General features: G+C 39.3%; 1 protein-coding gene and 1 long non-coding RNA gene across 3 annotated transcripts in view; one reads left to right on the plus strand and one right to left on the minus strand.

Moving 5' to 3' along the window:
• The first annotated feature begins 458 nt into the window (after positions 1 to 458).
• Positions 459 to 75423, plus strand: VPS13C (vacuolar protein sorting 13 homolog C). 2 transcript variants are annotated; one of them, XM_059858118.1, is made up of 85 exons: positions 459 to 597; positions 1917 to 1960; positions 2966 to 3008; positions 3769 to 3864; positions 4579 to 4680; positions 6988 to 7050; positions 8688 to 8753; positions 10506 to 10615; positions 11440 to 11499; positions 12055 to 12114; positions 12871 to 12951; positions 13591 to 13648; positions 13947 to 14074; positions 14941 to 15047; positions 15685 to 15856; positions 16318 to 16380; positions 16955 to 17090; positions 17639 to 17733; positions 18343 to 18485; positions 19658 to 19850; positions 20015 to 20129; positions 20483 to 20619; positions 21316 to 21442; positions 22039 to 22156; positions 22503 to 22632; positions 22916 to 22994; positions 23714 to 23850; positions 24387 to 24540; positions 24943 to 25019; positions 25196 to 25255; positions 26008 to 26161; positions 26315 to 26431; positions 27408 to 27511; positions 27811 to 27978; positions 28755 to 29059; positions 29306 to 29453; positions 30146 to 30254; positions 30698 to 30831; positions 31118 to 31274; positions 31953 to 32032; positions 32810 to 32869; positions 33934 to 34099; positions 35080 to 35196; positions 35728 to 35831; positions 36242 to 36409; positions 36835 to 37139; positions 37508 to 37652; positions 38780 to 38936; positions 39781 to 39911; positions 40865 to 41034; positions 41585 to 41823; positions 42040 to 42269; positions 43019 to 43111; positions 43628 to 43993; positions 45142 to 45231; positions 45642 to 45797; positions 46788 to 47052; positions 48488 to 48645; positions 49081 to 49202; positions 49446 to 49740; positions 51113 to 51502; positions 52184 to 52288; positions 52830 to 52994; positions 53329 to 53457; positions 54042 to 54175; positions 54429 to 54555; positions 55480 to 55715; positions 56040 to 56190; positions 57246 to 57386; positions 58861 to 58942; positions 59033 to 59102; positions 59552 to 59663; positions 59976 to 60089; positions 60524 to 60660; positions 60933 to 61014; positions 61225 to 61338; positions 61577 to 61652; positions 62211 to 62374; positions 63198 to 63243; positions 64265 to 64388; positions 65055 to 65169; positions 70907 to 70998; positions 71960 to 72083; positions 72344 to 72430; positions 73801 to 75423. In XM_059858118.1, the coding sequence occupies exons 1-85, from the start codon at positions 498 to 500 to the stop codon at positions 73888 to 73890; spliced, it is 11274 nt and encodes a 3757-aa protein (XP_059714101.1). In that variant the 5' UTR covers positions 459 to 497; the 3' UTR covers positions 73891 to 75423. The 2 variants fall into 2 exon arrangements, with proteins under 2 accessions (XP_059714101.1, XP_059714100.1); XM_059858117.1 differs by lacking the exons at positions 6988 to 7050; positions 8688 to 8753.
• A 44723-nt stretch (positions 75424 to 120146) lies between these two features.
• Positions 120147 to 142795, minus strand: part of LOC132333316 (uncharacterized) — a 25217-nt gene continuing 2568 nt past the window's right edge. Inside the window, exon 2 of the long non-coding RNA XR_009488131.1 lies at positions 120147 to 120567. This is a non-coding gene — a long non-coding RNA (uncharacterized LOC132333316). The remainder of the gene's footprint in view (positions 120568 to 142795) is intronic.

A 142795-nucleotide genomic window follows, 5' to 3' on the forward strand; every position in this document is an offset into this window, starting at 1 on the left:
CACGGCTCTCCGGGGCTGCTGAGGAGCCGAGGCGCGATGGCGGTGACGGGACGGTACCTGCGGGTGAGAAGCCGGGGCGCGGTGCCGGTGACAGGGCGGTGCCCGGAGCCGCTCCTCCCTCAGGCGGTCTCTTCGCCCCGCGATGCGCCGGCGGAGCCGCGGCTGCGACCACGGATCCGCACCGCAAGGGGGCGCCGTGTGCCGCGCCTCAACCCCGCCCCGCCCCGCGCGTTCGTTCGGCCCCGCGGCTCCGAGCGCCAGCGGCGGGCTCGGGATCCCCCACAGTCGCCTGGGGTCTGGCCGTGCCCGGCACTGCCGCGGCGCCGAGTCCCCTCACGTCCCCACCTCCGCACCCCGGCAGGCGCTGGGCTGCGCCCCGCCCCGTCAGCTGACTGCCGGGGGCGCGCCCGCGCTGGGTCACGCCGCGCTCGCCGCCCCCTCCCCTGGGCTCCGCTCCTCTCCTAGCCGGCGGCCGTGGATGAGGGGCCGCCTACGCCATGGTGCTGGAATCAGTGGTGGCGGATCTGCTGAACCGCTTCCTGGGCGACTATGTGGAGAACCTGAACAAGTCTCAGCTGAAGCTGGGCATATGGGGGGGTAAGGAGCCCCTTCCCTCTGCCGCTGCCGGGCCGCCGGAGTCACCGGGGATAGGGTCTCGCTGGCCGCGGTTGCCCTGTGAGGGGTGCGCGGGCCGTGGGAAAACCGACCCCTCTGAGGGGCGGGCGGTGGGTTTGCGGCCCCTTGTGAGCAGAAGGCGAGTTCCGGGGCCGCGGCCCTCCGAGACGGATGGACGGTCGGTGTGTGGCCGCACAGTCCCCGCTCCCTTGGAGCACCGTCGCTCCTTGTGTGCCCCTCGTCTCTGGAGCTTCCTCCCTCGCGTCGGTCTGTGGGGCGGGGGAAGGGGCGCACGGCGCTGGCCTCGGAGCGCTTCGAGGGAGGAGACGGCCGACGCCAATAAACCCCCCGTTTTTTCTCCTATTCCTTCTCTCGGGTGCTGGGTGGAAGCACGATGGTACTGTTGGATCTGTGGGCGGGCTCATGGCGCAGTGCCCCGGGTGGCGGGAGCGCTGGGTGCCGGTGCAGCCGATGGGGTGCTTGGGGAGCCGAGTATTTCAGTTCTCGGTGTAAATAATGCGTGTTAAGCAGCCGGGATAGTGGACGTGCGTGGAGTAGCTGTTCTCGGTGAATGGATCAAAACATTTCCATTCGCTACGCTGTAGTCATGCAGAAAACCAGCTGAAGTGCTGCCTAGGGAAGCTGGCTGGTTTAGGTGCCTTCCCTAGGTAGGTCATCACCTTATTTTTGCTCGTCGTGGTTGTACATATTTTAGCATTTATGCAATATTAATACCTATACTTCAAATGGAGTATAGCCCTAAGGAATCATCTGACGTTAAGCCACTAAGAGGTATATTATATGGGCTTTCCTTGGGTATAATTCTGTGCCAGTGTTTCATTTAGAAATCCTATTATGTTGTTTGCGTCAGGAAAAGTTAATGTGTTTGTGAAAACAGGCATGTATTTTTGTGACTCTGTGATTCATGATTTTTCTTTGATGTGAAATCATGAAAAACAAGATACCATTTTCCAAGTCTACCCTACGTTGATAGAACTGCAGTTGTCATTCACACTGAGTGAGTAATAAGAAAGCCTTCCTATTCTTGTGGATGTATTTAATAGAGTAGAAACTTGTCAACATCTAAGTTGGTGACGTTTTTATAATCTCTTCCAACTGAAATTTTAACCCAAGTTTAGTGGCTCTTACAAATTACATGTTTATTGTGCTATTCTGTAACTGGAATAAGGTTTTCAGGTTTTATTCGTAAGTACGTGGTAGGATTGTGGTTGTGTTCCTTTTTCTAACATAAGTAATACTTGAAGTAATTTTTTCTGTACTTCTCCCTTTCTTCTAAACAGGTAATGTGGCACTTGACAATTTACAGATAAAAGAGAATGCTTTGGTAAGCATCCTAAAAACTTCAAATTGCTTTTATGGGTCTAAAGACTGAGACTTAGGATAAAATGTTGCTCACTGTAGTCTCACAAAAGGATACACTGAGTTCTTTTTTACTGGTTTTAGGAGGTAAGTTCTCAGTTTAGTGTTTCTAATTTTGCTCTTTTTACTGGAAGAGAGAAAGAAAAGCTGTGGTTGAAAAACGAGAAGTAACTTGCATTAAGTTTCCATATTCTTGTCTGGAAAAACAAATGACTTGGCTAATTTTCATGTTCTTCATTTTGGATAATGAACATCTGTACTACTGAGAGAATCTTGCTCCCAAATTTCATGTGTTTCAACTTCACTCAGCTTCATTAAAGAGAACTGTTACTCTTCTGTTCATTGAAAACACATTGGATCTTTATATGACCTGATCACTGGCTTCTCCTGGTTATTCTAAAGTTTCTTATTTTGTTTGTCCATTTCATGCATTCCTGATGGCTTTGTTGTATTTCAAATCTATTGCTACAAATATCTTCATGTTTAGTAGATAAGAAAGGAAAGAAGGGTTACTTTGTACACACCTTTCCTTCTTTATGGGGATTGATTCAGATTCCAGCAGTTCTGATGTAGAAAAATGCAAAGTCATGAATGTGACTGACCTGAGCTGAGAGTGAGCTGAGACCAAAGAACATAAAATAAGGGATGGTTCTGTCAGCCTTACAAGTGCAATGTGTTAGATTTCCATGCACAAGTAATTATAAGAAGGTCAGTATTGAACACCACTTTTAGAGAAGTAGCCTACACTTTGTTGAAAAAGAAGGGATCCAAGGAATATGATATGGTCCAGTTCTTTGTTTTTCCTCTAGTTTGCCTGACTGTGCTGTCTTGTTTTCCTTCTAAGATTTTCCAGTAAAAAAGAAGTAGCTTTTACTTTCTGTATGTAAATATAGTACTTTGCAAATGTAATTTTAATTTATTTGATTTTTACTACTTCTTCTGTTTAATATTTTATTTTTGTCATTTTCAGAGTGAACTGGATGTACCTTTTAGAATAAAAGTTGGTCAAATAGGTAAGTTTTAGTTCCAACACAACTAGTGCAATGAAAATTTTAATATAGTCTGTAAGGTCAATCTTGCCCCTGAATTTCTTTAATCAAGCTTTCTTAAGTGTAATTGTACTCACTGTTGAAATTCAGTGAAATTCAGTGTGGCTGCCATTGATGTTATCTGGCAAACCCTGTTTGTGTAACTTTACAGAGTGATATCAAAAATACACCTGAGGTTCTTCCCGGAGACATGAATGATCAAGGGAGCTGTTTAGTGTAGACAGAGTATGTGTTGTTCTTTAAGGGACTGATCAGGACTGTGAAGAATGCAGGTTAAATTTTTGAAACTGACGAATATGCCAAAGGTTTAGGAACTTGTGGATTTTTTTTTTTTCTGTAAATTCCTTTCCCTGGTAGTCAGCATTGCTTTTTCACATGAAACATTTGTAGGAGATTTAAATATGTGTAGTATTTTTTCTTCTACTTCCTGGGAAAATCATATTCATCCCAGTGAATTGAACTTCAGTCATGATCTCAGGTTTTGATTTGAAGTATTCTGACTCAGACTGCAACTTTTTGCTTAAAATCATGGCTTATGTTTCCTGTGTATGTATTTTATCACTTCAAGGGCTTTATAGAATGTTCATGCTCATATGGTTTCTCCTAACCTAAGGTGTTAAGGACATCAAGATAAAGGACCAGTGTTCTTTAATGCTGGAGGTGTTCTTTGGACTAAGCACAGTGGAGATGTTTGTTTTGATGTAACTGTATCTGCTTTGTTTAGATAAACTTACTCTGAAGATTCCTTGGAAGAATCTCTATGGGGAGGCAGTTGTTGCAACTCTAGAAGGCTTGTATCTTCTGATAGTTCCTGGAGCAAGTATGTAAGCTTCTCAGCAACAGTTAAATAATGGAAGAGAAAAACATCCAAGGGTACCATGTAAATGAGTCTATAATAGGAAATAGTTCATGTGAGCCACCATTTTTACATTCTGCTCCCTCAGGGAAGTTTCTACACATGTGCTGGCGAGTTAGTAGAAGGGTGGGAGAAAACAGCACCTGTTGCTTTTATGGAGATCCTTGGTTGTATCCATTCCAAGTTCAATTCAACAGCCAAGTTTCCTCTAAAATGTGCTTACCTTGGATCTAGGTTTGTGGCATGGTTTAGATCTTTAGCTGTTTATTTGCTGCTAAGTGATAGCAGTCAAAAGTAATAATTCCATTAGTACTGTTTGTAGGGACAGGGAAGAGGGTCAAAGAACTCTAAGTTTTCTCTGAAATCAGAACCGCTGTCATTATGAGAAAACTTGCAAGTTCCTGGAGCATGAGATATATGTATAGAAGAACTTGAAAATCTATCTTACGTTGCACAGACCACTCTTAGGAGTCTGAATTTCCATGGAAAATGTCTTCCTGTGAAATAGTGCATAATTGTGTAAAACCAGCAGTTTTGGAGGCTGGCTGCAGTGTTCAGCAATGAAAAAAGAATAGCCTTTCTCTCAAACAAGGTGTTTACATGATGGTGTACATTGCTTGGTAATGCATTTATGTAACTTGAGATTTAGGATTAATGCTCTCCCAACTTGGCTTACAGGTGTTAAATATGATGCAGAGAAGGAAGAAAAATACTTGCAGGATAATAAACAAAAGGAACTGGCAAGAATTGAGGAAGCCTTGCAGAAAGCAGCAGAAAAAGGTACTGAGTGAATAATGCAAATCTCCACTGGAATTTGAGGACTAAGGCTGTGCTGTGAAATAAAACTCCTGGTTTCTAAATGACTTAACAAATTTTGTTTTTTCAAGCATCTAGCTAATCTTACTACAGTGCTTTGACAAGTCTTTTTACTCTGAAGCTTGAAAGAAATGTTATTTGTTTGTTTACCATTCATTTATCCAGTCAGCTTCCATGGGAAATGGGAATTTATTCATCTGGTATGTCTTTTATTTTTTTTTTTTTTCCCTTGGTGCTTTAGGGGAACAGGACCATACAGAACAATAGAAAGTACATTGTGTGAGGGTAATGTTAACTTGCTTTAGCACCATTATAATAGATGTTTAACTGTGTGTGTTAGAGGTGCATGTGGTAGGGTGTTCTTTGATGAAAGGAACCTGTAAGTGGAAAGGTAAGGCTAGTAAACTTTTACTGCAATGATAATGCTTTTGTTTCAGTTTCTGCTGTGCTTTTATGATGCTGCACTGAGTTTGGACTGGTTTGGGAAACGAGACTCTTGTGAGCAGGAAATAATTCCTGACACAATAAAACAACTCAGCACAAACATAGGAACCTTAAACTTTTGCTCTAGGTTATAAAAAGTGTTAAGCTCTCAATTAAATCCTGTTAGCTTGTTTTGTGGTGGTGATTTTTTTTTTTTCTGTTTGCTTATATTGTTGTGACCCATGCCTTTAATAAAATTATGGTACCAATTGGGCTTGTTTGGACAGAAACGAAGCTCAGAACCAGTGACAGGTAACTACATGTGTTGGAGGAAAAAGTTATCACTGAAGTTTTTGTCTGAATTGAGATCTGTTTGTTGGCTTGTGTAGTGGTTCTTAAGATGCATTTCTATGATACTTGTAATGCTGCAACTCATGGGAAAGTTATTGAGAAAGAGATGATGCTTTCAGCACTTGGAAAAAAAAATAGTTTGGTTGTAATCTCTTTGCTCATTTAATTCTCCAGTTATGTGAGAGTCTGTGGCCTTTCTCCTGCTCTGCAAGTTTGAGAGGTACATGTGCAGTTTGCTTCAAATGGCAGTCTGACAATCTGGCTGTGATGAAGAAAGGAGCTTTGCTTTATTTCTTGTCTTTAATATGCCAGAAAATATATGAGGGCTAAGACAACTTCAGTGAATGAATTTTGCAGCCATGACTTGGTACTGAGGTGAAGGAATGTTGGTAGAGATTTAACCTCAGTTATGTAGCACGTGGATCTTGTACAGCAGCAGTGCTTCAGCCAATGCTCTTTGCACCAGTAGCAATAGGATGAAAGAAGGTGTAATAAGAAAGAACATGTGTAATAAGATGAACTTAACCTAATGGGTACTGCTTGAGGAATTCCCATTCTGGAGCTTCATGTATTTAAGAATGAGTCTGTGTGCCACTGGCAGTTTTCTTTTTCAAGAAAAACTTAGTACATCCAGTGTTTGTAATGCTTTTGAAAAAAATCATCATAGAAAAATGATGCTGTAGTAGCTCAACTGGTTATATAAAGAAGGAGAATTGGATTTACTCATGTTTTGCAGTTATAAACTTTAAGCCTTGAGAAGGAAAAGCAAGAGGACATTTAAATTGGATTATTTTCTGCTCTGACTTGAGAAAGTCTGTTATTCTATGATCATATTTCAGTGGTAGCCATTTGTGTTTGTGGTGCTGTACTAGAATGTTGTACTCAAGAGAACTTGTGTAAGTCCTGCATGAGCAGATCCTTTGCTTTTGCTAGATATAGAAATCTTGGAGCCCATGTAGCCTTACCGAACCATAAAATTCTAAGAAATACAGCTCTCTCTAGGCTTTTGAGTGCACACAATAGCTGCTGGAAAGCCAGGAAATACCTTGAACAGAAAGTTGTCAGGGTTCATGAATTTTTTTCTGATTAATACTTGATTTATTTTAACATGTTTAGAATCTTGATTCAGTCCTTGGATTTAAGAGTATAAATAGGCCTAGAGATAATTTCTCTCGAGATGCTGTTTAGATAGTGAGCAAAATGGTCGTGGCACTGTGTTGGTATGGTAGTGTGACGGGGAAGTGGAAACTGCTGACACAAGCTATTGAAACTATTTTCTTTTTTCTAAGCTGTTACAATCTCACACATGGAGAGCAGAGGCTGCAGGTCTTTTGCTGGTTACAAGAATAAATGTCAATTGCATGATTTCTGTCCGAGACTGTAATGAAAATAGTGTTGAGTCATACAGATTTGATGAACTTAATATTAAATCAGGAGTTGATTTCCTTCTTTTAAACCAAATGCATTTTTTTGGTTATTGCTGCCGTGTGGACCAAGGCACCCATTCACAAGATTCCTTGTATGGGTTGGAGAGTCTGGTTTACAAGGACACCAAGCCTGGTGGGTATGCGTGGTTAGTTACATTTTATACATGCATGATGAGCAGGCAGTTTAGATTTTTGAGAGTCCCCCTCTCCAAAGCAGCCAAATGTAGAAGTTGAGAAAACAATACTTGTTTGGTAAACATCCACATATTGGTGGTTCTAGAAATAAGATTTTAATGAATGTGGATTCAAGTGGAATCTTGCAGTGACTTAGTCCCTTTTTAATTGAGTGGCTGTTTCAGATGGTTAGGGTACACCACTTAGATTCCCATCAATGAGCTCAAGAATGTTATAAAATGCTGACAAGATTCTAGTATAATTTTACAACACCATCTTTAGCTGTTAGGAGGAGGGTAATTACTCTAACTTAATGTGTCTGGGCTTAAGATAAAGGAAGTCCAGGCTGTCTAGAAGCCATGGGCAGACAAAATGAACTAGAGCAGGTTGAAGGCATTAGCATGCTTCCCCTGCTTCTCTTTATTTGCATTGCTCTCAAGTTAGGCAAGGAAACAGCTTCCCTTGAAGTTCAGGGGAACTATTGCTTTTTGTACGTGCTTTATTTTTAACTTCTGAAACCTGATTTTCAGAACTTTACACCGGGCCAAGTTTCTTCCTTGAGCTGTTATCTGAGCACAGGTTTAAAGTGAGCTTAAAAACATACATTTAGTTTTTCCATAGTAGTGCATGTGGGTGAAGAAGAAGAATATCCTGGTTCCTTAGTTTTGTCATACATGGGAGTGAAAGCCTGAGACCTACAAATTCAATAGTAAGTGAAGGAAGCTGTCCTTTTAAAGTAACCTTGAGAAAGGATTACTTGTAGTGTTAAAAGGAACTGTGCAAAAGAAAATGTTTCTAGTTGTTTAGTTTTTCCTTTTTATTATTTATATGGTGACCACCCTATCACCTTACCTGCAAGACAGGTTGAAATCTTGGCAGGCAATTTCCCTCCTTTGTTTGAACAGGCTGGCAAATGACATCAAGGTGTTCCCCATGGTTAGGTTAGGTACACTGTTATACTTGCTTCCTTCTTGTTTTGTGGGATACACCCTTCTCATGTTCCAGCCCCATAAAGATAAGCACAAGTAGCATGATTGCTGAATTACTTTTGCTGGGATGGCCAGAGGAGGAAAAGAAGCAATGCAACTCACCAAACTGGTTTTCTTCGGAATTGTGGAAAAGTACTATGAGCATCATTTAAATAAGGAGATGGTTGTGATTGTGTGGGTTGCAAAATGTATCTAAATAATGGGATTTCATTTCGTGTTCAGCTTTTAGAATCATCATTTTTTAATGTCTTTTTTGTGGTTACTGGATTTGTTCTTTCAGAATGCCTTCATACCATACTGTTGATTATCATGAGAATCCTATTGAAAAGTGCTCTTTGGGTTTCCACGTACATCTGTATCTTAACTTGAAAATTATGTCCTTGTGTGGTAGAAGCCTCTTCTAGATGTATATTTCATGCTATGAGAAGTAGCTGATTGTTTGCTTACCACAGCTGCATCTCTTGAAAAGCTTTTAATGAGACCTTCTAAGCCATTATGCTTTAAGACAGGCTAAACCTTCTTCCATATTTTCTTTTGCTTTCTTACACTTCTGCCTTACTAACTTGAATTTTATCCTTTTTCCAAAAAATTGCTTGCATTGCAAAAGGACGTAAGCGTAAAAAGTACAAAAAGCATTTTAAGAGACCCTTTAGAGGTCGTGATCACTCAAAAGGTGGGTAACAGTTATGGCTCGTAACTTTAAGGCTTGTTTTTGCTTTCTGTTTGGATTAGTTTTTAATAGCCTTGTCTGTCCATCCAATGAGACTTTTTCCTCCTGTTTGAAAGAGAGGTTATAAATTGGAGAGAGTTCTTTTTGCTGTTCATCTGTTCTCTGAATCCAGTGGGACTGAAGAGAGTCCTTGTTTCTCTTCACTTGGATAGTTGTGCCTGTTCCTTTGATTTGAGCTACCTGTAGTATTTACAGCAGAACTGTAAAGTAGTGGCACTTCACAGTGACTGTTGGAAAAACTGCATGTGCAAGTTACATCTGTTTGTCTAATTTTTGTAGGATTCCAGTAATAGATAAAGAAAACCTGAAACTGGTGCTATAGCAGTAAACAGTCTTTTTCATCACCTTTTAGCTGTTCAAAATAACTGATTTAGTGCTATGACATATTTAAACAGGAATGAAATTGATGTTGTTCCCCAAGAGGATAATCATTGTCTATAAACACCAAAGCATGCAGGGTTCAGCATTAGCATGTGTCTAAGAATTGCCATGTCCCCTCTGGTTGTATAGTTGTGTATTTGGTCTTGGAGGAAGCTGCAGCTGTACACAGACTTGCAGTTGGAGAGAAAACCTTGTGGCGACCCAAGATAAGCTTTGCAAGGTGTCACACAAGTTGCTGCTGGTAGCTGCATATGGCTGCAAAAATGTTAATGGGTTCCTTGCACTCGAAGATCATGAAGCTTCGATAAGGACTTCTGCCTTTTTTTTCCCTTTTTTTAGTCAGTTAATAGGAGAAAGTGTGTGGTGCATGCAAAAGTGATATAATGTTTCTGTTTTTTCTGAGTTCCTGACGAATTTTTTTTGATTGAAATCTAATGCTCTCTTGACTGAAACTGTTATATCATGTTCAATAGTGAAGTCTTCATTTTTAGCAGATTTCCTGAACCTCTGAAAGCTTTTAAAGAAAATTTCTCATTGTTTTAGCAGGATGCACCAAGTTAGATACCTGCTTTGCTCACCATGCACTGCATATGTAAAAAGTTAGAAACAGTTCAAGTAAGCTGAGTCAAAACCTGTAGTCCTTATTTTTCTCTATAGCCATGACTATTTCTTCAACTTGAGCCATCTGTAGCATTTCCAACAAAAATGTATAAGCTTCATAGGCTGATCTATGGCATTTGCTGGAATAGCCACATTGTAGGGAGGGCACTGAACACAGCAATGTAGGCTGTAAAGGCAGCTAGAGGAAAAGCAGCTCACTGATCCAGCCACACTTCAGGTAAAATACTGAAACACAGCCTGAGATGGTAGAGCCACATCACTGTAGTGAAATAATGAGGGATTGTAAATATTACTCCTTGCATGTATTATTCAAGGGTGTTTTGTGTTAAGTTACTCTGGTTTACTCATTTACTTCTTGAAACCCCTCACTGAGGTACTTTTAAGAGGGAATCTTTTACCTTGGGAGAAGTAGAAGGAGTTAATCCAGAACCTGCTGCGTGCCAAACTGTTTCGACTGAAATTTAGATGTGGGTTTTCTTGTGGTTAAGTTGTGCATGGGCAGCTAATATCACATATTCAGAATACAGATGTGCAGAAAAGGAAAAAAATAAAAAGATGTAATCTAAATAAGTGAAAACTGTAATGTTAATTTAGAGGAAATATGAAATTTACATTGCTGTAGTTGTTGTTGTAATGGAATTCAAGATGCAATTCTTTCACTAAATACTGACTTTTTAAAAATTCTTGTTCTAGACAAACCAAAGGAGGAGAAGAAGGATACTTTCTTAGAAAAGCTTGCAACTCAAGTTATAAAAAATGTGCAAGTCAAAATCACAGGCATTCACGTTAAATATGAAGATGATGTAAGTAACTGGGACATATTGTCTTCATTTTAAATTGGACTTCAATGCAGTTCTAATTCTCTTGTCCGTAGAGAAACTGTATTTGCCACCTTTAAAAAGTTACTGGGGTTTTTTCTACACCTCTTCAAATAACTTGCCCCAGATCTGATTGAATGCCAGAAATATGGATATGTGAAACAGATGTTCTCTTTCCCCTTGTCCCGTGCTGCCTTGCTCACTAAACGTGGACAGTGTCTGTTCTCACATATTGCTGCATGCAGTGGATGCACAGTTTTTCAGTGTCCTGGGAAGAGTCCAGAATGGCAGAAGCTGAAGGATTTACAGATGGGTCTGAAGGCAAACTGTTAAAAACACTTAATTGATAAACAAGAATGTTTGTTTATATGAACCATGTTTTTAGTTTTATCTTCCTTTAATGAAATGATTAAGCGGTTTGTTATGAGACAATTCAGTTTAAAAGAAAAGCACTGGATAATAGGATATTTCTCAAATCTTTCTTTGGAACTGTTTTTAGAGACACTGAAGTTAAAGAGGTCATAAAAGTGCATATCATAAGATGATATAGCTGACTGAGATGTGGTACTCTAATTTTTTTTTTCCTGTATGATGATATTAGAATCCTAAAGAAAATTTTCAGTTTGAAGTCCCAAGTCTTTGCACTACAGCCATGTTAGTTTTGGCCTATCTTGGTGGGTTCTAGTAATGTTTCAGTTAGATTTACTAAGCAAAGGAAGTTGCTCAGAACCAGGATTTCAGTCAAATTTAAGGGCTACATTTGTCTGCAGCAAGAGAAATAAATACCTGTTATTTTTCTGTTTTTGTAGATCACAGACCCACAGTGCCCGATTTCCTTGGGAATGACGTTGGGCGAGCTTAGTTTACTGGTAATGTGTGTGTGAATGCATGTTCTTGTGTGTGCAGTTTGCTTGTCTTTGGAGTAGCAGAAAGGAAAAGGAACATAGTAAGGGGATACAGTGACTGTGCATACTGAAGTCCATCTTTTATTCATGCAAAGAGTGCTGGCAGTTTGAGCAAGCAGAAGGGAAGAGGATTGGGCAACATAACACTTTCTGAGACTTGGTGATTTGTTCTAATGATCTGAGTGACCTTTGAAACTGGGCAGGTTATGTCCAGGCATCGTAAATGAGGGCAAACATTGCATCATGGTGATCCAGACTTGGTATTTTGTCAGGCCTTTTGAGAAATGGGGAGTGAAAATTTCAGCTGACCTCTCTTTGCCTTAGCTGTTAAGCATTTTATGGGTAGGATGAGGAGTTGTATATCAAAGTATGAAAGTAAACTGACAGATTTTTGTATGTTATCTTGATGTGTGTGTATGCAGAAAAACTGGATGAATTTGTTGCTTGGAAGCATAGGATAGACCCACAAATATGTTAGCTAAGATACACAAAATTGCTTTTATCACTTTGAACTTTTAGACAACAAACGAGAACTGGACACCTTCCATTCTGAATGAAGCTGCAAAAATAATATACAAGGTAATGTGTTGTGGGTTTTTTTCCTACACAAGTGAAGAAAGCAACTGATCTTGGAGACTAGTAAACCTGGGGCTCTAAATAAAAGTTGGAAAAATAGTTTGCTTTTTGAATTCTCCTGTTTTTCTTTATTTTTGATGTATGTTTAAGCACAAGTAGAGCACAAATAACTGTTTTTCATGTAAGGCATAAACTTAAACAAATTCCATAGTTTAAATAATTTATCTTTAATGTGAGTGCTGATCCCCTTGTTCAATGTACTGTACAGCAGGCCTGTGTGGAAGCTGTGATTTCAAACAGGTTATCAAATTACCATTTCCTAATCTAATTTGTATTCCTAGTGCAATTGGGATTCTGGGAGCTAAGCAATCTCTCTGTTCTCCCTGCCCACCTCCTAAACCACTCCCTGAGCCTATGCAGAAAGGAGTAAACAGAGATCTAAGGAATTATAGGAACAATCTAAGAAGGGTTTAATAGTCTTGTCTTCTTCATTAGGCCAAGTACCAGTTTTGTGCACCCTTGCTCATGTAATCCAGGGTTATGTTTAATAGATGTGCATCAATGTGTGCTTAAAGAACTTGCAATTCAATTATCATTTCAAAATAGTATTGTCAGATTCAATACATCTCAATCCTAATGGTTCATTTGCTGTCTCATCTGCTTTCATATGTTTTCTATTTTCACAAATGACAAGCTGAATTCTTAGAATGGGTTGAATACAGAGAATGTAGTTTGTTGCATGTTTTCTTTCCTGTGCAGCTTTTGTGCCTGGACAGCCTCAGTGCTTATTGGAACATAGACAGCAAAATGTATTATCATGGCTCCCGTGAACAAATACTGGTAATGTAGAAGAAGAAAATGCATTAATTACTATATTCTCTGGCTCTTGTAATATTCAAAAGTACACCACACTGATTTCTACCCCACTCCTCACACTTACGGTCACTGTATTCAGTGTCATATGTTAATCCATTGCACTATTGTTAATAATATTTTGTGAACCTCATTTGTTATTAACCCCTATAGGGTTTAGACATGATATATTTTTCACCTATTATGTTTATAAGGGTGTTCTGTGTGTCCTTGTACAATACTACTACTTTCCCTTTTTCTTTTGTGCTCATATTTTATGAGCCCAATATACCTTTATTTTTGTTTTACTTTGTCCTTAACAAATAATGTACTTAACCCAGTGAGCTAGAGTCTAACATCAAAGATCAAATCAAAACTGTGAAGTGCTTAGAACCATCCAGCTGTCTAAGAACAGCCAAGTTCATTTGGCATTGCCTGTCTGTGGATGTTTTCCTTTCTCTGAATCTCAGTCTGAAGTGAAAACACAAATTGATACCCAGTTTGAATTGACAGCTGCAAACGTCTGCAAAATACACGTTAACTTAAGTTGGTCTACTCAAAGTTTTGAGAACTCTAAACAAGTAATGCTCTTCAGCAATTGTTAGACAGTATCGTATCCCTTTACAGGATCAGCTGAAAAGAGGAATTCCCTGTCATGGTCACCAACCTGAAGACTACCAGTACAGTAAGTGAGCTAGGAATGAGTGAATCTAAACTGCTCTGAGCATGTTAGTGTGCAACAGCCTGATCTGATCCTGCAGACCTGGCCATACTATCTTCATTTAGAAAAACCATAGTGTAATAGAGCATAGTAGGGCTTGTTTGAATGCTTTTTGAATATTCCAGGACTATCTTAATTGTCATTGGTAAGAATTGCATCCTTATTCTGCGGGGCTTGAGCATGCCTGTTATCTATTGATGTGGTTAATCTATTCCCTGTTATATTTAAGTAAAATATCCATTTCATTTTTTTTATCTTCAAGTTTTCAGACCAGTGTCAGCCTCTGCAAGACTCTATATCAACCCATATGCAGAAGTAGAACTGAAAACTCCTAAGATTGATTGTAATGTAGAAGTACAGAGAATTGTCATTGAATTCACTAAACCACAGGCAAGTTGGTTTGGTATTTATCACCCATTTCAGTTTGTGATGGACTGTAGTGTTTTTTTACTGGAAAACATTCTTAGGGTTTTGTGTGCTTATGTACCTCTAGAATTTCTAAACTGTTTAGCAGTACCTGTGGGAGAAGTGTAGGATCTTTTCCCCTCTGTGTAACAATCACTTCCTGGTGATTCTCGTACTCTGACACTGTTACATGTGCACCCTCTGGGAACCTCCTGATCTGTATTCAGCCCTTGCAGTACTATTCTCTTCACCAAGAAAATGCAATCATGAGTAGCCTTAATCTTATTATAATCCGGTGTTATGACTGCAGAGATGCCAAAGTACAAGCAAGGGTGGGAATGAATGGAGTGTTCTGGCTTTGGCAACAAAGCCTGCTGGAGTATCAAGGAACTTATTTAGATGGCTCCCCAGAAATTTTGTGTTCTCCTTTATTGAGAGATAACTTGCAGTTAGTTGGCTAAAGGGCTTTTTAGCTCTTACTGATGTCTAAGTGTATGTATATATTGAGTTCAGAACTGTACCAGTAAGGTGCACTAATGTAAATGCAGCTCTAAAAGGAGGGCAACTGCATTGACAAACAAAGTAAGCTGGTTTGAGAAAGCCTGGGAGGTTGTGCTGAGCAGGCTGGTAAAGCTACAAACTGTTGTTCTTGGAGGGAAGCAGGGTTTCAAAGTGGTGTTCTTTGAGAAGAATGGGTGCAGTTGGTCCACTTTCAGGTACTAATGAAAATGCATGGACTTGAATTTCTGTGTAGTTTGAGGAATGTGAATGCCGTGGTATACATGCAGTTGGAGCAGTGCCTGCAAACAAAACCTGAACCTCTGCTAAGAAACTTGTTTTCCTGTGTTTAGTACCTCAGCATGATAGACCTGCTGGAGTCCATAGATTACATGGTTCGCAATGCACCCTACAGAAGATTTAGGCCAAATGTACCTCTCCATAGAAATGCCAGGGAATGGTAAGCTGTGTACATTTATGCATTCTTTGGGAGATGCTGGAGTCTTCTCCGGTCTCTTCATTCTCCTTTGTGATTAAAAGGAGTTTTAAAACTACTCACATGCCGATATAACTTCCACAGAGCTTTGCTTAGCCCTTAGATTCAAGTGATAGATCCAGTTGATGAAAATCTCACTTGCTAAGCTGAAGTCCCCAAAATTTGAACAAAATGCCAATGCTCTCACACTAGAGGTTAAAATGTAATTTTAGAATGGCTAAAGAAAAATCTTGGCAAATGTTATACAACGGAAACATGTGTCAGCTGTAGATTTGAACTGATACATTTTTTTTGGCTTTTTTCCAAGTACTAACTGATGCTGATTATCAAAGTACTTAAGTGCACTTAGTGCTGTAACAGCCCAAATTTACAAATGTGCAGAAGTCAATAATGAAGGTTTGTAGCTCTTCACTCATTAAATCTAAGCCCTCTGTCCATTTATTAAAAGTCATGTTGAGAACATTGACATTTTATAAGCCAAGTTACTCAAATCACAAGTGGTGAACAAAGTGTTTGCATACTAATAAACTGCCTCTGCAACCTGTAAGTTGTAATGCACAAATGAAATGGGAAGTCGTTCACAAATATGGAATTATTTTAGGTGGAAATATGCAGGTAACAGTGTTCTGGAAGTTCACATCAGAAGACGTACTCGGATGTGGTCATGGAGTAACATAAAACAGCACAGGCAGCTTCTGAAGAGCTACAAAAATGTGTACAAGAACAAGCTAACACAGAGTAAACTGTCAGAAGAAACACAGAGGCAAATCCAGGTATGAGTCTTTTCTCTTTGGAGGAATTTTATTTTGGTCCCTCTATGAAATAATTCTTTAGCTATAATTAAGACAAATCCAGGTTGATGGTTTTACAAGAACACAAGAGGTCTGTGAAAATACCTTTTTAATCTGAAGTTCTGTGTAACCTATTGTAGAAAACAAAGTAAAATACTAGTAAAGTCCCGTAAAAAACAGTTTGTCTTTGGTTGAGGATTAATGAGCATGGATACTTTTAATGAAGAGCAAGAATAATCTAGTTAAAATCGATGTTAGTTTATTTTTTTCTCTTATCTTATGGTGAACTTTGCAGCTGGGGGTGGGATATACCTGTGATAGAAATAAGCTGAGCTAGAAATCAATTGGAATGTAAATATGAAAGAGCTGGTAGAAAACTTATAGTGGAGAGCCTTTCCTAAATGTGTTTTAGCAGTAAATAACTTGATCATACATTTTTGTAGGACTTAGAAAGAAAACTTGATGTCTTCAATACAATCTTAGCAAGACAACAAGCACAAGTTGAGGTAAGGAGTCATTTCTGTTCAGTAATATTGTAGCACTTCAAATAGGATGGTTTTGTCATGGTAGTGTTTTTAAAAACATTGTGCTGATGTGTATGATAGGATAGGTAGGTTGGAAGACAAGTTTCCAATCCTTCCAGGACAAGAGTGAAGTGATTTCCAAGCTGGAAACCAGTTCAAAAACAAGTTGAAAAATTTTAAATGGTCCTCAGGTTTGTTACTACTAGGTTAAGAAATCTACTAGATTTAGGAATGTAAATGCTTTTTGTACTTTCTTAAATACTGTCTTTTTGTATGGTTCCTACCTTTTTGTATTCTAAATGCTGGTGAAATATGTAGAAAAAACTGTCCCAAGTGAAAATAAGATGTGCTTGTGTCTGTGCATGCACAGATACACAGACATGTCCCTCACCCTGGTCCTCTTTTTGGCTCTGTCTGATGAGTCAAAGATCTCTTAATTCCTTGTGGTGTAGTGTTGCTGTCCCTCAGTTAAATGCATGTTCAACGTTCACACATACGCCGATTATTTACAGAAAAATGGTAATACTATAATTTATGTATTTTGTCCAATTTGTAGACAATAAGATCAGGACAAAAACTACTGAAAAAGAAGGGCAGTGAAGCAGAAAAGAAAAGTGGAGGATGGTTTAGTGGTTTCTGGGGTAAAAGAGAATCTAGGATTAAAGAAGATGAAGAATCACTCGTACCTGAAAGTAAGTGTGGATTGTAATGCACTAGAGAGATTTTACATCTTATACATTAAAAAGAATACAGTATTTTTGCTTCCTACTATGCAGGAGAAGGTATGGCATAAACAGTGCATTTCATGGCACCTCTTACTGAATATTGAGCTGGCAAATAAGGCATTCTTCTAAATTGGCCATAAGCTTTTCAGAACCTTGGTGAGGAGAAAAATATGGTACTTACAGCTGTAGTGATAATTGGCAACAATTGGAGTACTCTGTTTCTGGTGATTTGCTGTCTGGATCAGAGGTTTGATCTACTAAAATTCCTGAAATCTATTTTCTTCATGAGTGGCTACGGATTCTTTTGTAATAAAAATTTAATTGATATCTGTGCTACATCTGTACCACCATATATGAAGAGTCTTTTATGAATTATTTCACAATCTGGATTTGAGTGCAGTATGAAGAATCAATGGAATGCATCACCACAGCTGAAGTAGTAGGAGGTAAATGTGAAGGAAAGTGGTAATTTGTTATTTACTAAGGTGCAAATTATGTGGGCTTTTGGTTTTTAGCTCTTGATGAACTAATGACACCAGAGGAGAAAGCTAAACTTTATACTGCTATTGGATATAGTGACAGCTCCCATCACCTTTCATTACCAAAGCAGGTAAGCAACCTATGGGGTGGTTTAAAAAAACCAAACGACACAACAAATGAAAGATGCCTTCAGCTCTCTCATTACCCTGAAGAAATGTGAAGGCTTCAAATTCAGGTAGGAAATATTATTTGATCCTTCCGAAGTTGCTGATTTATGCAGTCATAAAATGGTACATATATTGGGAAGTCAGAACCCTCTCTTGGCAAGGCCAAGACTTGACATTAAGCAGAAAAAACAGTAAAGGCATACAAGCTGTGCCTTCGGAAATGTAATTATTTAATGGGATTATAATGATTTTGGTTGATCTAGTGAGTCCTCTGCTGAATGTAGTTTAGCTATGCTTGCTTCATGGTTTTAAAAATTTTTTTCTTAATGCTGAATAGAGTAAGACTAGATTTGCTCTGCCTTTGTTGAACTACACTATTTTATGTTAAAGAAATGATTGGTAAACATTGAATAAAGTAAAGAATCTGTACTTTGATTTCTGCATAGAGATGAGTTTCTAATCTTAGTTGACTGGAAAAACTTAGACACATTTTAGTTTGTTAAAATGAGGAGTTCTGAAAATTTTTTCTTATTGAGATGATTAATTTCAGTTTCCTCTGTTCTTCTCACTAGTATGTTGCCCATGTTGTGACACTGAAGCTGTTAAGCACTTCTCTTACAATTAAAGAAGACAAGAATGTGGCAGAAACTCTAAAAGTACAGATAATTGATCTGAGTACCAAAATATCACAGCGCCCAGGAGCACAAGCCATTAAGTAATTGGATTGATATTTTCTTTTTGTAGAAACATCTCTGCCCCTCCTCACCCCACTCCCCAGCTTCTTAACTTTTCTTGAGTAGTGCTTGTTGTATATTGCCTTATAACTTTGTTGGCATTCTGTAATTGTACTCTGTTGTAAATAATGTAATTGGGTGAATAACGTAGAATGGAAGGAAGAAGGGAATGCTGTCTGCTGGTTTTCATGAACAATGGCAACCTTGTTCTTGAATAAAAGTGTTGAAGTGCTGAATATGACTTTTGGGAAGTGATAGCTAAGCCATGCGAAATGGTGTGGCCAGCACTCTCCAGCCAAGCTAGTGAATGTGTTACTCACTGCCTACAGAAATGAAAAATTATGTGTTTGTGCTGTAGGTGGAAAATCAGCCTGAGCATAAGACACTGAGACCTTCTTGTGTTTGAAGAGAGGGCACACCAAAAATATTGAACAAAAATTATTGGATTACACAGTCAATGGATAAGATTGCCAGTGTCTGGAAAATGAATCTGTGCACTTTTTGCTTTCGTTTGCAGTTCCTTCAGTTCAGGCTTCATACATAAGATCACCAGCTCAGCCACTGACACTTGAAATATTTTTGCTGAAAACCATTCTGGGGAATTGTCGAGGTGCAGCTTGAATGCTGCACAGAAACAAAGAGCTTTGACATTATTTTATGTAAATGCATGCCTTAAAATTTAGTTGTCAAGACTGAAGCAGTAGAACAGATAGTCTTATAAGTTTTATGTTTCTGAAAAAATATAGTTCTGTTATCTCAACAGAGCCAGGCATATGACACTGATTATGGCCAAATATGTTGCCCCCCAAAGTCAGGGATTTCAATGGTGGAGGCACAGAACCTGAAAATCAGTTTCTTATGTAATAGGTACTTCTAAGGATGGGTGAAGTTGGTGTGGTTTGGTGGTGTTCAATGGCTTTCTTCAAAGGTGTTTTCCTACAGATTCCACTTAACACTGTTGTCAGGGCAGTTCTCAGTACAGAATTCCCATTTGCACCAAAAGAAGTCTGTAACTGCTTTTTACATCCATACACAGTAGTAAACATTCCCACACTTTTTATTTATGTAACATAAATATTCTGCCTTTCTTTTCTCTTGCAACTGATTCTAACCCTTGCCCAGTTAAGCATTTTTAACTGTTCATCTTCTTTAGGGTTGAAGCAAAGCTTGAAAACTGGTATGTTACAGGCCTGAGACAAGAAAACATTGTGCCATCTCTTGTGGCTTCCATAGGGGATAGCAGATCTTCTCTGCTTAAAATTGAGTTTGATGTCAACCCAGAAGACAGTACAGCTGACCAGAGCCTTACTATTGAATCACAGCCTGTGGAAGTAAAATATGATGCAGTGAGTAGTAACTAAAACTCTCAGGTGTTTCTGAGTCCTCTTTCTCTGCTCTTATTCTCTTGGCTCTGTCCAGATCTGATTTTGAGTTTTTGTTGAGTGAATTATATGTGTAATGCTATATAATGCTAATTCTTGTCTTTTTTTTTTTTTTTTTTCTTTTTAAGAGAACAATAAATGCAATGGTAGAATTCTTTCAGACAAGTAAAGGAATGGATCTTGAAAGATTAACAACAGCCACATTAATGAAACTGGAGGAAATCAAGGAAAGAACTGCTACAGGTAAGATAGTAACAAATCTCAGTGAAGGTGAACCCTTAAAATGTTTCCATGGGATTACCCAAACACTTGGCTTATGTTTTGATTGATGACCAAATGGTAGGACTGGGATTTTTCCTTGAGTTGGTGCCCACATTTCAGCTAGAATAGAGGTAATTACTTCTCACTTCATTGCTTGGAGATTTAGGGAATGTTTTGTGGGAAGGAGCATTGAGTTCAGTAAGAAATCAGTAGAATGCTGTAGAAGTCTTGATTCCAGAGGCTTTATCTTTCAGATAACATCTTCGTATATGCTGTCACAATTGTTTTTACTTTACTAGCATTGACATTTCCATGGCCTTTCCTTTTCCTTTAAGGATTAGCTCACATTATTGAAATGAGGAAAGTCCTTGACTTGAAGATTAATCTGAAACCTTCCTACCTTGTGGTTCCACGGACTGGTTTCTACCATGAACATTCAGATTTGCTGATTTTGGACTTTGGTACATTTCAGGTATATAAATGATGTCTCTTATAACCTCAGGGGAAGCAAATATTCTTTTTTAACATAGCTGTCATCTGGAAGCATCTTGCTTTCAGAAGGCAGGGTGATCATCTGTGTCAGCATATTTTTAACTTATCATGTTTCTAACCAAATAGATTTGGGTCAGCAGTTTGATCAGAGTTGTTAGGGTGTACATGTATTTGTACTAGTTAATCCTCCCCAGGAAACATTTTCATGTTACAATCATGATTGTAATACCTTATCGCTTAGTATCTTTAATTTCTTCAGCAGAATAGATGAACTTTTGATTCCTGTTTTGTTAAATTATAGCCTTTTATTAATAAAAGAGAAGATAATTTTTCTCCTGAATTTTGAAAATTAATTGTTTTTCTAAAATGGAAAGATTGCAATCATTTAACTTGATTTAATGACTGATGAAATATTTATTTTAGTTGTATTCCATAAGTAAAACTATAGATTAGTGAAAAGAAAAATTAATAGCTTGAATTAAGTGGATTGATGGAAGTAACAACAAAAAAAATCTACTTAGCAAGAATAAGTGAAGTGTGAAGTGATTTAATATATTTCTCTCTAAGAATCCAAATGTCAGTTATTAACCCCTATGAATCACCTTTTCATCTTTACTAGAATGAATAGCATGTCTGTTTTAAAGACTTAACTTTATTTTGTTTGTTATGTGTTTAGCTGAACAGCATAAATCAAGGCAGTAGTGAAGCTTCTAACTTTTCATCTTTAGAGGAGATTATGGACAAAGCTTATGACAAATTTGATGTGAAAATTCAAAATGTGCAACTTCTTTTTGGAAGAACAGGTAACAAAACAACATAGCTACTGTTGATGCAAAAGATGTCAAAGGCTACCTACCTGTAATAAAAAAATATATTTTTCAAAGAAAAAAGACAAACTAAAATCAGTAGTTAATGAAAAGATAGGTAACAATACACGTTGGGTGCCAAACTTTGAAAAAATTGGTTAGTTTCTGCTCATTTTCAGTTTGGACCTGTGCATCACTTCGATGGTAGCAATGAATGTAAATAAAAAGAACTATTATGTTTTCCATCATACACAGGAAAAGCACAGCTAAAATTTGCCTTAGTTCTTCACTTAAATCAGTGTAATCAACAGAATGCCAGGTTGCTCTTCTGTCTTTTATCTGTTTATCCCTTTGTTTTTCTAGGGGTCAGTGTAGATACATCTTTTAGTGTAGAATTGGATTTAGTGCTGCTAAGGCAGTAGTGTTCACAAATGGAATTAAAAGCTCTTAACATACTTGACCTTAGTTGTTTTAGGTTTCTTAAGTTGTTTTTTTTACCCTCCTAGTGATGCCATTTGATTACTTTAATGATGCCTTAATTAAAGCAATTAGCAGGTGATTTTTTTTCATCTAAATTTACTGGATATTTTCAGGTGAAGACTGGAAGAAGGCTCGTTTTCAACACCCATCAACTTTGCACATTTTGCAGCCTATGGATATCCATGTACAGTTGGCAAAATCAATGGTGGAAAGAGATTCCAGGATGGCAAAGTAATGTATTAATGTTGAAAAGACTCACTCAGAATTACTTTGTACTTAGAGAAAAGAAAGCTGTGTTTTCTCTAAAGGTTCATTTGCACTTTTTAATTTGAAGGTATTAACTAAGAACCCAAAATAAATAGGTTACTACTGTTGGCAAAATCTTTTTTGTGTAGTGGTTCCCTGAAGCCTTTGCTGGTTACTAACTACTGCTTAAGTCCAAGCCCTGTTTTAATGCAGAATCCCTGGCTTTGCTGTGATGTGATCTTTATATAGGAGTATCCATATTGTTAAGATTTAAATGAGGAATTGGTACCTTTTGTATAGGAGTTTAATCAGTTGTTTTTTTTAAAAAAAGGTTTAAAGTGTCAGGAGGACTTCCTTTGGTGCATGTCAGACTCTCTGACCAGAAAATCAAGGCAATCTCTGATCTGATTGATAGCATTCCACTGCCTCAGAAGCCATCTGTGTCAGTTCCAAGCACAAAGGTAAGCTGACTACAACTAAGAAAACTTCAATAAAACCCCAAACAAGCAAAAAAACCATAATTAGTGTCTTTATTGACTTACCATCAGAACATTCTGGGCTTCCTCAAACAAATGGTGGAGCCTTTGTCATTGTCCTGCTGGTTTCCACATAAGTACTGGCAGAGCTGACCTTGCCAAACGATGGGGAAGGCATTGTGGAGCATTGATTATCAGCAGAAAATATCAACATAGCAAGCTATTAAACTTACTGTGTTGGTTATTTTTCTCTTTTCTTTCCCTCCAGGTTCCAGCCATTCCCACAATTCCTGTGGTTGGTAAAGGGCTGCTTAGTACACCCCAGTTGTTAGCAGAAATAGTGTCAGGTAAGAAGTTACAGATGTGTCTTTGTCAAGGTAGCAGGCTGTAACTTAGGGTATAGCTGATATTTTCATGCTGTTATTGATGTTAAAACATGGAAGGACAGCAGAGATGAGCATGGTGGGTCATATCTACTCTCAAGTGCATAAGGACATTTGATTAAGGTGCTGATGTTACCTCAGACTAATAAACTTGTTTTTTCAAAAAAGCAAACCTGCTTTTTTAAAAAAAATATTATGCATAAGCAACCTCTTCAAATGAGTGAACTGTAAATACTGACTGTATTAGGTTGTTCTGACTGTTTTGCATTAGCAAAGCTCTCCATTTTCTGAAAAGGCAGAACTAGAATAACACATTACTGACAAATTACTGTTTTGACTCTGGGTTTTAGCATTTATTTTCGTGGCTGTTCTAGAGAAAATTTTCCTATAGTGGAACCTGGACATTTGTTTCCTGGAGCTTCTCTTATTATTCCTTTCTTACGTGTTCTTGAAAGTCTAATGATGGCTTTGGACTGTCTTAGTGCTGTCCATAATAGGGCTTTAATTTTGTTCACTTCTCATCCAGTGGGTAAGAGAGCAGTATAGATCTAATGTATATTTTGTCAAGTTAGTTTAAAAGTGATCATTCTGTTAAAGATGCAATTGGAATGGCAAAGAGAGGGTGGGATCTTTAGCCCTGTTTCTGGAAAAGGTTTACTGACAAAGTAGTTTTGCTTCTGTAGACTCTGAAGAAGAATATTTTGATTTTGAGGAAAGCTCTGAACCAACTGACAGTTCAGTAATTAAAGAAGAAATGAGAAAAGAGGAGCCTGCTCAGGAGGAACTGACAGCTCTTCACCTCAAGTTTGAAATTAAAGAAGTATGTCTCTAATTCTGTTTTCCCCTGCCTAAAGAATACTTTAAAAAATATCCAATAGTTTTTACCAATAGTATTCTTCAGATTAGTGGATGGAGAAACATAATCACCAAACAAAAAAACCCTCATGTACATACATACATATTTCTATGCATATGAGATATTTCTTGTCTGTATGGGATGCATACACACAGATGTATTTAAAAAAAAAAGAAACAAGTCCCTTATTGGAGTATTTTTACTAGAAAAAATTAGTACCAACTCATAGTTAGGGGTTAGGGAGTGGGAATATTGTGCTGGAGAAACAAAGTCAGTCCCAGGCAGGTCTCTTGCAAAGAGAAAATTCTGAAATATTTTTTGTATTTAAATCTTTCCCCATCAATCTCTTCTCCTTTCTATTATATACTCTAAAATCTGTAATAAAAACAATGCTTCTGACAAAGCAGAGAGGGCATAAATCTTGTACTTTTGTTGTTAGTTTAAATGGTGAGAATACTGCATGTGAGAAGATGGCATAATTGCATTTCTTGTTTATCCAGGTTTTAGTAGAACTCACCAGACAAAAGAAAATTGAGGAAACAGTACTTGTATTTGATGTGATGCATCTGGGGACAGAAGCTACTGTCAAAACCTACAATTTAGCAGCAGTATCTTATTTGAAGAAAATAAGTTTGGATTACTATGGAATTGGAGGTAATAAGCAGTGGCAGAGAAGTGGACTTGTGTGTGTGTAGCAATTAGCTGGAGCTCTCCTGTGCCTTGTGCTCTCTGAAATGCAAATGTTGTTCCAGTTTCCCAATTCATGTGCAGCTGTCCATTGCAGTGCTTGTGCCACTGATGCAGTTGATAAGTTCTGAACTCTCACCATAATGCTTATGGGATAAATAAATGGCTTAGAGCTCAGTCTTTGGATGGAAAAAGGATTTGCCATTTTGGACTTAGCCAAGAGAAACCAGTGACTCATATTTAGTGGTGCAATGTATTTTAGCAAATGATACTGAAAGTTAATCCCTACCTTTAAGGCATAAATCATTTGGTTCTCTGAAAGAACAGAAATTATCCTAATTCTTGTTTATCTCATGTGGTGTTTTACAGGTAAAAAAGGACCCATTCATCTAATTAGTTCCTCAGACAAGCCTGGCTTAGACCTTCTGAAGGTGGAATATGTCAAGGTACACACAAAGCTTTTTAAAATAATTTCTAAAGCATTTGTACATATTCTTAATATATAGTCTATATATAGTCCTAAAGCTACTATTCAGAGCTAGTTGGATTATTTTGTGTCTTCTGAAGAGAACAGTGACTGGTTGGAATTAATATTAACCTTTATCCATATCATTTTTTTCAGGCTGACAGAAATGGGCCACAGTTTCAGACAGTTTTTAACAACACTGAACAGATGATTCAAGTGAGTGTTTACAGATTTTATTGCTTTTTTTTTTTTTTGTTTGCTTGCTCAGAAGAGAGGAATTAATAAGACATGTTTTGCTTTCCTGTTTTCCTGCCTTCTAGCAGGAGATTTCAAGAGTTAAAACGTCCTTGAAAATTTTTATACCACTTTAGGGCAGAATGTTTGTTGAACTGCTGAAAAAGTGTCTGTGTAGCTCATGTGGATGAAATTCAAACTACTGTAAGAATGCACCTTCTCATGCTTCAGGAGTCATGCCATTCAGGGGCCCAGTATGGGAAGCTATAGTGGAGTCACAAAGTCTTTCACTTTCATGTCAAATAATCTGTGTTGTGAGTGCCACGTGTTCAGCACTCTGTTGGCTGTCTTTAATAAGGAGTCTAAATCCATGTCTGACTGTGATTAGATATTCTAAATATCTACATGTCAGCCACCTGCCATAGTACTGTTATTGCAGGAGCTACAAGCCTAAGGCTGTGTTTGACAAAATTAAGTTTGCATCACTTTTTTTTATACTGAGGTTATAGGTTAGCAGCTACAGCTGTAAGAGCGGGGTTGTTGCTAGGTTCCCTTATTTTCTAAACTTATTCCTATTCTGCTTTTCAGAAAGCTTTTTCCTTTATGATCTGTTGCTGGCCACACATGCAGCTTTTCTGTTTCTAAGGAATGGTTCTGTTGTGCTGGGTGGTTTTGCACCAGTCTGACACCTTTAAGTAACTGTTTGATCATGTGGACTCTCATGTTTTCAACAGGTAACTTTCTCATCACTGAACCTCCTGTTGCATACAGAGGCCCTTATGTCTGCTGTCAGTTTTCTAACAGCTGTTAGTCCATCAGGCAGTGAAAGAAGTGGAGAGACACCATCCAAAGGAAAAAAGCAAGAAGATGACTCTGCATTGAAGAAAGGTACAGTTGTGATTATCCAAATGATGGTTCTAGAAGGATGTGTTGCATACTGGCAAAGCAAATCCAGAGAAACACAAGGTTTGTAGAAATAAAGATGAAAGTGAAAATATGACTCATAGGTACCTTAAATATCCTACCTTCTCTTATTTCTAGTGTCTAAACCTTCCAAGGATAAGGATGTGTTTGACTTCAAGCTTTTTGCCAAACTGGATGCCTTCTGTTTAAATATTTGTGATGGAAAAAAGAACATTGCAGAGATCAAGATACAAGGTATTAAATTCTTTATTAGAAGTAACTGCCCTGGTACTTTAGTTTCAAAGCAATTGCTAATCATTGGACTAAAAAAAAAGTGTAAATATGCAGCATCTGTTTTTATTTATTTGTTTATTTATTGTTATCTGTGCAAGAATGGCTTGTTGTCTTGTTTTCAAAGTCAGCCCTCAAGTCTGTCATAATGTTTTGGCCTCCAGCTAGGAAGATGTGCTATGTTGTTACTCAAATGATTAGGTTCACCCTTTGAGGAAGTTTGATTATGGGTGACTTTTCATGTTGTACTAAGTGGTTTCCATGTTGTACTAAGATATTTTATGGTATACTGTAAAGTTATTTAGGATAAATAATTATGTTGGGTAAGAAAACTCCTTCAAAATGTTTTCTTTAGTTTTTAACCCTATGGGTTTGTTTGGGTTCCTTGTTTTGGTTTTGTTTTCTAGATTGGTTTTACCCCTTCATAGGGCTATCAATTCTTTGGGGGAGTTTCACTTCTGTCTGGCTTTAACTGCCATCCTCATAGTTGCTCACGCTCTCATGAATATTTAGCAATGTGTGATTTGCAAGGTTAGTCCTGCAGTTCATAAAGTCTTTTGCTTGTGCACATTTCTAAAACATATCATATATTCACACAAGATTATGTATGCCAAAATAATGCATTCAAATAGTTCAGTACAGTAACATCTTTACTGATAGAAAATCTCAATGCACTCACTCAATAGCTTGCTTATTAAGAAGTGGAAGATTGATTGACTCTTTTTCTATGAATAGTAGCTCAGTTATTTCCAGAGATGATTGATATTGCGACAGTATTTGTATTACAAGTATTTCTGTTTTGTTTTGGTTGAAGCTGAAGTGCAGTCATTCTTAAAGTAACTTAGTAACTTTTCCTCACTTCCTCTGCTGGTGTCCCCACCCTGAAAATAACTGTTACTTCTGCTGTGCAAGACTCTGTTTCTATTTTTGTACTTTGCAGGTCTTGACTCATCTCTTTGCCTTCAGCCAAGCCAAACTGTATTCTTTGCTCGACTTAAGGACATAGTTGTCACAGATGTTGATTCAAGGACCCTTCATAAAAAAGTACTCAACTACAAGATTTTAACTTTTACTTGATTCTTGGTTAGTTTGATATGTATAAAAGTGAAATGTAATACACATTCCACTCTTCTAAAAGTATTTGATTTGTCGTGAATAAGTATTTTCAAATAAGATACATCATAAAGAAAAGTTTTCATTTTACAAGAATGGATGTCTGAAAGGATTAGAAGAACTAGTAATCTAATTTGTAATCTGAAAGGCTGATGGTATCTTTAGTTCTTTTTGTCATTACTTTTGTAGAAGCTGCTGATGGCTGGTGGGTGCTATTTCTCTCTTTCTAGGCTGTATCTATAGTGGGAGATGAAGTTTTCAGTTTCAATCTGACATTAAATCCTCATGCTACTGAGGGAGAAGCCTACACTGACATGTCAAAAGTGGATGGTACTGTATGTTTGAAAGTGGGCTGCATCCAGCTGGTGTACCTTCACAAATTTCTCATGTCTCTCCTGGTGAGTCTTATTTCCCTTTCTATGTTTCTGCAGCATTCTCAGATTAGTCTTTTGGGATGTGCTCTGAGTACAAGTGTTAAGTTTCATTTCCTGAAAGAGAAGGGATGGGTTTAATTTTTCCTGTGTACTATTGAAAACTTTGTTAAGTAACTGATTTAAATTTCAATTGAGTTACTTCCCACACTCAGTTTTGGAAATAGAGAAAAACTTGAGGCTATTGAGGTAGTTTGGAGGTTTTATGTTTGCTGCCCTTTACACCCCACCAAAAATCTGAGTTCATTGCAAACATATCATTGCTAACACTAGAGGCAAATCTTGCAAGGTAGGTGTCATGATGCCTGCAAATTAACCAGTCTAAATATCAGTGTGTTTGAGTACCCTAGTGATAGTTTTTTCAATAAAGCACCAGAGGGCTGTCTCTCATTCAATAGGTTGTTTAGTAGGAATTCAGTAGTATTCAGGGAGGGCAAGAGGGGCTTTCAGAATTGTGTCCCTAAAAGCTAATGAGCTAAGGAGCCTTGTAGCTAAGGAAAGAAGGAAAAATAAGGATGAATTGAGAATGAGTGGATTGCACTGGTTAGTACTTCTTTGATCCTCCATTAGGGGTCATGGCAGAAGGTACTCAGTTGTCTTTTCCTGTGGAAAATTCAATTTCCATTGAAGTAGGCAGCATAATTGGCAGCAATAATTGACGGATGATGGTGAAAAATGGACAAGTAACCTAGAGTAAAAACTATTTACAGACATTTCTCCATTCTCCTCAACTGCTTTTTTAGACCTTCTTGAACAACTTCCAGACAGCCAAGGAGACCCTGAGTGCTGCTACAGTCCAAGCTGCAGAGAAGGCTGCTACCAGTGTCAAAGACCTGGCCCAAAGGAGTTTTCGGCTTGCAATGGACATTCACTTGAAAGCACCAGTTATAGTTATCCCCCAGTCCTCCATTTCCCCCAATGCAATAGTAATAGATCTTGGCTTGATTAAGGTTCAGAACCAGTTTGTCTTGGTGTCCTCAGAAGGCAGTTTACTCCCTCCAGTCATTGACAAAATGGATGTGCAGCTGACAAAGCTGAAACTATCTAGGTACGGTGGGTAATACTCTGTAGAACATTAATGTTCTTGCCTAGAAACCATGGTTGGTGCTAGTGTCAAATATTTGGTATTAAAATGCCTTTTATCTTAGAGCAGTTAGATCAGTAATAAAATCAGAAACTGTTCTGCTTAGCAGAGTGTTTGGTGCTGCATTTGAGATTTTAAGGTTTTCAAAAATCTAACATGTGACTTTCAACTTCCCAACTGTTCTTCTTTTTTTCCTTTCTGTGTTTCAAGGATCACTTTGGAGACAGATTTGTCACATCCAGATATTCAGATACTTCACCCTATTAATTTAAGCTTGTCTGTGAAACGAAATCTCTCTGCAGCTTGGTTTCACAAGTTACCAGTGTTGGAGGTCACAGGGTATCTGGATACAATGAATGTAAGTCTTGTGAGAAGGTGGTGGTAATAGTTACTCTGAGAGTGACCCTAATGTTATTTCTGGGCACAGAGGGGCAACAAGCTGCAAATTTTTAACAGGTGTGGAGTGGATCTCAGCAACCTAATAGGATTTAACCCCACCTAGGTGTTTGTAGTGGTTTGAAGGGATCACATAAATGTTTTTGTGACCAGTTCTCTGAGCAAAAATTCTTTGAAGTGTTTTGGTTTTTCTTCTTTAGAAACAGAATCTTTTTGAAAGGAGTTTAAATTAATGCAAACATTTGCTTTAGTAACTCCAGCTTCCTACCTTCCCATCACCCTTGAGTGGGATACTTGCTTTTTGTGTCATTTTATGTACTGTGAAAGAAAGTACCAGGGACATCTCGGGTGAAACTGAAATTAAAATGTCATGTCGGGCCATGTCATTGACAGGAATTATTAAAAGCATAGGTACATTAAATGCTGAAATAATATATTGATACAGCACTGGAGGTCAAAACCTTTAATCTCCTTGGACTTTTTCCAATAAGTGGTTGAAAAAATTTAATTTTCTTATTGAAGGGATGATTCTGCTTTCAAAACAGCTGTAAATAAGCACTCTTCTTGCCAGGAAACATTGTTCTGCTTTGTTAGCAGTGATAAATTCAAGGAACAATGTGTTTTTCCTGAGAATTTTGATCTGCAACTTTTCAGGTCATGTTAAGTCAAGAGGATTTGAATGTCTGTCTCAAAGTGTTGACAGAAAACCTGGGTGAAGCAGAAGAAACTCAAAAGGATGCAAAATCAGTGCTGCAAAAGGAAGGTCAGAGATGGAATTTGTTCTGAATACTAAGTGTCTTTGCTTTCAGGAGTAAGGAAAAGCATTTATTTTCTGGAAAGTAAGTTTAGATCTGAGAGTATGGTAATAAGCTGTCTCGAACTGATAAACTCTTTAAGTTTGCAAGGACAGTGTTCATACTTTGATACTTTAAAAAACTGGAAAAATTACAAGACAAAATTTGGTAATTGTGTTAGCTAAGTTGTCAAGGAACTAGCAAGGTATGGAGATGGCAGAGTCAGCTTGTTGCCAGAACATGTTTCTATTTCCTTTTCATGCTCTGAAGCTAAAGGCTCTGCTTATGGAAATGTTACTGTCTTATCTTAGGTGAATGTAATCCATCTAAATGAATAAAAGAATTGGATGTGTTTCTTGAGCAAACAAATGGTGGCAGTTTCAAAAGTTAAGCATTATATTGAATGTTCCAGGTAAAATGAAAGAACTGGAGAGATCAGTTTTGATACAGGATAAGAGTGTTTCAGAAGGAATGCTGTCTGAAAAGAGAAAAGTAACATTAAATGAAGATCTAATCAATATGCTACTTAATTTTGAAATCAAAGAGGTATGTATCCATCTGCACAACTTATTCAATCTGAAGCCAGTACTCATCTGTTTCTTAGAGGTAGTGGGCTATAAAGTCCATTTTAACAGTTTGACTTGGCAAGTAAAAGAAAACAAACGAGAGGGTACAGAGAAATCTTTAGCAAATTGGTCTTATAGGGTCTGTTTATAAAAATGCCAAATGTCTAGATTAATATTATGTTTCACATTTAGCCTGTTTATAACTGCCAGGCATGTCTTAACAGCTTCACTGAAATACTGAACTTATTTTCCTTTCCATATTCAAGGTTGTAATAACCTTGATGAAGCAGGTTCAGAAGGAGAGATATCCATTACATATTCTAACTGTGCTACAGCTTGGGACCAAAACCAAAATTAGAAATCATGAATTGGCTGCAGCAGCATATCTGAAAAGAATTACAATGAGATGCACTGAAATACATGGTAAGTCTTCTAGGGAACTGATACAATCAGTAGAGTGTGTGCAACTGGATTTATAGCCAGAGGATAACATATAGTAACCAATAATGAGGGGAGAGGAAAGGGTAATTTAGATAGAATTAATCTGTTTTATCTGATACCAAGTTTTACTGCCATTGTTAGAGTTAATGTATTTGAGTGAGTTGAGTACTTTGAGTGGGAATGGTGTTCCTGAGAAGTATTTCAACTGTTCAGTGGGTTTTGATGAGTTTGTGATTCTGTGCTTTATGACCACTTCTGGCAGCACTGGAAATGCTTCTTTGGTTGGTCAGGTAACAATTCAAAGTGACAGTGAAGTGATAAGTGAAATAGCCATTTATCCAAAGTAGAAAAGTAAGGCTTTGAGTGTGAAAACATGAAGGCAGGAATGCAAAGAACTTTCAGTTTTAAGTCTTGCTTCAAGAGCAAGATAAGTTAATTTTTCCTAGTTTAATTTAAAATGAAGTGAATATAGCATTTCACAAAATAATGCTTCATGTGTAGTCTCTCAGTGAGAATAGCTGAGTTTTCAGTTTGTTTTCACTATTTCAGCAAGAATAGTATTTAATTAGTATGTAATAGAGACCTAGCATGGAGACGTGGCATAGGTGGAGTAAAGCTTGTGAGTGCACACACTTTACATTTTTATTTCTTTGTTTGCAGACTCAAAAGGAGATCCTCTTTGCATTCTTAATTCCTCAAGTGAGACAGATGAGCATCTTTTGAAAATGGAGTATATTAAGGTTTCAATGCATTTTCAGTAAAATTACATGGGGAGGAAAGTAAGGCTTCCAAACTTAGTCTGTAGATATGTATCTAAAACTTACCAAGCCTTCTCCCAACATACCTGTTTTTCAGTTTAACATTTCATTTAATTCTCCACTGCTTCCATATAGCTCTTGCTTTATAAGTCAATGCTATTACTGAAGTCACTGGCAAGACAAATATTTATTTGTGTTCTGTGTGTGCAGCACAAATGTGCACCTGTGTGAAACTTAACAGGTTTGATGGTCTTTGCCTGTGCAAGTGAAGAGTGACCCTACAGGTGATAAAACTGGCATTTGAAGAGTGTTATGTTGGTAGCTTAAAAAAGCCTTTAAAAATTGCAGGAATACTTGGGAATCTGATAAGTTGTAGAATCAGTGGGCTCCTCAATACTCTGGACTGGCATCATTTACATAGTGAAAAATAGATGAATCTGTACTGGCAAAGTATTAAACATAAATTGATCCAGTTTAAATATATTCTAGATGAGACAAATTTCGTAACTAGTCGGTTGAATTTTCACAAAATAGGTGCTATGAAATGCCTCTGAGCAGAGCATTGTGAATAACCCATTCTGGTTATCTTGGTTGTGCATTATTTGAAGAATTTGTTTGTTCAGGCTTCATCACTTTCCTTTGTTTTCTTTTGCAATTGGAATAATCCTTGTGTGTGGCCTAAATTCAGATAATTCAGTTAATATATTAGCTAATTCAATAAAGACTGACTGTGTCCCTTTTCTTTTTTTTCCTCTTTAGGCTGATCCTGATGGACCAGACTTTGTTACTACTTACCAAAGCACCAAGCAAAACATCAATGTAAGTGCTGGAAGTACTTAATTTGGTTTTTTAAGCTTTTTGAATCGTAGCAGCTGTGTTAGTTTCTGCCTTTTTTTCTTCTCATTGAAGAGAGAAAAAAGGGAACAAAACCAACCCGAAACCAAAGCCCTTACTCTCATCATTAAAACCTACTGCTTTATATTTTACTACTTCAAAGACAAATCCAGGTAGAATAAAAAGATTTTTTTTTACTGAAGTATTGATTGTAATAATTTTTTTAAACTAAAAGCTATACATTTTTTGCTAGTTAGAAAAATGTCATGAATTTTAACTGAGGCCTTTAGCATGTGCTTTGTCTCTGGAGTGATCCACTTGGCAGAGGGATAAACCAGGGCCTTGTGTTTCTGAGCTTGTAACAGTAACAGTGAAATTAAGATGTGAGCTGGAATATCCAAGTAGCATTCTCAGGGGTCTTGAGTAGAATTAGTCCTTTTGCTTCTGAAAGCAGCTATTCATGAGTAATTTTTCAAGTGACTTCTGAAGTAAGCATGTTATTGAGCTTTTAAAATATTTCCTTTAAAACAGGAGTGGTGGGTCAAGCTGCTTCTTGAGGGCCTTGTGTGGAATAAGTGGCTGATGCTGGATTTCACTCAGTAACACTGGCAGGAGTAGTTGCTGCTCTCATACTCCCTGTTCTGATTGCACATTTTGAATCTTAGTGGTTTTTTTTTGTTGTTGTTATTGTTGTACCATATCTCCTAAAACATCTTCACACGTGGTTCTGAAGTTGTCAGCTAAAGTGCTGGATGCAATGCAGTTAGTGAAAGGCAGCAGAGCAAAGGGAGTGTCCTGAAAAGGCAAAACCACTTGAGGCATCAGTTTTTAGATTGGCACAGTTCCTCTGTAGCTGTGGGAAGCGTCTCTTCCCTAGCTCCCTCATCTTGTGAGCTTGTGAAGTTGAAGAGGATGGAGATAAGAGTCAAATCCTTGTGAAATTGAGCAAGAGGCTTTTTTCCTTGGTTCTGTGACAGCAGCTCCGAGTTGTTCGGGTATAAACTGGTACTAAATCACAATATGACTTTGCATCCTTGCCTTCCTTTTAGGTCATCTTTTCCTGTTTGGATATAGTACTTCACACAGAGGCTTTGCTTTCCATCATGAGTTTCCTCACCTTCAGTGTTCCATCAGGTGGTCTTCCAAGTACTGAGAAATCATCAGAGCACAAGCCTCAAATGAAAGAACAGGAAAGAGGAAGCACTCTTAGACCAGGTAGTGTCATATTAGACAGGCTGTACTTCTGTTGTTTAGCAGCATCTCACCTTCAGTTTCAAAGGATATTATTTCCAATTACAGCATTGCAGTCTATTTGGTGGAAAACAAAGCATGCACAACTGTAAATGGGGAGAAAACAATCTTATTAAAGAAAACCCAGCAGTCATTTTTCCTCTTGCTTAATTTTACAAATTCTCCTTACTCGATATAACTTTTCCCCGGGTGGTGGTCTGATTTTTTGTAATAAAACTTGAATAAATGATGTTGCAGTATGCAGCCTTTTCAAAGGTTTAGTGCCACAGCCATGTAGCTTTGCAGTCTGAGAGCTCTGAAGAGTGCTTACATTGCTGAAAAGAAATACTGCTCTGGGGAAGCAAAGAGAAGTTCTGAACTGAAGGGGTGGTGTGTTTATTTTAAGTATGGGTCTTTGTAACCTTGAAATAGGAAGAGTTTTTGCATGGAAGCTCCTGAATATTTTTTCAGGTCCTGTGTTGTTGATTCTTGTCCTTTTAGCGTTGTTTGTGAAATTCAAGGTTTTCTAATCCTAAAACTATTGGGATTGAGTCCAGTGGCTGTTCCATTTTCTGTTTGTGCTGTGTTGCTGCAGTTAATGTGCCTAAATTGGCTTTGCTGCTTGACACAGAGTGGGGCACTTCTCATGTGATGAGATGGTGCTTCAAGTAATGTAGTGTGTACTGCACTCAGCAACTAATGCATGAAAACTAGGTAGTAATGAGGAGAAAAGACATCTTGATGGCTTTTTGCCTGTGATGGTTGGTGACATTTTGTGTGCCTGAAGGAAACTCTTAATAAATGACCTTTTTCACATTTTGACTGAGGATTATCATATCTTTTAGGGAATGACTGCAGGTTGCTTTTGAATAGTTAATGTATTTACAAAACTACTAGTCTAATATTTGTTTTTAACAGTGAGCTTGTATTGAACTCCTTGTATGTCTCTTGTGTTTCCTGTCCAGTGTCTGGTGATGCAGGCCATGATGATGTCTCTGAATTAAAGCTCACTGCAAAGCTAAATGCATTCAGTATTACAGTGTGTGATCAGACCTGTAGAATTGCAGACATTAGAATACAAGGTAAGGTGGTTTCTATTTAAATATTAGATGATGCTGGCTGTAGCCAGAAATAGGCTGCTTCCCTCCATTCACTTCTAAAAAGCCTGTGTGTGCACTGCAGGTGTCTCTAACATTTGTTTAAATCTATTTTGATTGTATGCAATGATCTTAAAGGAAAAATATGTTTGACTCAGAAAACGAAAATGATTTCTAAGTGTAGTAAAATTAAAAGAAGTGAAGGCACTATATTTTAGGTAACACACACTTCCATTTTTTAATAGCTAGATCCTAGATAGTGTTGGGGGATGGTACTCTACTCTTAGAATCAAGTTATGTTGGCAACTTTGTCGTCTGCAGTAAGGCCATGACTCCCCTCTCAGGCTGAGCATTCGTTGTTACACAGCAGAAGGCTGGATTCTAAGCTGTTATAATTGTTACATTCAGCAATAAATAATTCTGGGGGTTGGTTTGTTTGTTTGTTTTTTAGCAGAAGTGTTTTCTTAGAAATTTGTTGAAGTGTATTTATTTCCTTCCTTCTTTTGTTTCATTCAGGAATGGATGCATCTGTGGCTATGAAGCCTAAAGAGATTAAAGTGTTCTCCAGACTTGAGGACATTGTAATTACAAATGTTGATCCAAAAACCATCCATAAGAAGGTAATGTGTTGAGCAGATTGTAAACAGATGATGAGACCCAGTTTTTCAAGTGATTTAGTGACAGCACTGTAGTTTAATTTGCTGTGTAACAGAATGCAATGTACAGTGTAGTACTAGGCAAAGTTTATTGGTTAATTTCCTTCCCCTCAGAGAAGCAAAACATTCTTCCATTTAATGTTTAGTTCTTTTTAATTATGTTTACACTGGTATGTTTAATTCTGAGTAGCAGGGGTTAAATGTAAAATGGGTAAGTGAGAAGAGGCATGTACTATAAAATAGGTGATTCTGTTTCCTTTTGTGCCTGCCATGTGTCCAAGTACTGCTGATAAGTTGTTGTGGATCTTTTTGGGGAAATACTTTTTGTTTCAGAAATATCTGGTAATATTAATTATGTGAACTTAATCCTCTAGGCTGTCTCCATAATGGGAGATGAAGTGTTTAGATTTCACATGTCACTTTATCCAGATGCCACTGCAGGGGAGGCCTACGCTGATATGTCAAGGGTGGATGGTAAAATGTCTCTGAAAGTGGGCTGCATCCAAATAATTTACCTCCATAAGTTCTTTATGTCTCTCTTGGTAAGACATTAGTTCAAGTTCTTTTCTTGACATTAGAAGTTCTTTTTAATGAGAACAAATGCAATCAGCTCTTTTTGACCTGTACCAGTGGTGAGCTGATGTGCAAGCACATACAAGTATTTTGCATTAGAGTTACCACTTAAGTTGCACTGCTTTACAGAGGATTGCCTAGGAGAATGACAGAAGAAGTAATGAATGGAGCTGATAGCTTTAACAATATCTTAAAAATTCCACAGTTAAATAACTTTGCTTGTTCATGGTTTTAATTTTTTTCTCTTTTGAAACAAGTGTGGTTGAATTGGCAATTTCATATTTAAACCACAGGTGTTAATTTTTGTTTAATTTACATTTTGCCTGGACCTTGCCTTGGAAAAGCTTATTTGTTTTCATGGAACTTTTACTTTTTTTTCCCTACCTATGAATAGAACTTCCTAAACAATTTCCAAGCAGCACAAGAAGCTCTGACTGCAGTCACTGTGCAGGCAGCAGAAATGGCTGCTTCCAGCATGAAGGACTTTGCTAAAAAGAGCTTTCGCCTCCTAATGGATGTCAACTTGAAAGCTCCAGTCATTGTTGTCCCTGAATCTTCAGCTTCATGTAATGCTTTGGTAGCTGATCTTGGCTTAATCAGAGTTCAGAATGAATTCAAGCTGGTGACTTCAGATGAATCTCCTCTTCCTCCAGTCATTGACAACATGGATGTGCAGCTGACTCACTTGAAATTATCAAGGTAAATATGGATCTTTTTCCTGAGTTGAAGTGTCTTTGTAAAGGAAAAGTGCCCATGTCCTGTATGCAGCATTTTTCTCTTATTTGAACATGGTAGGCAATGAGAACATGCTAAAACCAAGCAAAAAACCTTGCCAAGCTAAGTTTAGGAGTGCTTTTAGAGTCACAGGTCTACAATCTCTAAAGCTTCTTGAAAAGAAGGGAATAATAGCATGGTAATTTGAATTCATCTGGAGTTTGTACAAGGGTGTAAGTGCCTATGAGCTTGAATTAATTATGCCTGTAATTTTGCTAGATCAGTATGGTATTATTTTGTCTTCTGCAACTAGTCAGCATTTTTCCTCTGTTGCTTCCATTGTCTTTTTTTAGGTGCATTATATCCACAGATTCACAACCAGATTCTGAAATTCTTAGTCCTGTGAGTTTGACTTTACTGGTCCAGAGAAATTTAGCAGTGGCATGGTATCATAAATGCCCGACAATTGGTATCAAAGGAGACCTAAAACCAATGCAGGTAATACACTGAGTAATTAAAACTATATCAGAAGTTAGACAGATTCTCAGAATGGTCCTCAGCTTAGTTAAGGAGCTTGTAAACTCATTTCAGTTTGTGTCCTTTACCATATGTTGAAAGACTTCCAGCTGGATCCTCCAGTTTATGGATTTGTTAGGGTTTTGATACTGTATAATGAATAGTTTTGGTGTAGCTGCATGCAAATGGAATAAAATGTTGTTTTATTTTTCTGGAGGTCTGTTGGAGCTCTCTGTGGACTCAACAGGCAGTAAAATCACTGAGGTTATTTGTTGAGTTACCATTTAAAAGCAAAACTTGACAATTCAAATTGTTTAATCTGTAACATTCAGGTTATTTCAATGCTTAATAGATGTATTAGGAATGAAAAGGCTATCTCTAATACACAACAATTTAAAATTATCTTTGCAGAGGGAGGGCTCTGTTTTTCTTTTCCTGCATTAACTATGTGAATTTTAATGGGTAAAACCAAACTGGGACACCTTTTCCTTGTTCCTGAGCCTTTTTACTTGTTCATTCCTGTATCTGTGCTGTGGCCAAATGACACACTGGTGAAGCACAGAGAAATAAGAGGTTTAAAGGAGTACCAGCACAATTAATCAAATGTAGGAAAAATATTCTTACACTGTGTACTATGGGCCAAGTGACTGCATCTTGTCACTTAGTACTGCTTTTTTGTAGTTCTGTAATGTTATGACTGGATACTTACTCATTAACTCTTTGAAGGCTTACTGAATGGCAGTTTCTTTAGTGTTTACAATGCAAATCTTGGCTTTAATATTTTCTGGTCATGTTTTTGGGTTACTGAATTGTTGAGAAGTACTTATATTTATCAATTACTCATATTTTTAATAGGCAAAGATCCTCTGCAAATCTAGAAAGTGTTTATCATGTGGACTGTTATTTCTTGTTGTAACTCCTGTTTATAACAAATAAAAAATGATATAGGAGAAATGGGCAAATGATTTAGATTATTTTGGACAGGATAATGGTGACTATCCATTTTGGTTCTGCTGGAAGCAGCTCATTGTTTCTCCCCAGTGGTTGCATGCTGTGTTGGAAAGAAATGGTGTCACCAAAAATCAACTTGTGGCTTTATCACTTTACAGATTGCACTCAGTGAAGGTGATCTAACTGTTATCATGAAAATTTTACTTGAAAACCTTGGAGGGGCTTCTTCCCAGCCACATACTGTGCAGGAGAATATTGAGGATATGCAGATAGCTAAAAAAGGGAAAGTTCCACATGAATCTGGTGCCTCTGAGGGTATGTTCAATTCAAAGGCTGAATTTTAGAGGGCTGTTTGCAAATTCAAATATTGTATTTTTCTGAAGCACTGCAAATTGTTTTAACTGTTGCAAATATATTGTATACATGAAAAGTTATAAATAAGAATGCATGCATTTACATGGAGTGTGAGTTCCTGATGATCAGAAGATTTTGTGGGGGCTTTTTTTCGTGATTCATTTCTCATATGGTGGTGTTGTTCAGTTTATATCAATCACTCTTCTGACTGCATGTGGTTAGAAAAGAAAAAAGTGAAATCATCTACTGCAGAATGTTAATGCACAATTACAACAATTGAGGAATATATTAGCATTCAAATTGCTAATTAGAGTGTCAGTGTAAACAGTGCATCTCTGGATGAAACAGAGTTAACACTTTGCCAAAGTCTATTTCTTCCCCAAACTTAACATTTTCAATGTCAAAAAATTGCTCTTTAACCAATAGTTGAATTGCTCTACTGTGAATAGAAACTGGAAGCAAGGGTAGTGCAGACTCCTTGAGCAGACTTGGTACTTTGTATTGCTCTTCATTAAAGTGAACAAAGAACTTCAGTAAACTAATGACAGCTTCTTTTAAGGTTCTAAACCACTCTGTGCTAGATAATTTTAGTATGCATTGGATAGAACAAAATGAAAAATGTGAATTATTTTGAGTAGTCTTCTGGATTTAGAGCTTCCCCTTGTTTTCTGATCTTAATTTAGAAAACCCCAAACACCAAACCAACCAACCAACCATAAAAAAAGTTAGCCAACAACGAAAAACATCCAAACCAGCAAGCCCAGCGTTCAAAAGAAATGTAAAAGTATCTTCTTTTCACTGACAGGTGCCCTTGTTGATTCCGGACAAAAATGTGTTTCTGCAGTTGAGTCTTCTGTGGAATGTTTTACATTGCTTAAATTTGACTTCAATTTTGAGTCCCTTACTGTAACTCTCTACAACAGTGACCCAACTCAGGTTTGTGACAAAGCTTTTACCACACAGGTGGGGTGGGCAGCCAAGGCTTCTCACATGGACAGAACTCAGGTCAGAAAAATGAAGTTATATCAGCTGCATTGGCTTTGTAATGCTTTCCTAATGGAGCTTGGAGCTTTGCTGGGCAGACAGTGTCCTTAAGAGGAAGAAGGTGTGTGCGTTTCTCAAAGTCACACTAAAATACTACTAAACCACCAAAACCACCCAGCATTTGATTTGGTCATTCAAGCTTTGATTCCAGTTACCCAAAATAAAAATGAGTATTTCAAAAGCAGGGGTTGTTAGTTCAGACAGTGCTAGTTCTATGCATGGTGCCTCTAGAGTTAGTAAGCAGATCCAAGCTGTTTATTGCCCATAATTTCCTCTTGCATATCCCTGGGTGTGAGCAATCATGGGAATCCTCTCTGTGCTGAAAATAGAAGAGAAAGATGTGAAATGTTGTCTTTTTTTTAATACTTAATGAAGTCTGCTTTGTGTAGATGTGAAAGTGCTTGCTTTATATGTCTTTGTGTATAGTGAATGTTATTTGTGTATAATTTTGAAGATGTTCTTGTGCAATGAGCATCACAGGCAAGAAGGACACTGTAATGGGATATTATTTTCATTTCACTGTCATATAATTCCCACTTATTGCTGAGGTGCTCTTGTAGATGAGTTAGTGTGATGAGAGTGGAGGGATCCTTTGGTAAGGGATCTCGGGCTCAAATAGATTATCCTGCAGTGAAGCATTCTGAGCAACTGCTGCCAGTGTGGTGCAGAAACAGCTTCACTGCAGCCCTGCAGGTTTTTTTTTTTCTCAGTGAATTTCTTGAATTCATTTGTATGAGGAGAGGACTGATAACTGCAATTCATGATGATGCACATGGCTAGCAGCAAGGGAAGTGTCTCACTGCTTTGTTCAGTGCTAACTAACCCTGCACTCTGTCCTTCTGCAGCAATCTCTGCTTTCAGTGCACAGTGACAAACTGCGCCTGGGGGAGCTCCGGCTGCACCTCATGGCATCCGCAGGGGAGATGTTCTCAGATGGCTCCATGGACATCACTGTTAAACTCAAGGCATGTACCTTGGATGATCTCAGAGAAGGAATTCAGAATGTCACTGCAAGGTAGGTTTGAATGCATCAGAAATGAGAAAACTCCAGCTTATGAGGAAGGCTTTTTCCTTGTTCTGTACTTTGCTTCACATGGAATTGATAAAACTCAGTAGTGCTGTCATCTGTGGCCTGTAATACTCTGTGTTTAAGCAATGAACAATTATAATAATGTTCAAGAAGTTTCTACTCTTTTAAGTTGATTTCTCAGGTTATCCAAAACAAAAAGAAATCTTGGAGGCTGGCATGTTACAGTAAACTGTAGGACAGCTGAACAGACAGCACCCAGACTCATCAAGAGAGTTGTGTGCACTGAAACTTCAGTGTGGTTATGTGCTGCATGCATACTTTCAAAAGTATAGCACACTACTCTTAAATTGAAATTACTCTTCTGCTAGAAAAGCCTCTCCCCTCTAATTTCTGGAAGAAACACTGCTTGCTTATGTAGTAATTCTTCTTTATAAAGGGCATGGGGAGAAAAAAATGGCAGTGCTTATGCATCTTTGTTTTCCTAGATCTGTGAGTTATGATGTTTGAGATGTTTCTTATTGAACTTGTTTTCCAGAATGATAGACAAGAAGGATGACACAAATGACACTTCTATGATTGATATAAGATATAAGCAGGATAAAAATGGAACTGAAATTGTTGCTGTCCTCGACAAGCTGTACATATGTGCTAGTATGGAATTTTTGTTGACAGTAGCACATTTTTTCATTAAGTCAATGCCAGTATCTTCAGCTGAAGGATCTGCACAGTTCCAATTAAAGCAAGTTGCTTCTGGGAAATCCAAGGCAGATACAGGTCTGTAAAACCAGTTACCATGCACCTCCATTTCCCTCCTTTGCAGATTTCATTCTGAAAATTACTCATCCAAAAGTTTTCAATATGCTGTCTTGGTATCAGGCTTAAGAAATTAGTTTATTCTTCAGGATGTGTAGATTGGTCACTGACAGAATAGATAGCTTTCTTCTTTCTGCTTTTTATATTCAAAGTGCTTTTTTTACCTTGTTTTCACAGAGATATCTGTACGGCCAAACATGACAGTAAAAGCTGTGATTATGGATCCAGAAATTGTTTTTGTTGCTAATTTGACCAGTGCTGATGCCCCTGCCTTAAAAGTGTCCTTCCAATGTGACTTTTCTCTGACATCAGACAAGCTTGCACAAAGGATGACTGCTCAAGTGAAGGCCTTCAAAGTGTTGGCCTGTGCTTTTCTCAAAGAAAAACAAGGCAGGAATGTTACTACGGTAAGGAAAGCAGTGTTTCATGATGAAAAAAACAATTAGAAGGGGTGGCAGGCATGGCTCTTAGCTGGCATATCTACAGCATTCACAACTCTCAGTCTTCATATCACTGATTATTCAGAAGAGAGGAGGGGCCTGTGCCATTTAAAGGTCAGTCTTTTATCAATAGGTGCAGGACTTGAGCACTTACAGCTCTGTCTAAAACCTGTGCTGTGCATTTGTAAATGACATGTAAAGTTTCTTAGTGAAGAAACTCTAGGAGGGGTTTAGAAGCCCAAGACCTTTTGCAGTGCTTTTTACTGGCTGTTGGTTTCCTTGTTGCTGTAGAGCCCTGAGCAGCCTTTTGCCTGAAACTTCATGGGCACATTGCTGCCAAGGGAGTCACAAAGGTGGCCTGTGTGCTTCATCTCACATGTGCTTATCTTCCCTTATGCATTTAGGTTTTTTAAGGATTCAGGATTTTTTTTTTACTATTTTGTCACTGTGTGTTGGGCTTTTGTTTTGTCTGGTTTTTAAGCATCATGTCAGAAGCTTTTATTTCACTGGCTTTTAACCTTCCAGTACAAAGTGGTGCTTGTGCAAATTGGGATGTGGGATTGTTGCACTATATGGAATGCTTTTACTTTGAAACATGCTGTTGCATCAGGGGATCAGTGCCCCTTTGGCCTATGGAGTGAAAAAAAAAATACAAAACCATATGAAAAGGTTAGATTTAAGTAGTCATCTTAATAATCAAATTGTTTTTCACTCAGGTGTTACGGCCCTGCTCTTTGGTCATGGAAAATATGGTGCACACTTCAGGGTTACACACTGTGGCAGTAACAATAGAGGAACTAACTATTAAGGTAAGATTAATTAAAATTGTCTTTGTAAGAACAGCTATGTTTCTCAAGCTGTAGCTTGGTTTTTGTTGTTGTGTGTGGTTTTTTTAAGATTATTTTAAAAATATTATTATTGTTTCAATTTTATTTTATTTTGTTTGCATGTTGTTATTTACATTTTTTTTTTTATTTCCCCATTAGTTTCATTCCAGAAAGAGGCATTTTAAAACTGCTCTGTGTAGGAAGAAGTCATTGTTTGTTTGTCATTTTGACAGTCCTTTGACTAGAAAGGAATAAGTTAAATACTTCAGATTCTAGGATTCCTTCTACCACTTCCTCCAAAGTTACAAAAAAACTCTTCCTCCTGCTGCTGCCAACACTATTTTTGGGATATTTTGCAGGAAAAGAGAAGAGGAGGTCCATGAATGGATTATTTTCTTTGGAAATTAAGTTGCATCTCTTAAAAGACTTTTAATGTTTGCTATTTTCATTTATCATAGATTTTGTATTTTAATTGAAGATTTTTTTTCTTTTTTTGAGATATCACCAATAATTTTGAATACTGTTGTGACCATTATGGCTGCCCTAAAACCCAAAACAGCAGAGGAGGATTCTAGAGGAGCAACAGAAGTTTCTGAGAACTTGTGGCAAGTGAAGCCTGTGGATGAGTGCAATGCTTGGTTTCTTGGTGTTGATATAGCCACAGAAGCAACAGAAACTTTTAGGGGCCTTGAACCAATTCTGAAGCAAGAGAAATTTGATATTGTAGTGAAATCAGTTCAGATTACTTTGGAATGTGGCCTGGGCCATCGAACTGTCCCTTTATTGTTAGTGGAATCCACTTTTTCAGGTGTCCTTAAAAACTGGTCCTCACTGATGGAGGTCACTGCTGATATGTCACTGGAGGTATGTGGGGTCAAACTCTTAGCTGTTTTATACACATCTGCAGAGTGCCTGAGTTTAAGTAACTTTTTAATATACTTTGTATGTGCTGAATTAATAATAGGCTTAAATTTAAATGCTCTCAGGAGTTTTTTAGTCAGGCAAGTAAGCATAACATGCTTTGTGCAGAAAGTTGGAAGTCAGTAGATTTCAAAGGCAATTGTAATGTGAAATAATCTAGTCCTGTGTTTCTGTATTATTTTTGCATATTCAAGTTCTGCTGTGTGAACAATGAGCTTGGCTTACTTGAATAGTCACATTTAACTCTTATTGTCCCCCATTTTGTTTTTTTTTCCAGCATTGTGTTTATTGTTAAGGTAGAGGTTGCACTCTTTTTGCAAAATAAGATACCATTCTGAGATGGTAAATGTCTCTTATGAGACAGCCTGTTAAAATGTCATACAAGCAGATGTGCAGCTGCTCTATGCAATGCATTTACTACCCCTTGTCATTTTACCAAATGATCTCATTTTTCATTCTGTTCTTGGATATACAAGTAGCCTTCCTCCATTGCCCTGTGTGCATATCATGGTGGAGTTTGGATGCTTAATTGTGTTCCCCTGGGGGAGGTCACTGTGGTTCCAGGAGGGACAAGCAAAATAGCTGAAAGGGAGCATCTAGAACTCCTGAGTCCACAGCTTCTATTCAGATTTGCAGTGATGGAAGCAAATTAAAAATTTGGTGTTGGCTATGAGTTAGAGGAATCATTCCAATGAACCAGGTTCAGGCTATAATTGGCTCAAACTAATTTTTATTTCATAGTACTAAAAAATACTTGTGGCATTGAAGTTCCTGGTCTCAAAGTCATTCTCTCAAACCATGCGGGGGAAGATAAGAGACTTGGTTATGTTAATTGAAAGTGCTAAAAAGATATGGTTTTACCAGGATGCTTGATTGCTCTCAAAGCAAGCTAGGGAATGAACTGTTGAAAAATTATGTAATTTGATAAATATATGATTTATTACACTTCAGTGTATTAGTTTTTAAAACCATTAGAAGTTAATACTAGACCTTCAGAACATGAAATGAAGATTTGTTGTTTTCTTTTTTTTTTTTTTCATAACAATTGCTTTGTATTTAGATACCTTATTTAATTTGGATTGTTTCTTTAGGTTCATTATTACAATGAAACCTATGCAGTGTGGGAGCCACTTATTGAACGAGTGGAAGGAGGAAGGAAGCAATGGAATTTAAAGCTAGAGGTATGTAAAGATACTTGACATTATGTGAAATGGTTTGAATAGGCAGCTATTTTTAAATTTCTTTAAAGTTTTATGGGGCATTGACCTTTAGAATGCTGTTGCTTGAAGGAGCTATGCAGTTTTACATGAGAAAAAAAAAAATCTTAGAGATCTTAAGGTTTATCTATGATGTGAATTACCAGTGCATGGATGCAATGAAACATGTAACTGTGCAGAGAAGAGAAACAAATTTGCCTCCTGTGTTGGTATAAAATTCCCATGTTTGTTTAAAACATCTGAGCTTTACAAGGCAAAGTAGATATTACTTGCTTGCACAACTGTCAAGTGTAAGTCAAGTAGTTTTTTCCTGTTTAAACATAGGAGAAAGTCACCTATAGGTTTGTAATTGTCTAATGGAATTTTTCTTTTAGATGAAGACTAACCCTGTCCAGGAGAGAAGTCTGCTGCCTGGGGATGATTTCATTGTTATTCCTGAGCCACAAACAGCAATTAACATCTCTTCAATGGACACAATGAATATAACAATATCCAAATGTTGTCTTGCTGTTTTCAGTAACCTGGCCAAGGTAATAACAATCGGTTATGTGCTTCCATAGGAAATTCTGAATTATCTTTGTTTTAAGAACTATATTGACTCCCAGTCAAATGGCTTCTCTGCAGCTCTGACAAATGTAACCTGGAAGGGCTGAAGAGCTTTACTCAGATCATTTAGGCTCAGCAAAAAGGTGGGGTTATCTTTTGAAAGAAGCAGATTCTGTGTTAGAACAACAAATGTGCCTATGCAGGACTTAAAGAAGTGTCACACATGCAGGTTAGCTGAACATGAAATGCTCTTATAAATGCACAGCTGTTTCCTAAAATACTCCTTCTAAAATATTAAAACAGAAATTTACTTCCTTTTCCTGTTTTCTGTATAATTGAATACTAAGAAAAGTGTGCATTTTAAATTGGCCTTTAAGCTGCAGGAGTACAATGCCCCGTGTGTTAAAAATACTTTTTACCCCTATAGCAGATGTGCTTATGAATGGTCAAGGATGCTTTTCCCTCCTATTTTTTCTGGGGTGAGCAAATTTTGGTTGCTAAATGAAGCTGTTTTTACAGAAACACTTGACTTTGACTTATTTTTTAATTCTGAATGAACAGCAGTTCTCTAATTACTTGTAAGTCTGTATTGGCAGGCACTTACTGTGGCTTCTGTGTAACTGAACAAAAGTTTGTAAGTCCAAGTTCTGATTGAATTTGGAGCTTGTCTTCCATCTCCTTGTGACTTGTATGTCCCAGATATTATGTTTCTCTTACAACCTAAGATTTGGAAAAATTCCCTGTGAGGAGCATGAAGGCTTATTGTAGCATCAACATTTGCTGCAAATCACGGAATAAAATTAGATTCCCTGGAAGTAACCTGTACTTGCCTGAAATACTACTATACAAAACATAGGTCTGCTATGTATAATTCCTCCCCTCTTAAAAAAGGTAGCTGCTGTCTTTTAAAGCCCTTATAGGTATGTTATTGTGGCTATTTATGTATGACATATTGCATATGTTGTTCTTTACAGGCATTTTCAGAAGCAACTGCATCCACCTTTGGCTATTCCTTTAAAGAGACAGCACCTATCATAGTGAAAAATGCCCTGGGTGTTTCTCTCAAAGTGCTTCCTAGCTCCAATTTTTGGATAGTGGGTTCAGTTCAAAAAGAAAACATGAATGAAATAGAAACTGGTCAGAGCATGGAACTGGAATACTCTGTTTTTGAAGCACCCCAGCGAGGAAGGTTGTCTGCATTGCACCGACAGGAGAGCTCTGTCTTCTCTTTAAATTTAGGTATTATGCTAATGAGTGTTGTTTGTTATGACAATCTGGGCATGGGAAGATGGGAGTTAAATTCAGTGTGGTAGAAATTCAGGTCAAGTAGGTTGTGTTGGAATTACCTTTGGATATTGATGCCAATTAAAAAAAACCACCAGAAACAGGTACTGGGTTTCTTAAAAAAATGGATAATTCCTCTGCTCCAGTTTTTGAGAAAGTGAAGAGAGGGATGTTTTTTTCTACCCCTTGGGAGAACTGGAAGGCATGCTAGTGGAATCATTGATAGACCATCTTTGTGGCCCCTGTGACATAAGCCTGTGTGTTCCAGCTCCTGTTAAACAGGATTTCCATTTCTCCTATCACTACTTTTATTTGGCTTTCTCTAGTTAGGCAGCTGCTTAAGACCAGTTGTGATTCTGTGGTTTTAGCTTTGCCAGGAAATATTCCTAAAAAACAGGTTACAATAGCCACTAATGTGTAATCCTCTGAGTTTTTCCCTTTGCATCACATCCCATATGAAGGTACTTGGTGATACAAGGCTCGTCCTGTGTTCATTAACTCAGCCAACAAATACCTTTGATAACTGCTTGCAGTATTCCCCATGCTATGTATAAATCATAATCTAAAGTTGTGGAGTTGAGGAGTAATTGGACCCCAGAGCTTTCCTTCAGTGGTAGTGGAGTACCATTTAAGGTGCTTTTGCCAGAGGATATTTTGGTCTCGGGATTCTGCTGGTCAGGGTGACCCTGAGATGTGTTAGAAAGTCTCTTTTTTCCTAGCCCAGCAGTTGAAGAAGTCGTCAGAGCTCTTCTATTCTCATTCTCAAGGTTATTTATTGTTTCTTATCTATAAAATTCTTTCTCTGGCCTGCCGAGGTCTGTTCAGCAGGTCAGACAGAGGCACACTTGACTGCCCTCAGGGCAGTGTTATCTTTTTATACTAAAAACTACGTGTACATTATTTGCCATAACTTCCCAATACCTATCACCTATGTTAGACAGTGAGCTTCTGCCTTAAACCAATCCAAAAGTGCCAACATCACAGCAGAAGATGGAGGCCAAGAAGAAGGAGAAAGGCTGGACATGCCAAGATTCTTCCGTCTTGCCTCCTGAGCCCCCATTCTAAAAACCCCCCAAAAAAATCTGTTTTTCCCCCCATGACGAGCTATTATTCTACTTAGACTTTTGTGGCTTGCACATCCTCATACAAGGTTGGTAATTTTTTTCCATGGGTCATGATCAAAGTCACAGGTGTCTTGGCTCTGTGCCAAGGTCTCTGAGCCCCCTGGCAGGGGATTGGGCAATCCAAGACAGCCAGAGGGATGTCCTGAATTCTGACACTTTGGTTCTGGTTGTTGCTGAGTTTTGAGTAGCTTAAGTACTGTTCAAATAGGAAATGGTAGTGTGATTTGTGTTGCTAATAAAGTATTTTGTCTGTTTTTATGGGTCAGAACTTGAGGGATACAAGGAGGCCCTGAGCATTCCTGTGGCCAAGCCAGGCCGCCGCCTGTACAGCGTCCGAGACGGCGCCGACTGCCCGGGCTCCGTGGTGGTGCAGATCGATGCCACAGAAGGAAATAAAGTCATTACTGTGCGCTCCCCTCTGCAGGTAAAGACCAGCCTCAGGCCCCAGCCCTGACAGCACTGCTCTTCCAGTGTTACCTTCCTTTTCTTCCTTACGGCATTTCTTCAGGATCGTACTTTTCCAAAATGTTGCTTAAAAGCCACTTACTAACTATTTTGCTCTGTTTGTTATGTGAATTTTCCTTTGGTTTTCCCTTTCCTGTTTAGCTTTCTAATATCCTCAGCATTGGGGATGCTTTTTATGCTACATTACATTTTAAGCATGTTTTTCAATTGTTGGGACTTAGACTTTTCTCATATACTTTCGTATTAAGAACAGCTCAAGTCTGTTTTTTAGAGGAATTCGTTTAAATATACTGTATTGGTTTTCCTTGTTACTGACACTTTTTCCTTTAGAAATTTGCACCATAGAAATTGTACCGTAGAAATGTAATGAAAAAATTACTCATTCTGATTCTAGATCAAGAACCATTTCTCAATTCCTTTTGTGATCTACCAGCTGGCTAAAGGCTCCAAGTTGCTGAAGCCAATTGGCATATCCAAGCCAGAAGAAGAGTTTCATGTTCCTTTGCATTCATACAGGTACATTTCCTCTGCTCTGTAGGGCCAGTCTCTGTGATGCTGATGCACAAATACAGCATTAGTTTGAAACCTTAATTTGCATGTGAAAGTCTTCCTGACTGGACTAAAACTCCAAAGTGCTGTCTTTGTTTGGTAATTAGTGTGCTGCAAAAGCACTTCAGAATATTTGCCATGAGTTTAAAATAGATGAAGTTAGGTGTCAGTGAAAAGCCACTGTGTACAATTCCTGCTGTTTTCTTACAGGTGCCATCTGTATGTCCAACCAACAGGAATATTTGAGGGTCAGTACAAGGAGTCTACAACTTACATTGCCTGGAGGGAAGAGCTACACAGGAGCAATGAAGTCAAGTGCTTGTTACAGTGCCCAGCCACTGAGACCAATTTCTTGCCTCTAATAATCAGCTCAACAGCTGTACCTGATGAACTAAATTTTATTTCAAGTTCTGTAGAGGAGTTGGATCCTGCCTACATTATCCACCTTTGCCCTACACTGACTGTGAGGAATCTTCTGCCTTACTCCTTGAGATTTTTACTTGAGGTAAGTTACTTTATGGTTTTATTTGTAAATCCTTTGCTTGGTTTTGAGTAAGAATGCATTTACTTACGAGTGAAGGTGAGTGTAGTGTGGAAGATGCTGAGTGTTGGGTTTTGTATTTTCTGTTGTAAATGAATGAGGCAGATAATTCATTCTGGATGTTTTGGGGATTGTTTTAAATTTGTGTGTACCTGACCAGCTCTGCCTTGCTCCTTTAACAGGAAGCTGCTACTGGATTAGTGTTTTTCCTTTACATACTTCTGAGATTGCTTGTGTTTTGCAAGCTGTCTTTAGCTTCACAAGAAGAGGTGAAAGCACCTGTAATTTCTAGACCTTTTTTTTTCTATGTAGAAAATGCAAATTCTCTCCATTCTGACACTGATTCACTCATTTACTGATGACTAATGTGAGGTCTCACTTGCACAAATTGGAAGAATCTTGGAAAGATGCTACACAGACAGTTTTCCTCCCGTCTGTTCAGTATTTTCAGTATCTAGCATTTCTTCATAAATCTGAGTGATTTTAGTAAATACAACAGGTGTGAGCATTTAGAACCACCATCCTTGTTTGTTCTGTTTTCTCCTACTTGCATAACTGGCTGTGACCACTTAAATCTTTGATTTAGATCTTGAATTTAGATCTTTCTTTCACTTCTGTCCAACATTCCCAGTTTTCCTCACCTCCACTGTACTTCAGTACTTGGAGTAACAGAATGTAGAGCAGAGTGTTGTTGCCTTGACTGAGGAGCTAGAAACCAGTAATTCATACCTATTTCTGAAGTCACTGTACCTGTACAGGGGTTTGTGCTCATTTTCTTCACATCCCTGGGCTAATCAAGCCTGGCTACTATTCTATACAGTTAATTATGGTGTTTATCAGTAAAAATGTTTTATCAGTAAAAATTAGGAAAGCTGTTGTTGTTGGATGCTTCTGCCTGAGCCAAGTTGTGCTACCAAATAGCATGGCAGAACTGGCAGGTCTGTACCTTGGGAGTTCTTTAGTGTGAAATCCTGGCTGTGAATCTGCAGCGTAGTCCAGTGCAGTGTTACACCCAGTATTGGAAGAATATGAATAAGAAATCACTGCCAAAATCCTTTGGAAATCATGGAGGAGAGAGGGAGGGAGTGGAAACAGGGGATATGTTAGAACTAGTCTGCCTTCCTGCTATCCAGAATTAAGCAGTCTGTACTGCTCTGCAAGTGAAGTGCTGTTGATCTCATGTTATTCATAGGACCAATCTCAAGAGAAAGTCATTGAAGATTAAGACAGGGGTTACTGAGGTATCTTAAATGTACATCCTACAAGAGAATAAAATGCTGTTACTTGAACCATCATTTAAAATCTAATTTTTATGCCTTGTCTAATTTTGCTACAGGGAGCTGCAGAAGACGGTGAATTAACTGAAGGGAGTGCTGCAGATGTTTTTCATTCAAGAATCAGTGGAGAAATAATGGAGCTTGTGTTGTTAAAATATCAAGGCAAAGACTGGCATGGCCATCTTAAAATTGATGATGGGATGTGTGAATTTTTTCCTGTGCGTTTCACATCCCATAGTGCCCTGGAGCTGACAGTGGATGTGTACATTCATTCCAGGCGGGTCGGGGGCCACATGGTCCTGTCTGTGTTCAGCCCCTACTGGATTATCAACAAGACCTCCCGAGTTCTGCAGTACCGAGCAGAAGACACTCACGTGAAGCATCCAGCAGACTACAGAGATATTGTTTTGTTCTCATTTAAAAAGAAAAATATTTTTAGTAAGAACAAGGTATGCTTAATTTAGGTGGCAGTCTTTGGGCCATGCTCTGAGGGAGAAAACACTCACACTTTTTGTATAAAGAATATTTTTATGCAGTATTTAGGTCTAAAGGTTTTAATTTGACTGCTGCTTTCTTTGGTGCTTGGGCATTTAAAGTGCACACTGTAAATATTCTGTTTTGTGTTACACACATTCCTTTTGTTTTGATTTTGGTGTGATGTGATGTTTACAAGGTCAAGTGAAGAGTACTGCAGTAGTTTTTTTTGAAAAAATTTGTAATGTTTTTGAACTTAAAATTTTTTAAATAACTTTTTTAACCTAACAATAGTTGAAAAACTATTAATTTGATTATTTCCTTCCATCTCTTCAAGTCTGTGAAGCACCACAAAGTGGTGGGCTTTTTTCCCCATCTATGTATGCCGTCATGAGCATGAGTCAGTGAGGACTACCCTGCTTTGATACCTTTTACTGTAACATCTTTCCCAGAACTTGATCACAGATTTAATAAATCAGAATATGAAAAGTGATACTAGATTATTAGGTTATCCTAATTTGTGGGAGGTGTTAAAAGCACTTCAGTGTTGTCTTTACATTTCTATATGTGATATAACTGCAGTCCATAATGCATGAACTACAGAATGAAAATGAGTTGACTGAATTACTTGGCGTGTTGTTGTTGTTTGTGTGTAGATCCAGCTCTGTATTTCGACTAGCACTTGGTCCAGTGGCTTTTCCCTTGATACTGTGGGAAGCTATGGATGTGTCAGGTGTTCAGCTAATAACATGGATTACCTGGTAAGATCTGTTGCAGTGATTTGTGAAGCTCTCTGTGTTCTTTTGGCTTGACTTTTTACAAAGGTGTAGTACTCTCTGTTTGAAAACACAATGATGAATGTGCATAGTGGAAATAATTGTTCATGATTGTTTGCAAGTGTTTGGATTTGCACTCCTTATCCAAGACTGCATTTTCACAACTAAGCAGAGTAAAGAGATGTGAGGAGTTGTGTTTTCCTGTACTCTTTAACTGTGTTCTGATGAAAATGGTCATTTTAAGTTGTCAGGATTTACTCCAGAGGGACATCTGGTGGATTTTCCCCACAAAAGCTACAGCTGCAAAATGTGACTGCTGAATCTGTCAGTTTACTCTTGTGTTAGTTGTGTTGCACAATTTGCTGATTTTACTGCATGCTTGGTGCTTTTACTTTAGGTGGAAGAAACAGGACTGTTGTGTGTTAGGCTTTGTAATTACACTGATGTTAGCTTTTCTATTTTTCTATCCTGACATTTCTTCTTAGCTTGTTACTGATTATTTGCTCAAATTCTCCTTGTTCAACAGGTTGGAGTTAGCATCAGAATGAGCAGTTTCAACCTTACCAGGATAGTTACCTTCACTCCTTTCTACACAATAGCAAACAAATCTTCTCTGGAACTTGAAGTTGGAGAAATTGGTCCTAATGGTTCTCTTCCAACTAATAAATGGAATTATATCTCAGCTTCAGAGGTAATGCTTCATGTTTTTCCCTTTTGATATCACTATAGACAAGCAACTGGTGTTTAGGTGCCACTTGAGGGAAGAGCAGTTCTCGTACAGAAGCTGTCTCTTCTGGTGGCATGGCATGGATGTTTCACATCCCAAGGGAACTTGAACAGTACAGGTTGTATGTCCTTCACTTTAGGCAAGTTAGTAGATATGGATGTGTTCATCAGGAGATACTTGGGTAAGAAGTAAGGCACGTGAAATAGTCTCAGTCACACAACCCTGTTTGTTTTACTGCTGGGTTACCATATTGAACATACATGCAATGTTCAAGTAATGTGTATTTCTTGTCTTACAGTGTCTTCCATTTTGGCCTGAAAACTCATCTGGTCAACTTTGTGTAAGAGTAGTTGGCTATGAAAGCTCATCCAAACCATTCCTGTTTAAAGCCCAGGATAATGGTACTCTGCTGAAACTGGAAGAATTGGTGAGACTGACTTTGTGTAGTCTATTGTTAATTCTCCATTTTAGCCCTATGGTAGCTTGACTCAATGAAATCATCAAGATCAAAACCTTGTGCCTTAAGTTGTAGGTACACTGCACTTCATTCAGTTCTGCTGCATTAAAAAAGTTATGAATCAAGTTTGCAGTGTTGTTAATGTTTTCATAGCTGTGTAATCAAGTTGATTTGCTTGTGACAAGCTTATAGGAAACTGAACAGCTCTATTGCTATTAAGTTACAATGGTATACTGCACCTCTGACATCTGGGCTTTTTGCAGAGGGTATGTCTTGGATGCCTTCAGTTTGTTTGAATAGGTAACAAAAAAATACATTATATTTTAGGATTTCTTGATAAGCTATTACATGTTGGTGACACACAGTTCATGGTTAAATTAATTTGATTCAAATGAAGAATATTATAATTTGACAACTCAGCCTAGCCTAGTGCTAGGGAATATGTTTGTAAAGGTACCATGTTCAGTAAAGTCTTTGGATATGATGCTTATCATAATTTTAACTTGAATTAATGCATCAAACAAATGTTGGGCTTTGTCTGTCTTCTTCTCCAGAATGGGGGCTTGCTGGTAGATGTGAATGTCTCAGAGCATTCCACTGTGATCAGCTTCACGGATTACCACGAGGGAGCTGCCCCAGCTCTGATTGTGAACCACACTCCATGGGACTCCCTCAGATATAAACAGAGGTATGGGAAAGAAACAGTTCACCATTGCTTGTTGACCAGGGATATCCTGGTTAAACATCACCAAGATATCACATGGGTATCACCAAGAGCTGATGTGCCTGCAGCTGGACTTGTCTGGGGTGAATGGCTTAGGTTCTTCTCGCCTCACTGCTGGAGGGGTGGAGTAGTTAGCACTGGGGTTTGCTTGCACCACTTCCATCAGTGCTTTTAACCAGTGAATGCTGTTATTTTCTCCTTTTCTTTTCACCTGCAGTGGATTACAAGAGGAAATGGAGTTGAAACCAAGGCAAGTGTGCCTCTTTGCCTGGACAGATCCAACCAAACCAAGAAAATTGACTTGGGGCTACTCTCAATATTTTGGTGAACATGATCTACTTAAGGTAAATTCTGTAAGGGGGAGAAGGAAATGCTGAACCCATTTAGGACTATTCCAAAATTAAAACTATCTGGGAAAAAGCTTCCTCAGTAACTTTGTCTGTCTCATCCTGTAGGAGACTTATAGCTACTGTCAAGAAGGAAGATTTTAGGTGTATTGATAGTCCATTGTGTCTGTCTTTAATTAGCTGCCCACTTGCACTTCACACTACAATGAATTCTTCTGAGGTGGTTTTTCTGTTGAGTAGCACAGAGTTAACAAAACTGAAAAACATTGCTAGCTAAAAGAAGGGATAGGAAAGCAAACCTGAGTTTCAGTTGTACTGGAAATGGGTTTAATTTCACACACCTGAACTCAGACAGAACCACTTAGTGTGCTTTACTGTATAAGCACTTCTTGGGTCAAATTTTTCACATTTAAAAATGGTTTTAGTTTAAAACCAATTTCTTTACCATGTAATTATGGTTACATTCATGATTCTTAGGAGCTTTTGATAAAATAAAATTATCTCAGTTTTGCCTTGTAAATTAAAAATAAAAGTATGTGCTTTTGAAAAGCAGAGATCTTAGTAATTGTCTGGTTTTACTGTTTTCTGGTGTATGATTTATTGCCTTCTTCTGCCAGCACTAAGATTCCAAGCCTTTTGCTTTGCTCTGAAGGCTTTTGCTCCCTAATGATTTCCAGTATTATTGTAAACCACAGATATTGCTGGAATGTTTAGTTTACAAAACTGGAAAAAAAAATCCCAACCTCAACTTCTTTCCAGTGTTAGGGTACCAGGTGCAGCCAAGTCAGGCCAATGCAGTAAACTCAACAAACAGGAAAAAGCCTAAGTTCTGGTTTGTGTTTGTCTGTAAACTTGCTTATAAACATAGAGCAACCTCAGAGATTTACTCATGTAATATACTTTTTTCCCCTCCTGATACAGGATGACTGTGGCCAGTTCCCTTACAATGCAAATACTCAGATTCACTGGGTGTCTTTCCTGGATGGACGGCAGCGAGTGCTGCTTTTCACAGATGATGTGGCACTGGTTTCTAAAGCACGGCAGGCAGAGGAGCTGGAGCAACCTGATCAAGAAATAAACTTGTCAATCCATAGTCTTGGACTTTCTCTAGTTAACAATGAAAATAAAAAAGAAATCTCTTACATAGGAATTACTAGGTACTGCCCATGGAAGTGTAAATTTTGCTTTGTATAATCAAAATTTGGCATTGTATTATAATTTTAGCAATAGAGTTGAAGGAGATATGTTTCAAGTTAAATTAAGTGAAGCATTTTAATTAAAATTAAGTTTTTACATTTACTCCTATTGTGGAATTAGAACCAACAGGATTTAATTGCCCCCTTTTTTTAGCTTACATTAAAAAAAAGGCATAATGGGGTTTTTCGAGCCTGAGAAATTAGAAAAGTATACTTAACATGGTTTGCATGCATAAGAAAGGTATAAGTACTCTCAAATTGTTAACTTTGTTATTTATCTTGCAGTTCTGATGTTGTTTGGGAACGGAAACCAAGGCAAAAGTGGAAACCATTTAATCAAAAGCAAATAAACCTATTGGAGCAAGCATATCAAAAGTATCTCTCCAAGAGTGCTTTCCAAGGTCCTGGTTGGCATAAACTGGATAGCAATACTGAGGTAGGAATTGAGTTTTACTGTTTAAATGCTTGCAGAACAAGTGCAACAGTTAAAACAGATTTCTGGTTTGCTAATTTGGGATAGATGCTGTGTGAAGAGAAACAGAAACAAGAGGCAAGACTTTTATTTAAACGGTTACACATTTTACACAGTAAACTGTTTTTTTCTTATGGTGATACTGAGGCAGTACTGAGGTATTTTCCAGGCTTGTATTATGAAGTAAGAATTTCAAAGGATTTTTCTTTTGTGTGGTAGAAAAGATTGCTCAGTGTCTGCATGTTAGTTATGAACCTTTATTTGCAGTATATACCCTAAATTCTTTGCAGAAATTTTGGTATTAGCTTCTTAATAAGGTGCAGTTCTCATTACTTGATGTGGTAAAGGAGTCTGTAATGTTGAAGGACTCTTGAAATTAATCCACTTACATGAGCTTGTTCAGACATTAATTATACATCCCTGTATTCCATGCATAAAGGGTGTGTTCAAATGGCTAAGTCCAATACAACCATTTTATAGTACCATAGGTCAGGCTTGTTTCCTCTATTATTTCATTTGAAAAACATGTATATACCCTCAGCTCTTTGAATACTTGAGTTTTGACCATTGCAGCATTGCATTTATAGTACATGGTATCAAATCTTTTATCTGTAGGTCATTGCTTTTCACTCTCAATAAAGGAGAGCTTTATGCTTCTGCTTCTCATGATTTAAAAGTTTCAGGATTGGTTGAAAAGGGCAGTTGGGAAAGTAATCAGCTGCATATAAATATCTTTAATTGTGCCAGTGTAATATATAACTCATGAAGAAGTAGCTACTTAGATGACACAGAGGTTCCTGCTTGGGACAACTGAAGCTGCAATGTAATGGCCTTGTCAGACTAACTGGTGTTTTTCACTGCTTTCCATGCAGTTGATTAGATGGAGAAATTCAGTAGCCTTGTGATCTGATAATAAGGAAAACCACAGGGTTTATTTGCTAGTCTGTCAACTAGTAAAGTACCATTGTATTGTTTCCCAAATTAAACTGTATCTTAGCTCTACTTTCTTATATTTGCAGGTGAATTTTAGCAAGTCTCCAATGGAAATGCGTCTCCCCGTCAGATGCAGCATCCGCCGTAACTTCCTGTCAGGAATTCAGGTTGAGTTCAAGCAGTCACCTCACCAAAGGAGCCTACGGGCTCAGCTCTACTGGCTGCAGGTACCAGCCTTCCTCTGGTTTTGAAACTAGACAGACACATCAAGGCTTTGATTTCATTCATTTATGTGAAGAAGTATTGAAAAATCAGGGATGCCCCTACGAAGGCAGGAAAGGATGAATCTGACTCCTTGTTCACAGAAGGCTCATTTATTACTTTATTATACTATATTGTATTAAAGAATACTATACTGTACTAAAGAATACAGAAAGGATACTTACAGAATGCTAAAAAGATAATAATGAAAACTCGTGACTCTTTCCAGAGTCCTGACACAGCTTGGCCCTGATTGGCCAAAGAGTCAAAACAACTCACACCAGAATCCAATGAAACAATCTCCAAACACATTTCAGACCAGCACAACACAGGAGAAGCAAATGAGATAAGAATTGTTTTCCTTTTCTCTGAGGCCTCTCCTGCTGCTTTTCAGCTTCCCAGGAGAAAAGCCCTGGGCGAAGGAATTTTTTCAGAGAATGTGAATGTCACAAAGAAGTATCTCCAGATCTTTTGCATGTGGTGCTTTTCTCTACATCAGAGTAGCAGGGGTGCTGTGATGGGAAAGTATTGCAGAACTGTCATCCCAGGATTTTGAAGTAGTGTGGAAAGAATTCCATAAAACTGTGTGCTAATGTAAAGCAGGGTGCTGTGATGGAGAGTTTATTTTTGAAGAGCTGTGTTTTGATGTTTTAAAACCTCAAAGAGCTGTGTTTTGGTGTTTTAAAACCTCGGTGTTTTTCAAAATATAACTGTAGTTGTTACACAGAAGTGTAACATTATTCTACTGAGTATATCTCGGGGTTTGGAAACCTTTAGTACAGAACCTGCCTGTCTAATGGGAAGTAGAGAGCAGGCATTTAAACATGCTAAAATAGTATGCAGTAATGTATGTACATGTAATATTAACACTGAATTCATGTGCAGCACTTGCAGCAGATCAGCATAGTCCTGTCAGTACTAGTAGTGTTGCTAAATTTGCCCGTAGAGCACTTGAGCAGGTACTGGAAAGAAGTGTTCAGTGCTAGAGGGAAATAATGTTGAGTCATCATCATTGCCATCTTTATCTCCATTTGCTGCCCTTCTCTGAGGACCCTGGTGCTTTTTCTGACCAGCTGGTGGGGAAGTTTGCTCTTGCCGTTTGTCTTTCATTTTGTTTTTACTTTTGCCTGAAGGTGGTTTTCACTATACAGTCAATGTATGCCATCAGCTGCAGACCTTGTAAGGGAGTCTCTGGGGGTGTGAACCTCTCTAAGCATCCCTTGTGCAGCACTTGGAACCATCTGACCTTTTATAACTGAATGAGTAACATTCCTCAATAGTATCAGAGTAATCCTTGTGCTCTTTCCTCCTTCCATCCTCATAAGTAGGGCATTCCTCTTGAACACAATTTATAAACAAGTTACTCAAGCCTTCTGAAATGAGCACTGTTTGCTTGTCATGTCACTAAAATATTCCTGTCATTATGCAATAATTTTTTAGGTTGATAATCAATTACCAGGATCGATGTTTCCTGTTGTATTTCACCCTGTAGCCCCTCCCAAGTCCATTGCTTTGGATTCAGGTAAGAGAATGCCTATAGTAATATCAGATTTATTCAGCCTTGAAAATAGGAGCTTGGCAATTTATTTTTGAGTGGCTTTTTTCTCTTTAGAACCAAAACCCTTCATTGACATCAGCATCATCACTAGATTCAATGAATACAGCCAAGTCCTGCAATTCAAGTGAGTGTAACAGTGATTTGTAATTTAATTTTTGAGATGTAATATATTTTAGAAGGGAACTTTGTTCTTAAGTTTATTCTCCTTTCTAAACCACTCTTGACTTCAGACTGAGTTTTTAAATGTCTCCAATAAAAAACATACTTCAAAAAGGAACTTGATTTTAGAAAATAAGGACTGACCATGTGAAGGGACTGTTGTGCAAATTCTTTAGTAATCCGAATTATTTCCTTCTTATACTACAGTATCAGAGTTGTGAGTCTGTTTGCTGTGCAATGCTGGCCGGTAAACACTTATAACTATAAACTGGGAGTTGATATTGTGGATTGTAAATCTTAATATGTGGCATTGCACAGCAAGACTTCACTTGTGTAGCCTAAGCATGTAATATTTAAGTTAAATTTTTACAGGTATACATTTTATACAGGTATACACTCTCTTTCCCATTTTAGGTACTTCATGGTTCTTATCCAGGAAATGGCACTGAAAATTGATCAAGGATTTTTAGGAGCACTTAGTGAACTTTTCACTCCATCTACAGACCCAGAAGCTGAAAGACAAAGGGTAATGTATGAGAGTAACAGATTTTTGCTGGAATGGGACCATAAGTGATTGAGGAATTTAAGTGAAAATGAATATAATAAAAAATGGAAAAAATCACCCAGAAATTTTCTGTTATGGGGTTTTATTTTGCTATCCCTGGATTCATTAGTATACTCATATTTCAGTAGTTAGTTAACTGTATTTAACTATGATTATTTTTTCTACTGTATCTTTGTATATATATATAAACACATTTAGACATAATAGGATTAATTGTATTACATATGTGGATGAGATTAACTTCCTTTTTTTTCTTTTAAATATTGAAACCAGTCTAAATTAATTCAGCAAGATGTGGATGCACTTAACACTGAGCTGATGGAGACTTCCCTAACAGATGTGTCAATGCTCAGCTTCTTTGAACATTTCCATATTTCTCCAATTAAGGTATGCAATAGAGAGATTATTGGTTAGTAAATCATCTAATTAATTCATTACAGTAAATACATCCCTAGTGGGGATTTTACATTCTCTAGAATTTAATACTTTGTTGGAAAACTTCCTCTGTTGCCCATGAGTACAAACAAACCTTTTAACTAAGAGGGGAGAATCATTGGGTATAATAATGCTGAAAGCCAGATAAAAAAATGGATAAAGTCATGTATCAGAAACTGTATTAAAATACACTTTAATGGGATTATCTTCATGTCTCTTTTGAAGAGTTAGATTTCTTTGGAGCAAGGGAAGAAAAATCATCAGTGGATGAAATGATAGCTTTCCTCAACTTTCATCACTGATTTGTTTCCATGTGCACCTGTCTGCTCTGGTCTGGCTTTTCTTTGGTCTTGATTTGTCTTGTTCTACTAATTCTGCCTTGACAGTTGCATCTGAGTTTGTCTCTGGCTTCTGGTGGAGAAGCATCAGATAAGGGGGAAGAAATGATAGCCATCCATTCTCTGAATTTGCTGTTGAAAAGTATTGGAGCTACTCTAACAGATGTGGATGATGTTATTTTCAAGTAAGCAAATTCAACTGGTTGAGGTTGTTCGTGTGGGTTTTTTTGTTTAATATTTTGACTGCTGTATACTTAATAATTGGACCCATGGTAAACCTTGCTGACTGACTCTAGTGTAAGTTTATACAGCCTTAGGGGAAAGGGAGGAATGGAGAGAAGATGGGGTTTGGGATCCCGTTTAAGACAATAGTCTTCAGGACTCTCTGAAGCAAAGCAGAGAAGTATTTGAATGAGGAAGGGTGTCTTTAACTAATGGATGATTACTTGTCTTTCAGACTTGCTTTCTTTGAAATTAAATACCAGTTCTACAAGAGAGATCAACTGAGGATGAGAGTTATTAGACATTACAGTGAACAAGTAAGCTTGTTTAGTCAAATCTTTGTGTAAAATTTTGAGTATATGTCTTAAAGAAGATTTTATTTTTCTTCACCAAACACTTAGTTGGGCACTCCAATACCTTACTTGGGTAGTAAATTAAAAAATGAACCAGGCTGAGGTTCTGAAATGTGTGACAGCAGCTCATAACACTGCTTTTGTTTGCCTTTTTTCTTCCCTCTCATCATTTAGTTCCTGAAACAGATGTATGTTCTTGTACTTGGATTAGATGTTCTTGGAAATCCATTTGGTTTGATCAGAGGGCTGTCTGAGGGAGTTGAAGCTTTCTTCTATGAGCCTTTCCAGGTATGAGTCTTAACTGTGTCTTTATAAAGGGCTGATTCAATGTACTGGTAGGGTTATAGTTTATTGTCATTGTACTTCACACCCTGAACAGGCAGGCAGCAGTAATTTCTTAATGTGGATTTCAAAGGAGTGACCTATTCAGATGGCCTTGCATCAATGTAAAGGAATTGCTAGTTTTTCTTGAAACAGAGACATCATTGTGTAGTTTTCTGCTATTCCTAATAAATTTCATTTTTAGGGTGCTGTTCAAGGACCTGAAGAATTTGCTGAAGGCTTTGTAATCGGTGTTAGAAGTCTTCTTGGCCACACAGTGGGTATGTGTCAGAGTGTTCTTTTTTTGGTGAATTCCCACATTATTTTTCTAGTGAGTATTTCAAGTTGTCATACTGTTGCCAGTGTTTGTGGTACAGATGATTCACACATAATTTACCTGAGACCATCTAAATATCTGTTTGTAGACTGAGCAACCAATGGGAGAAACATTGCATATATAACTAAATTAGTAACATGCTCTGAATAAGTAAAAAGCATAATTTTAATGGTTCTAAAGTGTCTGGGGAAACCTGAGAAGTGTTTTGTTACAATTACTTTAGATTTTTATTTAGCTGTGTCTTGACAGTAATTAGAGAAAACACTGTTTCATCCATTATGCTGTGTAACATGTAGTGAAATGCTCTAAGTGTTCCCTATTGCTGTATGTATGGATATCAGACCAGATTCTGGAATCTTCTCAGGGATGGCATGGCTCTGTATGAATTCATCATCTCTAAACTGAACACAAAGGGAAATTGTTATGAACTTGGTGGCTGTGTGTTGTCTGCTGTTAAGCTGTGAAAGCCCAGTAACTTCTGCTTTGTGCCCTGATCCCTCAGGTGGGGCAGCAGGGATGGTGTCCAGGATCACTGGTACTGTTGGCAAAGGCTTGGCTGCCATCACTCTGGATGAAGAATTTCAGCAGAAAAGGAGAGAGGAGATGGGTCGGCAGCCAAAGGACTTTGGGGAGAGCCTGGCCAAAGGCGGAAAGGGCCTGTTAAGGGTATGGTTTGGGGATGAGTGTTTCATCTGCCAACTTGCTTGAAAATCACCTGCAGGAAGTTGGAGATCTTTTTTGTCACTTAATTAACTAAGCAGAAGAGACAGGCAGTGGGTTTATAGGAGACTCAGTGAAGTGCACCAGCTGTAGTGGTTGAGGTCATGTTTCTGGTCACCTGAGGAATTGGAGTTGGGATCTTGAATGGAAAATAACACCAGTTTCTGCTGTGAATTGTAGAAATAAATAAATAGTTACTCATACTCAGAAATGTGTTAGGTAATTAAGATAACTGGGCCCTTGTAGGCACACAGGTTGTGGTAATTTGGAATGGGCTACAGCTGTGAGCAGCAGGTGAAAGCAATGAGCCATGGAGTGCCCAGGGGCACTGACCAACCACCAAAGGGAGCAGGGGGCACACAGGTGCAATGCATCAACGTGAGGCTATAAAGGGTTGGGCTGAAGAAGAAGAAGGGCAGGTGCTGACAGCCTTCTGAAGTGGTGTGGTTACTCTGTTTGGGTTGAAGCTTTCTGAAATTGTATGATGATCCTTTGTGTTTTGTGACCATCTTAGCTGTGACATGTGGTGCACCAGGCCCTTACTTGACCTTGCAAGTCAATTCTGTCATTCAAGTCTTTGCCTCAGTTATAGTTTTCTTAAAAATATTAAGTAAGAGAAAAAACAAAGCCAAAGCTCCCCGCCAAACATTGTTTCTATACTGAATCTTGCATTATAAAGTATTAAAAGAAAGATGTGAGGGAACAGGTTGCTCAGTTGGACTGACACCATTTCAGTTTCTCATTAGGAACTTAATTATCTTTGTTTTAGGGTGTTGTTGGAGGTGTGACAGGCATCATCACTAAACCAGTAGAAGGTAAGCACAAAGGCTACGTTGCACTGCTTATGTGGTTTCTCAATACTTGATGATTTATTTTGTAATGTTAAGAAATAGCAAACCAAGTATGGTGATGCTAAGGCATAGCAAGATTTTTTATATTTTTTATTCAAATGTGAATTTACACAATGATTTCCTCACATGTCTTTATATCTGTTTTTGGCTTTACCCCCTTTTAAACATTTTTATGGATGTAGAGTGGGTTGTCTCTGTGATGTATTTTGTTAGGCCTGCTGTAGTACCCAATTTATTGTCTAAAGCCAGAATAAAGACAGTAAAAATAATAAAGTAAAAATCACCAGCTGAAAAAGTTTTTTGGGGCTCCAAAGGTCAGAGAAATCCTAAAAAGCAAATTTGGTTTTATGCCTGAAGTCAGTATTTTTTCCTGTTACTTCATGAAAATGATAGATGACGAAAAATATCTGGGATAAAATGCCTCTTATTAATCTTCAAGTGTCAGTGTTTTAAATGTTGGGAGTCAGCTGTGTGGTGTTTTACAGCTTTTGTGTGATACTTAGGTATGTAGCCCTTGTTTCTTGGGTGGTTGACCTCATCTCTTTTCTGAATATTTCTTTGGTTCTCCCATATATAACTATATATCACCAGAACCTTGTAATTTTGAGATGGGAATAGTTAACTTCTATCATACTTGTCCATCTTAGAGTCTTCACAATTTTTTGTTATTACTGTCAACCTATAAAAAACTAATCTATTGGCCTGTAGTCCAGATGGAAAGTGTAAGAAGGAGAATCTTGGTAACATCTCAGTTCTGGCCCCTTCAGAGGCTGGTGAGGTATTAAGTGAACAGGGATGTGTCTGAGCAGACCAGGAAGCAGTGGGTGACTTTCCACAGACAGCTCTTTCTTCAGTAGGACTCTGTGCAATCACTGCCTGTGGGCTGTGTCCAACACAAGACAGTTCCCCTATGGCAATTATAGTTTAATTCTGTGGTTAAGTAGGTCATGAAAAGGTTTATTTTTCTGTTTCTATTCTTTTCAAGGGGCTAAAAAAGAAGGTGCAGCTGGATTCTTTAAAGGGATTGGAAAGGGGCTTGTGGGAGTGGTAGCCCGCCCGACAGGAGGCATTGTGGATATGGCAAGCAGTACCTTCCAGGGAATTCAGAGGTACTGTGCACAAGGAAGTTCTCCTCCTATGTTGGATACCAGGTGGTAAAGTGCTCCAGTAGTGCCACTCAACTGTTTGCTAAGTACAAAAATCAGAATGATATGTGAGGTTGGGGCATGTCCAGTAGTCTGTAACAGGTGGATGTTATGATGACGAGGAGATCACTACTTCAGAGAACGTGCTGCAGTGTGGTAGCTCAGGTAGACAGTAACTTATCACTGTGGTAGTTCAGGTAGACAGTAACTAATCCATTGTTTCATTTTGCACCTTCCTCTGAGGAGAAATGTCAGTTAAATTTACTGTGAAAAACAGACCACTGAATTTTCAGAGTAAAACTTCCCCGTCTGAAATTTGGTTAGCAGTGCCCATCAGGGCCTCTTTGGGTTTTAATGGGACCTTTAGATAGTGTGTCAATAAACTTGAGAACCCTTAGTAAGTTATCTGCATTTGGGAATAATCTTCTCCAGCTTATTCTGCAGCAGTTTAATTGACCAGTGCTACTTTTGATTTATTATTAGCAGTGTGTCTTTACTATTTACATCTGCAGGGTACCAAGCTATGTAAGTGGGATGTATGGCAAGTGAAAAGCTGACTTCTAAAGATGTATTGGTGAAACTCAGGATTATGTTAAGCTTACCAGACTCATGTTGCACTGTCTGTGGCAGGGTGGCAGAATCAACTGAGGAAGTGTCAAATCTCCGTCCCCCACGCCTCATCCGTGAGGATGGCATCATCCGGCCCTACAACAGGGTGGAAGCTGAGGGCTATGATTTATTTGAGGTATGTTCTGCATGGTAAGCACAGAGAGTTTTAGGCTTCCAGGAAGGATTAAGTGCAATCAGTCTGTAGCATGCGTTATCTGAAGTAAAAATTGGCCCCAGCCTATTTCATGAAGCAAGCCTGGATGGCAGGAAGGGCCCAGTGCTTGGGGTAAGCTGCATGCACAATGGAAACTGCAGCATTGCTGTTCTGTGGTCCTCTCCATTTTATGTTCTGTAGTCCCTTCTCGTACTCTAGAAGGAGGTAGTAGGATTAAAAATTACAAGGATTAAGATTTAAATATGTGAAAAAATCCCATTTTGATAGTTCCAGATTTTTGTCTTTATAACAAAGCTAAGGTTGGTTCACAGACTAAGTAACTAAGCAATGGACCTTGAATTGTTTGGTTGTATCAGCAATTAAAAAAGCTGCATGAATTTTCATAATACTGCTGTTTGGTTTTTCCTTATGTTGTTCATAATAGCAATCTGTCATAGCTACAGGCACTGTGTGGACATTTAGCCTGCTTTCTCATGTGGATGTGCCTAACATATGGAAGATGAAAAACATGAGTTTACAAGTTCTTGATAGTCAGAATCTGGTTAATTTGATTTTAGACTTTGTGTTCTTAATACTTACCTTTCAAAGCTCATTTAAATGGTTATTTTTGCTTTATTCTGTTGCTAAAATGTTGGAGTGAAATAATTGTCTACATTAACATTTTAAGACCAAAACTTGGATATTTGCTAGTTGCTTGTACATGGTCTTTTAATCCTTATACCCTGTTCTATTTCTAACATTTCTTTTCTTTCTCCTTCTCTCCTGGCATGCAGCAAGAACTGGAATAATGGAGTAAACATTTTCCATATTTCTTGTCTGTTTCTCTCAGTTTTTCATATGCCTTAAGTATTTAGATAAAGGGCATGATTGCATTTACCATGTCCTCTCCCCTTCTCAATCTTTTCTGTGTAGCAGTTGAATAAAATGATGTTTGGTGTTGTCCAGGCTCAGAAAACAAACTTGAATAACAATCTTCACTAAGATTAGATGAGTGAGTCAGATGGGAGAGACAGGGAGGGTCTGTTTCCTGTATATTTATTTTTTGGAGGATGCTTAGCTCCTTATGAATGACAACAACAGAAGGCACTTGGAAAAAAAGACTCATGGTAGGTTAGACCCCGAGTTAATTTATTTATTGGTGCTCTCTGAGGGGTAGGGCTGTGGACAGAGGGGCAGAGCAGAGCAAAATTTAAAATAGTGATAGAGAATGCTTGTGATTTCAAGTTCTTGTAGAAATGCTGAGAACACCTGTACCTGTGGTTTCTGTCCTGTACCATAGCCCTGACAGCTACACATGCTGACCCACTCTGCCTTCAAGTTACTACTGCTGGTTCTTGATGAATTTGCTCAGTTAAACATACAGCTAGCTTAGTTAACTCTGCCTTTTATTCACAGAATCTTCAGGGGCTTTGCTCTTCAACATAAAAAATAACTATAAACTGTCAGCTGTTAACAGGAATTTACACACATGCACGCATATATAAATACGTATATATGTATTTCTATGCTAAGCAATGCCAGAAATTTCATTACTAATACAGCATCTTAGAAATTAGCAAGCTAAGCTTAACAAGCTGTTGTCAGAGCAAATTTTTTGCCTAATATATGGGAAGAAATGTTGAACAGAAGCATTTTTGCTGGTAATGCCTTTTAGAATGTAATGGTCAATTTAAAATTGTTCAAAAGAACGTTTAGTGAGTTTTTTTAGAGGATTAAATGAATTTAAATTGTGATGTACTAAGCAGGCCAAATTTTTTCTTCTTGAGGTTCCCCCCCCCTCCCCCTCCCCATGCTTTTTACATCTGGCAAAAAGGAAAAGGTGGCACAATCAACACACAAAATGTGATGTTATGCAGTTCCTCCACATCTGGTATTTGTGTTTTTCTTAAGAGGTGTAGTTTGGAATGGGATACAAACCAGGAATAGATCCTCTGTGCAGTTCACTAAATACAGTTGGTTTCTTTCAACAAGTCAGTTAATGGAATACAGGAGAGGTTTAATTAACTGTTCTTGGTTTTCATGCTAGAGGTCAGTGTTGGGAAGGCTTTGTTTTCTAATGTAAGTTAGCAAGCAATGTAAAGCAAGACAAGACAGTGTCTTTACATGAAATTGGATATTTAATGAAAAAGATGAGTCAGAAAGTCAGTCCTATGTGCATTTACAAATTTAATCACAATAGGGACAAGTGCTGCTTATTTTTGGATCCAGTTTTGATCCTATATTACAAGTTGTTCAACCAGGACCCACGCCTTCTCATCTAATTTAACTACCTTTAATGCATATGTCCCTTTAAAATAAGTATAGGCTCATGGGGTGGAAACCTTGGAAGGTTACCTTAAGATGCCTCAATACCATCCAGTGATTGGATGGAAAAATGTTTTACTTAATTACTTTTGTGTGAAATGTAGGTATTAGAGCTTGTCTTAAGGGAGCAAACATGTAGGTTTTAAAAGAAAAGTTCTTATTCACAGGGAAGTCAGGGTTTTGGTGCAAACTGAGGGCCACAGCCAGGTGGAGTAGATAGTTGAGTTGTGTAAAGTTGTTTCTGCAGTTTCTTGTCCCAGAAGTGCTGGCTGTGATGTTTGTGGGCTGTGCAGGGGTGTGCTCAGTCAGTCCCAGAGCTGGGAGTGAGGTGTGATGTGAGCAGGCTGTGCCTCAGCTCATGGGCCAGCCTGGGCAGCACACCCTGGGTTTTGTTACTCATAAATGCACAGCAGAACTCCAAGGGCAGGTAGGGCAGCTCTAGGAGAGATGTTTTCCAAGGAGTGACTTCTCAGGAGTTCTCATCATGGTCTGAGGAGTGTTGGAGCTGAGCTTTGCAGGAGCAGGTGCTGGGAGCCTTTGGTGTGGTGGGGCTGTGTCTGTGCTGGCAGGGCTGTGCCTGGTGGGGCTGCTGCTGGCCCAGCTCCTCAGGGCTGCCATGATGTCAGTCATCCATTATTCAATGCCTGTGGCATTACTTTGTTTCATTTCCCAGTTAAAGCATGGAGCTTTATAAAGAATGCAGAACACCTCATGAATAATTGAGGCAGGGTGGTGAGACAGTGTTGTGTGGCAGAGCATAGACTATGCTGGAAACTGCAGATTCTATTTCTGCTTGACTCACTGTTCTGCTGTGTAAATTTGCATTGGTTCTTTCATTTCCATGTAAAATAAGAATGAGTTAACTTCTTCAAAGTGCTGTAGTATGCTCATAAAAATAACAGCTTTTGATTAAGATGTCTAAATTTTAAGAGTGTGCAGATCATGGAGTAATTTACATCAAGTGCAACCCCCTTTTTACATAATGCCACCACCATTGTACTGGCAGCTATCAGGTGTATTGAGAATAGCTCAGAAATACTGCATCTCTTAGGCACAGGCCTCAGTGGGAACTCTTACTTTGGTAACATATTGCATGTAAAATCTAAAAATACTATTGGGATTGTTTCTGAAGTTATGAGAAACAGGCTTTCCCTCCAAAGCTTTGAGTTTGAATAGAGAAATATGCTTATGAATAAATCTGTTTAAATATGTGGCATGTCTAATTTCTTCATATTCAACAAAAGGATTCAGAATATGGATTGCAGCCTTTGAATTACAGTCCTTACATGGTAGTGGGTTTTCTATTTCTTCAATTTTTTTACTTGTTTTTGAAACAGCTAAGGTTCAGGTATAAAATGTGAGTTCATATTTTCATTTTAGTCATATGCTGCCATTTTTCTTCTAATGTTTTGAAGAGGCTTTGAGATAAGCTGTCTTTCTGGCATCTTTTTTTCTTTCATGTACATTGTACAGTTTCAGACATTTTTAAGATGGTCAGAAAGGGATATTTTTTATAGAAGATGTTGGTTGACAGTTTTGCTTACTGAAAAATGCTGGATTAAAATGTGTTTCAAAACATAACATCACTAGAGAGCAAGTCCAGGAAAACACTGTGCTGTTGATTTCAGCTCTTGAATATTCATTCACTTTTGAGATTAAAGGATTTTTTGGAGTCAGTTGTGATGTATGATGATGCTTTAAGATATTTGTTGAACTTTTGAATATATGCAAATAAAATGCAAATAAAAAAATTCAAACCTTCTTTTAATTGATTCTTATGTAAGCTGATCTTTCAATTTTGGTTACTTCAACTGCATAGAATTAAACCTGTTAATCAAATGTGAAGTCAAGTGCCGCCTCTATTATCATCTCTTTGGTTTTTGGGTCCATCAAAGGAAATAAAAAAGAAATGGCTATTTACAAAAAATAACTAAAATCCTTCTGAATTCTTAGTCATCCTTCTTGGGGTTATTGTTACTAGTTTGTCAGAAACTTGAGGAATGAGAACTTGAGGAATTTGCTGTTCTAGAGGCTGAATTCCACAGTAACAGCTGTAAAACGAAATGGAAGTCATCTTACTTTGCTCTGGAGAATATCAAACCAATTTTGGGGCACCCATTTGCTAAAAGTTGATCTGAAGTGTATGCATTCTGAATCCAGGCATTCTTCCTTATGGTTCCCCATGTTTCTACTCAGGAGCTGCCCATTTTCCCATAAAACTTAAAATTTATGGTTGTATCATAAATAAGGTGCTTGTATTGACCTGGAGGGTACAAAGCTAATATGCATTGACTTTATACTTAGATAATTATTTTGTTAATTTTTGGTAATTAAACACTATTTACAAGTGTTTTTTTTTTAAGACTTATGGCCTGTTAGGAAAACCAGTATTTGACACAGATTTATTGTCATACTGACTTTGAGGCTAGGTTCCCACTGGTAGCATGTTATTAATTTCATACTTTTATCTTTTTATGCATGATGTTTTGATGTGTATTCCTTTCCCACAAACATGTTCAGGTATCACTCTGTGAGTCTTGCTGTCTTTAATCCAGTGTTATTGGGGGCTTGATGTTGGGGTGACTGTGAACCTGTCTTTTGGGCTTGTCTGTGTTGTTGATGGAATATTGTAATCCTGGTGGCATGCTCTAGGAAACATTATACTTTAGTCCAAGAGTATGGGAAATACAGTATAATACAGTACAGAAGGGGAAATCTGGAAAAAAAAAATGACTAATTGCCAAAAAAATCCTAGGAGTATCCTAGGATCCTATCCTTCAGTACTTTTATTTGAAAACTTTCTGTTTGTAGGTTGTCACTTGAGTTGTGGTTGTCTAATCAAAACATGATCAGTGATTTAATCTGCACTTTCATACACCTTTGTGTTTTGGGTATTGATTAGTCATATCTGCTCACTTCAGAAGCTTGATTTTGAGGTACATTGAGAGTTTGCATCTTGAGAGTTTCTTTCTGAGGGTCTGAGTCATGTGCCTTATAAAAATGCATGACCTTTGCAGGGTTTTCACTCTTGAATGAAGCCTGCCCCATGGGCTGTAGCAGAATGAACATTATTAAACAATTACTAGCACAGAGAGGAAATCAAAGCTGAAGAAATAGTCTGATACAGCAGTGTCAGTGTTCTGCCTTTGAGTGGAATGGATCAGACTTCTCAGTGACTCAGCTTCAGGACTGAGAGCACTGTGAGAATCTCCCTTTAAAGAACTAACAATGAGGTAACTTTTCAGAAGGCTTTTGAATTCAAGACACCAATTTGATTTATGGTTTTTGGTGTTTTGTGTTTTGGTTTTTAATTTGTTTTTATTTTTGTTTTGGTTTGCAGTTTTGTTTGTTTATTTCTGTACAGCCCCAGAATTATTTTCTGTTTCTGTTTCAGAAGTTGCACATCAGGAAGTTGGAAAAGGAGGTTTATCGATACCACTGTGCAATTCCAAGAGGCAGAAGATCAAACCTTATTGTTACCAACAGGTATTGAATTTTGAATGCTTTCTAAGAGCTTGACATGATTTCAGCTTGGGGATTAGATGTCTGGCTAGGTCTAAGCTGACTGCTCTTTTCTGCCTATTTTCCTTCTCTCTTTTCTTCTTGATTTTTTAAAATATTTTATGTCCTTAATGGACAATGTGATTTAGTTGTGATGTCAGTGCTGGATACTAATTTGGAAAGATGGTTTACTCTGAGATCAGTGATCCTTTCATCATAGTGGAGGGGAATAATCTTTTTTTCCCTCTTCATTTTTGATTTTTCAAATTAGCTTGTTGTAAGTGTTTGCAGTCAAGCTAACAGTTTGAGAATACCTGTTTATAATCTTATTAATTAAAGAATATTCTAAATGATGTCATAAATCTACCAGCATGAAAAATATTATTTAACTCATCTGACAAGTTTTAGAATTGAAGATGTTGGCAGTCCTGAGTTTGAGGACTCAAAACTTTCTAAATATGTTGGGATAATGAAAAGGATTGTGATCTCCAGATCCCACAGGTCACCAGTTTGCACCTTGCCCGAATGTTTGAGAAAGGCTCATCCATGATAAGACCATGGAGGCTTCCCAGTGTGGATTTTTTATCATGACCAGCCCAGCTCAGAATTCAGGCTGCAGATGGACAAGATTTCAAGGCCATGGATGATAATTGGGCATTTTAGTTGTTTGCAGCCTTAGCTAAATGTGCACTTCTCTCCTTAGCCCAGTTCTTGGGCTGCTCATGATGTGTCATGTCTTAGATCATCTGTGGCTTTTAAACCCCAAATGATTGTCTCAGAATGTATGAAGGAAATATGGGTGCACTGTGGCTGGGTGGGTACTTGTAATCTGCTCGAAAAATGCCTTCTTCAACAAATGCTTTAATTTTGTTTAGTTTTTCTGAAGTAAACAAAGTTCTAGTCCCAGGGAAAAATTGAGTATGAACTTGTTTTTTTTCTTGAACAGGAGAGTGATATATGTGAAAGAAGTGGAAATCTTAGGCCATTTAACAACAGAGTGGGATTACTTATTTGAAGAATTCATACATTATCCCTCCTATGAAGCAAATATTTTGAAAATTACTGTTTGGGTAAGAGTAGCATGTAAATTTGCTTCTATTTAATATTCACTAGAGGTCCGTACATGCTTTTAACTTATTCATGGTTCTAACTGATAACTAGGAGACTGTGTGACAGGATTTACTGAAAGTTTCTTGCAAGTATGACAGTTGGGTTGGACAGAGACTGTGTTGAAATCTCACCTGAAGTTGGCATTCAAACCATTTATGTATGAGATTCTGCATTCTTGTTTTGTGAGTCATCTGAAGCACATTTTTGTTCCCCTCTGCAGGAGGAACAAAAGATGTTCCAAAGAAAGGACACTGCAGGTCATGAGTGTGTAAAGACTGTTCAGCTTTGGGATGAAGCTACAGCAAGGGTATATTCTTTTTTTCTTTTTTTTTTTTAGATTAATCTTCTTTGTTATGATATTGTTAACAGTTATTGAAACTCAGTGTGTAAAAAACATGGTAATGTCCAGAGACTTGTTAGAGAATAGGCTGCTGTGCCTGAGGACAATTTACCATAATTTTGTGATGAAAGATGTGTTTTACCAGGAGTATGATGAGACCAGATAGTCCAAAGCATTCAAGAGAGTTGATGCAATAATAATTTAATGTTGAAGCTACGTAGTCTTAGGGTTTGTGTGTTAAAGCTCATTAAAGGAAAATATTTCACACCTAAAGTACTAGGTTGTAATAAGTTCCCTATAGTCTGTAGGATTCCACATAGCTCCTCATTATTTCAAGATCACCTAAGCCAGTACAAGTGGACCCTGTATGCACAGGCTTATTTAGATTCCTCCCTTCTCCCTCCCCATACATATTTTTTCTACCATTTATCTCTAAATGTTTGTTCCTATTAGTGCCAGGAAAGCTGGAGTATTTTGTGAGCCTTTGTTCTGTGGATGGTTGGATCTTGTAGGTGACTTAGCTAAGGTGATCCATCAATTTGGATAAATGCCAGGGTGCTTCAAGAATGGAAAATTTTACCTAGGAAACCATGTGTGTGACTGTAGTGTTGTACCAGGTGATGAGGGAGGAGGTGTTCTGATACCAAATGTGAAATCAATTAGGTCCACAGTGTCTTGGAAGCATGCTGGAAATTGTAGCTGCAGTAAATGGCAAGTTGGCAGATGGAATCAGAATCAGGGCCAAATTGCTGCTATTAAATTGATTGAGCCTCCTAAAATAATGGGTTAGACTGGGAAAGAAAAAAAGTGCTATAATTTTGAGGCACTTTATATACTGGAAGAGTCTACCTTAGTTCTTCACTGTGTCTTGTCTAAAAATGTTCCTTCAGCTTTCTCTTCCAGCATGTTGTCCAAATGACACTTGGCATCAAGTAATTGAAATCCTTTTTGTTTCTCTGTATCTTAGTGGCATGGCCAAAGCTGGAGCATTGCACAGAACACACAGGTCACACTAGCAGGGGACTTCCTTGTGTTTAATTACCTCTTTTTGGTATATTATTTCTTAACTGCACTTTGCTTTGCTAATGTTTATGCTGGTATCTATACATGAAAAATTGATTTTTCTGCTCTCACCTGCAACACTGTGCATTTATTTTTTATGGATTTCTCTTTATCACTTGAATATTGCGCATATGAAACAGGAGCTTAGTACCTAACTTAGGCCAGGCTGTGTGTGTGGGTTTACATCTTTGTTGAATTATGTTTTAGTAGCATCTTATGGAAGAGAAGTGCTACCTGCTTTAATTGCTGTTTGCTCTCACTGTGCTGTTTTACAGAGGGTTTGTGGTGCCATTCAGGAAGCCCTGGCAACACGAAAACAGGAGAAGCTGGTGAAGAGAGCATCCTTGCAGTTGAGGAAACCTTAAGTGTTGTCTTGATAGACAGGATTTGTCGGGTTTGACACTTGGTATGCAATTTTCTCCCTAAAATTGATTAGAAGCAACATGGAAACATTGGGCAAAAAGTAAAAATAAAATATCTGAGGTCTTCTTTCAAAGTTAGAAGCCATTAACACTTCAGTTTTAGTAGTTATGCATCTTTTGGGAACAATGGGTTTCTAAAACATGCATTTCAGTTTAAAAATTACATTTTTTGATAAAATGTTTTCCCACTCTGAAATTTTACTTTCTGCCCTTTCAATGTCAGAGATTCTAAAATGAAGTGATTGTCTTATTTGCACTCTAAGGTTATGGTGTACAGACCTGTGGTTGTGGTTCTGGTGTTTCTTCAGATGAAGCACTTCTGTTAGTGATTGAAACAAATTAAGAGCTCTATTTTAAACAACATTCTCCTTAAATGACTCTACACAATTTAGCTAATATAATTTCATCTCTGAATATTTAGTATTAGAAAATACTGCATTGAAGCAATGTAATAATTTCTATATATGAAAGAAATAGGCTATTGTTTGGAAATGTTTACTTTGAAATGTTGTCACATTGTAAATGAAAATCTGCACTTTAAAAATGGAAAACATTATTCACCTGTCATGTGCCTGTTTATGTCACTGTAGCCCAAAGAATTCTCCAGGAGGAACAGCACACTGGGTTTAGCATTGTATGTCAAAAACTTAAATCTAAGAAATTAGCTCTCCATATTTCAGTGTACAGTTGCTCCACTGGAAGAATGCCATCTCATTGAGTTAAAACTCACTTCTGATGCAACATATTGTTGCAGTATCTCTTCCTGAAGGCTGTTAGCATTCAGTTTAACACAACAGTTAAACACCAAGTGTATGCCTGGCAAGAGTAACCCCATGAACTTCCTTGAGACAAGTTCTATTCTTAACAGGAGGCCCATCCACAGGTAACTGAGTCAGGACTAGAGGAGCAAACAGATTGGAGTTCAGTGATCAGTGAACTGGGACCTGTTGCTGTCAGATCAGAAAATCAGTGTCCTTGCAAAAACTCATGAAAATTTGACCTTCCCAACTTCCTTTTCTTGGAAACAATATTTTCTATTTCTTTCTTCTCTTTAGTGCTAGATCACAGCTGTAGATACAAACTTGATGGACTAAAATGACAGTGTTTTTCTACAGATCCATACAGTGCACCAGGCCTGGATTTTTAACTCTACACTTAAGGGCTGGTGCATTGTATAAATGCACTCTTAACCTGTTCCTATGAACTCACCAAAGTTAGAAGCTGAAGATATTTCAAAGTAAGCTGCAAAACACACAACTTGTAGAGAGCATTGCACACATGATTTGATTGTTGTTGTATGCACATGGCTTTTAATCCACTTTGCTACAAGGGAAAAAATGTGGTACAGCTTTAATTCTTGCTGTCATCTGTTTTCTAGAAAGCTCTGCTCAGCAATAAATAAATTAGCTGTCCAGCTGGTATGTATATCAAGTTCATGTTTAAAAAAAAAAGACAATAAATTTTTATATGCAAGTATTTGTGTTATGATTTAAAGTTTTGTTTCTTTTCAAGTGCATTGGTTTGCCTCATGTCACTGACACTGTAAGAAAACCATCAGAGTACCAAGGTTCTGCAAAAGAACTTTCTACAGCTCAGCAGTTGCTGCATCTTGTGTTCTGACATTTAGGGACAGTTGTATGAATACTGCCTCTTAATTCTTAGCTGAAAATAGGTGTTGCTTTGGTCTACTTGGTTCATGCTCAGACAGCATCATGTGCCTGCTTTTAGGTGAATTGGAGCTTAAAACAGTTCTGAAGACACCTTTCTGACTCATCTTCTGCTTGATTCCCTTATCAACTTCCTCATGTTATTGATAAACTTTCTGACTTGAACTGTAAACAGGAGATATTTCATTTTCTCATTTTATATGTGATTAGGTTCCATGAAGAAACTTCCTATTGAAAATAGTCTGAAGAAGCAGTGATTTTTATTTTGAAATGCACATCTTTGCAGTTTGGGTTGGTAGCTGAATTTGAGCTGGCAGATGACTTCCAGCTGGAGTGATGAATGACCTTCTTTGCCACTTGGACCAAGAGGACATGAGAGAGGAATTCCATTTCTTGCTTTAATGAAGATGGATGTTTGGGATGAGTAGGCTTCCAGTGCTTGTCCTGGGCTTGCCTCTAGTGTTCCATTCCACTTTACCATGTCTCCTTCTGTCTGTGCTTTGTTTTTAATGTGGCCTTTGGCATAGCTGCACCCTCTGCAGCTGCTGCTGACTCTACCTGAGCTTTGCTCTCTGACTTTGGGAACTTTCTTTTCCTGTTCCCTGCCAGTTCTTCTCCTTAAGCTGCTGCATTTGCTTGAAGTGCTGGCTGAGGAAGTTAAGGGACAAGGAGTGTCTCTTGTCTAGTCCTTATCTGTGTGCCCAGCAGAAGAGCAAGTGCAGAATTAAATTGTTTTTGTATGATATGTAGGTGTAAGAGGGTAACAGTATGTTTTCAGACAGTCTTGAGTGATGAATTTCAACCAGGTGCTGCATTGCAAGTAAAAAGATTTTTCAAAGATTTTGGTGTTTTTCTGGGGAGTGTTTTGGTTTGTTTTGTTGTTGTTTATTTTGTGGTTGTTTTTTTTTCTTTTTTAAAGTATCTGGCAACAGAATGTTTTTCCATACCTTGAAGATTTTATGCCTCTGTGAAGCTGTGGAGTTTTTCAGTATTACTGAGCACACCAGGTTGCCAAGCTGTTGACATCTTCCCTCCTTTTCCTGTCAGTGAGTGCCCAGAAGCTTTTGGCTGTCTCCAAGGCAATTTTTTACTGAATATTAAGACAGTAAAATTAGTGTTAATTAGAACTCCAGTCATTTAGGTCAGGCCTGGGTCCTTGCTTTGCTTCTGTTCTCCTTTGCTTTCTGGCTCATCATAGGTTACTCCAGCTCTTCAAAAATGTTTTTTTTCCACAAGGTGTGGGTGAATGTTTAGTCCTTGTGACTGTTTCTCAGTCTGTGGCTCCAGCTGTAGCCTCCTGAAACCCTTGTGAAACTTGCTAAACCCTTTGTGCCATGCCCTCTGTGCCCTGGCATGCTCAGTTGTCCCCTAGGTACAGAGCAGTACAGCTTTCCTCAGTGTGGCTCCATGACCCAGTAACCATTTTAAAAAGACAGTAGCTGAAAAAGGATAATACATGGAAGCTGTTTCATTGGAAAACACATTAATATGCTTGTGCTTACATTTTTAGAGCCACTTAATTATTTACAAAATGAATGATGTGAGAACTTTAGGAGTAGATAATGGCTGTGTGTGCTTCTTCCCAGGATGGTTCTATCAGTTCCACTTAACCATGAGCTTTAAAGAGCATTTTACTTTGAAAACTTTTCTCAAGTTTCTGCCCAATCTGGAGATGAATAAATATTCACATGCTGAAATATTGTATTTTAAAAATGCAATTAGCTTCTTTATGAATTTCTTACATGAGCTTGGTCCATTTTGCTGTTAACTGTTCAAAGGATTTTGGGCTCTCTTTGAATGAGAATTTTTATTGGATTTTATTTAGACTTTTTTCTCTCAAAGTCACCCTATCTTCCTTGACTACTGCCAGTTCTTCTCTACAGAATTACAATAAATCAACCACTTACAAGTGCTTATGTGGAATTTTAAAGAAACAAATAGCATTACAGCATTCTCAAAACCCCTGAGATTGTGGGATATCTTTGCAGATGTTTGCAGCCTCAGTCCACGTGGTCCTGGACAGCACTCTCTGTGCCTGGACTGTGCAGTGTCAGAAGATGCTTTCAAAGCCCTGCTCGTCTGGGACTCTGTCACAATAGGCAATCTCAAATACCCCCTCTCCCCTCGACACCAAAGAAAATTACCCAGGAGAATTTGGAAAATTGCCTAAAATGACCCATTTGTGTTTCCATTGATAAAGTATATGCATCAAAAGAACTCATACCTCTCACCATCACATTTAACCATTTTCTCAAAATTTGCAGAGCCTGGAAGAGTGTTTGTTTTTTTTTTATAGGCACAGAATAGGGAGCAGTTTACTAGTAAGAGAATAAATAGTTTTGAAGGGGATAAATAGTGAAATTGAAGGAGGGGAAAAGTAATTCAGCTTAACAATCAAGTACCAATGTTCTTATTTCATTTCTGGCAGTAAATAAGCTTTTGTTGTAGTGTAATTAAACACAGAGATTACAGCCAGTGTATCCTAATCTTGGGCTATGCTTGGCAACAAGGATTATTTATATAAGGGTACCTAGGGTCACTTAGAAGATTTAAAAATAAAATTAAAAAGATTTTATTTTAAAACTGTAAACTGACTTGTGAAACCTTTTGAAACTAGCTAACATCTGTTTGAAAAAATAATTCTTTCAACAGTTTATCAAGTCACATTTTGTCAAACCTGAGTGTGAAGACTTAACTTGGAATAGATGCCCCAGTGGACTGACCAGAGAAGTTTTATCATATGAAACAAGTGGAGGGATTTGAGAATCAACACATACAGCTTCAAATGTCATTGGAAAAATCAAAGCTTTTTCATTAAGCATTATTTACAAGCTGTTAAGTTTGTTCATTAAGATGTCCTGGACAAAGGTATGCTTTGGAGGGAGAGGGCAGTTCCCAGTTAAACCTGTGATGCCATGTAGGACAGATGGAGAAGGACAGATCAAAGTGGGGGGGGGAAGTTGTTTTACAACTAGATGTCTAATTAAAATTAGTTCCAGGTATATGAATGTATGTTCAGTTTTCTAGTGATCCTAATGCAATTCCACCCCTTGGATGATGGATCTTATTTGCACAATCACTAAGTAACAGTGAGGCAAATAGATAGATCTCCAGTCCTTACTATTTATTATCTCTGTGCTGCAATTTCCTTCTCTTCTGGATTTTTCTAGATATTTGCCATCAGCTAAGGTGGTAGCTTAATCTAGTTACCTCAATTGTCTGGGGAGAAAAGCTGAAATATAAAAGCAGAACTCTTAAAAGGAAAAAACTGACCTGTTGAAAGGAACATGTGGATTTAAAACCTTATTCTGTTCACTGTATCTTCACCCTTCCTGTAAGTCAACAAGTAAACATCTAGTTTGATAACATTTTATATTATTTATTATGAAATGAGATGGTTAATTGTTTATCCTGATCTGGTCTTTAGATTGCATAGAGGCCAGGGGGACAAGGGGGGTGAGAGGAACCCCATAATATTGACATGGTAGGTTGGGAGTGGAGGAAGGTGAAAACAGGATGGTGATAAATCCATGAAATGGCTGGCTTTTCTGAGGTTAAACCAGATTATTAAAAACCTGATTTGGTGTCCTGCCACAAATTCCTTTTATATCAGTAATTGGGAAAATAGCTAGTTGTGAAGACTAACAGCAGTATTGAAAACAGTAACTTTGTTGATTTTAACAAGGAAATTTTTCCTTGGATTTCATTCAGAGAGGTAGAGCCATTCCCAGGTCCTTAACTAGAGTCAGCAGATACAGCACTGAAAATACACTTTGTTGCTGAAATGACTACACTCAAATTCCAGTGCTGGTCTTGTGTGTGTGTCCACATTGTTTTTAGACTCTGCTGTTTATCACAGGCACAGTACAGATGTACAAGTCTGCAAACCACTTGTCCAAAACAAAAAGCTTGAAAAGTAGGGAAGCAGTTTGTGCACTAAATAATGGAGTGAGTTTCCAGGGATTTGAAACATCTCCCCACCAGGTGTGCCATACATTCCTCTCACACAGAGTAAAAGCTTTATAGCTAAATCACTGAGCTGTACAGGTCTAGTCAGCACTGATAAATGTGGCCCTGAATCTGCCCTTGGTTTTGGTGATGTATGAGGACTGGGTTGTGCTTATGAAGCTTCCTCTTGTGTTTGTCATCTTCACCTCTGGCTGTGCTTTCCCTTTCCCTGCTGGAAAGAAATTTGCTGTTGACTTCTCAAGATCTATGACATTACACCAAGTGCTCCTAGGAAATCCAAAAAGACTTCTGCAACTGCTCCCATAGAATTGTTGCAGGTTAATTGTCATTAAAAGCAGCACAAAGGGATATAATCAAATAACAAGAAAATGCAGGTTTAGTATAATGAAAAACTTCAAACAGTTGAACAGGTAACACTTTAGGACCTTCTCCACACTTTTCCTGCCCCAGCCTGGAGTAACTGATGCTGATAACCATCAAGAGAAGACATTCTCTAAGTTGCTGGGAAATTTAAAAAACAAAACAGCATATTACTTAAAACAGCTTGGAGTTAATGACAAAGATGTTTTCAAGTTGGACTCTGGCTGTAGCACACACAAATCTGTGTGGAGTGGCACAGATGAATGTGGCAGGGTTGCAAATGAAGGGATGCTGCTGTAAATTGTTGTTCCAGTAGTTACCCACAAGGTGGGGGAATGGACCTTTGTATTTTACTGCTGTTGTCTTGCATCTTTGCTGCCCCCCCTCCTCTTTTTAAAATCACCTGCTTGATGTGGTCAATGCAGAGCATGGAGCAGTAAATCAGAGCCTGTCAGGAGCTTTTCTAGCTGTAGATCCAAATCTGGAGTTTTACAAGTGTTGAAAAAGCATACTGCAATGATCATTCACAAGTTAGTTCTGATTTGTACACAGTGTAACAAAGAATCTGAGCTGGTGCAGATTTCAATGGGTGCAGATTTCTTTAGTGGGGAATGTTTTAGTGTAAAAGCTTTTCTGTGTGGTTTTTACTTAGGTGTTCATTCTGTTAATGGTATTATTGATCTGTAGGTGACTGTGTAACAGGCAATGTCCTATTTTCCCTCTCTGTATCTGATAAATTCAGAGAGGTGTAAGGCAGCCCAAGAAGCCATCAGAGGACTTTTTAACAGGGTTGTGTACTTTGTGCTATTTAGCTGAAGTTAATAAAAATCTAATTTTTCTTAGTACTTTATAGTAGACACTACACCTGTTTCAAATAGTATTTGAAAGTCTAAGAGTAATGCAAACAAAACAAAAATTAAAAATTAGAAATATTTTTCTGTGTTTTGGTCATGACTTCTGCTTCTTTCTTTAGAGACTGCCACAACAAGCTGCTGATAAAGAGAAGGAGTCCTCACTCAGCTTGTGTGGCTCAGTTTTAGGAGCCATTCTCACACCCCTGAGCTTCCAGGGCTCAGTGTCATGGATGTCCCTTTGCAGCATCCAGGAACTTGAGGTGCATAAGCTCATTTGCCCTTTTTGTGTCTGTATTGTTTATTGCAAGTCTCTTTCTTTGTCTGGTTTTAGGATCCTTTCCAGTTCCTTTTTTCTAAAGATCTCTCCCCAATTCTTTGCAAAGTAAGGCTACTTTAAGTGTTTAATAATGTGGCTGGATTTTTTACAGGCAAAAAAATATTTAGTGAGAGAAAATATTCCTGGAGGGGCTTATGGGAGAATAGACAGTCTTGACTGGAGGGGAATTAGACATTGTAAACCAGGTTATTTCTGGTGTTATCAGCCAAAGAATGCTCTCTGGGCTGGATTCTGAGGGCTGCTCAGATCCTCCTGCCATCACTCACAATTTCCTAACCCTGAAGCATTTAGGCCTTGCAGGCCAGGGCTGGGAAGTGAGGAGAAGGCAGGAAAGAGGGAGATGAGGCACCTGGAATGAGATTGTTACCTTACTCCTTTTGTAGACTCTGCCCAGCTGCTCTCATCCTAGCCAGGAGGAGAAAATACCTCGGGACTTTGTGGTCCAACTAATGTATCCAGCTTAGCCAGCAAGTTACAAAGATTGTATTTTACTTCCTAGTTTGGCCTTTTTATTCAAAGAATTCTGCTGGACATTGTCTCTGGGTTAATATCTTCCCTTTTTGGGGAAAGGTTAAGGCTTCCATTGGCACAAAGACAAACTGAGCCAGCTGTGGTAGCTGTGACACACTTGAGATAACCTGAGTAACAAATTCTGGATGGCCTCTCATTTCCTTCCTTCTGTGGCCTATTCCTGACTAATCTAGTGACATTTGAAGGATTTGGGAGCTTAGAACAAAGGAAGAATGGAGAATGGAAAGTGGAGAAACCTCAATTGGCCAAGAGACTTGAGAATCATGTTCTGACTCCAGTACTTGCTCTCTGTGATCTGTACTCACAAAGTTTATAACATAGATGGCATGAACATTTATATTTGATTTGGAAGATGTTGTTTAAAACTTGGCTTTAGACAGAGGTAACACTTTTTTTTTTTTTTGGTTATAGATGAAAGTCAATGGAGGAATTTTTCAGCTTTGCTCTGTAGAAGTGTTACATGTTCTGCCTCTGGCTCTTATGTTACTGTTTCATTGTAAAAGTTAGAAATGCTAAAGGATTAGAACATGTTCTTTAACTCAAGTTGCATGCCAAAATGGGGAGTTTCATTTGAATGAAGTTTTAATTGAAAAGTGACTCCTTTTTACAGTGTTTCCATTTTTGTTGAAACCGAAGAATTGAGTACCAGAAAAGAAATAAAAAAATTTCATCTGGAAGCTGAAATAGTCTGGTTTTGAAATGTTCCAGTGTTGTCTGATATGAGGTTCAGAGGCTTCACTGGTTCTGTTTTTTTCTGTGTGCTGAGGTGTCACAGTCACATTTTCTGGAAAAATCCCTTCGCCCAGGATTCTTCTCCTGGGAAGCTGAGAAGCCTCAGAGAAAAAGAAAAACAAGAATTATCTGATTTGCTTCTCTTGTTTTGCTACTTTGGAAGGTGTTTGGAGATTGTTTACCCAACAAGTGATGGTTTCATTGGTTTTCTGTGAATTATTTTGACTCTTTGGCCAATCAGGGCCAAGCTGTGTCAGGACTCTGGAAAGAGTCAGGAGTTTTCATTATTACCTTTTAGCCTTCTGTAAGTATCCTTGCTGTATTCTTTAGTATAGTTTAGTTCAGTATTCCTTAATATAATATAGTATCATAAAATAATAAATTAGCCTTCTAAGAGCATGGAATCAGATTCATCATTCCCTCCTTTGTCTGGGCACCCCACAAATACAATACTGAGCTCTGTGACCAGCTTCTGGGGCACATCAATAATGCTCCCATTGGCAGAGTGGACTCAACAAAATGCCCCAAAACCAGAGGCAAGAAGCAAAGAAAGGAGTGTGAAATTCTAGCAGGGAGGCTGTTGGCAGGCAGGCTATTCCAGCCTGCTAGTCCAGCAGCAGATACACAAGTGTGGCATTTTCCAAGGCCCCTGCCAGATGAGCAACAAGCAGGCAGTTAAAGCTGCAAGTCCTTGCCATGACATTAGTCAAACAGATGCCAGTGGGCAGTAAACAGACCATGATTTAGGATCCAGTCACCAGTGTAGCTAGTGAAGATAAATTGATACAAAAGCTTTGCAGGATGTGGTCTGTCCAAGGTGTGAGCATACCTATGCTCTTGGGAGCAGGGCAGCTCTCCACTGGTTTTCTGAGGAGATTTGGGAACAAAGACCTCTTCATATTTCATGTTTATAAATATACAAAGAAAATGGTGTGAGAGCACAGCGTGGGTCTGAACTGGGGCCACCTGAATTTCTAGCAGTTCAGTTAAGAGACTTATTGTGCATTTTCAGTGGAACCTGAAATAGATTCAGTTTGTGAGATACAAAGCAATACAGGACAGAAGAGTGGCAGTGTCCTTGCAACACAGGTGAATGCTTTTATTACCACCTTTTCTTAGAAAATATGCTTCTCTTTAAGCATCCAGGGGGAGATCATAGCATAAGTGATTGCCTGCATAATATATTATTCAGCTGTTCCACCAGGCCTACTCTGTTACAGGTGATAAGGGCTTGGGAAAAACCTCTTATAATTAAGACAATTATAAACTCCATTTTTAGCATTCACTCTGGACTAAAATGGGGAGGGGAAAGAACAATGTAGTCTCACATTTCTTTCATAAAGTTCCAGTAAATGTTGGAAGAGTGGATCATAGGGAAAATGACTTTTGCCTTGAAACTTGTAAACACTAAAAGATTTGTGTGAATGATGAAGGTGCCTTGTGCTAGTGAGTACTAATTGCTGTGGTCTGTATTAGAATATATTGGTGATGTTGGAATATGAAATTAAGAGAGCTTTATGTCTTTTGCAATCCTGTCAGCCTGTAGAAGCTAAGTGACATACAAGACGAGGTAGCTGAGCCCTCCAAAGAAGTTGTGACAAGAATAATGTATTATGAAGGATAAAAAGCATTTTGAGCTTGGAACATTGGAAAGCTGTGAGAGCAGCAGACTTCTGCAGCAAGACATATGGAAGGTATCTTAGCCACTTGATAAGCAATGCTGTAGCCACTGATCACAATAATTTAAGGTTTTCTTTCCCAGGTGGTTGGTTTAGGCACTTGCTTTGCACTGGGAAAGGCAGAGCTGGGGATGACAGTGCTACTTTGGGGTTGGTGTGCAGTTGCTAACATTGACTCTGAGGGTGTCTTACAGCAGAGTTTTTATGTGCTTTTTAAAGGCTCACCCTTAAACACTCTGGCTTCCCATCTGGCAAGCAGGATTGCAATGCTTCTGTAACTGACTGGTATTTGATGTTCAGAATTGTCAAGTAATCAAATGTAATTAATGTAGATACTGTTAACTCCAGTTAAATCTCTGTTCAAGTGTTTCTGTGCATTGACAGAGCACATATGTCAGTAACAAGGAATGATAGATGTTTGTTGGTCCTTTGATGTTTTATAAACATCAGAAATATTAATCCCTTTACACATGCTCATTTTGGCTGATGCTTGTAAACTAAAACATGCCAAATATATCTATCTCTTCATACACCTTACCCCTCACTTCTGTAACAATTAGTTAAAATTCCTGTGGGGCACTTTAAAATGCAGTAATAAGTGCTGCTCAATATTTTTATAAAAACATTCACTGAAATCTTAACAACTGAATTATGTCAAACTGGATTTTTTTTTTTAAGAAATAGGTTTAAGGACAAAATGAATCTTTGCTATCCAGGCCTCCTACTCACTTCTTGATCGGATCTACTTCCCTATTACAGCAGCACATGAAAACTGGAATTGTTTTTTGGAAGGTTTTTCTTTCAATTCTAGTAAAAGCAAGAGTTTCAAACTTAGGAATTTTTTGCAAAGCTGATTGGATCTCTAGAGCCAAACCTCTCAGGGATGGCACAAAAATTAAACACAGTGGCTTGTTAGCCTTCCAAATCATGTATGCAAAAACTTAGGAAAGAGTGTTCTTGTCCAATGTTCATAAATGAAATATTGTGTTCCTGTTTGGTTAATGGGAGGGAAAGGAGATGAGTTAAAAGGGTAAGTATGCTGACACATTGATTGAAGAAGAGTTGCTTGGATTCAGTTAAGAAGTGAATTACAGGTTCACACATTCCAGGTAACCTTGTGCTGATGGAACTTTTCTTTCTTTGATTGTATCATAAAACCTTCAAAACTTAGTGGTTTTGTCCTAATGGATGCTGAAGGAAAAAGTGAAAAAGGTATTACTGGAACAGGAAATTAGATTTTTTTTTTCATAGCTGGGTTTTAGATTCAACCTGCTCCTCTTACATTTTCCTATTAAGCCTTAGGAAAAAAAAAAAAAAGTCTGCTGAGTATATCAGTCTTTGCATGATACTGTGGAGTGGAGAACATGAGGCAATGCTGAATTCTCCTCAAGACACTGGTATTCTAGAGAGGCTGGAGCTATATTTCTCATGTGTGGGTGTTTGAGCATTTGAATTGGCCATCTGTAGGGACAGCAAACTGCTTAAACTTTGTTTTCTTCTTTGTGAGATATTTCTGTAACAGCCTGAGAATTAAAGCAGGGTTCTGATCTGTAGAGGAAATGGAGATGGCTAGCTCTTTCTGTTTAGAAAAGATATAATGCTTATCTGGAGAATTTTCTAAAGAACTTTAGAAGCATAGTAAATAAAAGCATGGAGTGTTTTTAGGTTATATTTAGCATGAGAACTCTTTATTTTGTTCATTTGGAAGTCTACATTAATTTAGTTAAAATCATAGCTCTGTGATAATAAGTAAATTCCTCCAGGGATTTTTCACAAGATTTAAAAAAAAACCTTAAGCTTTTAAACCCCAAAAATTAGGTACCTGTGTTTTACTTGTTTCTGTCTTCACCATTGTTAGTGCCAAACCAGTGAGCACCATTTATTATACCTTCAATCCCCCTCAACGTGCTAAAATTCACTTTCTAAGCCATTTATTTCATATAGGAAAAGTGGCTTCGGCTCTGATTATACATAGTTTTCCCCAGACTTATTTCTAGTTCACAGTGAAGCTCTCAGCATTTCTCCTGTGTAGAGTTTCTACAGATACATGTCCATTAGTGAGCCATCATGATGTGTAAAAATGGCCTGCCCAGCCACTGCTTAAGTTGGAAAGTTGTCATGAAAACCCCTCAATTACAGAGCTTTCTGCTGGTGACAGTTCCTTATCCCTCTCAATTGTCTTTCTTTCCAAAGAGACAATGATTTAAGATTTGCTCTAAACATAATGGAAATGATGGATGGTACCTGACAGTTGCCATTGTTTATCCAAACAGAACTTTATGTGCAGGAAGGTCTCAACAGTCAGGCTGGGCTTCAGTTCTGTTCTGGGCTGAAGCTAGTTCTGTGCATTGTGTGCATTTTTCCTCTTGACCATCAAGAAAGGTGTTGTTCATGGTGTTCATAAAATTACTCTAAAAACGAATTTTCCATGGTTTGTTATTAAATTCCTCCACACAATAACCTTGTATTCTGTCTGTGTTCTGTGTTATACCACAATTCTTGGCAGTGGCTCATTAAAGGAAATCCAGAAACATTGAGAAAGAACCAAGTTATCTTTTCCTCTGGTTATATTTATTTGAAATTTAAGTACCATGGAGAGACAACTGCTGAGCAGTTATTTTTGTGAAGGTCCACATTTCAGTTGCAGATAGGCAGCAAGAGTGGAAGCTGTCTCAGGGAGACATTGTTCCACATGGAGCAATCTGTTTGTAGAAAATATCTTCCAGGCTGGATCCTGCACTAGCCTGAGGAGCAAAGCTAGCAATCACGTGCCATTTAGAGGGATTAAGGAATTAAATTCGGGTTTGTTTGCTTTGTTTTTGTTGAATGTTCATGTTTATTTCATGAAGTTCAATTAGCAGACTGTAGCAATTTGATCCTGGTTAATTTTCTATCAAATCTGTGGAAGCAGGAGCACATGGTGACTGGGTTTGTAGGAATATGAGCTTTGGAAAACCTATCAAGAATTTTCTTATTTAAAGAGAATGTTACAGTGATGGCAGCTGAATTTTGTATAATGGGGACAGGTTTGGAGATTTCATTACTCAAAATGGAGGTGAACTTTAAACCCACTTTTGTTTGTGAATAATTGCTCTGTTTCTGGTGATCAAGATACACTGACAGGTAAAAAAAAAAGAAAAGGGCAGTATCTTTTAACAAAGACAGCAAGTCCTACATGCACACTAAGCATATCAGAGCAGTGACACTGCCACAATAAAGCAAATACACCACCCTAATTTCTCAAAAGGTTTCAGCATTGGCTGATGCTTAATCTGTTACCTTTGAATTTTCTGCTATATTTCATCTGAGAAAAGCATGGTTAGAATTGTTATTGATTTTGAATAACTCCAAACTGCTGTAGGGGAGACACTAAAGTGCCAGGTTCCACATCTGTGACATGTTGGGCTCCCCCCCAGTATGTTTACAGCTGGATGTGAAAAATGTCCTTTGGTTTTGATAGGAGTGAAAAGGAGTGCTATAGCTTCAATGCAGCTTTCAGAGTGATCTCATTAATTATGAAGGGATGTGGAGCCATATGCTCAAATGGCTGACTAGGCTTGAACATCTCCCTGTCCTGCTGGAGCCCTTGAAGGTTGTTGAACTGAATGCAAACTTCCTTTTTTCCTCCATACTGTTCCCCCAGCATTTGAGCTGCCATAAGCTGATCCAAATCTGAGATCTGATGCTGCACTTCCAGTGCTGTTTTCACAGTAAAGAGCAAGAACCCAAGTGAGGCCTGATGTGTGAGCTGGAATCTGATTGCACTGTTATAGCTGAGGCCTTCCTGAACCTGAATCTCAGAATTCACAGCAGCTTTGGTGTTATTAATGCTTCAGTAGGAGCTGGCTCAGCAGGGACTTTGTACCTTATTTGATTATAAAGAGTTATCTTTCACTGGTCCTTACAGGCTGCTTTTGCTGCACAATTCTGCTTTCTGCTCATAGTTTTTGCCTCTTCTCTCCTTCCAGCCATCCCCTTTGGACATGGCTTCCTTCTCAGTGTTACAGGTATCCAGTAGCTATTTTGCCAGTTGTCAGGACCATTGATAGACTAAAACACACCAAGAGCATGGCATTGCAGTTGGAGTTGATAGCAGATACCTGGCAATTCCCCATGTACCAGTCAGTGCCATGTGAGTAAATACTGTGATTGCCTCAGTAAGGAACCATCCTGCTCCTGATGGAGCTCAGTGTTTGTTCTGCTGTGGTGTCACCCCTGTTCTTGCAGCTGTGTGTAGGAGTGTGCCCTCTGCTGAAGGGGTGACAAAACTATCCTTTGTCTCCTTAAATAGGAAAAAAGCCCAGAAGTTTGTTTCCTCAATTAGCAAAAAAGACACCTCATAGTATCTGGGGGAATTCACCTCAAACTTAAGAATAGCAAATTGGACAGGAGCCAAAGAGTCCTGCCTAAGGAATTCACTAGAAAAAGAAGAGAACAAAGAAACTAATTGTTTTTGTGGGGTATTTTACCAGGAGCAAGAACCTCGTGCACCTAGCTCAGTTTTTCTCTGTAAAGAGTTTTGTTATTTTGCCTTTTATTAAAACTTTTTTGTTTCCAACACTACCACAGAAGCCATCCTGCTGATTTTATGCCTTCTAAAGTAGCTGAGCTATCTTGGGTGATGTAAATCTCCCAGAGCTTATGAGACCTGGCTTGAGGAGACCCATGTCTCAGCTATGAACAAAGCAAGGAAGTGTTATAAAAGTGTTAACAAAGTACTTCTTCACCTGGTTCAGTTTTCTTGTCCAAGGCACAGTCTGGTCCTGCAGACGGTGGCACTGGCACAGCCACATGGGCAGCCTGGGGGCAGCAGGAGGCAGCCAGGTGGAATCTCTCCTGGGGATATTCATATTCTTCTTCAACATGAATTTAAAGGTGCTATCTGGAAGCATGTCCTAAGCAAGACAAGTTAAAATGGTTGGATCTGGAAGCATATCCTAAGTAAGACAAGTTAAAATGGTCTGGTCTGGGAACAAAGGTTCTCTGTCGTGTCTGATGGGGTGTTTTCCTAATCAGCCACGATTAGGAATACAGGAATTGAATGTTCTCTTTATAAATGATGTCATATATCAGAGAAATACCAGATTACCTCTTGTTTTCTCCTAGTGGAAACAGAGTGCAAGAACCCCAAAATTAATTATAGTAAAAAGCTGGAGAACAGAACTAAAAAATATATCTGGAAATTAGGGATTTAGCCAGTGAACTAAAAGTCTTTGATACAGACACACCAGGGTAGGCAAAATATAATGATTCTACCCACAAAAAATGCTGCATTTTGCAGTGTGAAAATTTGCAATATGCTATACCTTTTGTGGTGAAGAAATACAAATTTTGCCCCTGTAAATTGATGCATTCCTGTACAAATTGAAATGAATATGCATTATGTAAATAATAAAATAGGCAGAACTTGCCATGAATTGTTTTGGGTTTTTTTGCATAAGCTTCAAATGTGCCATAAATGTCATATTCAATAGTGTTGACAATTCCAATAAGTTCAGAGGCACTGTAAGGCAAAGCTGAAGAGCACCAAAGCTCAGTGTTTGCTAACTGTTCTGTAAGGTAAGCTGAAAGATAATGTCACTGCTTCAGGGTGGGGGAACACGAGGTGACAGTAGGATGAAGATTAATCAGCTGTGGCCATAACATACCCAACTGCCTGTCCAGCACAGTTTTGGCAAGTTTTGTAGGGAACTTCCAAAGATGATTTATAGGAGTGGTTTGCATGCTCTGATGTGGGAACTGGCAAGGGACAGGTCTGGTTTCTGAGTAAAACAAAAGACATATTTGAAATATAACTTGGCAGTAGTATCCTTTGTACCTGTGGTAATCCATGGCATTGCTCATATTGCAGCTGCTTGAGCAGCTATTTGTGAGTTTCAGAGTTGCTGCAGGTAGTGAAGGTGTTGTGCAGTGTTTGATCCCAGTGACTTCCAGCCTTGCTGACTTGTACTGTGGTCATATCTGAGCCATAATTCATGTTTGGCTTTCTACTGAAAGAGCAACTCAGGCTTTTGTTCATGTTCAGCAGCAAATCCAACTCAGCTGGCTCCTCATTGCTGTCATCAGTCCTCTGCTCTGCTGTCCTCTCTTCTTTTTCTGCCTGCCAACATGCACACCAAAAAGGGCTGCTGGAGATAGGGTGCAACCTTCTACTCTCTCTGTTTAAAAGCTATTTTATTGATAGCTATTTTATACTAATATGTCAGATGCTAAGTATCTGTTCAGCTGACAAGGGCTGTTTTCAGCTGTCCTGATGGTGCCTGTGGTGTAGATGCTGGTGGCAAAGCAGGCAAAGTGACACAAGCTGTTCTCCATGTCCAGAGGGAAGATTTTGTTAAGTGCTATTTTACTAAATGAATTTTGATTTTGTTCCTTTAGCTGCCACAGGAACCCGTGGCAGAGCTGCTCTTTCAGTCCCCCCATCCTATTCCACCCACAGTGTCAGTGATCACCCACAGGGAGAGGGAATGAGTTTGTCCTGGTGTCTAGAGACAATTAGAAACAAGAACAAGGAACAACCATCCCTCCACAGAAGTTATGGAAGGGACTGACTCTTTCACAGCCTGTAAATTAGGTGATGCAAAGCTTGCTGGAGATGATAGTTGTGAGGATAACCTGGTAAAGATTACAAGGTTTTGGTGGTGTTAACAATGTGAGACCAAGTAGATTGCTGAGTGCAGAGCTTATAAAATCTATTTATCCTCTAACTGTGGATAAATGTAGCAACACCAAGATGAAACCTTAGCTGGGTACACAGTGCTTCAGCATCTTGGCTACATACATGCATGCACTCTGTTACTGCTGGTAGGAATACAGGGAAAACATCAAGAAAGGCTGAAAAGAGGTTTTCCTGGTGTTTTAGTGCTCATTCCACCAGCTCATCTTTTGCACCTGGTTTGGAGTCTGAAGTCAAATCTGTTTCTCTGCGTGAGCATGAAGGAAGCACACTTGGCTCTAGAGAGGTCGGGGGATGAACAGACCTGTCCTTGCATTTGTGCTCCTTGTAGCTTTAGAAAATGTTCCTTTTTCCAAAAGGAAACAGGAAATGGAGCACAAGGGGAAGCTGCTTTGTGCAGCTTTGAGGTGTCACAAGGCTTCTGCTTCTTCCTGTCCCCTGTCCCCAAAAGGGAGAGAAAAATGCAAAATGCAGAGTCTCTCTTGGTGTTACTGATGTGCAAGGCCAATTTGCAATGTTGTCTGGATTTCTTTGATGTGTGTGATCTACTTCCTTGGGCAAAGGAATCCAGTTCATGCTCTATCAACAGGTATAAAAAGATATAAATGAGAATTAACCAAGAAAGTAATATTTAGAAGTCCTCAAATATCACTGCTTTTAGGGAAGGTCCCTAGTAGGAATTTTTTCTTCCAATTTTATATATAAAAATATGTATTAAAATGGAACGACTTATTTTATGATATTTTAAATAAAAATTCTTGCTTGATAATATAATTAAAAATTCTGTAGGGTAGCAGTGTAAAACTTCAACTGCAACTTGAAATGCATCTTTGCATTGTAGGTCAAACATTTATGTGATGTGGTTGTGTGTATGTTGGTCACACTCACTAACTTGCAAGGTCCCTCAAATACTATGATTCTTAAAGGAATCTCTTCACAGGTAAGCTACTTGCAGGATATTTTATTATGAAAACATCTCAGACTGAACATAGATCTAAAAATCACTGTAATACATTAATATTGTTGCTATCTAGCAGTGTATTCCCTGGAGTTCTGGGGTCTTGGTTAAACCAACAATTCTCTGTATAAATCTGTATTTATATTTTAAAAGTGCATGAAAATATGATCAGACATCAAAATTGAGGAAGCTTGAATCCTTACTTGACCAATTTTTTAAATAATCCTAGCAATACTGTTCTTAAAAGCATTGATTTGTCCTGGATTCAAACTGGATTAATATCTTAAATGTCATTCTTTAATATGAGGGAGCAATGGTGTAAAAATGAAGGAAAATGGAAAAAAAATTAATATGTTATGTGGTTTCAGTTTTTTAACTTGCAGGTATCTTATTATTCTAAGGAAGTGTTATCACTGGTTTCTTTCCAGAAAAAAATTGCTAGCAAGTGAAAATTTACAGGATATATGAGGATTTTAAAAGCCTTCATTTTCTTATCTCACCAGTGTTTCTTCATCTAGATTGTCCAGAGGCCTTTTCTCTACTGTGATGCAGTATATTAAATTGCACGAAAAAGACAAAAGCTTACCTAAACTTAATGCTTCATGATTGAGAATCTTGGGTAAAAATACTCTTGGTGACTTCAGTCACTCTTTTCTGGTTGTTGCTTTACAGTTTTCTCCCATATACATTCCACATTTTCAACTGCAATAAATTAAACATCTGCTAGACTCTGTTTTTAAGAAAAGCTGAAAATCTGTATTAAATAATGCCCACAGCAAATGTGTTTGCCTTTGGCTTAGCCTCCAGCTTGAAGATTGTCCAAAATTTGATGTTACTCAAGGAACACGATTTCCATGGGTTTGCCTTGTTAATGCTGAAACATTTATATACACTGTGGTTTGGGCTTAATAATAAACTCCAGTTGGGTGTGACTGTCCCAAAGAGGGAATTTTCCTGGAAATGCTGCAGTAGATTTCCCAGTCAATGAGGCTGCACACTCACTCCAAGAGATGCAAGGCCTGTCTGCTGTGTCATTTGCATAGTTATTTCTGACTTGGGGCATTTTATCTCTGTCTGAGCCAGCTGAGTGACAGTAGCTGATCTGAGGTGGAGTTTACTGTCCTGTGGTGTTGGTCAAAAGAAGCCAAAACAGAATCCAACTCCACAAAGAGCCCAGAAGTAGCACTGATTGCCTGGCCTGGGCTGTTGTGTTGGATTTGGCTATTTTGAGTCATCTGATATCTGCCTTTTAATCAGTGTCTGGGCTGTGCCTCCCACTATTTCAGCAGTGGTTGCTAAGTGAGATACTGGGATGACATTTCATCTTAGCTTTGGTGTATTAGGATCACATCATGAATCCCTCTGCCCCAGCTACTGTCATTTATCTAAGATTTGGCTGATTTTCACAAATGGTCATAATGGTAGCCATTAGTATTGGCAAGACTTGGCAGCTGCAGGTTTCCTTAGAGCAAAGTCCCTGGCTATTTTTCCACTAGATTGTGATCTTCATTAATGCAAGGTCATGCCCACTTCCTTCTTTCATTTCTCCCCATCCCAGCAGATCAGCTTGAATAAATAAACTGAATTAAAGAAATGATCTTTTCTTTTCAGTTGCACTTGATATGCCATGATGCTACATAATTTTCAAAGTGCCTTTTCTAAGAGATGCCTGCAAACAGCAGGGAACTCAAATGCAAGGTCATGTCTGTCCACATTTCTTTTAAAAGCTCTTATCCTGGAGTCTGTTCTCTTCCAGCCTAACAGCCTAAGGCTCCTTTGCAGGGGAGCTGGGGAAGGGGTGTGCCTGTTGCAGTGTGCTCTTCAGGCTAACAAATATGGTTTCCATTGAGCCAATGCAAAGATATTTGGTGCCTGAACTACTCTGAGCACTTGTGGATCATGGTAAAATACCCTTCCAGCCCTTTTTGAGCAATACAGAACCAGGCTCATTCTAGTAATGACAGCAATGGCAGGCAAACATGATCCAGGTGTGCCCAGGTGGCCAGGAAGGCCAATGGCACCTGGCCTGGACCTGCCATGGTGTGTCCAGCAACAAAAGGGCAGTGACCAACCCCTGGGCTGGGCACTGGTGAGGCCACATCTCAAGTGCTGTGTCCACTTCTGGAAGCTGAGGGGCTGGAGCAAGTCCAGAGAAGGGCAGCTGAGCTGGGAAGAGTCTGGAGCACAAGTCTCCTAAGGAACAGGTCAGGGAGCTGGGGGTGTTTAGCCTGGAGAAAAGGAGGCTGGGGGACCTTGTCTCTCTCTACAGCTACTGAAAGGAGGGTCTGGTGATGGGGGTTGATCTCTTCTCCCAGGTAACAAGTGACAGAATGAGAGGAAATGGCCTCAAGTTGCACCAGAGGAGGTTTAGATTGGATATTATGAAGACTTTGTTCAGGGAAGGGGTTGTCCAGCATTGGAACAGGCTGTCCAGGGAGGTGCTGGAGTTACCATCCCTGGATTTATTTAAAAGCCACATAGATGTGGTGCTCTGGGGCATGGTTTAGTGGTGGGTTTAGCAGTGCTGAGTTAAAGATTGAACTCTGTGACCTTAGGGAGCTTTTCCAATCTGAACAATGCTGTCCTGCTATGTTTCTAAGTGACCCTGAGGTGCTGCATGCTCTTCACCTCTCCTGCTGGAGTATGAGAAAAGATGGTGCTGGGAGTTGTGGGTACCAGGGATGTCAGCTGGTTTGCAGCCTCCTGATGTTTCCACACACTACTTAAGCAAGTGAGGGGACTCAAACAGACTTGGGTCCCCTCCAAACAGACTTGGGTCACCTCCAGTCTGAGACAGGCTTTGTTGCTGAAGACCAGTTGGCCAGGTTGTAATCCATCCAAGATCTCACTGCAGCTCTGAAGTCACCCCTGTGTTTTTCCTGCAGTGCAGTACAGGTTCAGCAGTCAAGTGGTCGTGAACAGTGATCTCAGAACCTGCTCACAGAGCTGCTGGAGATGGAATGATACATTCTTTTTCTTCTCAAGACAGTAGCAAACTCTATGATTTGGATGAAAGCAATAATTAATTCAGAACTTATTTTTATATCAAAATAGAGGTTTTCTACTGCTTTCTAAAGTATGAAACCAAGTGATAAGAGGTCAAGGAAATACCTGCACCAGGGATTTCAGCTATTTAAAGTTCTTTGTTAAAATCATTGAAAAAAGTCCTGGTAAAAATGAAAAGTTAGCATCAGTATGAGAACATATCTATCTTAGGAAGTGACAAAATAAATGGCTGTTAATTCTTCCATCTAAGCAGGAAATGGTAGTGTCACTTCATGTAGTGCATTTCTTCTGTGTTCACAGAGCCTTTGGTTGAAACAGGAGACCTGGTTAAAAGGACACAGTTTAGTTTTGACTTGAAGTTAAACTAGTTTAGCAACTTTTGCAGGAAACTCAGATAACTTCAATGCCCTGTTCAGGCATTGTTTACTTGACAGGCTTGTAACAGCTACACTGCTTGAGCTCCTAGAAGACAAAATTTGTTTCATACCTTGAGGGTACAAAGTCCCAGGGCAGCAGATGGCCCTATGATTATTATTTCCAACCTGTCTTACCTGACCATTCCTTCCCTGTATGAACAGCTGTTTCACTCACTTCAGTGCAGCCCAGCCTGAGTGGCTATTTTTCTTCTGCCCTTTTCTTTGCACACAACATAAATCTCTTCTTTCCTTTGACCTGGCCTGCAGTTTCATCCACCTGTGCATGCCTTCAGCAATGTCAAACTTTTGCCAGATCCACTTCCCTTTTTCTAGATAAATTCTTTTGAAACTAAACTTTTTTTTTTAGCACTTCTGAGTAGATTCACTTCTTAGATACTTCACTTCACTTCTTAGATCCTCACCCTTGGAGTGCTCAGTGGGTGTGAATTTAGTCCACTTAATCTCTTTTAGTGGACTCAGCCCAGTTACTGAGTGGCATCAGGCCATGAGTGTTAACCACTGAAATGGGCCCACATTCTGAAACTTGCCAGTTTTTAGCTGTGCAAAGCAATTCATATCAACCAATGAAGTTAATTTTGTCTCTAGTATCGTGAAGGTAAATGTTCAAATTAGAACATGTCAAAATTAAGATGTTCTCAGACAACCTCAGGTTGGCCTCCTTATGAATAAAGGCACATATAAGGTGATTTTTGATTCTGTAATTACATACCTTTTCTGCAAGACCTCATTTCATTTACTATGCAGGATACTCAGAGCTGAACAAATGAGCAGTTTTTCAGTATTTAATTTTATCTTTATTGCATAGGCTCATGTCCTATTTACTGTGCAGTACTCACACTGTACTGAATATGGAAAGAATGATTTCCATGAGGAAATTCATCATTCACAGTTAGGAATTCCTTTTTGGAATACCACTTTGAGACAAGGGGGAGGCATTCCTTTCAGTTGTGGAATGGACAGCTGGGGCAGACAAAAGTCTGGTACACACTTGACTGGATGATGACATGTTCAGAACCTCAGTTACCCATCTTCTGTTGTTTTTAACTGCAGGAACAGCTCTTGTAGTGATTACCAGTGCTCAGATTCTGCAGATCACATTACTCAAGATGGACCCCCATAAAATGAAAAATAAACAGAAACCACAGAGTTTCTGCTTTGTGTAATTTGCACAGCATCACAGATTCCTGGGGACAGAGCCAGCAGCAAAAGCCAGAGTAGGAAACATGACAGGAAGTTTGTTCTTTTGTGTATCATCTTTTTCTCCTCAAGCTTTCCAGATTCTCTCAGAAAGGAAGACAGGGCAAGGGGATGCTACAGGCACCAGCTGTCTTCCTTTTCCTTTCCTGGACACTATAATTTTATTCCCTGAGTTATCATTTCATTCCCTGCTCCTGTCACAAATTTCAGGACTTGCAGATAATGCACACAGGCAAAGAAAACTTGCTGAAGTTGCACAGTTGATCTCAGCCTCTTTCCATTTAGTTTTTGTAGGAAAAAACTAAATTTCCCGTGGAAATTTCCCTGTTTTCACCTCCTTCAGTAGGTAAGAAGAGTCATGCCATGGTGTAACAGAGTAGCTTGTAGCATAGCAAATCTCTGTTGTTGTTGTTGTTGTGACTGTGTCTTTCTTTTATTATCTGGATATTTCTTCCCCTCAATTAAATGCCTTGATTCACAACCCAGTGTCTGCCTCTATCCACTTTGAAACGCTGATAGCAGTTTCTTTTAGGTAACTTGAAATGCAAATAAGGATATATTTGAAACAAACTAATCCCTAAAAAGACTTGATGAAGTACTTGTAAGCTTATTTTTCTGAAAGCTGAGTCAAGTCCCACTTAAACATCAAACTGTCTTCCTGCACACAAAATAAGGAGTAAGTGATGCTCTGAAAAAGCATCACCAGACACACTGCTGATTATGTTCTGTGGGTTTTATTTTTACAGTAGAAAGAGTGTTTTACTAGATCTAATTCTCTATTGCAAGTAAAAATATGAGTTCCCAAAATAGGAATCTTGCATAGCAATTTAAAGATCTAAAAGACAGTAGCTTTAGAAAAGGAGAAGTTGCTCCTGAAGAAGTGTGCAGACCAGCTACCCTAAGCTAAAATCTAGCTGGTTTTAGGTATGTTCTACCTGTGGATCTGCTTCTCTTTGAATGCAGAAATATTTACCAGGAGTACTAAACAGCTGCAGAACTGAGGGGGTTTATGCAAATTTCTAATTTAAACGCAGCCTTATTCATTTCTCTGGAGGAAACCCCACACTTTTTGCAGAGAAAATTGGGGAAGAACAGATGAATTTGCCTTTATGTTCTAAATAGAAGATCTGGACATCATTCAGTGTCTGTTCTGCAGAGTTTCTGGAAGACATATAGTGAAGAAGAGGAAGAAATGCACATATATGTATGAAAGCAGGATCAAATTTGCTTATTTTTGATAAACATGGTAAATTGAGAAGTCAAAGATGATGCACAAAGGCAGTAGACCCATTTTAGCAATGGGTCTGTCATTTCAGTAATACAGTTGGGTGGCATCCTGTATTCCTTTATCTTTCTCAAGATACAAATTTATATTGATAGAAATGAAAGGTTGTTTCCTGTAACAACCTGGATTTAATTTCCTCTATAGTAATACACTTGTCTTCCATCTGCAAGCCCCTGTAAACCCTTGCAGGTTACTTGAATGTGAAAAGCATCTGGTTCAGACCTGAGACATGAGAGTACAACTTTCATGTTATTTGAGTTCTGCTATTGTTTCTAGGAGGACAAAGATAAATTTCTCTGTACTATCATACTGTGAAATCATAAATGAAAGAGCCATAAATGGTGAAGAGGTATTAAATAATTTAAAAAAACCCATAACTTTTAAAAAGAGTTAAGTTAGGCAAACAGAACTAAACTTTAAATGTTCCACTGCATGTACAAAGTTGTTTTTCAGGCTTAGCTATTGAAATTCAAGTGCCTGTTGAAATTCAGTTCAACAGAGATCTTTAATAAGCAAATGTAAAAGAAAAATTGCAATTAGAAATATATTTTTAACATAAACACAGATATTTTTTTTCCTCAGGAAGGACAAAGAAGGCTGAAAAAGCCATGTTAGGTTTTAATACCCTGCCTGAACTTACTGCCTTGAGGTGATGACAGATAATACAGTTCTTACTTGTAGAAATTGCTATGGAAATGTTACAGAAACCATTAAAAGTGGGAATAAGAACTACATTTAGAATATTTCTCTTACTCAGCAGGCATTATCAATTAATTTTCACATTAGCTTCATCCAGAGCATAATTAATTTTCTTTTTAGGACCACAGATCAAAAATTGCTTTTGCTTTTCTTAGGAAGTTACAACATCAGAACAGCAAATCCTGGGGGCCTGATATCCTCCCCAACATACTAATTCAGTCTGCTTATCTCAGCTTTTGAGGTAACTGTCCTTAAGCCACTACAGGCACAAAACCTGAGAGTTCCTTAGCATGAAGGATGTTCCTGAAGTCAGACATTTCAGCAGATAATAAGGTTATGCATTTGGCAAAATTTGATATAACTTCTTAGGTATTTCTAGGAGTCAAATGTATATTAGTGTTTTTCTTCTGAAAGCAGATGACAAAGTAGACAGGGAACTCTTAGTGCAGGGACAATAATTCAAGTTGGTGTATTAGATTCTGGCTCTGTGTGTTGTCAGAAATAGAGTTCCTCCTCAGAATACCATGGGCTGTGGAGCAGCCCTTCCTGACTGGCATCCCCTGTTCTAGAGGAAAAATTATTGTGGAATCTCACTTATAACCCTTTCCAGAGAGGGTGGATAGATCAATATGCTTTGTGAAGAGCATGTGATGAGTTTTCCATGCATTCTTCCTGCAGCAAAAGAACTAGAGTGGTTTCACAGTGTGAAAAAATTGATTATCCTAAATAAAATCAGTTCAGAATTCATTCACATTCTTCCTAAGGTCAGGTTTATGGGCAGAACTGACAAAGAGGGGTTTTCTGCTCACCTGCTGAGCTAAACTGCCTGTCAGGTACTGGTGGCTCCCAGAGGAATAAACTCTGTCCTTTTTGTGGGCAGAATCATGTCCTACAGCTTTATTTCATAACCTGCATTGTTATGGGACAGCAGGTAGGAAAAAGGAATTCCTGACTGAGGCTTGCCCATGGAATGTCCTCCTGAGATACTGTTGGACTGACTGAGGTCTGCTGAAACTGAGCTCATTGCTGCCTCTTACCTTGACTTTCATTCAGTTGTTCTCCTAGGATTTTGCTCATTTGTGTTGAAAGAATCATGAGCCATGTAGACTTAACACCTTATCATACCAGTGTGTTTTGCAGGTCTGCCCTGACCCACACTGAGCCAACTCTGTCTTTTCAAGGTGCAGGAAACAGAGGACTGAGTCAATAGGAAAACTCCAAGTTGAAATTCAATTCAACAGAGATCTTTAATAAGCACATGTGAACAAATTTAACATTAGAAATATTTTTTAAACTTTTAACTTGTAACTTTATAAACTTTTTTAATTTATAGAAATATTTTAAATGTTTTTTTGTTTAAATCCAAATTGATTTGTCTTAGTGGTTTAAAAGTGTCAATTTAAACCTCTCTTGTATTGCATCTGTGCTGTATCAATATGGTAGTGTAAGGCTGAGGTAAGAATTAAGAAGGAGAACTTCAACATTAGAAATAATATGAAATGTAAAATACAAATTAATAGAAATAGGAATTAGGGAAAGAATAATAAAACCAGGACACAAAAGTTTTAAAATTAGGGTTGTGACCTATTAAAAATAATTGATGTTAATGGAATAATGTCTGTTCTCAGTTTTTTGGGGGAGAATTTCTCCTCCTGAATGGAAGGTCAGAGTGCTTGCCCTTTAAAATGCCAGCTCTGCTACTGTTGTACCATCTCAATCTTTGATTAAGTGGTGAAAGTGTATTTAGGAAGACTTCCAGTTCCATCATTTACAACTTTTAAGTTTCACAGGAGTGAAATTTCCAAGTTAAAGGGGAAAAATACTAGCAAAGCTACCTTTGAAACTTCGACCTGGAGCCTGTGTTGCCTTGACCAAATCTGTTTTTAGGGATAGTTATCCTGGAGGTCCCTGTTACAATCATAGCATGGAGGTTATAGAAAAGGGCAGGGGATGAAATACAAAAACTATTTAAAAACTGTCATCTTAGCAATGCCAAACCAGTATTTGAACTTGTGTATGCTGTTAAACTCAGAGATAAATTATATTCTCGAGAAACCTCTCTATGAGAGACCATATGGAAACTGCCTACAATTTTTTTCCAAAGAATACCTGAAATAACAAGACATAGCTTAATCCTCCCCTTAGCTTCCTTCTTAAACTACTATTTCACTTTCAAATATTATACCAAAATTTGATATAAAAATTTTATACCCAAAAAAAAAAAAAAGTTTTATCAAAATTTGCTGGACCTGAATTCAAGCAAGATGCAGCCTTGCCTTCTCCTGCTTGCAGTAAAACATGTTTGTATGTCTGTGTTGGCTGCATCTGTGGAAGGAGTTGATGCTGCTCTGAGAAGCTGTGCTGCCTGGTGGGCAGCCCTGTCACCCTGTTATCCTGATGGACTTAAACTGATACTGTTGACAACAGAGAAATGTGTGTTACAAAACACACAAAACATTTCCTACCATAGATTATTCTTCTAGATGCAGCTCTCTCCAATTAGGCTGTCTTCTTTCGTTGTCTGAAAATACAAAGGCACACAGAACATCAGAGGCTGATAAACTGTGATAACAGTTGCATAATGACTTTCATAAAATAACTTTTGCCATAAAAATAGCTGTTCATAATTGCTTTTTGGATAGTTGAGTTTCTGATTCTTCTTGGATCATTCTAATTACTTGAGGTACTTCTTGGAGAGGTTTTTTTTTTTGTTTCCTTTGGGCACAATGATAAACAATTTGATACTCAAATGTGCAGATAAAACACAATTGATTACACAGTATTTTGTTGTTCAGCTGGATGCATATCACTCATGGCTGCAGGACAAGACAGCTTTGAATCTCTTGGGAGTTACTGAACAAGATTAGTGTTTTTATTCTAATATTAAAGAAAATGACAGCCCCAAAGAAATCCATGTAGCTGTAATAGCCATGAGCTGGGAGAGTTTCAATGCCATCCTGGTGCAGCCCTGTCAGAGGGGTGTGTGGTGAGACCTCCTGGCTGCAGGGTGGTTGGGATCAGGCTGCTTTAGCTGTGTCTGCCTTGGCTGTGGGAGGGCTTTGCAGAACCTTATCTCTTCCAGTAAACCCAGTGCCATCAAACAAAAAGGATAGAACTATATCATGATTTTCTGTTATCAGTTGTTGACATGCTGATATAGATTAGAACTTGTGTAACCCAAACTGTTGAGGGTTTCAGATGTCTCTGTGTCTGTTCATAACAAGTCAGTCCTGGCAGTACATTCCTTTTGCTCTGTTTCTTCCCATGGGAAATGTACCATTTCCCTTTCTGAACTTTTGGGTTATCATCCTGGCTTAGCTTTTTGTGATTACTGCTTGCATATTGCACCTCCATGCAGAAGGGAGCTGCTGAGTGCATTTGATTTATATGAGGTATGTGAGGATATGAGGTTTTGGCTGGAGTCTACACTTTCTTTTTTATTTTTTTTTTCCTTTTTTTTTTTCCTTTAGCACAGTTCTTACTTTAGATATACAGGAAGTCAGCTTATCTACTGGTAGCCATATAGCATCTTGTATTTGGGAGATTTTAACAGTTTCTGTGGGATGTACACAAAAGTATTGCCAGCTTCTGGAAGTCTTCAGCCCTGAACAATGCTGTTCTTTTACCGATTTTCTTTTTGTTCTTTTCCTGCTTCCTTTAACAGACCTGTTTCTATGTATCAGCTTGATGCTACAGAAACTTTCATGTTGCCAGACATCATGAAAATCACTGCACTGCCAAAATCACAGAAATACAGAATTGATAGGGTTGGAAAGGACTTCTGGACATCATCCAGTCCAACCCCAATATAAAATATCTAATTCCAGGCGTAAAGTATGAATGCCTTTCTTTTGCTGGTCTCCTAAAGTACTGTGTCATATCTACAGCAAAAAGTGCTTTTTGCTTAATGAATTATTAAGCTTTCTAATTTTTTATGAGCATCTACTGGGATTGTGCTAGTGGAGTAAGCAAATAAAGTGTGTTCACTTGTAGTTTGCGCTGACAGTTGTTTTGGGAGCAATAGAACAATGTATTTTGTGCTGAAAATTGGAAATAGGAGCAGCAAAGACTGGCTGATACTACCAGGCTTCTTGGAAGTTTAAATAAAACTAGGAATTTTATTTTCAAAGGTAATTTCCCTTCCTTGTCAGGAAGACAGTATCCAGCATATTACAAACCCCCTTTCTCTAATAAAATGTACCTACTTCTGAAATCTTACAATAAGTGCCAGTGCAATTGCCATCTGCTCTTATTCTGCCTGCCTTTTCCATCTGGATACAAACATACTGCTCTGGATAAACCAAAGTCCTTGTGGTGCCTCAGCTTTAGCTTTTTTATTTTTCAATTCTGTTCTGCTTTAGTGTGGGGGTCTGGGCTTCATATGAGGGGATGGTGAGCTCTCTTCACAGAGTAGGGAGAAAACCAATTCCTTCTCTAGCTGGGGACCAAGGACAAATGATCCAAATCTCAGTCCCAAGAGCACAAACAATGTGGACCAAAGAGAGAAATCAAAAATGATGGGACTGCATGGGCTGCTGGAGCTGTAATTGGATAATTAACTCCAATATGCAAATGGGCCAAAACTTATCAAAGTGTGAGACCCCGTGACCATATTTTGTGGCCATTTTGGGTTGTGCTGCCCAAGGTGGATCCATTGAGGCCTCTTAATAAATCCCTACTTCGTTCTTTAGCCTATGTTCTAGGTCAGCCTTCTCAAGGCATCACTTGTTCCTCCAGCCCAGCTCAGCTGTGGTGGCACTTGCAGGATGCTCTGAGCTGTCAGGAGTTGCATCAGGAGGGGTTGTGGCCTGCTCTATTACTGACTGCAGTAGAAGGAAGTGCTGAGCAGGCACTGGGTGGGAGTCCAGTGGAGCTGTGTCCATCCAGAAAGGATGCAGTGATGGTTTGGTGAAATGAGTTTCCATACCCAAAGCTGTTTGCAATGCCTGCATTGGTCCATTGTCATAATCCTGAGCATCTGCTATGAGGAGAATAAATGTACAGAGGAATTGGTCTTTATGCCTTTATGTTTCTAATGCTGACTAGTTATTAGGTTGCTGAGAAATGATTAAATATGAACTGTGTTTGATCTTGGCAAGTGTCTGTTGGCTTTTCCTCTTTCTTATTTAAGAGAAGTTAGTTTGAGCTTTCAGTTTCATATATTGTTTTTATGTATTAAATTGATTTACTTTATACTCTCTACCACAGTGACTGGAAATAAGGGTTCATTTAAAATGCAAATTGCACCAGGGTTATGAGTTCCTCACTCATGGCAGAGGGTTCACAAGCTGGTGCAAATATGTGGCTTGACAATGAGCCAATAATTTATGTGACCTAGGAACGTGGCTGCTCATTCCTTCATCCTTCCAGCATTCATGTTTCACCTCTAGATGGTCTTGCCACACTGTAGCACAATGAAACATCATTTGTAGGAGAGCTGTTGCTTGTTTTCTAAGGAGAAGGTTGGGGAGGGGTACAGCAGGTTTGTATGATGTATTCAGATCTGCTCTGACCCACTGGTCAGATATCCTAATATATATATAACATCTATAGTAATATGTATATATATAAAACAGATATCCTAATACTGTTTATGCCCCTGGATGTGGGGCTGGAAAGTCTGACCATAGACATGTCTCATTGGGATTGCAATTTCAGCATGGTACTTGGGCATCCATAGTAGACCAAATCCTCAGCAGAGCACCTTGGGGACCTCTGAAATAGATTCTTCTCCTTTCTCCAGCTCACTGGGACTCCATCTCTCTGAAGGATTGAGCCTTTGTTGGTATCAAACACATGAATAAAAACAATTGCAGGAGCCATGTGAAGGGCCATTGAATCATCTCTGTGTTACTTGATGAATACCTGAGTAAATGAGGTACCTGATGAGTACCTTGAGTAAATCACTCTCTGGCCAAAGAAATTTCACCTGTATCTTTCCCTTCTAATGTAATTTATGGTGCAGTTTTCAAAAGCCTGGCACCATCCATTTTGAAGTGAGAATAAAGGAATGGAATCTGCAGGTTCAAATTAATCCCACCAGGTTAATTTTATACATAAAATGCTATATAAATGATTTGTGTGATGATATAGCCCTCCTCCACCTCTACTCTTCCACTGATTCCCTTAGTTTCCTTCTCTTTTTCTTTAAGGTAATGGTCCCAGTCTCTTCCTCCAGTTCAATCTGGTCAGTTTTGTCCTGTGATTGAATAAGAGACAGGCTAGCCAAGAGACTGGGCTAGTGCATCCAGAATCATTAATTCAGTCAGTCAAACAAATGGGAGGCAAGAGAACAAGAAGCAGTGACCAATTGGTCACATGGCAGGGGATCTGCCCTGGAGCATGGAACACACTGAGTTCAGCCCCTGAGCTGCATGGTCACAAATGCCATAATGATTTCTTAGCATGGCCCTGGCTGTGGTAGCTCATGCCAGCCTGCTGAGCAAGCTTGGCCAGGCTTCTTGAGATTCACAGATAAGATTTATTCCTGAAGCCTGACCTACATGAGTGTGTATCTAAATGTGTGAAAGCTGTGATTTGATGGCAAGCAATGAAAGGTCGTAGAAAAAGCAGGCAATGCATTTAAATCAAAATGATGAAGCTGGGTAATTTCATTAGCAACAGTTGTATTTACTGGAAGTCACAGATGGTGCAGTTTAGCTTATGGCCAATTTGTTAAGACAAAATAAGTATAAAGAAAGAAATATTCCAAGTGAGAGGTGGTTAAAAATTAAATAGGCACCAGATGGCTCAAGATTGTCCTTCATAGAAATTTGGTGAAAGAAGACATAAACAATCCAAAAGCATTTCTGAATGGGACACTTAGAGGCTGGCTGGTCCTTTATCAGAACTAGGTTGAAAAACAGAGCAATTAAACTTCCCTCATGTGTTAATGTTTGACATCCCAGCAAAATATTCAACATGAACTTTGAAATTATTTTCTATCTGATATGTTCTTTAAACTGAGACACAAGATAAATGAAATAACCAAGAAATGTTTCAGCCTTCAGCTACCTTTAAAATAACTTCAGCTTTTATTTAAGATGAAGACAAATTTCTCTGTGCAGTGTATGTTTATACATCTAGATGTATGATGCCAATACATGAGCCTTTATGCTCAGAGAAATGGCAATATTTTAGTTCTTGCTTGCTCTGGAGAAATGTTAGCAATTGTTACAGTTCCCTGATGATAGGTTACAGCCCTAGTGTGTATTCCAGAGGATGCAAGTTCCTTTTCTGGGTTGCAGTGCAATTATTTTCCTGGCCCTGGAAAAATTCACTTTCCACATTTATACACTTTATTTATTCACTAGCAATTACAGTGAGTTTTGGGAGTCAAAGGCTATTCATATTTTTTGCTTAGTGTCCAGAGCTGCTAAAGCTGGTTGTTAGCATTGGTGCCTTAGTAAAACAAATAACAGTACTGATTCCCCGAGTTTCTGAGTGGATAACATGATTTTATTCTATAGAGTGCCTTGATTCTGCTTCCCACTCACAGGCACGTTTTGTCCATAATAAAGAACATCCCTGTGCAATACCAGTAAATTCAGCAGTCAAAAAAAAAAAAAAAAAAAAGAGGAGTAAAAACATTACAAGGAAAAGGAGTCAGCATGTGCTCTCTAGTTTTATATGGAGCACTAGATATAGGTGATATCAGAGACACAGCAGAAATCCCTTTAAAGCAAACTGCATATATGGAACTGCTTTTCCCAGGAGTGGGAGTGGGGGTGGGAAAAAAGGAAAAGCAAAGAAAAACAGCCTTGAATGAGAGAGGCAGCTGGAGACTGTGCTGACTAATTAATGAGCAACATACACTTAAAAGCTTTTACTCATCCTGCACTAGCTTTTCACATTTTCTACTGCATGTTCCAGTCTCTGGGTATGAAAGCTCAGCAAGTGGTGCCTGCTTGCAGGGAAAAGGCTACACTTGAAAAAGATGGCTGTACTCACTGAAGGGAAATGGAAGCATTTACAAATGTCCTGGAATAGCCTGGAACAGTCCAGATGGGGAACATGATTTGAAGAATTTCACAATTAAATTAACTTAAAAGAAAAATCAGAAATGATCCAGGAATAATTTTCCCATGTGTCAAGGTAACAGTAATGGGCATGCACCAACCACAGCCTTGCCAGGGAAATACATTCTTCCAGAAGAGAAATGTTTAGTTGGTTGGTTTGGGGTTTTTTTTGTTTTTGTTTCAGCTGCCAGAATTGCACTTATAAACAGGATGGTGATTTACAAGCATGGCTTTGTGTTGAGAAAGACCATGCATGTAAGGGTAATAATGATTTTTAAAAGTTGTTCTTTAAAGACAAAAAAATACAAAAAAAGGATTTTGCTAACCTTGTCTAGAAATAGCACAGGCTCTTCATTTTATGTATCTGCAGGGCTTTCTGTGGGGCAGGAGAAAGGGGGAAGGGTGGAAAGGCAGGCTAGGAGGAAATCAGGATCTTTAAAGTGTGTACTCTGAAAACTTTGTATTCAGCTGCTGCCTTTAAGTTATTGCTGCTCTTTGCAGAATGGTTCAATCTCAGTGCCCAGGCAGTGAGTCTTCTGCTGTGTTTCTGAAATTCTGTCCCTTTCTGCCTGAGTTAAGGCTGCTCTGACTGTACTCAGCAGTGGTGAACCCCAGCAGACCCTGCTCTGGTAAATTCTGCACCTGCCACCCCATCCAGCACACGTTCCATCACCCTTACTGCTCCAGCAGGGGAACCTGCTTCATAAACATGGTTCTCTTTCATGCTTACAGGCAAACCCAAATGTTCCTGATCTCACAATTGCCTTGGTTTTGGGGCTGGAGTCTAACCCCAGTTACAGAAACTGTGCTCTGTGTGATTTGTTACCTGTTTGGAGCTGATCCTGTTCCATAGTCAGGGAGCCTCTTGTTGCCAATATCCTTTGCCAGCAAAGTGGAAAGACAGGAGCATGGGGGGTGGAAAAAGAAAAAAAAGACTTAGGGGTGAACAACAAGAAGAGTTGGGCCTTTGTAGGTAGTTGAACAAATGCAGATGCTCTGAAATTTCTGTCAGTTCCTTGTTAAAGGTGGTAGAGACACTACAGCAGAGAAAGTATAAAGCTGGCAAATTACATAGCAAGAAATTTGTAAGTGGAATGAATTTTGACTCCAAATCCAATTTCCTACCATAGCTGTCTCATGATTAAGCAGATCAGATGCTTGTAAGTTAAAAAAAATAATTTGGAGGTGAATTCAAACTAATTGAAAACTTGGCTACATTCTGTATATCATTAAGAACAATTGAGGCTTACCTGCAAACATCTGGTAAATGTATGTACCACTATGTATGGAAGGGGTGTTGGAGGTGCTGTTCCTGTCCTGGTCTTCATTTGTGGTTTCCTTCTGGTTTGAAATCCTCTATTATTTAGACCATATGTGGGTTGTTAATCCTTGATATCCAGAATAGTGCAGGACAATTCTTGATTCTTCTGTTTTTCTTACTGCATGTTTGAGTATTCAACAAATTTCTTTAGCTGGCTAGTTTTATTGTGCTGTCTTGTTAGGTTGATATGGATTTTTGTAGCAAGCCTAGGCCTTTAAATGCTTTTATTATGGAGGTTTCAAATGTCTGTCATCTGTCCCAGAATGGTAACATAAGACAGAACTCTTCTTCTGAAGACCAAAGGAAAGGATCATTTCAGAACTTTGTGTATTGCATTGACCAACTTCACAGTTAGTGGATTTGCCTGCTAATGGCAGTGTTTGGATTGTGCAGTCAAAACTGAAGGGAAAAAAAGCATCCTTGTGGTAGTTATTCAGACTGTCTTGTGGGTAGTATCATAACAAGTCCCATTCTGTGCCAGGAGAATAAAACTCTATTTAAATCTGTTAAATTGAAAGCACCTGAAAGGAATTATTAGTCCAATTCATCATTCCCAGAGGTGCTTACAAGCAGCATGCTGTGGCAGGAGCTCTCTGTTTATAGCCACAAGAAAGTTCAGGAGCCTGACTGAGCGGCTCAATTTAGGTGAGTTATATGAAAAGGTTTTTCTGATTACTTTGCTAGTGTGTGGGATATGTGCACCTAGCTGGAAACAACAGGGGATTTCATATACATCTCATTTAGCTGGTGCTAGGTGGATTCTTGTGCAAGGAAAGCCTTTCCTGGCTGATGTTTAGTCCTGCAATAATTGTTCTGCTCAAAACTCACTTTGAAGAGTTCTTAACTTGGCATTACTGACCCCATTAATACCTATTAGAGCCAAGATTGTAAAGCTTTTCTTAGGGCACAGATTCAAAAAAAGGGGTTTTTGCCTTTTTCTCAACAGATTAGTTATGACTCTGTCCCTTGTGGTTGACAAGTATCAGTATGATCAATAGGAAATGGTGTTTCTATAGGTTTGTGTCTGGAGTCTGCTCACTTTCACTGACCTGAAACCTGTAGCTTTGTTCTGTCACTGAACTCTGCCTGTGTGCACATCAGCCAAGTGATCTGTCCATTGTTTGGAGTTTTGCATTACCTGGCTAATATTCACTGGCTTTGTGTTCAGCCTGTGCTGCTATGTGTAAAACCAGTACCAGGCTTAGGGTCAGATGAGCATACAGGACCTGGAAAGCACAGCATGAAAAGCTTGCAGTTCAACCTTTGCTCTCTCTTGCTGACTCAAGCTCAGTTATATCCCCCTCATTCCTCAAAATTCATCCTAGTAACCAGTTCAGAACTGACAACATTATCTAGGAGCATAAATGCTTGAGATGGAAAACCTTGATAAAAGAAAATTCACAATACATTTCATAAGTAAAAGTATATAACAACATAAGTTTTCCAAAGTCCATGTCCAATCTATTCCATAGAATACACAGTTTTAGAAATTACAGCAACTCTTGGATGGAGTTAGATTGGTCCAGGAAAATAAAACTTGTAGCAGTTGAAACCAGGTGGGAAAATATAGGCAGGCAGAATAGGAAGGACGTTTCTGTCTTAGATTGAGCAGGCACATTCTTTCTCCTGCCCATATCTCAGGAAGGTTGATGGGTTAAAGGAGAAGAGTTCATGAAGAAGCATCTGAATTCAAACTCTGGAGAGACCTGGTTTGCTCCAGAGGTTTGTGAAACCACACCACTTAGAGCTCAGCACGAGCTGCCAGGTTTCCTTTACCCCTCCTGCACAAGAGAAGGGACATTTCTTTTCCTTCTCTGGTGGAGTGTGCATTTCAATACTGCATCATCATTTGATTTGATTATATTTCTTTTCTTCAGTTACTTCTTTTTCAAGGTGAGAAGATCAAATCCATAATGACCAACTATATAGAAGGAGTTGTGTGGAGATGTGTGAGCTGGTAGATACAACAGCAGCTAAGAGCTGTCAGCCAGCCATAAAAACTGACATGTGATACTTAGTGCTTTAAGAGCAATTTACATTTTCTAAGGACCATACTATATAAACACTAATTAATCTCTAATTAACTTATCTATATGTATTAGCCAATTAATCTCTAATTAGTTTATTTGCAGATTCTTTCACATTGGGAACTAATTTAGGTGAGGCGTAAAGCTCCTGGGACTAGTTCTGATCTCTCAAAGAGGCATAAGTCAGGAGGATGTGTAAATCCATTCTAATGCACTCATAGGGTGCAGCAGGGAAAAACTGCTCCAAGGAATGTATAAATAAGGCTCTTTGTGAGTTCAGAGAGAGATGCTGTGCAGTGGTGAGAAGCAACATCAAAATGCTCAGCATTAATTAGCCAATGTTGATGGGGTTTGATTACAGAGTTTGGTTATTTTTAAAATGTATTTCTTCACAGGGTGACAGATTAGTAGAGGATTAAAAGGAGTGTACAAAAGTGACTACCAAGCCTGAGCTGGCAAACTCAGTGTTAATGCACCTGTTATGTGTAGAACTTCAGTTGACTCTAAAGGTGATACTTGGGTCACTGTGTTGGCTGAGACTTGAGTTCAGGATTTGGCTGTGCTGAGGACAGGCTGTGCTGCCACAGGCTGTGCCCAGGGCCAGGACTTGCTCTTGGGGCTTTTTCCAGTATCCCAGAAGACCCAGAGGCTGTCACCTGGGTATGAAGGGAACTGATTTGCCTGGAATTTCTTTCTTGCTCACAGCAGCCACTTCCCACAGCTCCTCCAGCAGCAGTGACACCTGGCCAGGAGGAAGGGGCACAGCTCTGCTCTCCTGAACCCCAGTGACAGGACACTCTGCTCTCCTGAACCCCAGTGACAGTGCCAGATGGGCATCCCAAATGTCCTTTAAATGTGCTGGAGCATCTGGATTGAGTCCTTGAAACACAACCAGCTGTGGGTGTCTGAACTTGAGGGGAGGGGGATTATCCTGTTCAACTAAGTGATGGGTGGAGAGTGGGCAAGGAAAAAACATCATGGCTGGAAATAGCCTTCAGAGTGGTACTTGCAATGACCCTTTGGCCTGATGATCCCAGGTGTTAAGCTCAGCTGTGGTTTGGAATTACAGAAACAAAACCATGTCTGGTTTTCAGGGCTGGCAAAAGCACTGTGTGTTTTGCAGTTATCCTGTCTCTAGACTGCTGTGTGGGTAAATGTGAGGGATAAATGTGAGCAGCTCATTTCTCCAGCATTTTGAAGGGGTTGTAGCTGATTTGGCTGGGTCCATGGTGTGCATTTCCAGTTTTCTTTGCTGTGTACATGGCAGTGTAACTATTCACAGCTCACCACAGTGGTGGAACTGCAAGCACAGCCTGGCTTTGCCCTGTGGAGCAGGTAGGAGCCAGTGTGCAAGAAGAGAGGAAAGGCAGCTCCAGCTCCTGAGGGTTCCCAGAAATACATTGGTTTGTGTCTTTGGGTCACAAAATATAAATACATAGTCTAAACTGGGGCAGAACTGGTATGTGCCATTTTCTTTGCTATTAGAAGAGAAAAATCTGTTAGTTCTTAGAGTTCACAAGGTCCTCAGTGTAAAAGCTCCTCCTATCACTCCTACTTAATTAGTTAAATCAGCTGAAGCAGCTGGACTACCCTTTACCAGGGCTGCAGGAAGTAGACTGCCAAATGCTGACATTGGTCATGAGACTGCTATTTTATTTAGATGTCCTTGCAGCACAGAGCTCTCTGACATCATGTTTATAGCCTGCATGCTGGAGAAATAGAAGAAATCCTCTACTTTTTTGGAGGTAGTGTTCAGATTCAGTTGTAATAATTCACTGTGTTGCTTCAGGGCTTCCATATTGCTTTGGGCATAAAGCTGTATTATAAATTACAGCACACAAAGCTGAGTTTGACCTACCAGTTGATGCATAATAAACGGACTTAATTCTGAATATTAACTACATATTGTGGCCTAGAGGTTTTTTCGTCTCTAAGTGTAGTACTGAATTATACAAGAATCTTTTTCTCGTGGGTGAAACCTAAATATAAATACATTCCTGGTATTAATACCACACAAAAAGGTGCCAATGGCAGAATATTTTCATCCTAAATATTTCTTATGGCAGCAGAAAATAATTTCTGAATATTGCCAAGTACAGGACGTAATTATTGAGACTTTTCAATAAGCAAGCATCAGGAAAAGCTGAAGGATTTTTTTAGTTGTCACTGGGCACAGGGAAAGACTCTGGCTGCAGTGGCATATTGTTCCTTGGGGTGTCCAGACTTGCCTTTCCAACATGTATTTTAATGCATCCTAGCTCAGGTCTAGAATTTTGCCTTAGGCTGAAGCTTATGATAAACAATTTTGGCCCTGGTGAAGATGTCTCAAATAAAAAAGATATAAAAAACCATCTGAGGATTTAAATTCCACTCACAGAATTTTTGCAATGGATCAATAATACATGATGCTGTAAAATGTAATATACTTGCCCACCAATACAGCCAGAGATATGTCTTGAGAGGCTGAACCAAAATGTACTCATTTTATGTGAAAGCAGAAAGCTACAGGCTGGTTATTCTGATTACTTCATAAGTATTTAACAAAACACAAATGATTGTGGAAAATCCTGGGCTCCTGGTTTTTTATTTAAAAAAAAAAAAATCCTCACATTATACTAGAGATAAATGTGTGTAAATAACATATAGGATTTTCTGTTGAGTTCATAGGCAGTGAGAGGATTTTTCCAAAAGAAGAACAACAACAATATAAAGTGCAGGTATTTCATATTCTGTATGAATTTTATCTCATACATTTATATAGATATAATATACATATTTCTTTATATATTTATATCTACATAATAGTTATTGCTATTTTTTTACTTTCAACTATTCATCAATGCAATCAGACTTCTAAGACCTGTGGCTCCAGTAGTATAATTTCAGGTTTGGGTTTAGTTTTATCCTTTCTGGGGTACTGTTGGTTGCTGTGCCTCTCTGCCAGCAGGAGGCACGAGCTGAGCTCTGAAGTGCATGGAATGTCAGGGCTGATCTCGTTCTCCAGGACAGTCGCCCGGGAAGCTGTGACCTCTGCACATGGCCAGATCTGCCAGGTGCTGGATCCTCCCTGGGGATCCCTAAATCTGCCAGCTATTCTAAAATACCCCCTCATTGGGGCGGTATAAAATTCTCCAAAATGCTGGATGGAAGAGAAAAGAATTGGAGTGGATGTTCCTCATTATGGCAGCTCAAAAGAAGACTGCTTTTACCTCTGCCACCCTCCTGCCTTGGAGGAAATAGAGAAGGAGAATGTGGAGCTGGTTTCTGTGGCATCTTCCTCTCCCCTCCCCATCCTCCTTGCTGAGGAAGGAGGACCCAAACCAGCAGATTGCCAAGCTCTGCCCTCTAGCAAGGTCCAAAGCTGTGGGATCACTCTGGGTGAGCAATAACCAGATTTACTAATTGGATCATCATCATCTCTCTTCAGGTACCAGAGTGGTCACTAACACCACCCAGCTTTTTGGTTTTCCTTCTTTTAAATCCTTCAGGTGGAGCACAGGTGATGCAAATTCCTGTTGAATGCTCAAAAGCATTTGAAAAGTTGTGATTCAAGAGTACATCAAATAGCAAGTCATCAGAAATTGTTTTTAAGGAAAAAAAAAGTTAATTTCAAAATATTCTGAAAATAGTCTTGAATTAGCTTTTAGCTGCTTAGATTTCACACATCTACAATGTTTCTGTCTGTAAAATTTCTTACAATATTTTATCCTGGAATTAAACCTAGTGATATTATCTATTATCTCATTTTCAGTATAGTCCTGGTGAAAAGTATGCAACAAACAGCAGTACCTCCAAACATTTCCAGATACACACTTCATCCATCATAAATATTTAAAATTCAATCATCAATCAAAACAACTGCACACTTCCCTTTGAGTGATCAGCCACTTAGCTTAAGAACTCTGTTTTCAAAAAAAAAACCAAAATCAACAGCTCAACAAGTGGTTTTTACTGTGATCAAGCCCTCCTCTCTGTTTTGCAGAAGGGAGAATCACAGGATAGCTCCATCTTCTAACAATCCTCCAGGCACCAGCCAAGTTAGATTGACATCTGGAGTTTCTTTCTAGGGGTTGTTTCCAGTTGCAGCTATGTTTTGGAGGCAGGATCTGGGTTTTCAGCTAGGTACTTGACTGAAGAAATGATGATATCAATGATTGTATGGTTTTTCTTGTCAAGGAATACAAATATTCTCACACACAGGAAAAATATTTTGTTATGTGTATGTAACCATGAGAGCAGAAAAGCTGAAAACTGATGTAGACAAAGTTAAAAAAAAAAAACAAACCCAGACAAACTTCTTTCATTTTTAGACTGAAAATGGAAAATCTGTTTAAAACCCCCCAAACTGTGCCCATTTGAGTACTTCAAACTCAGTGCAGTTACTTTGCAGGAATGAAAGGTTCTTGGCTTTGCTTTTCATTCTAGCTCACAGTCACTGTTACTTTAAACCTGAAGCTTCTGCCTGGCAAATTTGGAGTGAAGCTCATCAGTGGCAGCAGGATAAAATTGTAGTGATGAGTTCTTGTCTTGGCTCCCTCCTGCCTGGCAGGGTAGAGTGTTGGTTTGTTCTTTTATTTATTACATGTTGGCAATTGCATTTATAAGAAAATAACAGCTGATATTTATGTGGTATCTGAATATATGTAGCTTGTTACAGTCAGATTTCATCTGTTTGTGCATTTATTTAAAAATGTGTGTGTGAAGCATCTGATGGTGTGGCTGTATCTACTCTTGAGTGCATTCCAGGAGGGTTTGGATTTCTTCAGAGCCTGGATGGTAAGAGACAGAGAGACTCTCCTAGAGCATATGAGGCCTTATCTTTTAGCCATAAGTCCTTATTTTTGCACAGTTCCAATCCAAAGCTCACATTGAGTCCCAAGATTCTGTGGTTTCCAGGCATATGATGGAGTCAGTGAGGCACAAAGAGAGCTCATGTCCTCATCTTCTGCCTCCTCTCTTGCCAGAGAAGGACTCAGCAAGTTACTGACACTGAGCAAGTCTGCACAGATAAAGAAAACTTGATGTTTGCAGAGCAGTAAAGGCTCTTTGCTTGCAGTTGTCTTTTCCCCATGCCTCGGGCACTGTGGTGCCCCTGGCAGGTCTGTGGCTGCCCCTGGCTGTGCTCCTCACAGGCACAGGGCTCTCCAAGAGTCACTGCATGCCAGGTCCTGTGCAGGATGCACACACTGGGTACTCTTTGGGAGGTGGTCCTTTTGGAGCCATTCAGGAGTACTGGGACTTGGAGATGTGTACAAATCATGCCCTAAAACCCAGCAGACATTTGTGTGTGTGTATATATACACATATATATATATACATATATGTATTTATATATATATATGTATTTGTGGCATGAATGACAGAATCAGAAGTTATCCACGTGCAACTGGATTAGCAACTTCCCAAAAAGTAATAGCTCTTCATTCTTTCATGAGGTTCTGAAGTTTTTGGAACCTCTCATTTGTGAATTGTCAAGAACTAGATCTGCATTTTTTAAATTAAGTTAATCTCTGTTTCCAGTTCCAGAGCACCCAGAGCAATTTGCTGTCAGACATTCTGTGTACAGGTGGCCTTGAAAGCACCTGTATGTCTATCTGAATCCTTTCTGTAATGGAATAATAGAGGCTGTGGAGAGGGGAGGCACAGATTGAGCCCTCTCAGCCCTCTCAGTGGGACTTGGGGAAGTTTGCTTTAAACCCCAGGCCCACTGGATGGCACACACCTACTCCTAAGAATTGGGCAATTGTACAAAGAAATGTGTTGGCCCTTCATGTAAGGGATTTTCTGTCTGTATTGGTGCAACTGTGAAGTGAAATTTGGATTGGATTTTATCTAGGTGACAGGTTGTGAGCCCCCAGGAGAGCTGTTGGAATGCTTTGGGACCAGGGTGGAGCCCACCAGTTCTGTGTAAAGCAGCCTTAACTTCTCCATCCCATATGAGCAGTAACTGCCTAACTGGGGAAGTAACTTCCACTGGTGCTCTTGAAATGGAGCTGATGATGTAGAAAGTGTGAAAAAAAATCAGAAATAGAATTAAAGAGAGCCTGGCACTGGAAGAAAGGCAACTGAAGTTGACTCAGATATTTCTGGAGCTGAAACATTGCTGAGGGGAGTAGCTAAGGTGAAAGAAAGGTGTTCTGAAAGAGGAAAGATTCCTCCAGTTCCTTCCTGATCCACAAAATCCTGATCCTTCTTTGCTTGCACAAGGATCTGTATGACTCCTGTACGTGCTTGACCTAAGAAGATTTGCAAAAAGCTGTGCAGTACCCTCCACTTTGGCAGAAGGGGCTGCTGGAATAGAAGCCAGGATAACTGTTACAGCAGGGTAACAAAACCAGTGGCATTCCTTTAAAAAAAAATCAACATTTTTTTCCTCATGAATTGAAGCTATATCCTGTTGCAGTCAGTTGGTAAAATATTTGCGGCCTTGTGTTGCCTATAAAGTAAAATATTTATAACATTTATAATGTATTAGATGAAAATTGTGTGTCAAGTGGCACTGCAGTTTCCACAACTGCTGACTCCAGTACTTGTCCAGTAGGTCTGATTTGCACTCTGGTGGGCTGGTGCAGAAGACAAACAAATTCCTTGTGCAGGGCAGGATTTAATGTTAGACTCCATGCTGCTCTCTTCTATATCTTCCCACTTTATTTTCTTGATCATGTAGATCTTTGTAAAATGGGAGCCACTGGATGTAGGCACACAGGTTGTGGTAATTGGGAACGGGCTACAGCTGTGAGCAGCAGGTGACAGCAATGAGCCATGGAGTGCCCAGGGGCACTGACCAACCACCAAAGGGAGCAGAGGACACACAGGTGCAGTGCATCAACATGAGGGGTATAAAAGGCTGGGCTGAAGAACAAGAGGAGCAGCTGCTGGCAGCCTTCTGCAGTGGTGGGGTGTTACTCTGGGTGGGCATCTGAAGTCTTCTGCAGTGACAGGGTGTTGCTGTGTATGGGGTGAAGCTTTCTGGACTCATCTGGGGATACTCTGTGAATGGTGGCCATCTCAGCTGTGGCGTGTGCTGTGACAACTGGATGGGTGGAGAGGCCTTAGGTATGTGTCCAAATACCATCTCCTACGATTCTAGATAGCACCATTTGCACATTTTTCTGAAAGACAATAGGGAGAGGTCCAAGAGCTTTAGATGTGCTAGAATGTGGATAACTGAGATTTCACGTAATTATGAATTGAATGTTTCTTCATTTAAAATTTCTTTAGCAGAGATTCAAAAGTAGCTCATAAATTCTCCAGGTACAACCCTCCCAGAAGTGATAATTTCTACCTATCCTCTTTCTTCAAGATAATACTCAAAATCAGCATTTGGTTTTGAAATATAATCTCTTACAAGGAACTGGAATTAACCTGTCCCTGAACCTCTTCTTGTTTGTCTTGTGGTGCTGTGACAGAAGCACTCAGTGGTGAATATTGATTATTCTGCCAGCTGGAGGCTGACACTGAACTTCATCAGGGTAGAAAATATGGGGGAAGTGGAGATGGTGAGAGTGCTCCTAATGTCCCAGCCCCCTGTTTAGTGTGGGTGACAGCTGAATGTGAGGCAGAGCTTGCACTACCACAATTGTTGACTGTCTCAGCATGCCATCAGCAGAGAGATTCCCATGTATTTTTAATGATGTCTCTCAGCTGTTTTGCATGCAGCTGCTGACACAGTGCTTTGGAAAAGGCCACAGGCACAGGGAGAGATGTGCTTCATGGAAGAGACTTGGCTGGTGACAGTCAGGATCTAGGGCTGGGTTATGGATATGTGCTTGGAAGTCCTCAGGCATTCTCCTGTGAGGCACTCTGCTCTTGTCAGGGGTGTCTCTGCTGTCCACAAGGCAGCAAAGCTTCACTTTGGTTCACCTCTCTGGGTTAGCCTTGGGAGAGTTACAGCAAAATCAAAAATGCATATTAAGTTGAATTTGCTTTTTAAATACAGTGTGTAAGCAGCTCAGTGAATGAGTTTGCACTGTGATTAAACAGTGTTTGAAGAGGAAAAGATGCTGAAAACAGCAAATATCCTGTTGAATCTGATCTACTAATGGTAAAATAGTGCTGTCTTATCAATTCCTCAAGACATTAAATGTGGGTTAAAGATCTTTCACTCTAAAGACTGTGAAATCAGAACTTGCCATATTTATTTTGCAAAGCTGTCTGTTTATTCAGAACAAGATTCTTATATGGAATATTTGTGAATGTAAATGTTACCTTTAAAAGACACTTCATGATTTGGGTAGAGGTAGTCTGCCTGCACAGAGAAAATATATCTCATGAATGATCTCCACAGAGATTTAAATGGTAAACTGGTATTTCTGAACTTTAAGAAAACAGATTAGGTAAGGAATTCAAGGCTATGAAATGCTTTAGGTGCATTACATCTCTAATTAAAAAAAAAAAAAATAGTGACAAAATTTGTTCCCTAACAACATTCCTTGTAGAAGGGAAGGAAATACCTTTTCCTTTTAGTTGCACAGCATGGTTCCAGATCTGTAAGCCAGACTGCTGAAATACAAATTTAGATCCACGGACATTGACAGAGATGACAGATTCTCACATCTGGAAAACTGGATAACAATTCAGTTCATGTAGAAGGATAAAAATTATGCGTTCACTTCTGATGCATGGCATGAACTCTAGATGAGCAGATACAAATTTCAGCTTGTAGGAGTTGACTATTAAAAAAAAAGAAAAATACTAGCTCAGGGAAAGTGCCTTTTGGTGAATTCTAAAATTCTTATGACATGTTTAGATTTTTTCCCATGCTGCTTGCAATGTTGATCATCTATGGTGGAGTAAGTGATAAAGTACCATCTGACTGAATGCTAATGTTTTTGAGCTGTCAAGCAGTAGATTATCCAGTTGGTTGTACACTGTGCACATGTGCACCTGCTAATTTGAAATGCTGATCCACCAGAGAGAATCTGGGCTGCCCGAGGAGTCAGCCCTGACCCATTTCTTTGATATATGACTTGGTCTGTCTTTGATATTAGCAAAGAGCTTTTCCAGCCACTTGTAGTTTGAGCGATAATAGCTTAAGGCCTGAACACTGTCTGTGCCTTCCACTCTATTGTGAGAGTCTGTATACCACACAAACCCAAAACCAGGGAAAGTATCAACTTCAAAGGAAAAAGAAGTAAGGAGATAGGAGAAGCATCTTTTCTCCAATCCTCCAAGGTTAGAACAAAAAGCGATGTACTAAAGACGAGCTCACAAAAAATGTCAGACTTTGTAGATTTAAAATAGAAAAATGTGACACTTTTCCCAGATTAAAACATGTTAATGGGGAAAAATTGCAGCCATAATAAATATTGTATGAAAAGCTGCCAAGTAACAAAGCCTTGACAAACTCAGGAGAACAAGGAACTTCAGTTGGTGCTGCCACTTTATTTTTGCATTATATTCTGTCTACTCTTTTTGTGTATGCAGAACTCTTCAATGTCAATAGGAGTTTGGCATAAAGGGCAGATTAATTTAGACATCACATTGATACCTGTCTTCTAGAACAGTGTGTGGCCCCATGTTGCTGTTACCATAAGATATCACAGTCTTTGTGGTCTCGTGTAGAACCTATACCCTGTTGATCCCTACATACAGCTTAATAATTTTCAGTTTTTGTTTTGGTGACTGACCAAAAAGACTGGGAAAAACACCCTGGCATTTACTGTCAATAAAGATTAATCTTTTGAGAAGTAGATTAAAAGAATGTATCAATTTTGAAATAAAAAGGTGTTAACATACAGGAAATGAAGCAATATTACTGAGAGTCATTAGAAGAGGTCAGGCTTTGCAGAAAGACTTAAAAAACAAATCCTTTGAATTGTATCAGTTAACCTTCAACTGTGTCTCATAAAAGTAGATCAGGACTAATGCTTTGGACATCTAAGAGTGGATATGGGTAACTGACATCCTCTATGTGGAATGTCCTGTGGAGTTTGAAGCTGCTTCCCTGGACATGAGGATGCCATCACTGGTGGAGTTCAGCTGGCTGAGCACGTAGGCTGAAGAGGGAATTTCATGTCTGCTCATGATTTGGGCATTAAATTAAATAACCTTGGGTGTGTGCAGGAAGCAGCCTTGTTAAAGGTTCAAACACAGATGTTTTGCAAGCATCCAGAATGCCACAGCTGCAGAACCTGGAAGGCCACAACTGGCTTGTCCCCCCTTGCTTGAATGGCTTTTTCCCCAGGTGATGACCCTCTGCCAGGGGGTGACTCTGTATGTCAGAATGCTTTGTTCAGGTCTGAAAACATAAAACTTGTCTGGGATTTGTTTTCCTTGGCCACAGGAGATGGCAGCTTTCCCTCTTCCCTTGTACCTCTTTGTCTTGGTTTAGAGAGACAGGTGTCTGCTAAGGAAGGCAGGAGCCTCCCTGAAATGGAAAATGTAAACCCCCTCCCTCTGAATTGCTATAAATTTGAAATTAAGAGGGGCTCTCAGGCAAAAATATGGGAGCAGGAATAACAGTTCTTTATTAGGGGAGAAAATAAAAAGATAAAATAAACAATGCAGTAAACCAAAACAACACTGACAGAATCAGAACACAACCTGACACCCTGTGGGTCAGGGTGCTGGCAGCAGTCCCATTGGAATTGTGGCTGCAGCCCTCCTGCAGTGCCAGGGGTGGTTCTGCTGAAGCAGGGGTCCTGTAGAAAGGTGCAGTCTTCCTCTGAAGATGCAGTGGAAGAGGCAGCTGCTGCTCCTCTGGGAAATCCAGTGGAGAAGCTGTGCTGGTGTTCCAGAATCTCCAGATTACACCTGGGTAGGAATGCTTGGCTCCTCCCTCTGAGCTCCCATCTCCCAAAGGGATGCTGTAGTTCTTATCAGCCATGCAGTGACATTGAATAATCTGTTATCAGCAGATGTCTCCCTGAGAGAGGATTGGTTGTGGAAGAGATAAGGAAGACTGCCCACTGAACAGAAGACAACTGGTGGCAGATAGAATACAATTTGCTTGGCAATCCAGGACACTCTTCCATCCCAGATACAGTGGTGATCCCTCATACCTTCCCTGCTCAAGTGTCAGTGTAGGTCACCCAGATGTTTCAGCAGCATAAAATTGTGCTTTCAGTTCTGATGGCATGAACTCGAAATGAGCAGATAGAAAGTTCATCTGCAAGAGTCTGCAGGTTCCTCATGTACTCTTTAGGCCGTGCTTCCCCTCTTTCCATAGATTCTTGGCTGGAAAATTGCTTTGTATTTATTTGTGAAACACTTCTCTGAAAGTCCAGCAGAGCTGTTGTAGAGGAGCCTGCACAATTTTGTGGAAGAGAAATCCTTGAAGGATGTTAAACACCCAGAAACTGCTCTAGCTCAGGAAACTGCTGAGCTGCAAATCCCTGGGGGCTCAGCTGCAGTCAGTGCCCCAAAGAAGCAGCAGTTCTGCATTTCTGCTCTGCCCTGGGGACCTGCTTTTGGTCTCCACTGAAAGCAGGGCTCTGACATGGACCTTTGCATTGGGTGCAGTTGCCTTAGATCAGTTATCTCTGCTGAAGGAACCCCTCTGGCATTTTCCACCAGGGTCCAGCTGGTTTCAAGGCCAAATGTGAGGAAGGCAGACCAATATTCAAAAGGGAATTTTCAGGAAGACACAAATGTAGCTGTGCAATTGTTAAAAATGACTTGTAAGCTGGACAGAGGCAGTTTTGTGATGGTGGCAAGAAGCAGTGCTTTGAATCCAAATAAATAAAGGCTAGCCTTTCTCTTCTGTGCCTTATTATTTTCAAATATACTGTGTTATTTTCACCTGAATACTGCTTACATGTGCAGTATTTGGTTAAAAGCTCTCAGATATAGCTGTGTCTTAAGAAGTTTTCTTTCTCTTCAGTAATTTGCCTTTTGCTGTTGTTGTGTTGTGCTCTAGCCACAAAAGCAAATGAAAATTTTGTATTTCTGAAGCAGTGAAGTACAAAATGCAGTAATCCACTGATTAGAAAATAATAAAAATATGGAGGTTAAGTTTGAAGGGATTAAGAAATAGTGAACAAACACTATTCTGATGACTATATAATAGATAATGAGTATATAATATAATGAATATATTAGGGTAGTGTAGTAAAATACAGAAATGACATTTCATGTATAATAAAAGCCAGATAATTTTTTTTTCTTCTAATGTAGGATAGGGGAGTTGAAGGGAACAAAACAAGTTGTACAAAGATTATTTATTCTTCCCAGAAGTGTGTTGGTATCATTCTTCCTAAAGTGTGTGGAAGTGCTGTGTGTATTTTACTAGAAATACTTAGTTTTGTCCTGATACTTGGTAAGAGATGATATCCACAGAGGTCTGAACTGTCCACTGTTTTCTTCTGCACAGAGAACTTGAAATCCACATTTAAGTATTCACTGTCTTTCTGAATTATACATGTAATAGTCTGCTCAGTGAAATGTAAAGCCATCATAATAGTCTTAAAACTCAAATGATCCAGATTCACCCCAGAATGGCTGAGCAATTGTAATAGCACTGCTTCTGTGTGTGAGGATTAGCTAAATTCTGCTCCTTTTATCCACAAAGCTGGATGAATGTGCAGTGTTGCTGTCCATAGCCTTACTAGAAAGAGATCTGTCTTGCTCTCTGATTCTGTTTCTCTGGTGTACTGCCTCATACCCTTCTTAAAATACCTTGTCAAGAACCCAATGCAGTCCCCAGAGCTGAGTTTCAGAGTCTGTCTGTAAACACAGCCACGTTCACAACACGGAGAGCCAAATTTCTTTCAGTGTGTGACAGCTCATTTGCATTATCTAAATAGTGAGTAATTCCTGTAAGTAGGGATTCCATTTTCATATAGAAAGTGTGCAAGTTTCACATTCCTGTGCTTAGGGATCTTTGTCTTCTGTTGGTGAGTAATGTAAAGTGGAGAAGGACAGACCATAACAAGAAGAATTTACAAAGGAGTTGAAATTGTAAGTACAGACAACTCTCTCTTTTGTACCTTGTTGTTGCCCAACACAGAAACATTAAGAAGCTCTCTATTATAGCTACAAAGGTAAAATGGAGGAGGAGGAGAGCAGAGAGAGAGAAATTATGCAGCACAGGCAGGGGAGCAAAGCCTTTTGATACTGTACTTTCAGACTCCAAACTTGGATTAATGAGGACAGAGCTTCTTAGATTGCTTTGGAGTATTGCACACAAACTTCATCTAAAAGGAAAAGGACACTTTCAATGTAACCTTCACTCCATAATTCTCAACAAGCTGCTTGCTAGTAGTGTAGAAAACTTCAAATGTCTCTAAATGTTAGAGCATCAAGCCAAACAAAGAAAGGATAACTTATTGAGGTGTTAGCACAATGTGAGTGACCTTCTTGATATGACACTTTTTTGGCATAAGAAACACCTCCAGCAGATGTTTAGTAGTTAAAGCTATATGAGAAGACTTTTCTGCAGAAGTGTGAGCCAGATCATTTAAACAACATACAACAGGCTCTCTACCCACCCAGGTAGCAGCAAATATTTATGATAAGGATGTATAAGAAAAAGGAGGTGGTGCTTTGTGTCAGAAGTGGAGATGCAGAGCCTTTCTTTCCTGCCTCCCTTGCTGCCTGTGTGCTCTAGGGCAAACATACCTCATTCTGCTACCTTTAAAGTTCTGGGGTTCTTTAGGTTGTTTTGTTGTTTTTATTTCACATCATGTTAGTTAAATTTATCTGTTGTGTCTGAAATGTTTTAAGCATCCTACTGAAAAATAAGCCCTGTCTTGTGTTCGAGGGCAAAAGCAGCCTGTCCTTGTCTAAGGGCATTTTTCCCTGAAGGGTTGTTTTGTGTGCTATGGCAGGAGTATGACACAGCATAACCTTTGTGTTGGCAGAAGGAAACTTGCCATGGGAGGCAGTTTAGAGCTGTGTAGGAAATGTATTTAGGCACAATAATTTCAGGTTTGAAAGCATCCCTTGGTGTGTCTGCAGAGGGGAATAATCCTCCCAGTGCTGTGCTTGGAGGCTGAGGAAAGACCCCAGCCTCAATGCCTGTGTCTGATCAGTCACTCCCATCCCACTGGCATTCTTCAGGCTGCTAGTGACTAAGGAGATGGAAGAATGCCTTTCTCTTTGACCTGAAAATGCCCTGTGGACCTAGGGAACCCATTATGAACAGCATGTCTTTGAACTCAGTCTGTTCCTAGGAAAGCTCTCTGGTTTTGAGCAGTCCATTGCATTTGGATTTCCTGATGAGGAAACCAGAACTGCTCAGGAATTTTCTGGAAGTCTAGATGTCCTGTATTTTGTGGGAAGGAAGAGAGTGGATACAGCTGGAATCCCTTTGGGTTGCTGTCCTGATCAGAACATACCTCTAATGAGCAGCTCCTGGAGTCTGGTGCCTCTCAGGCTCTGCCAGTGCCCTGGAGGCTATGCTGTTCCTGATATATTTGCATATGAAAGTATTTCAGTATTGGAGTAACACGGGAGAGTTTTCCTCTCTGGCAGGAGAAGGAGCAGAACAGAGTTCACAAAATTCCATGCACAGCAGCTATGGTGCTTCCTTGAACTGGGTTCCAAGTTCAGGGGCTTTGCTGCTAGGGTCAGTACTGGTGTGGTCTCATTTCTGCTGTGACTGCCTGGGGCTTCTCCAGCACCATGGGACCATTTACCTCTTTGCAATGTTTTTATAGAGAGATCTGCTTTGACATGATTTTCCTAGATTAATTTTATATTTAAACTCTAAAGAAGGGGGAGGAGCACTGCTTTCTTCCACGAATAAATATTTTCAAGAGAAAATTTCATGTGACGCATCCCATTGTTCTTTTTTAAATGGTGAATGGCTTCAGAATAGGAGGGGAAAGCAGAGTCTTTTTCTGCATGTAAAAAAGTGAAATGAAAACAAGTTGCAGCACCTGAATAACTCTGCTAAAGAACAAATATTAATTTCAGCTAAAAGGTTTCAAGTAGTGCAGGGAGTATAGTACTATGTGTATATAATATAGGGTTTGTTTGTCAATTTGGATGTTACCTATTCCCAGAGAGAAAAATCTCTAAGTAAGGTCACTGGGTAGAACAGAGCCAATAGCAAGATGTACAAATCCCTGTTGTTAACAGAGAGCTCTTGTCCTGTGAAACAGAAGACTGGGATGTGTCTCTCTTGCACACCATCTCCTCCCCACTGTAGCCCCTGTGGGGAAGCTTTGCTGCTTCACCCCTTGATTTCCATGGGTGTTCTTGCCCCTTTTGCCCCCACACCTCTGCCTGTAGCTGAACAGGTGACTCCTGAAATTGCTGCTGTCTTTGTTTCTGAGCCCAAACATGGCCCATGTCAAATGTCTGACTGATGAGCACCATCAGAAATCGAACAGGCTCTATCCACATCAGTAATATTTTGTTTTTGAAGATGAGGTGTTTTCTGCTTGAATCCCTCTGCCTGCTAACTGGAAGAGAATTCCCTGAGCTTAGAGACTGAGCCCACTGGCCACAGCAGCTGCAGGCTGGAGCTGCAATCACAGTTAAAGAAGTGACTGGGGGAGGAAGGGGGCAGGTGAGTTTGTTCATATCAAGTGTTGAAACAGAAAAATATAGACTCCGTCCATGATGAGCCTTTTAAAGAATGTTACTCTCAGTATTCAGTTCACCTCATGAGTATCTTGATTGATCTGTTCTTGGTGTGGAGAGCAGCAACTGACTGAAGCCTCAGACTCTGAGATGCCTCCCAACACTTGTGGTCACACTGATACCATTAAATGTTCTTTGTTTCCTGCATGGTGCACTTGCTCTGGTGTGCACTCCATTGACAACTCTCCCAAAGCATGGCATGAGGCCAAGTGGCTGGCATTGTTCTTACAGCTTTCCTCTGTAAAGGAGTATTTTTACTTTGCTAGAAGAAAAGCTAGAAGTGCAGGAGTAGGAAAGTTATGGAAGAAACTTGTGGCAGGGACAGAAATGGAGGATTGTAGTCTGTGAAATCCCTGATGTTGGATGAGTAAACACTGTCTGTAGCAGTGATGCTCTGGCTGCTTTAGCACTGTGTGTGACTCTCCAGTGGTGGAGCTGCTCCCTGCTCACCCCTGGCTGAAGCCTGTCTTAGGCCAGGTGAACAAACCTTACTTCAGGATTTTTTTCCCAGCATTGTATCTTAGCTTGTTGGAATTATGTCAAGTTTTTGGCCATCACTAGAAATAAGTTGTACAACCTAACTGTAAATCAAAAAGAAAATTATTTTCCTCTGTTTTGGGGAAATAGATTTCTAACTAGAATTCTTCTCACCAGATTTCTGTTTACTGTGGTCAAAATAGTCACATCTTCCTGCATTTAGGTTGTCTGAGGATTAACCCCTGACTCTTTCAGCTTCATATATGGTGAGGATTTTTTCAATGCTCCTGATCATTCTTAGTACTTGCCACTCATAAAGCACTCCATCATGTTTTCCTGCTTCTTTTCAAAGTCATAAAACCCCAATCCAATAAAGGAGATTAGATTTCTGAATTGCATATATGGAATCAAAATTACTTTCCTAATTTATTTTCTGTATAATGTATTTTGCATCTTAGGGTTTTTGTTATCTCTTGTTTGGGATTGTTTCTTCATTCAGTTATCTACAAAGATGTACATGTCTGTCAGGATGTAATGCAGAGCCTGTAAGATGCTGCTGTGATTGAGATTATTCCTTCCAGTGTAGAATATTTGGCATTAATTGCATTTGGATCTCACATTTGACAATGTTGCTTGCCCACCAGGCTCCCTCTTAAGAGCTTCATACTCTTCCTGTCATGATTAACCTGAATAATTTCATGTAATCTGAGTATTTTGTAGCTCCATTCACCTTTGAGGGAGCAGAGGGAATCTGGGTTGGAGCAGAATATTTGAACATGTTGGAAACTACCTTAGGAACTGAGTTCTCAAGTTAGTGCTGCTGAGCTGGATATGGCTATGATGTTTTCTTGTAATTTGAATTTGAAGTTAAACCCAGGAAATAAGATTTCACTGTTCAAATGTCATTGCTGACATGCAGCTCAAAGAAGATTTGGGGTCTATAAAGGCAGCTTTTCTGTTCTTTATATGATTTTTTATAGAATAGATTTTTAAAGAAGTGATTCCAAGTGTCATGAACACTGACACTATGTGTAAGAACCCCATGTTGACTTTCTCAGGTCATTAAGAGGGAGGTGTTATTGTTCTGTTTGTAAATGATGCTGCTGCATTGCTCATTTCCTGCTTTCCTGTTGTTCTTCTGAGACTCTTTTTCAGTCTGTGAACAGTCTGTGGTGCATTTAAACTGATGCCAGTAAAGGAATTGGATTGGTGAGAATTATTTAAAACTCTTGAGCTTTCCAGTTGAAGTTCAGTACAAGTGTTTAAGATCATTTTATCAAAATGTCAAAGAATCAAAGGTAATTAAAAGCCCAGATCTGGATCCCAGGGAAATCAAGAGAAGCCTCATTGGCTGGAAGTCAATGGTTGTTTGTAAGCTAGAGAAATCACAAGTCTTAAATGAAATCATTTGACATCTTGATTCAAAGTTTTTCTGCCTAAAAGCATTGATCTGTCTTTTTTTGATTCCCTGTATTGTTCCATGTTTTAGTTTTGTGTATGAAGTAGACATTGCTGTCAGGGCATCTAGTCATGAAGATCCTGTCACACAGAGGTACACTTCATTCTGCAGCAAACAAAGAGCAGAGCTTTGTTTTAAAGCTCTTTGTCTTACAAACTGCAAGGATGAAGGGAAAAAGTACAGCTGTGTTCAGATTTTGCTGAACTTGAATGTGTAGCTTCATTCTGTGGATCATTCCATATTTTCTGTATTTTATTTGTTATTATGTATCTACTAATACCAGAATAGTGTCTTTAATAGCTGGAAAAGATAATTAAGAAGCATGAGAGGAAAGTGACACATGAACCCTGTGTAATAGTCACATACATGAAACAGGGCTAATGCCTGGCTTTATCTTTTTCCCTGAAATAGGTTGCCTTAAAATTCTCCTTACAGTGGTTGCAAGGACTACTGTATATCCTTCATGGCCACAGAACAAAATATTTCCTTTCGAAGCTTAAATGTACAACCCCAACATGCTCATGAACTTGGGCTTTACCAGACATAAGGGAAAGAAGAAAGGAAAGGTGTGTCTGCCTCTGCTGAGGTACTCCTCACATTCAGGTTGTGTGGTTATTGCATACTTGAAAAATGCAGGATGTGCAGAGGGCCTGTCTTTCATTAGACCAGCAAGCATAGCAGGGAGAGGAAAGGGGCTTTTGTGACAAAACCTTTTATGTTTCAAACTCTTCTAGTTGATCTAGTAGAAGATGCTACCTCTCTCTATATTATTACTGTGTTTTTCTAAGGAAAAAATACCAATATGTTGCTGGACTTCAGGAGTGCAGAGGAGCTGGTTTTGCTTTATGTCAGTGACCACAGAGATCTGCTAGGGGCAAATGCAGGTAACATTGCCTCCATTCAGTAAAATAATTCATGTATTCACTGAAATATTCCAAATGGAAATATATGGAAAGGATCCCATATGAACAACTGTGGTATATGTGATGAGTTTATCACCTTGCACTCTGCTTTCTGCACTATTAAGAACTACATAAAATCCTGGAGGAAGTCAACACTGAAATGATGAAAGTATTGGTGTCAGCAGAGCTGTGGGGAGCCAAAGCAGTGTGTGCATCTTTGAGAGTGGCACAGGTGATGTCTGCTGGTTAAAAGGATTGAAAGAGCAGCTAGCCCCTATATTCATAACACACAGTACCCAATTTCCTCCACCTGTCCTACAGCTTCCACAGGCCTTGCCAAGCAGCATCATTCGGGTTTGCTTTGCTGCTTTGGAGGTGCCTTACATCTGTGTGACACCTGGATCTAAACCCCTAAAGTTGTCATTCTGTATGCAGCCAGCAGGTCACCCAGCCATGGTGGTGTGAGTGGGACTCAGCCTCCCTCTCCCCCTCCCTCTCCCCCTCCCTCTTCCTCTCCCTCCCTCTCTCCCTCCCTCTCCCTCCCTCAGTTGCTTTCCTCAGAAAGTTGAATGAAATACTTTGGTCTAAAAAGCTTGAGTGAGTTGTGAAAAGCTTTTTATTACCTGCTAGAAGTTCTTTGTCTTTGCAACTCTTGCAAGCTCTTCTGGTTATTTTTACTTGCAGAGTGTTTTTCCCCCCATTCTTCAGCTGCTGGGCAAGATGGCGTTCATTTGGCTTCAGTTCTGACAAAAGATAAATGAGCTTTGGGCCCTCAGTGATTCACTTAGGCTGCCAGAGGGTTCCAAAATAGCAAACTATTTTTCATAACTGCAATGTGATATGAAGTGAGTTGCAGCAGGTGCTCTAACATATACTACAGCCGTCTGCAGAGTGGGGAATTCATTAAAGTTTCCTCATTTGTCCAAAAAAGTCACCTTTGTGAGTGGCTAGCATTCTGTCTTTGCCAGCTGAAGGCACACTCTCCTGAAGGCAGAAGGAGAGAGGGGTTTTAGTTGTGCAGGAAGTCCATATTGAAATGGAACTGGGAAGTTAATTTGTTCATCTCACTTAGTAGATTCATAATTTACTTTTCCATTCAGTGTAATTTGATTTGCTGTTTCTCTCAGGGGTGCAGATAGGATGGATTCATGATTTTTTGGCCTTTATCTTATTTTTAATTGCATTTCAATGGCTTTCACTTGATAGATTTGCTGCAAGTAGGAATTTCAATTGTAGTTCCAGAAAACAATCAGGTGTTTAGCAACTGACAGGATGCTCTTGATAAAAAGCTTCCTTCCTTGGACTCAGTGAAGAAATCAAGGATGCCAGCTGACCTGATAATTCAATGTGCTCATTCAATTTTTGTTTAAAGATCTGTATTTTCTTGTAGAAAATGAGAATAAATTCTCCGAGGTATCAAAGCATGTCAGAGCCCACAGAAACAAAGCCCATAGAAGAATTTAGAGGAATGGGCTGTTTCCAAAGCCAAGCACAGATCTTGCACAGGTCCCTACCTGCTATTCCACTGACATAAATAGAATTCCATGTAACCACTCAGGTCCCACAGAATCAGCTCTTGAAGAATTTATGCCTGTATAATTGCTCAGACATGGAAAATGCAATAAATATTAATGTTATTCTCAAGGAACAGTTTCCAAAGAAGAAATGCACAGATAAATTTAAACTTATGCATATTTTAATCCATAAAATATAGATTTTTCTTAAAGTGCTGGAGTATTTAAGGTTTATATATAGCCAGTGTTCAATGCAAATGTTTTCATACTGAGTGAGATTTATGTGGCCATGCATTGTACCTCAAAGTCCAGCACACAGCATCATGTTTACAAGCACATCTTAAGCAGTGCCCACCTCTCTTCCCTGAAATGTGGAGCACCCAAATAAGTAAATGTTGCACTGCAAGTACCAGAGTCACAGCTTCTCCTGTGGTTTGTGGTTCTGCTTCTGCTGCCTGGCAGGAAGGCAGTGATCCCAAGGACATTGCCAAAACTCAGCTCATAAAACCTTCATAAAAAGTATCCCCTCTGACCCAGCAGGGGAGGGAATGGATGGCTGCAGCTCCCCCTATGGGCTGAGTTCCCAGAGTGTGCTTCATTCTTCCTGGAGCATTTGTAGTACAATTTTTCACTGCAAAATTCCCTCTGTGGTTTTTTTACTGCTGAGGAGCAATGGAGAAAGGAAGAGGCTGCAGACTGACTGACAGGGAAACTGAACGTTGGACAAAGTATTTGTTGCCATCCTCAGCCTCCAATGGAGCTAGAAAAGAAATCTCTGTTACAGATTCATCACTCCTGCCTTTCCAAGGAAAAACTATAAAATCAACCTCCCTAAATCCCCAAAAGCTAGGAGAAAAGCTTGGAGAAAATCCTTGATTTCCCAGTTATGATTAATATAAAACATGTTTTAAAAGAGTGCTGGAGTGAAGGGGTGGTCAACAAGGTTCCTATCACATAATATAAATGAAAAGGGGAAAAAAAAAGGTTAGAAAAACAATAAGGCAAAGTATTAATGAAGTGATCTGTGGTTCAGTGTTTGTTCAGCCTGTTAGGGCTTCTTACAGCAGCACTGTTCATTGCTCACTGGTTGTGTTTGATTCATATTGACTTTGTACCCTCCTTTTCCTGCATTGATAATGCTGTGCTTCCCCTGAGACTCACAAGGCAGAATTTGTCCTTTGGTAGATAAGAAAGAAAAAGGGAGAACAAGCAAAATAATCTTTGGTTTCATCTTTTCCAGTTTCCCCCAGTATCTGGATAGTTGCTGTGGGATCCAAACAGTACAAGTGTTTGGGCTTCTTGGGGAAGGAAGAAATCTTGGCTTTTGTGGAAATGCTGCTCTTAACCAATTTCATAAAGAACAGAATGGTGAGCTCATCTTTTGTGTCAGAATTCTCAAGCTAACTGCTCTTCAGGTCTCCTCCAGCACACTTTTGCATCTAATGTGAAGTGTAGAAACACACATTTCACACGATATCCATAAGTGTTTTGACAGATGAGATCTGGCAAATTCTTTTTGCACTGATTTGCAATGTTAATTAGAACAGGAAAAAAAAAATCTCAAAACTTTGGCTTCTGTGCTGAAGCAACAAGTGGGAATTGCAGTGTGGTGGTTGATGTTTGCAGCCTCCCTGGGAGCACAGGGCATTGCCTGGGTCCAGCTGAACTCCTCACAGCACTGATGCCTTTGGAGCTGTGGGGCAGCAGAATGTGGCACTCTGGGATTGTATTTTCAAATTAATTGCTGCCTGGCAGTTTCTTGTGCTTTACAAGTGGATAAATCAGAAATGCCTGGTAGCATTTTGTACTCCACTGCACGTGGAAAGCAGGAATAAGAGAATATTAGAATATTAAGCTCTTAAACCATTTATTCATTTAAATATTAATGAATACTAGAATTAGAGATGCCCAGGTGCTTGTTCTTCAACCCAGATATATTTATTATGTGAATTATTATTTTACTTCCATAATAATTTTTATAATATTATGTACATATGTAGATTTGATGCAAGCAAAAAAAACACCAAACCAAAATTCTGTGGATGTTTTCCTGTATTTTTGGTGTTGACAGCTGAACTCTAAGTGGAAATGTCTGAATTAAATAGATCAGATTCCTATTTGCAAGATCAGATGGAGGATATTGTGTCTGTAATTCTAGAAAAGAGCTATTTGCAAACAACACGTAGAACAAAAATTATTATAAAAACCAGTGATTTCAGATTTCTGTTTTCTCCTCATGTAGCAGTTGAAAATTTTAAGGAAACTGACAAAACCTTTAAAGTAATAATTTTTTCAGTATTATGCCATTTCACTTTTTAAACACTTCAATATTGGTTGATATTTTAAGATTGATACGGGGGTCAAACTGCTCTTGAACAGACATTTTTGTGTTTGAGTGATGGCTGTAGCTGAATTCCCACCAGTGAGTGGAAAGAGTGCAGATTTCTCTTCTTACCATGCAAGGTCTAAAATCTGCTCAGCTCCAAGCTTTCAGCTTTTCAGAAAAAAAAAGGACAGGAGCCATTGCCACAGCCACAGTGGTGATTGCCTCAACAATTAATGGTAAATATGTGTAGTAAGGTTTGGTTTTGTGTTTGTTTTTAGTTAGATTGATTTATTTGAGAGGCAATATTGATAAATGATGATCTTGATAAGGCCCTAAAGCAGCCCCACTAAACTGGCAATGTAAGGTGGTGGTACAAATGTGAGACAAAGATTTGAACAGATGGAATGAGGGGGTTTTTGGGAAATAAGGCATTTCTTAGATAACAAATTCATCCTAGGTTTAACCAGACAGTAGTTTTCCAGCTGGTCATCTCATGTCATCCTTGTATCCTTATCTAGACCTTGACAAACTGCTGCAGTCCCTAAAAGGGTTCCTGACACACACAGAGATTGTGTCCTGCTTCTGGTATCCCTCATTCTTGTCAGAGAAGGAGCCCTGCTCTGATCCCCCTCCAAGCAAGGAAATGTCTGTGTGTATAAATCATTTATCCCTTTTCTTTTTTTACATTGGGTTGGTGCTTTCCATTCAAGAAATGAATCCTTCCTTTGTGTGTAAAAGAAAAAGCTTTGGGAAGTTCGTGTGTCCACTTTGCTGGTTTGGTATCCCTGGTCCTGTTGTACTTTGGGGTGCCCCTTCTACAGAGAAATGTGGAAGGCACTGTGCAGACCCCTTCTTCTCCTGGTATGGGGGGTGCAGAAAAATGGATCCCTGGGGAAAGTTCAAGGATCAAACATTTGAGTGGCACACTTGCTACTGTTTAGCAAAATCCCAGGGCAGATGTGCTGCAGTGCCACGTGGCCTGTCTGTGAAGGTTGTGGTACAGAATGTGGATTTGGGGGTTGACATCAGATGTTCAGCACTACATCCCTGTTACAGCACTTCCCTTTCCACCTGCTTCTCTGTCCACAGCCTTTCAGAGCAACACACATCATAGTCTCACTGGTTATTTGAAAATAAGAGCTGCATCGTTTTCTGCACCCAGTTGGGTTCTTAGATTGGAAACAATGCCCCCTGCAGCTCTAAATACCCTCCTTTCTCATTATAACAGCACCCTTAAAACCCAGCCATTTTAGATGTTACCCAATTCATCATCTCGAGATGCCTGCTGTAGCTAATGTTGCATCTGCATTTTGATTTTAAGACCTTTTTCTCAGGCCTATAAACAGGCCATAAAATCTTAGGTGAGGCAGCCACTTTCTATAGGAAAATTTTGAACTGTTGGTGTGTCCTAGGTTGACTATATGATGCTTTTATCCCCAATTGTCTCGTTCCCTTTATGCTGAATAGTAAGTTTTGCACCTTTAAGACTTGCTCCAAGGATTGAGGGGGGGAGAGGAGGCGTGCAGTTTGTTTTCAGACACTGAACTCACTCCTACACATTCCTGCTTCTGGACTGTGTGTTTTTCTGCGGATGAGCAGACGGCAGGACAGGGCCCTCTTTTTTTTTCTTGCTTTTTAGTTAGTTTAGCTAGCTGAGGCAAAGAAGTTCCCTGGACTGTGTTTTTTTCCTTTTTTTCCCCTTTTCTCTGGACCTGTTCACACCTGCTCTGGACTGAACAGCCATAAGAGCACCAGCAGCTCACATCAGTGGGCTGGGCTGGGCCTGGGCCACGGCATTTCCAGCGCCGGAGGGACTGATAAGGGACTGAGTGAGCTGAACTGGAATCTGGGGAGGGGACTTTCTGGGTGTGTCATCTCCCTTGGAGCAGCAAGGGGTTTTATTGTTTAATATTAAGTTTTCTTGTTTAATAAACAGTTTTTTTCCACTTTTCTCCAAGGAAGTATTTTCTCCTGGACCGGTTGGGGGAGGGGTGGTAGAATCCGATTTCCTAGGGGGGCCCTTTGGGGGTTCTCTCCCAAATTTGCCCTGAACCAGGACATGGTGAAATCTAATCTTGAAGGAACTCTGTGAAGCATTGCTAAACTGCTTATCAATAAAAGCATCTCTTAGCTATTGTTTTAAATATAAGTGAACTTCGAGATTTGGAGGATGTTAATATTAAGCCATCTCCTGCACTGCTGTAAATCTGACAAGAGAATTCTGTTCAGGCTGTCTGAGCTGGCTTTTGCTACCACAAAGAGAGATGCACTAAGACACAGGGTAAGAGAAACAAATCTTTGAGAGGGATAAAGCAGACCTGTGATGCAGTCTAGGCTTAATTTCTGTGAATAAACCAGAAAAGGATGCAATTCAAACCCAAACTGATTAGTTTGATTCCTCTCTGTTTTTAATTGAACACTAAACAAATGAGTTTTTAATGACATTTAACTCAGATAAGAAAAGTGTTTGACAAGCAAGCAGAAAGGCCATTAAAAGAATTCAAGTCCTTTCCAGAAGCTTTGTAGGCAATTGTCCTTCAGTTGTGGCATTGGCAGACAAGCCTGACATCTGCAAGAGTGTGTTTGCTGCACATACAGAGCCCTGGGAGCTGCAGATGTGCTGCAGTTCACCTGTTTTTTTCAAAACTAAGGCTCAACATCTCCTCTGTTCAGGATATTCTGGCACTCCTGGTTGTTGGATTTTGCTTACTACTATGTCTTACCTGACAAACTTAGGTTGAGCCACCTTCAGGTCTTCTTAAAATGTTGTTCTGAGAGAGTGCATGGTAACTGATGGGCAACTCACTGCTCACTGGATTAGTGCCTTTGGGAAGAGAGGACTGCTGCCAATCCTGCACTCCTCAATCCTCAGTTTGGCCATGAACTCCATGGCTCTGTGCACATTTCTGTACTTGAAAGGGTACTGCTCCATGGCACAGGCTGTGCTTCTGCTGGACAGCTGGGAATATTCAACAAGGCGGGAAAACTTGTCTGTTATCCAGGATCCTCTTTAGCTATTGATCTGTGTCTGGCTGGCCTGCAGTGAATTCTTTTGGAGGGGATATCCTGAACCTGGAGCCAAAATGTGGAGGAGCAGCAGGTCTAATCTCTGGTGTTGCTCTGGGAGCTCTTTTCTGTTAGCTCTCCTGAGATTGTGAATTGCACCCTCAGCTGAATCTGCTCTCCCACTGCTCCAACTGAAGATACTTTTGTTCCCCCAGAGCTGTTTCTGTAGGGCAGCAAGGAGCTGTGCATTCTCTGAGAAAGCCTTTTGCCATGAAAGGCATCCTCCACACGTCCTGTCTCAGGAAGAAGGCTGTCTTTTCAGGCTTTTCTGCCTCATCAATCTGCATTGTCTAACCTGCTACACCCAGACCTGAGCTCCTGATGTTTTCCAAAAAGTGAATGAAAGGATGAGGCCCCTGTTGGTCCTGTCAGCTCCACTTTGTAAAGGACAATTAGATGACAAACCAATTAGTTTGGGAAATCCATTGAATACGTTTCTAATGGAGTTACATGCACATCTCCATTGTATCTACTGCATCAATGCAGTGGCAGAGTCAGAGTTGCCTTTGTTTTATGGTTTGAATACAATTTGGGTGTTAGAAAAAGCTTTTGTGCAAGTCATATTGTTCACAGTAGAGATGTGGTTTCAACAGAAGTAAAAACCCCTCTTTGGCTAGCAGAATTCTTCTATTCAAAGGAAAGTGTTGTTCCTCAAGAATAAATTGTGTGACTAATATTACTAATAGCTAATATTACTTTTTGGCTTTATATTAAAGCCCTCTTCAGAGCATGAGCACATCCTAGTATGAATATGCATTCTGAACTTCCTTTCCCTGTACATTCTAGTAAAAAAAGAGATCTCTGCACTGCAGAGAGAGACATAAACAGCAGAGTAATATAATGCCATCCTTCAGTCCTCAGCTACAGCAGCTGTGCTTAACCTCCAATACAAAGCAAATTGCAGAGTCCAGTGAATTAGAGATCACTACAGGTCAAAGAGAAATTGCTTTAATATCATGATGGTTCTCTTTGCTCTCAACAGATGACACATTAAAATAAGAAATGGGAAGGCTGCTGCAAGCTGGTTTCCAGCCATGAAATATTCTTCCATGGAATCCCATCATTATGCCTGTTAGAAACACTTTTTTTCTCAGCTACAGTGACATAAGGAAAAGGCCTTGAAGAACATTCCCAAGGATCTGGGTCTTGTTCCATTGTTTCCCCAGTGACCTGATATGTGAAAATCCAGACCCCAGAGACATTTGTGCTCTCTGGGTCTCTCTTTATCTTCTCATTCTGTCTGGTTAGTGCCCATGTCAAAAACCACCCTGGTGTTTGTGCATTGTACTGGAAAAATCATGTGTGCTCCTGTAAAATTACTTTTCCATATTAAAAAGCTGTTTTTCTACCCAGATATTATACAGCTGTGAATATTCAGTTGTTCTGTTGCCAGCTGCTGGAATAATGTGGTCCCCAAATCATGAAAAATGAACTCAGGTGTGCAGCCTTTGAGGGCTCTTTGGGCTTCTTCAGCAGTTTTCTTTAGCTGGGTCTACATCTGTTCTTCTGTGAGTCCTGTGGCTTGCACAGATTAACAGGCACACAATGGACATGCCAGATTTTGACTGCTGATCCTGGAACCTGTATCAGGAGCAAATCACATTAATAATCCTCTGAATCAAGGCAGAAATGAACCACTCAAGGAGTCTGCAGCTCTGGGTACTGATTTGTGTCTTGTAGTTGAGACATTCTTAGGGAGCCTCATCTTCAAAACCTGCTGAACCTGAAAAGATTGCTCCTTTATGTACAGATATGCATGCTCAGGCTGCAGGGATACTGATGCTTGTCTGCTCCCTGGGGACTTCTAAAAGCTGAAATGTAAAGGGCTTGCAAATTATGTAAAAGGATGCCATTCTCTTCCTGCTCCCTTCTCAGTAAACAACAAAACAGAGGAAACTGAAATGTGCTATATCTATTCTCAATCCCGTGTTCTTTTTATGTTGCACTTACTTCCAAAGTCCAATCTAGCACTATGTAGTAACTTGGTGGCTTTTGAAATATTGGTCCTAAAATACTCTCCCTTAAGCTTGAACCTAAAAAAACTCCAAATGATTTAAAGTGGGACATGTCAAACAAATATACAGTGTCGTTTATTTTTGTATTCCTTTCTCCTTTTTTCGGTCATATCCTGTCTTATATTCCTGAGAAAATAATTTTTACTGTCCTTCTACACTGTAGGAAGTACAGAGACATTTTTCTGACTAGCTGTGCCTGGTGGTGATGAGTTAGGATCAATGGGAAGTATACTAGAAAACACAGACTGATACATGTGTGTGTGCTCTGGCTTCAGATGGACTCTCACACTCTGTCCTTGTCTTTCTGCCTTCCTCTACTTTTCAGTGAGTGTTAGATTATGTGAGCAGACTTTAAATTCAAGTGAAAGTGTTATTGCAGAGTATGCTGAGCAAGAGGACAAAAAGCAGAAGACTTGGTTCTGTTGATGTTTTGATCTCTTACTTTATGCTCTCTTTTTAAAGGAAAAAGTGCAAATATCTGTTTGATTCAAAATATGTTCTCTCCTTCAACAAACAGTAGTTAAAAACCTCTCCTGAGTTTATTTTCTGGGCCTGGTTTCAGATGAAATTATAGTGAGTTAGAGTGCAAAACATGAGGCTGTGAGGTTTTGTCAGATCACCTGAAGGGTCAGAGAGCAGGTCTTCTGCAGGGGTCAGGTCTGGCACAAATGGCTCCATGCAGCACTAGGGAGTGCTTTGTTTTCTGGCTCTGTTCAAACCATGACATGTTAGCTGCTTCCAGAAATAGGGAATGAAACTGGATGATTTGTGTGCTCCAGTACAGCAAGCCCTGCAGCTCCATACAGAAATGTTGGGTCTGTTTGGATTTTCCCTTCCTCTCTGAAAATACACACTGTGGTGACGCTGACTTATTTTGAACTTTTCCACTGCACAGTAGTTTTCTGTTCCACTCCTCAGTGAGGCCTACATCCTTGCCTATATAAGTTTTTGCATGTATTTTGCCACTTGAGTCCTTAATCTTGGTTAAAAAAGCTTTCTGTAAGACCCAGGTTTTGCAGAAGAATTGACTTTCTGAAGGGAGCTGCTGCCTTGTTCACAGATGAAATGTTTTTGCAGTGCAAATGCTGCTCTCATTTCTAGCTGTGCCTCCCTCTGCCTTCCCCAGAGGTTGCACAGGTGGAAGTGGGGTCAGTTTGGAGCCCTTGAGGCTGCTCAGCTGGTCCAAGGACCTGAACCTGGCAATGCCCCTTTGTTCTTGTGCTGTGTGGCCACTGTGAGCATCTGACTGAAGAGGGACCTGATCCCTGAGCAGTTCCTGAGGTGCCCCAGCCCAGGGTTGTTCTCTAGTGGCATGTGAACCTGAGGCTATAGAGAACTCCCTCAGAATCCCATGGAATCTGCAGCACAATAATGATGAAAGGCAGATGAAATCCTAACGTAAGCAGAGGTGAGACTGAAAATCCATGCAGAGATGATCTGTTGAGTAAGAAGGTACCATCTTCACAGTGTCACATCTCAAGGGTAGAACTGCATGTCAAATATCTTAAAAGCTACTGGAAAACACCACCTGGATATGTAACAAACTGACAGGTTTATTCTGGGATGACAGTATTTTGGATGCAGAATCTTCCTGGGTCTTTGTGATGTTTTCTTTAATCATTCTTCCACAGCTTTCCTGGTAGTCTGGGCAAATCTGTAAGACAATTCTTGTTTGGTTCTATTGGATTTTTTTCTCCCAAATGGAGAAAGTTCTAATATTTTTCAGTTGGCTTTTAAAGGTTGGCTTTTTAAAAGCTTTTTAATTTGCTTCTCTGGCAGTAAAAAATCTATTTTTGCAGCCATGGGCAAAGCAAAAATTTCTGATATATTTCTGGCCAGTATTCTTCTCTGGTATTTTACTTTGAGGTGACCTTATCATGCCCTAGTATGGACCTCATTAGCTGGGAGCTTCTCTGATGTAAGATGGCAGAGGAGAGGGAATGCATTAACTACTCCTAAAGACTGGGCTGCCAGGGAAGGCTCCTGTCCACAGTGATTGACAGGTAGAATCAAGTCTAGATAATTTGTTCTCCCAAAGTAGAAATGAAATAAAAAGGGGTGAAGGCTTTTTTAGGGTAAAAAATATTCTAACCTAAAGATCTCTTGTTCTTTTCAATTGTGTCTCTGACTTTGTAGTCTCAGAACAGTGAGCAGCAGCAAATGAGTAGTTTCTGGATATTTCCTTGGCCTGAGGAGTTTTTATCTTTTAATTTGCTTCATTTTTTCATGTAATTTGTACTTTTTCCAAACACTTGCTTCTTGAGTTTATGTAGTTAAGCACAACGATTTTCTGTAAATGGAAGCATGCCGCTCTCCATCTTGTATTGGTGGAAAAAAGGAGAGAGAGAAGCAGCTCAGGCCTGCCTATCAACCTCAGAGATCAAGACAAGCAGAAGCAACTCTGTGTGTTTGCAGCTCCAGGGCTGGTGGAGAGGGAAGGAGCAGGAGGGGTGGCCATCCCCAGCTCATCTGGGGCTCACAGGAACATGTTTGATGTTGTGGTTCTGAGTATTTCCATCATTGCTCTGCTTCTAGAGGGATTTGAAAAATTAATGTAAGGTATAGCCCACTAATTTTCAGGATTTTTGCAAGTGTTCAGAAACAGGAACCTCAAACTTGTAAGTGATGAGTAAGGGCCTTGCAGTGCATGCAGCAGTTCCCTTGGAGTCAGCTGCAATCCCTGGGAGCAGGCAGGCCCTCAGCAGTTTGGTAAATGAGGGCCATTACTTTAGGTAGCCTAGCAGTGTATTTAGAAGTGAGCCTGAGGGAAATCTGTTTCCCTTCCTTTTAGTGATTCCTGTTCATCTACAGAGAAATGCAACACTGTTTCTATAGAGGAGGGGAGACGTCAATGGAGAAACTCTCCCAAAGTAATTTATTTTTACTCCTACTTTTTCAGTTAAGGCTTTAGAGGGAGGTCTTCCTGCATTTGAAGAAGATGGAGGGGCAGCATGACTGCAATGATTCACTAACAAGCAGTGTTGAAATAATGGGATCTCTTCTCTCTAGCTCCTGTTTTGTGCTAAGGGCTTGTTTCTTCCTGTAGATTCCACCAGAAACCTGTGCTCTAAAGGGTGTTCAGAGTCTTCTCCAAGGGGTACAGAATGGCTGTATGAGTGCTCACATTGACAGCTGAGGATCTCAGGTAAATGAGCAGGAGCCTGAGGCTGTGAGGAGCATTAAGGGCAGGCACTTCTGGCTCCTGCCTCTCCCTTTGGTAACTGTGCTGCTTCCAGACAGCTGGAAAACAGGCTCCATGCCTTGGGGTGAGGAGGCAAAAGGCAAGGCTTGGAACTGATCCCATCCAGGCTGTTCACCTGCACAGCCACTGCCAATTTTCTGTGGTCTGAGGTGAAGCATGTTCTGTAGCCTCTGTGTCCTCATATGATGAGGCCTAGCTTCTGATTGGGTCTCTGGCTATTGTGGGGCTGTAAGCTTGGGAAGGATGTGGAAATTGGATGTGATATACACCTGCTGCTGCTCAAGGGAGCCCCCTTGACCACAGAAGGAGCCTTTGCATTTAGGGAAGAGGATTCAAGTGTGTGAGTGGTCCCTTCTCTATTGGCACAGTAATACCCACCAGCTTCATTTAAAACATTTACTTAAATACTTCTCTGGCTTAGGATTGCATATCATTGAAGTTACAGAGGCTAACAGTTCTGTGTTCTGTGAAGTCTTTGGAAAACTGTTTTGTTAATAGACATTATAAGTATCTTTTAAAAATGTCACAGTAGGAGAGCAGCTGTCTACAAACTTGGTGCTGGGAAGGAAATAAGATAGGATTGGATCACTACAGGCTAGGTCTGTTCCTTCCCACACCTGCTTTATCTGAGATTATCAAAGCCAGCAGCAATGATAGCTCTTGAGTTACTGTCACTAGGAAAGACTAGTGGATACATTCCAGCTGTTTGGCCTCAGATTTCACTGCCTCTGCTGGAATACAGCAGTGATCTAAAACCCTGAGACAAGACAGAAGGACTTCTCAGCTGTCTGAGACAAGCTGGCACAAAATAAAGTATTGTGGGCCTCCTCACTGAGAACATAGTAGCCAAAACTCCAGAGAGGCTGCTCCAAGATGGAGTGGGAAGGTAATGAAATGCAGCTGGAGGTAGCTGTGGCATAGCATATAAATTGACTTAAAACAGGGGGAAGGATTGAAGGACTTTCCCTGAGTGAATGATTTTGTAGGTTATTGATTTGGGCAGCAGTTTATTTAAACATTAAAACTCTGAATGAAGCAAGTTACCCTGAAGAAAAATGTGTCAGGTGTAGAACTTGTTACAGCTAACTGGTTAGCCTCTGAGGACTTTGTAAACTGTCCAGATATATTTATTATAGAAACTATTTTCTTGAGGAAAAAATAGACTGTTACCCCCTCCAGAGTATGCCGTGGTATTTTCTGATGTGAATGCTTGAATTCTGTGGTCTGTTGCCATTACAGTTACTGACTGTGCTCGAGATTTTTTAACAACCTCTCTCTGTTTCCCAGGGAAGGAGGATAAAAACTAACAACTTAAGGAAAAGAAATTACTGCAACAGTTATATCATTGCCCATCCAGGTGTGTGATTACACTTAGTGCTCTCTGTGAGGTGCCCCACAGCAATGCAGAGGCACCTAGAAGGAACCTGTCACTCAGCAAGGGGAGGGAGCTTCAGGACAAGGAATGACAGTGCACATTCCTGCTTTCCTCATGGCTCCTGGACACCTGCAGATAATAAATCCCTCAGACTTGTGGGTTTACTACCAAGCACAATTGGTAAAATAAAAGTAAGACATTTAGGAGTGAGAGAGGTTATGGAGAAAACTTATTTTATACTTCCTAAGGACCAAATCTTCAGTCTCTTACAAAGCAGAAGGAACAGATGTGGGAGAAACAAGAGAAACAGGCTCCCCCCACCCTGGTGTCTTGGCAAGGGTAAGGCTGGCTCATCCACAGGCTGCAGATAGTTCCAGAGTTTCTGTGGGTGCACTGCTCATGGTTGGAGTGTTGGTTTTAGCTTCTGCCTATGTAGTCCCTGTTCTGACACCAACAGACCAAGCTGAGTCCCCTCAGATGTGACACACCTTGAAGTTGTCTCCACATGTGCATGTAAGAGAGGGGAGATTTAGCTAGGCTAGTATCAAAATCAAACTTGTGATACCTGCAATATTTCTGTTCCTTTCTTGGCTATATGAGCTTTGTGGAGGCTGCTGAGCTCATGCAGTCTGCTGTAACTGGCATTAAATGGGCTCCCAGGTTTTGCACCTTAGGCTCAAATGATTCTTCATGTCCATTATCCTGATGACCCTACAATTCCTACTCATTCATGGCAAAAGTCAGATATCCTGAGAGCTGCTGCTGCTGCTGCTCAGACCTCCTGAGCACTGCCTGCAGATAGACCTGTGTCACACTCAACTGGAACCCAAGACCAATTCAGCCAGTTCTGCCAGGTGCTCATAAGCAGCAGCCTTTCATTGCATTGTTTGCATGGTTTTTGAACATTTCACACGTGTGTCTTTTCTCTTGCTTTTAATAGACTTACAGAATGAGTAATGGTCAGCAATTCACTGCACAGAGGGAATAGGAACAGCAAATGGGTTATTAGCACCAGAACACCTGCAGTGTGCATGAGTTGAGTGGACAAAATAAGTGTGATTAGCACACAGTGTAGCCTGATACTAAAGCTGATCATTTTGGAGCTATAGCTTGTCTGGGTTAGTTTGCTCCCAGCAGTAGAGTGGCTGCTGTCCAGCTTGTGTGGTTCCTTTCCCCTAGCTAGCAGAAACACCCATGCACCCTGCCCCCTCCATCCCACAAAAAAAAA

The sequence above is a fragment of the Haemorhous mexicanus genome, chromosome 13, assembly GCF_027477595.1.
Source record: "Haemorhous mexicanus isolate bHaeMex1 chromosome 13, bHaeMex1.pri, whole genome shotgun sequence".
NCBI lineage: Eukaryota > Metazoa > Chordata > Aves > Passeriformes > Fringillidae > Haemorhous > Haemorhous mexicanus.

Bases quoted from the DNA above. Each gene is read 5' to 3' on its own strand.
- VPS13C (XM_059858118.1), top strand. From the start codon at position 498: ATGGTGCTGGAATCAGTGGTGGCGGATCTGCTGAACCGCTTCCTGGGC. The intron at 19,851-20,014 runs GTGAGTAGTAAC...TTTCTTTTTAAG, and splicing joins TGGAAGTAAAATATGATGCA to AGAACAATAAATGCAATGGT. The intron at 65,170-70,906 runs GTATGTTCTGCA...TTTCTGTTTCAG, and splicing joins AGGGCTATGATTTATTTGAG to AAGTTGCACATCAGGAAGTT.